The 125,663-nt window shown below is 32.6% G+C and overlaps 1 protein-coding gene and 2 long non-coding RNA genes across 5 annotated transcripts; 1 reads left to right on the top strand and 2 right to left on the bottom strand.

The window, feature by feature from the left end:
• The first annotated feature begins 8,037 nt into the window (after positions 1–8,037).
• LOC126880980 (uncharacterized) lies at positions 8,038–12,194 on the top strand. The gene is made up of 2 exons (XR_007696697.1): positions 8,038–8,461; positions 11,169–12,194. It is a non-coding gene; the product is annotated as an uncharacterized LOC126880980 (long non-coding RNA).
• Positions 12,181–14,409, bottom strand: LOC126880974 (uncharacterized). The gene is made up of 2 exons (XR_007696696.1): positions 13,466–14,409; positions 12,181–12,463 (listed from the first exon to the last, which is right to left on the bottom strand). It is a non-coding gene; the product is annotated as an uncharacterized LOC126880974 (long non-coding RNA).
• An 18,632-nt stretch (positions 14,410–33,041) lies between these two features.
• LOC126880956 (uncharacterized) lies at positions 33,042–123,805 on the bottom strand. Of its 3 annotated transcripts, none has more exons than XR_007696694.1 (7): positions 123,193–123,805; positions 106,259–106,598; positions 73,040–73,767; positions 57,913–59,028; positions 54,144–54,610; positions 37,563–42,270; positions 33,042–34,955 (listed from the first exon to the last, which is right to left on the bottom strand). XR_007696694.1 is itself a non-coding variant. In XM_050645051.1 (7 exons), the coding sequence occupies exons 1-7, from the start codon at positions 123,482–123,484 to the stop codon at positions 34,952–34,954; spliced, it is 3,021 nt and encodes a 1,006-aa protein (XP_050501008.1). In that variant the 5' UTR covers positions 123,485–123,805; the 3' UTR covers positions 33,042–34,951. The 3 variants fall into 3 exon arrangements, 2 of the variants coding, with proteins under 2 accessions (XP_050501008.1, XP_050500997.1); XM_050645051.1 differs by having other exon boundaries at positions 42,197–42,270; XM_050645040.1 differs by having other exon boundaries at positions 33,042–42,270.
• Positions 123,806–125,663: the final 1,858 nt, after the last annotated feature.

Raw genomic sequence — 125,663 nt, 5'->3', positions numbered from 1 at the left:
ACTGAATGTCATCATAGATTTTCGATACAATGTGTTAGAAAGAGATGCAGCAAACCAGTCCATGAGATCTTGTCGTCAGGAAGCGCGGAAGGTAGGCTCCCTCTATGTTAATATATACCTCTATGGCTTTTCAACCTGGGCCCTGATTCTAAATCAAATTTCGACACTAAACAAGTCGCTTTCAATATGGCGATGGCGACTGTCGAAATTATTTGACACGGAGATGAATGAATGGCCAAAAGCGAGGTTAGGTTTAGTTTAGATGTGTTTTGTTTATTTCTTGCAAGGAAAACTAAATCAAAAGGTATTATAATATAGCTGGGTTTAATTGAAATTTGCTTGTTTTGAGGAATTAGATAGAATAGTATTAAATTAGAAATATAATAATTGAGAATGTCCACAACATGAATCATCAACTCAATGAAAGATGTGAGGTAATAATCTGGGAAAATTAGTAAAAAACAAGGAAAATTAATTACCAGCTATTTTATTGCTGGACATGCTGAAATAAAATCTTCAAGATTTCCTATATTAGTAATATAGCTGTGCAAAGTCCACAGAAAGTGTGCTATTTTGTTTATAAACAAATTAGCGCTCCGAAATCTTTTTTTTTATTATTGCTCTAAAACTCCGAAAATTTTAACTTTAAACCAAAACACTCACATAAAAATTGACAGTAATTTAATTCTGCACATTAATAATTTATTCCAATTTCCTTCGACGGAAATTTTCTTCGGAAAATTCGGGTTTTCCAAACAAAATCTTTAATTTTCAACTAAAATTTGAGGGAAGTAATTATTTATCAATAATTAAATAATTTGGTGACAGTGACATAAATCTTTTTTGTTATGAGTGTCTTGAAGATATGAAAATTTGTATGTACAAAGAAGACCGGAATTAAAAGGTATCTAATGGTTCAAAGATTAAAATCCTGTTGTTTATAACTCTGTCGCAAATGCCGGTCAAATTTGACCGGTTATACCTGGAATCACTCCTCCCAATTCAATTTGTTTTTCTTCGAAAAGGACACAGAAGCCGTGCTCTTTTCAACAGCGTTAACTTAATTTAATTTAATCTAATATTTTCTGAGGGGTTCTATTTGTTTATAAGCCAAAAAATTGTTTCTTTATAACATTCCCGAGACCGCTCAAATGGTCCAATTTCAATCCTGTAAGGTACGTTGAATAGGTATAGTGCTTTTTTATATGAAAATCATAGTTATTCTGGTGTATCATAATCTTTCTGGTTATTATTTCGACCGAAATTTTTTAATTAACATTTTAATTATTGCTAAACTATTGGTTAGATTGTCGCCGGTCTCCTGATATACAGAGAGGGGCTAAATTATGGAATAAATTCATTTTCTCTAAAATGGACGATTTTAGAGAAAAATCCCGAAACAGGTCGATTTTTATTTTTAAATTAAATTTCTTGGCATATATTTCAAACTAGTGACGTCATCCATCCGAGCGTGATGACGTAATTATTTTTTTAAATAGGAATATGGGTTCGTGTTGTAGCTCATTTACAAAGGCGTTCAATTCTCTATTCAGTATTATAAACATTAGTTTCATTATTTATACAGGGAGGCCAAGAAAAATTTTGAATTAAATTAATTGACGCAAGAAGAAGAATGCATGTAATTTATTTAACTCAAAATACATTGTATTGCTGTCAGAAAATAGAAAAAAATGTTTATTTTGCAAATAAACATTGCTTTTAGCTTAAATTAAAAGTTCAAACTGCCAATAGGTAGGAGGGAGTCTGTTTGTGATTTAATTTAAGCGAAAAGAAATGTTTATTTGTGAAATAAACCTTTTTTTCTATTTTCTGACAGCAGTACAATGTATTTTGAGTTAAATAAATTACATACATTCTTCTTTTTGCGCCAATTAATTTAATTCAAAATTTTTTTTTGGCAACCATGTATAAATACCTAATGATATTAATGTTTATATTACTGAATAGAGAATTAAACGCCCTTTCAAATGACCTACCACACGACCCCTATTCCCATTAACAAAATTATCGATTACGTCATCACGCTCAGATGGATGACGTCACTAGTATGAAATATATGCCAAAAAATTGTAATTTAAAAATAAAAATCGACCTCTTTCGGGATTTTGCTCCAAAATCGTCCGTTTTAAAGAAATGAATTTATTCCATAATTTAGCCCCTCTGTATAATCTACTATAATAAATCTTTCATGTCTTCAATTATTTAATTATTGATAAATAATTAGGTACTTCCCTAAAATTTTAATTGAAAATGGCAGATTTTTTGGGAAAACTCGGATTTTCTGAGTAAAATTTTTGTTGAAGGAAATTGGAAAAAAAATAACTTTGTGCAGAACTAAATTACGGTGAATTTTTATTTGAGTGTTTTTGGCTCAAAGGAAAAAATATAGGAGTTACAGACCACTAATTGAAAAAAAAAGAAGATTTAGGAGTGCTAATTTGTTTATAAATAAAATAACACACTTTCTGCGGACTTGTCATACCCCATATTACTAATATATGCAATCTTAAGATTCGATTTTAGCAATAAAATAGCTGGTAAATAATTTTTCCCAAAAATGGTATTTTTTCGATAATTTTCCCAGACTATCAACAAAATCCAAGAAACCGAAGCGCCAACCCAAATTCTGAGCAGTCTCAACATAATAAGGTTAATATCCCCAAGAATCGCGCGGTGTCGAAATGAAATTGCGACTGTCGAAATGAATTAGAATCAGGCCCCAGATACAGTTGAGTCAATGAATCTTTACCCGTACGTCAGCATTCAAAGCAAACAAGAAATAAGTCGGAAATTGAAATTTACTAAACGCAACAGCAAGTGACAATAAGTGGCTAGCCTGGAACTAAAGTGGTCTAAAGGCCGCGTCTCACCATCAAATAATTTGATCAAACAGTTTGAGCAAACTCCGGAAGTACGTCGTCAAAGTGACGTCACAATTGCAGTTTTTTTAAAATCTAAAAATCTGTGCTCTCACTATCAGTCTTCTTCTTCTTGTAGTGCCTATCCGTTTCGGATGTTGGCGACCATCATGGCAATCTGTACTTTGCACACTGCTGCTCTGAAAAGATTTGTAGTGGTTGTGTTGAACCACGTACGTAGATTTTTCAGCCACGAAATCCTTCGCCTTCCTGGTCCTCGCTTTCCCTCTACTTTTCCATGTAAGACCAGTTGCAGCAGTCCATATCTTTCACTGTTCCTCATGATGTGACCGAGGTATTCGATTTTGGCTGTTTTTATTTTGATTAACAGCTCTTTTTCTTTTTGCATTCTCAGCAAAACACCCTCATTAGTAATGTGGTCGGTATATGATATCTTCAGGATTCGACGATAAACCCACATCTCAAAAGCCTCAATTTTCTTGCAGGTGGCGTCTGTGAGAGTCCACGACTCAACTCCGTACAACAGTATAGGAAAGATATAACATCGTAGTAATCGGACTTTTATAGGTATCGACAAATCATGACATTTGAACAACTTTGACATTTTTTGAAATGCAGATCTTGCTTTCTCTATCCTACATTTGATTTCTATAGAATGGTCCCAATTTTCATTGACGTTCGTACCAAGGTAGGTATATGTTTTTACTCTTTCTATTTGTTGACCATTCACACTGATTCGTCCAAATTGCTGTTTGTTCTTAGAGATATTCATACATTTTGTTTTCTTAGTGTTTAGTGAAAGTCCGTATCTCTGACTGACCTCCGCGATTCTGTTCATTAACTCCTGCAGGGCTTCAGAACTGTCAGCGAATACCACAGTGTCATCTGCGTATCTTATGTTATTGATACATTCTCCGTTAATTCGAATTCCGGCCTCAACATCATCAACTGCTTCTTGAAAGATTTCCTCAGAGTAGATGTTAAATCAGTCTAGTTACTATCAGTCTAGTTTGATCAAATTTTTTATATTGGAGTTGTCTAACTTGTTTGTACTTTGTTTAAAATTAAAATTTTTCATTATTATCCACAATGAACACTCAGGATGTGACGTCACTAACTGTCACTTTCAGTTTGCTCAAACCAGTTTGATCAAATTATTTGATGGTGTGACGCGGCCTTAAGTAACAAAACCACTTTTTCGAGAAAATTAAAAAAATACATTTTAATGTATAAGGCGGTTGGTACAGGAACTAAAACCAAAATTTTTGTACAAAAGTTTAATTACGGTTTAGACCAGTAAGGATCTGTGAAAAAACGTCTATTTTTGGATGTGAGAGGTGGCATTCGGATTTTTGCAGATAAAGTTAGGTGACACCTTTAGTAATAATAATTGACTTATGCTCCTTCTCAAATAGGGCTTTTCATCGATTGTCATTTGTTTCGAGCTTCTGTCATGTGTCACATAATGGATACGGACGTTTCGCCCCCGCCGTTTCGTCCCAGCCCTTTCGCCCCCGAACCGTTTCGCCCCCGACCGTTTCGCCCCCGCCGTTTCGTCCCCAGCCGTTTCGCCCCCGACCGTTTCGCCCCCGACCGTTTCGCCCCCGCCGTTTCGTCCCCAGCCGTTTCGCCCCCGAACCGTTTCGCCCCCGGGATTTTACCTTACATTTTTAACTAGTTGCATTGAGTTATAAATACAATGTTAGTAATACATATACCTATTGATCATTTTTTTTTTTGTTTGTTTTACTGTAACTACCTTTAACTTATAGTTAAATAAAACTAACGGTTCGATTTATATACGATATTTATTTGTACTTCATTTTACATGTCGGTAAAGTTAGCAGCACCATTTCAAAGACCGAATTCCGACTAAGACTATAATTTATTGCTAATTTATTACCGAAAGAAAAAAAATTATTGCTGTAGCCGTTTCCAAGAAACAGTAGGTGCTGCTAGCTTTACGGTAAAAGCTACATCTTGGCAAGGAAAAAGGGTACAGGGCCAATCTTGGCGACATATTTTATTACTAATTATTTTTAATAATTCTGTCAAAATTCCGTCCTGTCAATTCTGTAAATATTCTGGACGCTACCGGAGATGCCCCTGGAACGAAAAAATAAACAAGAACCAAAAGTGGTCTACGAAAACACCATGGTTTACACTTGAGGTTAAAAGAAATGTCACCAAAAAAAAAGGAAAACGTTACTAAAATATAGGTCAGAAAAAAACGAATGAATCATATGAAGACTATAGGGTAAGAACTGAAACTCATCAATTGGTAAGAAAAACAATAACAGATTACTGGGAAAGATTCACAAAAAGACTAGAGGATGGATTTCTCTGGACAACAGAAACAAGTAAGGCTCTTTATAAGACAACAAAGAAGCGAAATGAAAGAACTAGTTGAAATAGAACACATAAAAGAGGATACATGGGTGGCCTTCCTGACAGAAATGTTTATAAAAGAAAACGAAAAATCTTTACCAGAAACGCCAAATATAATCAAATACCAAATTAACTCTTAAAATATGGTGGTGTACAACAACTGCAACTTCTTATTCATAAAATAATCACCACGAACAGAATACCAGATGAATGGAGAAGAACGATCATGCTGAGGTTCTTGAGGTTGACGAATTGAGATAAACGAACGTAACAACAATAGGGCTTTTCATTCACAGTCATTTGTTTCGAGCTTCTGTCATATGTCGTATAATCCGTGTATATTCATGTTATACACGGATTATACGACATTTGACAGAAGCTCGAAACAAATGACAATCGATGAAAAGCCCTATAGTAAGTTGTTCCTGTTGTGTGAAATTCGACATTCAATATTGGTCAAAATTACGAGTCACCTTTTTGAAATTATTTTTGGAATAATCCAAATGATTTTCTTATTTCATTTGCATATCGTAGGTATTGGGACCGTGCAAGTTCGGCAAAGCGACCTCTATTTCTACGCTCTGTACTTTTATTCGCACTTTTAATTATATTGGCCAATTATATTAGTCCTGGTTGCTGGATAATTGTCAAGACCATAGTCCAAAAAAATAATAAGAAGAAAAAATAAGATGCAGGTTATGTTTAGCAAACGTAAACAATTGTCATAGAGGTATATATTAACATAGAGGGAGCCTATCTTCCGCGCTTCCTGACGACAAGATCTCATGGACTGGTTTGCTGCATCTCTTTCTAACACATTGTATTGAAAATCTATGATGACATTTAGTGTGAAGATAGGCACGGAAGAGAAGGACAACTGTGGCAGCTTTACTATGCGTAAGAGTGAGACAGCACTAATCCAAATAAAAAAGATGGTGTCGTCACTTCGCTCTGAATGACACTCTCTCTATGCTAATATATAACTCTATGACAATTGTATGTAATAAATAAAATCAGTTATTAAAATGCAGTACTGCAAGCAATATACAATTAATAAATTTACCTTTATATAATAATTGCATATCATATCAATATTGTGGAGCAATATATAATTTTTCTGAGTCAATGACAGAAGGTATGAAATATACGTAAATTTTACAATTTCAATTGACATTGGCTGCATTCAGCAGAAAACTGCGATGACTAATCGATTACTTAGCGATGTGTAATCGCTAACGATTCTGCTGAATGGTATACTTTCATGTACACCTGGTTCCAAAAAAAACTGATACGACTCTTGAAGCGTATTTTGTAGAAAATTGGGCAGTGTATTTTGAAGGATAAATACTTAATATTTACATACTGTCAATGTCACTGCCAAATCTTAAAATTTGTCAGATATATTATTCTGTTCCACGGTTATTAGACTTTATTATTAACCTTTATTATTAATAATTTCTTCGCAACTGAGGGTATCTTATCAACTGTATTGTTTTTAAACAATAGATGATAAAATAAAAATATTGACAGTTCAAAAATGTGAACATATTGCATTGTGTGTGGCCTAAGTTTGGGCTGAAAACTGAAGTGTATTACATTTTTACAAAATTTTGGAATATGTTTAATTACGTAGACCAATTTTAACAGTTGTTTTCAATACAGATTTCAATCCTCTACAAATAGTTTCTAATGTCATTTGCTGTCAAATAATTAGGGAAGCTGGAATTCAACAGTTTAGAATTTTACATTGAGTTAATGCAAAATTGTGACGCATGTCAAAATTCTCAATGTATTTTAATTGTATTCATTTTTTTTTTCGAATCCTGAGAAAACTAATAAATATTTTTGAAAAATTTAAACTCAAAATGAAAGACTACATTATTATCGAGGGCTGAAAGTCCCTGAAAACTTCTATAATATTTATTTTAATAAGTTACAGGGCTGAATTGAATATTAATTTGTTTTGTTGTATAATCCACGTTTACAATAATTATGTGATCTATTTGATGTAAAAACTATCATTTATATGTTCTTTATAAAATATAGGAATTCAAAATAATATAAACATTTAGACCTTAATAATTAGTACAATTTATGAATTAACATAATATGTAATCAGTTGTTTGTTGTTTGTTTATTTTATTATTTGTCTGTCATAATAAATCAAATAATGTCAGATCAATCAAATACACTGCTCAACATGATCAAATCTTACTAAGAGTCGTATCAGTTTTTTTAGGAACCGGCTGTACATACGAAATAGGTTATGACAACTGTCACATTTTTCAAAATGATTTGCAAATACGTGAAAGACATCCCAAGAACAGAAATAAAAATTATTATGAAATGGTAATTTATAAATAACCCCATTTAATTCATACATAGTTTCAAATTCTTGAATTTCTTGCGACATAGGTAAACCTAATAGGTACATACACATACGAATAATCCAACAAAGCAGCTCAGATATTTATCAGCGTGATTTATATGCCTTTCAGCCTTCCTTGCCTTCAATTCATGTTTTTTTAAGATACATAACTTAAAATATACGTATTAGACACACGTCATACGTCAATCTTATTTTGATTTGATAAGAAATCATATTTCAAAACCGATGTTTAAAATGGCGACCGATAAGTCATCGAATAATAACTAATCGACAATTTATGTGGCATTCAGCAGAAAATCACTAAGCGATTAGTCATCGATTGAGTCTGCTGAATGCACCCAATATGAATTATTTAAGATAGTTGCAATATTTCTCCGCGACTCGCGCACCGTCGTTTCTCGTTTCCCTTTCCAAGCATAGAGGTATATATTAACATAGAGTGAGCCCTCACTCCGCCACCACTGACGACAAGATCTCTTCGACTGGTTTGCGGTATCTCTTTCTAGCACAATGTATCGAGAAACATAACATGAAACTAAGTGGGGGTACGGGACGGCAAGTGAAATAAGGAGAATTACTTTATTCTTCTTTTTTCTTTAATTATTATGACAAGTGACAAGACAACATAACCCAAATAATTTAATCCGGCCCTATTTTTGAACAAAATGTTGGAAATATCTTAGTTTATTTTTAGTTCTAGCTTATTTATGGCTAGATTGAAAATCTGAATTTTCTAATATTGGTTCATGATTATCATCAGGGACTTGATTCGGTTCTTAAACAGGTAAATTTTCTGTCTCATCTGATATTGATTTGGTAGTGGAATTCTTTAGTGCAGCGTTTCCCAACCGGTGGGTCGCGACCCACTAGTGGGTCGCGGGCGGATTTCAGGTGGGTCGCGGCGGGGCTCTTACAGAAGCTGAATAACGTACATTTATATCGTCATAGGTGAGGGATGGGGCGCGAATATGAAAAAATATCAGAAGGTGAGTCGCCAGACATAAAAGGTTGGGAACCCCTGCTTTAGTGTATCATTTGGACTTTCATTTTCATCTTAATCACTATTGTGATTCAATAATTTTAGGTCACTTTTAGGAGCTGAGTACTTCGTTGCAACTGTACTTTTCTTTCTGTTTGGATACTGCATTAAGGCATAATCTACATTGGCTTCTAAAAGATAATCCTTTTCAACTAAAGGATCAAACTTACTCATTCATACAAATTTTCTTAGTAATACTTTGTCTGAATCTTTCATGAAGAAATATAATTTCTGCTAGTTGATCTTCATTGATAAGTAAACACATGTTCATGATGTGTACAATTGGTTGCTGTAGACAGTAAACTTCATATAGAGTGCAGAGCATCTGGTATATAGAACATTTTTCCATTTAGTGATGTCTAAATTTCTGGTTTTCAATGCTAGATTCACTGCTTTCCATATAACTCCATTGTATCTTTTAACTTAACCATTTCCTTCAATATGGTGTTGTTCTACTTGAAGATATTCCTTTAGAGTGTAGGTAATTAATAAATTCTTGGTAAGTCAAGCTAGTCCCCCTGTCTGACTGGACGTATCTTAGCATGGAAATCTTGAAAATTCATCAATTTTTTTTTGTTCAGAATCTGTGAGGATACGTGAGAAAAAAGTAACGGGTCTTCCAGATTGACTCAGCATGATAGCAATAGCAAATTCATTCATGTATCTGTTTCAACAATGAGAATTTATTTTTCATTAATTACTGTCCATAGAAGTACAATATTGTATATCCCAAAATATTTATAGCTTTTGATTGTAGTGACATTTATTTTGATTTAAAGTTAACCCATATTTTTTAACGGCATTTAAAAACTTCAAATCATAGCTATCTTGATCCTCACCACTAACTGTTACGTCATCTAAATAAGCGTAAACCCCTTGTAGATTTTCTTTTTTATTGATAGAATCAATGGCTCTCTAAAAATATGATACTCCATTGGTCACCCCAAGAGGAATACGACAAAATTGGTAAAGGCATCTACTTTCCTCAAAAGCTGTACATGGTTTGTCAGATTCATGAATTGGCTATTCTCATTTAAAAAAATATTTGATTACGTCATCACGCCCAGATGGATGACGTCACTAGTATGTTGTATACAGTAGAACCCCGAAAATCCGAACTAATTGGGGGGACAGCCTGTTCGGATTCTGAAAAGTTCGGATTATTCGAAAGTCAGCCTAACCAGTAATTCAAAGCTCTCCTGCAAAACGTGTAACCTGGCTATGAGAAAACCGAAGTAAATTTATGTTTAACCTTTATAAGCACTACATATAAAGTACCTACGTATTTATTTTTAAGAAATTTTAAATGTCAAAGTCCTACGAATCCAATATTGTTCAATTTTCTGGTTATACTTTGTATAATAAACATGTATTTAAGTTTTTGTCTTGAATTTTTAAAAAAAAATTCACTTTCCGTTAGTTTGGATTTGCAGGGTTCTACTGTATGTCAAAAATATATATGAGGGGGGCAAAATATATTGAATAACCCTGTACATCAAGAAATTTACTACCAACGTCTCTGTTACTGAATATATCACTAAGTACAGGGCAACCTATTTAAAACTTAAAAAATCAGCTAAAAAATTAAACTATCAAAATCATCTGAGAAGCTTTAAAAGTGTTGCAAAAGAAATTTGGTCCATAATAAACAATCTTCTTCGAAATCAAACTCACAAAGCTCAAACATTTTCCCTTCCAGACCATGAATACTTTATTAATGTGAGTAAAATTATAACATCAACTATTTTGTCACAAGAGATCAATTTTGTTAAGATCCGATTTCCTATCTCCCTAATTCAAGAAAGGTCTCAAATTCATTATTTATAAGACTAGTTGATTAATCTGAACTGATCCAAACAATCAATAGTATCAAAAGCAAATCTTCCTGTAGTACTGATGGACTATCCATAAAAATTGTCTCAAATCTCCCAGAAAATGTGTTGGGAGTCCGCATCCCACTAATGACTCTTTTAAGGGGCTATCCTAGTGTAAAAGAACGAAATTCACATACTTTTTTTGGGAATATCTAAAATAAAAAGTACTGTACCAATTGTTTTGAAAATTTGCATGACTATTTATTATAAAAAGAAGTACAAGTAAAACAATTTTCATAAAAAAAAATAATGAAAATTTAACGATTTATGCCCTATCTACTGGCACAGTGAAAATAAAAAACATGGCTCCACTGCTGCAGCGATTGGGACTAATAGAGATCCTGAATTATAAAATTGCAAATACATATTGATTATTGAAATATTAGTTATTTCCTATACCATCAATTAGGATTTTTGGAAAAATGACGAAGTGTTGAAATTTTTTTAAATTAGCTAGAACATTTTCAGTTTCAAAAACCGCCAAATTGACATTTTTTATCCGATTAAAAAAATCCCTATTTGATGGTATAGAAAATAACCTATATTTCAATAATAACTTTTGATATTTTATGTTTCAGGATCTCTTTTAGTCCCAATCACTGCAGCAGTGGAGCTATGTTTTTATTTTCACGGTGCTAGTAGATGGCGAATAAATCGTTTAATTTTCAATATTTTTTTATGAAAATTGTTTCACATGTACTTTTTATAACAAATGTTCAGTAGTAATAACCAGAGGACATTGATAATTGTTCGAAAAATTTTTATAACAGATTTCGAAAGCTTGTTCCTTGGAAACAGACCGATGCCGTAGGCGGAGGTCTGTTGCCTGTAAGCAACAAGCTTGAGAAAGTTGTTAAAAAATTTTTGAGCATTTATCAATGTTCGAGGGTTATTCGGATAGAAAATTTTTTGCTGATATAAAATTAATAATAATTTCATTAATATTCTCATCAGTATTACAACCAAATCGTGACATTTTGAAATATTGAATATTTGAAATGTCAAAATTGAAATGAAACGAAATGTAGGTATCCATAGCTACATGATTGAGTGAAAACAGCCCATGGGATCTGTTTTCAGTATAATGTTGGTTTTATTGGTTGTATTCAATCAGATGACCACAAATTAATTGATTTCATTGGATTTCTAATTGAGCAAAAAATTTTCAAAATAATTGGTACAGTACTTTTTATTTTAGAAATTCCCAAAAAAGTATATGAATTTCATACTTTTACACTAGGATAGCCCCTTAAGAAAGGTAAATTTCTAGAGCTGCCTAAAGACAGCCATCATTATTCCTCTTCATAAGGGTGGTGAAAAATCTAATGCCTGCAATTATAGACCTATTGCATTACTACTGGTACTCTCAAATAGGACTCATATTACACAAGTATAAAAACTTGTTGCTGGTATGAGCACATTGTGTAAATGTTAGGATTTAAAGAGGATATAAAAACCTTCAATACAATTATGAGCGTTAGTCTCTTTATATCCTAACATTTTTTTTGTTATTGTTTTAGTTTATTATTGTTTTTTATGACTCTGTAAGTTTTGTGTATAAATTGTACAATTTTCCATGACAATAAAGCATTTTTCTATTCTAAGTTGTCTATTTGTTAAACCAAAGCATTGATTATTATTACAAAATATTAATATAATCAATTAAATAATAATATTAATCTCACAAACAATATAGGAAGTATAGTTAAAAAGAATAAACATAGTAATCCACAAGGAAATAAATCTGCACATAGCTATAGCCCAAAGTAACTTCTGTTGTTTATCCAAATCTTCAATAGTCAAAAACATTTGTGTAAAATTAGATTCCAGCAGTTTCTCCTTTTCCTACATTTAAAATAGCTGGTGTTTATTCCTAAAAACAACAAATACATAAATAAAAACTCTAAATTGTATACCATAAAAAAATCATACAAATATGACAAAATATCACAAGAGTATTTTAACATTATTTAAGGACAATTGCCATAATAAGCCACAACAAAAATGTATTAAGCGAAAAAGCTATAGAGCTGAAACAGGAAGTTGCTATGTTTGGTCTATATATTAATGAAAGTAAAAAAAAAATACCTAAATGGAATATAACAACGGGTTCTTATCGGTAATAAGAAGTGTTTTTATGCATACAAAGACGTAATGAAAAGTAAGTTACTGTTACTGAATCGTGAGTATAAGCTTAGAATCTACAAAACAGTAATTACACCAGTGGTCACATATGGATGTGAAATGTGGACCATCTCAACCACTAATGAAAATCAACTGAGAATATTTGAGCGTAAAATACTAAGGAACATATTTGGACCAACACATTGTAAAGATGGTTCATGGATAATTAAAATGAACCACAAGCTGAATGAACTAATGCAGAGCGCAGATATTGTTAGATTTGTAAAGTGTCAAAGACTAAACTTTCTTGGTCGCTTAGCAAAAATGTCAGATAATCGAGCTGTGATGTCAGAGATGGAAGCCCCAAGGAAATATAACAAGAGGAAGGCCCTGTAACAGATGGATAGACGATGTAGAGAAGGATCTTAAAACCATAAATATCAGGCAGTGGTGCAGGAAAGTAGCAACAGGGCAGAATAGAAGAATGCTGTTAAGCAGGCAAAGATTTACAAATGGTTGTAGTGTCATTAGAAGAAGAAGATTTAAGAACAGTTTAGGCAGGCTATATGCATTAAGGCATTATTAAGCTTTGCATTTAACCATATTGTAATACACTATATCTTACATGGTCAAGCATGATTTTCTTTACATAACCCTTGTTCTAAACTAGAACCGAATTGGTAAGTACATATATATTTTTATTGTAGACATTTTAAAAACTTATTACTTAGTTGAATTACTTTAAACTTACCACTTATAAAATGTTTACTACATACTCTCATATTTTAATTTGTGGTCTGTTCTCTTTATTGCTTTTATCCAATGTTCCTGCCTTTGTTTGGATAAAATTCATTTAAATGTATTGCATGGGGGAAATGTATAGCCTTGGGAGCAGTAAAAAGTGAGGATTTTATCCCTGTCTGTCCTATTCCCGCAATTTACAGGCTTCTCAAGAAAGCCCTTGCTACAAGTCGGTCAAACACAAGGAAAGGTGTTTTTTCTTTTTTGCACACAAACAAATTGACACAAACTGATAATTACTATGGGATAATTCAGTTCTGTAGGCTATAAACAACTTTATATTTAATTTACAATCACAATTTCGCTGCACAATTAACAATAAAAAACAAAACCAAACAGAATATTCGTCTAACAACATCTACAAATAAATGTCAATGTCCAATGTAAACAGTGACTAAATAAAAATAACAGGAAAGACATCAGCTAACTTCGTACTTCTCCTAACTTAAAAATGACGTTTATCATACTGTCGCAGCTTTACTATGTGTAAGAGTGAAGTAGCACTAATCCAAAGAAAAAAGATGGTGTCGTCACTTCGCTCCGAATGACACTCTCTCTATGTCAATATATACCTCTATGTTTCCAAGTACTTGCACACCGCGAATAGTAAGCATTAATAGCCTTTGTAAAAAATACCGAAAACGCACTTGTATATTTTTGTTATTTGTAGTTTTTTTTAAAGAATTTTGAAAATTTTAAAAGGACAAAAAGCGTAAGTTTGAGCCTAGCAAAAGTTCGGCTTGCGTCCCTTGGACTTTTGCGTCCGGGTTCCTCGCACCCATTGCACCCCCGGGTTGAGACGGCCCTGATTGTATTTGTAATTCAATGCAACTAGTTAAAAATGTTAGGTAAAATCCCGGGGGCGAAACGGTTCGGGGGCGAAACGGCGGGGGCGAAACGGCGGGGGAGAAACGGCGGGGGCGAAACGGTCGGGGGCGAAACGGTACGGGGGCGAAACGGCTGGGGACGAAACGGCAGGGGCGAAACGGTCGGGGGCGAAACGGTCGGGGGCGAAACGGCGGGGGCGAAACGTCCGTAAACCAATATTAATATATCTACGTCATACGTCTTTGGTTTGTATCATTGGCAATACCAATAACGTATGACGTAGATATATTAATATTATGTGACACATGACAGAAGCTCGAAACAAATGACTGTGAATGAAAAACCCTATATGCCCGGAACATTAATAAAAAAATTAAAATATTTAAAAATTTCGAAAAACGTCGATTTTTTTCTGCTTTCTTTGCTTATAACTTTAAAACGATTCGTTTTGGAACAAAGTCGTAGAGAAATAAAATAAAGATAATTAACTTTTGTATGATATACAACTGGTCAAAAATGTCTTATTACCTTTTCTGCAATATAGCAATAAATACAAAATAAGGGGGCAAAATACGCCTGTTGTTATTCAATGTTTTTAACCACTTTGGTGGCACTTAGAACCTTAGTAATTCACTTAGGAAATTCTTTGTAACATACTTAAACCATGTACCAAATTTCATTAAAATCGACCTAATAGATTTTGCATAATAAATTTGCAATCTAAATGTTTTTAAAAAAGTTCAAATTTTTTAAAATCTTTCTGAACAAAAAGTAGACCATTTAGAAGTTGGCTAATTTTTTTACATATAAAGAGGTGCTCTACCTATCTAATACACTTTACAGAATTAAAATCGGATTATTTAAGGGGCCTCAGCAATGTTTTAAACTTATAAACAATTTTTTGGCTTATAAACAAATAGCTTCGTTTAATAATAAAAAAAATCATTTTTAGCAATACAAATTACTAAAACCGGTATAATTTGACTTAAACTTTCAAATGCTGTCAGCAGAATTGCTATTTTATTTTTTAATCAAAAGTTATTCGCGTTCAAAAATTTTTAAATTTTTCGATTTTTTGAAAGTTCCACTGCGTTTATCTCGAAAACTATGCATCCTACGAAAAAAACTTGTAAGAACTTTTTTTGCTTAGAATTACCCAAGAAATACAAAAAAAAATGTTTTATTTTGCGAAAAATCGATGTTATGTAATTCCTCAAGTTCTTTGTTTATAACAATCTGATCGACATCCGGATCAACTCTTACCCAAAAAAATCGTGTTCTACGGGTCAAAAAATACATAAAAATCTTGGGTAAGTCCATCTAAATAAAAGAGCGCGTAGCACCCGCTCCTGGCCACAGCACTAATTTGTTTATAAGCCAAAAAATTGTTTATAACTTTAAAACATTGCTGAGGCTGCTTAAATAATCCGATTTCAATTCTGTAAAGTGCATTAGACAGGTGGAGTTCTTCTTTATATGTAAAAAATTGACAAATCTTTGTATGTTTTAGTTTTTGTTGTGCAAGATTTTAAAAAATTTTAATTTTTTAAAAAAGTTTGATTGCAAAATTATTATTCAAAATCTAGTAAGTCAATTTTAATGAAATTTGGTGTACGGTTTTAGCACATTACAAAAATTTTCTAAGCGAATTAGGAAGATTCCAAGTGTAACCTAAGTGATGGAAAATCATTGAATAATGACAGGCTTGTTTTGCCCCCTTATTTTATATTTATTGCTATTTTGCAGCAAGGGTGATAAATTAAGACATTTTTAACCAATCGCATCTGATAGAAAATTTAATTATCTTTGTTTTATTCCTATACGACTTTGTTCCAAAATGAATCGTTTTAAAGTTATAAACAAAAAAAGTGGAAAAAAATCGATGTTATTCGAAATTTTTAAATATTTGAATTTTTTTTATTAATGTTCCGGGCATATTTGAGGAGCATAAATCAATTATTATTAACGAAGTTATCACCTAACTTTATCCGCAAAAATCTGAATGCCACCTCTCACGTCCACCTAAAAAACAGATCCTTACGGGTCTAGTTACCAAAAATCTTACAAACATAAAAAAATTCTTACTGATAACTGAACTTCATTTTGTTAATTTTTTTTATTTAAAATGTAACATAGACCATTTTAGAATTATTAAAAATAATTAAGTAAACTAATTCATCCAAATCTTCACCTCGAAATGGTGGTAGTATGTCTTCATTATCCTCCCTATCACATCTGCGATTGTAATGGGGTAAAGAAAGATAAAATGGATGATGCACAGGAGGTACAAATTGTAGCATTTTTTTATATCTTTCATTTTATTAAAAGATAAGGGTCTAATATCTGCGGCAACCTCCGGGGAAAAGTTCTTTAATACTTGTGCAAATTCTTGAAAAGAATTCATTTTATTTAGATCTATAGCATTATAAGGATCCGAGTAATCATCATTGAAAAACATTACCGATGTATCTTTGGAGAACTTGATTCTGCGTATTTGAGAAATCATTACGCCAGAACCCCGCAGGGCATGAGGTGACTTAAAATTCTTCAACTTATCGAATGACACAAACTTATCCACCATGTTTTTTACACGAAATTAGTAGCGCTTTCGACAATTTGAAATTAATTCCATCCATGCTTCAGGAGTGTACACTGGGTTAAATTCTGTGCCCTAGTAATAAATGAAAAATCGCCATCGTTGGGTAAATATCTGTGACCGTTAACCAGATAATTAACATAGATATCTTGAATGTTCGGTAAAACGTTAATCATGTACATAAGAAAATGTAATAAATTCCAGTTCCGATTTTGTCCCCCACAACAGTCACTAAAGAGAACAAGTTTTGTAGCATGAGGAGGAATGTCGTTTTTAAAATAGTGATATAAACAACTTATCACTTCTTGAGAACCTCTAGCCCCTTTGGTCTCATACGACATGTCCAGAAAAACGTTTTCTTCACCACTTTCATAAGTATGAATTTCTAAGTTTAACATGTGCATCTGCCTTAAGTAATACACCTCACCGGTATTTATGTGAGATAAGGGAAGTGTTCTTTCCAAATCAAATGTAATTAACACACCTGTACTGTCCGGCTTCACGCACTCGTTTTTGTAATCTTTCAGAAGTTTCCTAGCCTTTTGAGACAGAGCAATATGCTGGTCCCTTTTTATTTTTACTTCTTCTGATTTTTCTTTATTACTTTCGGCATTTAAACTTATTTGAAATGCATCGCAAAATTTGCAAGTATCTTTTTTAGGTATATAGAAATGAATATTAAATTCGGTTCTAAAGATTTTTTCATAGATACTTTTTTTAAGAACTGGTTTTCCTTCAGTAATTAATTTACATTTAAACAGTTCGTACATTTTGGAAATATTTAAAGAGGGTGCTAAATATTGACGCTTTGAGGTCCTTCCTCCATATAGTGGCTCTTAAATTTAGGAAAACTATTAATATGATCACGAATCCACTTCAATTTCTCCTCGTTTATTTTATTTCCAGGAACTTTTCTTCCGCTTTGATCGGGGAGGGGATATCACTATTTTCGGCTTTTTTTACTCTTAGTGCATAATCTAATCGATGATTACTTATTTGTAATACTTTAAAAAAAAATTTACACACGTTCTGAACATTTAGTTGAAATATCCGTGAATATTGTTTACGACTCACAGATTCTGGGTGTATTTTTTTTTTTTTTTCGGGGACGTTTAGGTGCTTTATTTCTAACTGTACCACACAACAAGCTAGTTTGAGCGTTCCAATCCTGTAGTTTGTAAAATCTGTCATGTACTTCTCTCTGGACATTCTCTAGCACTCTATTACTGCATTTTAGACGACAATTACATTCAATGTAAAAAAACGTTTTAGCGGCCATAACTTTCCCTTTTACACTAGTGTATTCCTCTCCTGAAGCTCTACATCTCTTTCTGACGTATTTCCCCTATAAAGCCTCTTGTTTCATTTTCTTTCTTCCCTTTCTTACTTCAGTTTCGTTGATTAATGTGCTTCATAGACCACTTTAGAATTTAGAATTTTTACTTTGGTAGAAATCAATAGGTCTATGATGCATAGTGTTACATAGACCCCTTACGAATTTTAACAAATTTTAATTTCCCCAAAAGTAAAAGTGGTACATTATTATTTTACGGACTCTGACTGAGATTTAGACATAGACCACTTTAGTACTGATAGATTACTAGCTTTTAAAGTCAAATATAACAAAATCTTAATTTTCATACATTTGCGACATAGACCACTTTAGTTCCAGGCTAGCCAAGTGACTTGCTAATAATGTTTTTGGGCTATGATCTTGACAGCTGTCCAGTAACCAGGACCAATATGATTGGCCAACATAATTAAAAGTGCGAAAAATGTTGCCGAGCTATGAAACCGTGTTCCTTTTCCGAACTTGCACGGTCCCAATAGCACGATTCTCATTTATGTTATCTATATCGATATCTGTTCAAAGCAGTAGTGTATTATTTTAAGAATTTTCTATATTTTTGTGTAATAGGGCTTTTCATTCACAGTCATTTGTTTCGAGCTTCTATCATGTGTCACATAATATTAATAAATCTACGTCATACGTTATTGGTATATACCAATGATACAAACCAAAGACGCATGGCGTAGATATATCAATATTATGTGACACATGACACAAGCTCGAAACAAATGACAATCGATGAAAGGCCCTATAGAACAGTTGTTGAACTATTTGAAAAAACAGATTAGTTTTACTTACTTCTTTTATAGGTAAGTATATTTTACGTAAAAATATTACGAATTCTAATGTGAGTATAATATATAAAGTTTTAGAAGGATTTCTTAGTCTAGAAATATCATTAATAGTTGAAATTTTAAATTTAAATACTAAAATACATGCTTTTAATAAAATTTTCACCTATTTTGGTTTATATTGATACCTATAGTTATTTTCCTAACAAGTGCAGAAAGTCATACTTTTCCGCACGCGACTGCAGTTTGCCGAACGAGGCGAAGCGGGAGTTCCACACGCGTGCGGAAAAGTAAAACTTTCTAAACTAAAATGCGTGCGCGAAAGTAGACATTTTTGCACGCTCGTAGAAAAATATTTTTTGTCTACTTTCGCGCACGCATTTTAGTTTAGAAAGTTTTACTTTTCCGCACGCGTGGAACTCCCGCTTCGCCTCGTTCGGCAAACTGCAGTCGCGTGCGGAAAAGTATGACTTTCTGCACTTGTTAGGAAAATAACTATAGGTATCAATATAAACCAAAATAGGTGAAAATTTTATTAAAAGCATGTATTTTAGTATTTAAATTTAAAATTTCAACTATTAATGATATTTCTATACTAAGAAATCCTTCTAAAACTTTATATATTATACTCACATTAGAATTCGTAATATTTTTACTTTTCCGCACGCGTTTTACTTTTCCGCACGCGTGTTAATTTAGATATGTTAATATGGCCTTAAAGTAATTATAATACATGCAATAAACTAATATTTAGATATTATTTACTAATTTATTTCAAATATATCTTATTGTGTTCATGGTTTCATGAAATTATCAGTAGTAATTGCACAAGAGCTCTAAAATTCTATATTAATTTTAGAGATCGAGTGCAATTTGTTGCGATTATTTCATGAATAAAACTGTTCAACACCAAAATTTTATTGTAATTTATTTATGTAAGTACAAATTAGTACAATTAAACACACAGTTGTTATAAATATTAATTTGACGGTTGAAAGTCATCACTTTTATAATGTTTAAAGCATTAATTGTCATTAATGTCACTGAATGTATTTTTTCGTAGCAACGTCGAAGGGCATATTTCCCATCTAAATACTGATTTGTATAATTTATTATAATAATTTTAATAAAAATGCAATATTTCCATAAGTTTCCAATATTCCCGGAAAGTTTCCGGCGTTCGAATCTTCCTGGAAATTTTAAATCACTAGTCTTGCCATTGCTCGCGTATTCCTATTGGGGAACCATCTCTCGCGTATTTACTACTCGTTTGTTGTCAATCGGTTTCTACTCTTAGCGCTTGTTCACATTATAAGAATTTTGATCGTGCAATGCGATGGTTAGAATCTAAATAGTGGCTCGAGCAATCATATGGAATCTTTCTCCCTTCACCGCTTGAAACGTTCGGAGAAGGGAGAAAGATTCCATATGATTGCTCGAGCCACTATATAGATTTTAACCATGGCACGATCAAAATTCTTATGTGAAACAGCGCTTACTGTTTCTTACTCAGTTATTAATGTTCTCCACCTTGCATCTCCGTCGTATATCTGTAGTTCCAGCAGTTCCATAGTGTCTTACCACCGATTTGTCGAAGTATTTTCATATCTGCTTGGTCTAACATTCTTTTTTTTTTCCTCTGTCAAGTCGTGTTTCTGCCGCGTATGTCATTATTGGTTTGATGACTTTTGGTCTATTCAGTTGATCTTCCACTCCTGTTTCGAGCTTTCCGTAGTTAGATAGTGTAATGCCTACATATTTACACTCCATAAATTGTTCTATTACCTGACCGTCCAGCTAGCCCAGTCGGGATACCATTTGACCTTGCATTAGGAGCTGCCCCAAATTTTATTTTTCTAATCTTTAGGGGGGGTAAATAGTAGTATAAATTTAAAATCTCGACTGAATTTGACCGTTGCGTTAGCCGCCATCTTGATTTTAAACGAGAACCGTTTTTGCTCAATATCTCCGCCATTTTCAACTTTTCGACAAAAAATATACAATCTGAAATTGTTGAAAATGCGATTTTCTATAATTTCGTTTATTATAATTTTTTTCGTGCGGTCCATATTTTCCGAGTTATGGGGAAAAAACTGACAGTTAAAGCATAATTATTGATTTATTGAATTATCTCGTTTATTATTATTTTTACAAAAAATTTTAACCTATACAAAAATGAAGAGAATTAAATGTTGTACAATTTTGATCTCTTTCATTTTTTTGATAAAATCAATATTTAAGGTAGTACGTATGCGGTAAAGGCGCGAGCGTAAGACCCGATTGATTTTAAAGCAATTATTGTTTTTGTTCAATATCTTCCCCATTTTCAACTTTTCGACAAAAAGTGTAAGGACTGAAATTATTGCAATTTCGATTTACTACAATTTTTCGAGAGAACCAGTGGCGGGTCTAAGAGGGGGGGGGAAGAGAAAATCCCCCCCAACGGGGTCCAAAATTAACAAAAAAATGTTGAAATATTAAAATGTGTTAGCTGACATAAAACTTAATTATCGACAGACAAATTCAACCAATAAAACCCGCTAGTTAATAAAATTAAGTGAACTTAATGCATATGAGTTATTATTTATGCCTTTTATGTACTTAGTTTGGTTGGTGTTTCATCGGAATTTTCAAAAATTGTATAAAATATAATTCTCTTTATTTTTGTTTATGTACAATTATGTCGTAAAGTTAATAATAAATGAGCCAATTCAATCATTATGCTTCCCCTCCGCTTCCACTATTTTCCTCCTTAACTCGGAGAATATTGATCGCATAAAAAAATTGTGGAAAAGAAATTGTAGGAAATTGCGTTTCCAACAATTTTAGTTCCTACCGTTTTTGTCGAAGTGTTAAAAATGGCGGAGATATTAAGCAACAACGGTTCTCCTTTAAAATCAATATGGCGGCTAATGCAAGTGCGTAATTCACTCGAGATTTTAAATTTACACTACTATTGATCTCCCCTAAAGGATAGAATTATAAAATTTGGGGCAGCTCGGAAAAAAGATTCAATTCAGTAATTATGCTCCTCCCACCACTTTTTACTATTTTCCCACTTAACCCGGAAAATATCAACCGCATGAAAAAAATTGTTGAAAAGAAATTGTAGGAAATCATATTTGGAACAATTTAAGTTGAAAATGGCGTAGATATTGAACAAAAACAATTGCTACAAAATCAATCAGGTCTTACGCTCACGCCATTATCGCATACATACTACCTTAAATATTAACTTTAGCAAAAAAATGAAAGAAACTAAAATTGTGTAGAATTAAATTCTCTCTATTTTTGTATAGGAACATTTTTGTAGTAAAACTAACAATAAACGAGATAATTCAATAATTATGCTCTATTTATATATGGCTGTCACTATTTTCCGTTGTAACTCGGAAAATATCGATGGCACGAAAAAATTGTAAAAATAGAAATGATAGAAAATTACATTTTCAACAATTTTGGTTTTTCTCATTTAAAATCAAGATGGCGGCTAACGCAATGGCGGAATTCAGTCGAAATTTTAAATTTACACTACTATTGACCCTTTCTAAAGATTAAAAAAATAAAATTTGGGGCAGCTCCTAATGCAAGGTTAGGCCTGTTATTCGTCTAACCCGACTGGACTAAGCTCTAATTTACATCTTAGTAGATTTGCTGTTAAGACCATGCATTTTGTTTTCATCATCATGTCTGAAGAATGTTTTTTAATGCCACTGGGACATTTTAAACACTTTCGCAAGTGATTCTTTTTTGGTTTGGTTATTTTCTTACCATTCACTATTTTTCCGAAATAAAATTTGGGTAAATCTTAATAGTCAAGCTTCAATGTTTATATTACCACGTCATTTCTTTGACAAAAGTTGATAATTTTCATTTCATTTTATCTTCATCTTCTGGTTCTACACCCAGTTAAAGATAAAAAATAAATATAATACAAAATAACATCTTTTTATTTATAATACAAAACGAGTAACATTAATGTAGGAAATAAACCACTTTTACCATCGATTTGAGAAAAAAGTTTGTTTCTATGTAGCCACTTCGCTCGTTGATAAATGTGGATGAAATATCTGATGGGATATAATTTACATACTATTTAAATTATATCTCTTCTTATATTTGTTTACTTTGTATCTTTGTAATTAATATTTACATAATTTTTGGTTTAACAAAATGGTGTAAATTCACTTAAGGAAACCAAAAGGTATAGTAATGATAGATATTGTTACTCTTGTTACCCTTAAATATAAGATGAACTAAAGTAAATGTATTTTTTAATATGTAATGAACAAACAACAGTGAGGAGCGATCAAAAATCAATAAGTTTAGAATTAGAAAACAGAAAATAGAGAGCAAACAGAAAATAAGAGTACAAGAGCATTTATTGGAATAAAAAACTGATCAAAAGAATATTGAAAGACTAAGTGAAATTTATCCAGCAGTAGATTCAGTACTCTAATTGCATTACTAGGAATTTGCGTTGGTTTCCTTTTCAAACAAGTAATAAGAATAAAACTATAATAAACTAAAACGTCAGTTTGGTGCAAAACTAGGTATCTCAACAATTTTATTTTCGAATTTCCAGCAATTTCGTAATAACATCTCAAATGGCGGTAGTGCATAGACAGTAATTACGGGCTAGTAAGAGAAAACCCTTCAAAAAAATGAAGCAATGACAAGATTTTTCTTCTATTACTAGAAACTAAACAGAAAACGAGATATCATTATTTTGCCCGAAAAATTGACGAAATTGATAGCAGCAATGTACTTCTTTTTTTATCCTACATATATCAAGTTATAAAATAGATTACGAAATTATAAAACACTAAACTATTTTCTTAAAATTACACTTATGTAATAAATCACAAATGGTTAAAAATATAAAATATGTTATCTATGAAAAATTGTTTTTTAATAATGGGAAATATAATTGGACGGTTTGGCTTATTTTAAATAGTAAGATGTTTCGCAAAAAATTCCATTCACATTTTCGAGTAATATATTAGAAAATGAAGATAAGCTTTAAGCATAAGAAGTAATTCAATAGCAATGAGAAATTATGCGAATTAAATGGACAAAACTTCCGTTTTTTTGTAAAAATTGATTTTACTCTAACGACGAGAACAAGAATTATTACTCTTTAAGGACATACTACACACTTCGTTAATATCGTACCTGCCAGGTCATTTCGCAAATACTTAGCAATATGGGAAATAAAGACAATAGCAAAATTTAGGAAGCAGAAAAGCACATACGAGGTGTTGGAAAAGTTAAAAAATACAGGCAGGTACGATATTAACGAAGTGTGTAGTATGTCCTTAAAGAGTAATAATTCTTGTTCTCGTCGTTAAAGTAAAATCCATTTTTACAGGAAAACGGAAGTTTTGTTCATTTAATTCGCATAATTTCGCATTTCTATTGAATGATTACTTCTTATGCTCAAAACCATTTGCTGGGTCAACGGCCATGTTTCAAAATAGACCTCTTACTACTGGATTAAGCAGTCCAGTTGAAGCATGGGCTGAAAAGAGTGACCTCGCGTTAATCGATGATCCTAAAATTCCACCATATTTTCAGAACAAAGTTCGGAAAAGGGGATATAACCCAAATATCTGTTTTTCAAGTAATAACCTCGAAGACCGATGTACCAAAGTAGTGCATGACCCCATAACAAAAACTCAGCATAGAGCAATTGGTATAAACATCTTTCCAATTGTCAGACCACAAGCTATTCCATTCAGAAGGGAGATTTAACTTCAAAAAGGCAAACTGGCAAAAGTATGTAGACAGGCTAGATTTTCTGCTGATACGTCTTAACCCCAAAGTAGAGAACTACCAAAAAAAAACCCCACAGAAACCTTATGGGAAATGGTTCTCTGTCAAATGCTCTGAAACTTTGGGTTCTGGTAGTCCTTGATGTGTAGAACAAAAGACTCAATGGGAGCGTAGCTCCAAAAAATCATGGTTTTAAGATGTAATCCTCTGAAGTTATAGGTACAGTGAGGACGTTTGAGTTGGAATAAATTCATTTTCTCGAGATTGGGCGACTCTGGAGATAAATTACGAATCAGGTTAATTTTTAAGTTTAAATTATAATTTTTTGGCATATATATCATACTAGTGACGTCATACATCTGGGCGTGATGACGTAATCGATGATTTTTTTAAATAAGAATAGGGGTCGTGTGATAGCTCATTTGAAAGGTTATTCAATTCTCTATTCAACGATATAAACATTAACGTAATTATTTATACAGGGTGCCCAATTTTTTTTTAATTAAATTGAGACAAAAAGAAGAATGTATATAATTTATTTAATTCGAAATACATTTTACTGTTGTCCTAAAACAGGAAAAAATGTTTATTTGATAAATAAATATTGTTTTTCGCTTAAATTCGATATTAAAGCTGTCACCCACCTGCCTCTTAGCAGTTTGAACATTTAATTTAAACGAAAAGCAATGTTTATTTTTCAAAATAACATTTTTTCTGTTTTCTGACTGCAGTAAAATGTATTTCGAATTAAATAAATTATATACATTCTTCTTTTTGTCTCAATTAATTTAATTAAAAAAAAAATTGGACACCCTGTATAAATAATTATGTTAATGTTTATATTAGTGAATAGAGAATTGAATAACCTTTCAAATGACCTATCACACGGCCCCTATTCTTATTAAAAAAAAAATCATAGATCATCAATTTAAAAATAAAAATCGACCTGATTCGTAATTTATTTCCAGACTCGCTCATTCTCGAGAAAATGAATTTATTCCAACTCAAACGTCCTCACTGTACCTATAACTTCAGAGGCTTATATCTTAAAACATGATTTTTTGGAGCTACGCGCCCAGTGAGTCTTTTGTTCTACACATCAAGGACTACCAGAACCCAAAGTTTCAGATCATTTGACAGAGAGCCATTTCCCTTAAGGATTTTGCGGGGTCCTTTGTAGAGGTAATAAAAAATGTGTCTAGGAAAGTTATCCTCAGGGGATGTAGACAACAATATGTTCCCGGGATGTCCAGCGAGTTCAAAGAACTAATGAGAACATACGAAACCCTCTATTCCGCTGATCCTTTTAGCCAAGAAACGGTTGACTGCGGAGCAGTCCTACTCCAACAGCCGAGTCAAGCCAGAAAGGAAAAGTGGATTGAAACCCTGGAAAAATGTATCGAAAATAACATAAACCACCTTGCAAGGTTGCAACAATTCCAAAATCATGGAGAAAATCTGAAGTATTAGCCTTGTTAAATCCAGGAAAGGGCTCAGAAAATCCCAGTAGCCACATACCTACTTCGCTGTTGTGTCACTTTTTCAAACTATACGAGAGGCTCATCCTCGCCAGCAAATCCTGCACCGGCCAAGTCCTCGCACTAACAGAACACAATGAAGAGAGCTTCGAAGAAAAACTTATAACACGGACTGGGCTGGGCTGCTTTCGTAAATTTGACAGCTGCATATCGTCGGTCTAATAAGCAAATTGCCCAAGTCCATTTTTTGCTAAAATGGTTTTTTGGTGTCATCTAGTAGTAGAGGGTAAAATCTACCGCCTGACAAATCCCACAAGCGCCATTATTATTTTATTTCGCGCCAATTTCGCTAAATGAATTTTGCTGAAGTCCAACACGTTCTTTCACATTCATACGAATATTACCTATGTCCATTGTTTGAGCAGGTGTTCGCTTGTACGTAACAGTGTTTCTGAAGTTGTTTTGATTGAAAACGTTAGAAAATGTAAGTAAATAAATATAGTTTGATTAATATTATTGGGATGATAGAAGGACGTGGAAGTTAGGCATCGGAAAACGTCGAAAGACGTTCTAAAACCGATACATACATACATTAATATTATTAATACGGATATAGTATAATAGGTAGAAAGTCTGTGTAAATATTTTGTTTAATTAATTTTGGTTAATTATGTATTGCATGTGGTTAGGCAATTTTCTCTTTTATTACTTTTATTGCCTTTTGGACATAGGCAAGTTCCAAAGTTTTTTGTCTCTCCTGTAAAATTTTCAATTTGTGACAGGCAATTTGTTTATTAGACCGACGATATGACACAGTGACGCACAAAACATTGCTCCACAAATTGTACGTCACTCTCAATGACCACCATCTAGGTAAGGTCGTATTTCTTACTGGAAACAGACGTTTTTTCATCATGCTGGAGGGTAAAGTAAGTAGGTGGAGAGAATGGCCTCCCATAGGGAAGTGTTTTAACACCAATTCTTTCCAATGTATATACAAACGACCAACGCACGCCGACTGAAATCAAGCACTTCCTCTATGCTGACAATCTCGTAATATGTGCTCAAGTAGAAACAATGACAACGTACTACCTGCAGAATTCCCCGAGACTCAATCCTTCTAAAACCCAAGTCTGCGTCTTCTACCTTCACGCAAAGGAAGCCAAGCAAAAACTCTAAATTGCGTGGAATGGTAATACATTACACATTAGAACACACAGACCAAGCTATATATCTTGGAGTAATTCTGAACCGGTCCCTCACTTACAAGTCCAAGAGGCAGCGCTGAGAAATCTCTTTGAATTTACTAAAGCTAGATTTTTCGGTTGATTACTATGATTATGTAGAGAAACATACTGCGGTCTGTCAAGCGAAACGTAGAACAGGGGTTACTGAGAGGGTATCAAAGTTGCTTTCCTACGAAGGTAATTAAATCCATTTACTAAGGCTAAAAATCAGTACACACATTCTAAATTAAATATAAATAAAAGTTATTATAGTCGGTCAGCTGTATGATGGGACAGAGCCGGTCGGTCGGCCCCAGTGAATGTACAGGGTTATTCACTATATTTTGACCCCCTTGTAAACTGTTTTATTTACAAAATTAGAAAAAAATGTAAAATATAAAAGTTATTCGATTTTTAAATTATGATTTTTTGACATATATCGTACTAGTGACGTCATCCATTTGGGCGTGATGACGTAATCGACTATTTTTTTTTAATTGGAATAGAGGTCGAGTGCTAGCTCATTTGAAAGGTTATTCAATTCCCTATTCATTAATATAAACATTAACATGATTAGTTATACAGGGTATCCAAAAAAAAATTTAAATAAATTAATTGTTTAATAATTCAAAAAAAAATTTTGGACACCCTGTATAAATAATGATCTTAATGTTTATAGTACTGTATAGAGAATTGAATAACCTTTCAAATGAGCTAGCACACGACCCCTATTCTCATTAAAAAAAATAGTCGATTACGTCATCACGCCCAGATGGATGACGTCACTAGTACGATATATATGTCAAAAAATCATAATTAAAAAATCGAATAACTTTTGTATTTTACATTTTTTTCTAATTCTGTAAATAAAGCAGTTTACAAGGGGGTCAATATATAGTGAATAACCCTGTACATTCATTGGGGCCGACCGACCGGCTCTGTCCCGTCATACAGCTGACCGACTATAATAATTTTTATTTATATTCAATTTAGAATGTGTGTACTGATTTTCAGCCTTAGTAAATGGATTTAATTACCTTCGTAGGAAAGCAACTTTGATACCCTCTCAGCAACTCCTGTTCTACGTTTCGCTTGACCGACCGCAGTATGTTTCTCTACACAATCACAGTAATCAATTGTGAAAAATTTAGCTTTAGTAAATTCAAAGAGATTTTTCAGCGCTGCCTCTCCGTCTATACAGACAACATTGCATAAAAACGAGAGGCAAAGGAAAAACTAGGAACAGCATCCTCAGAAAGCTAACGGAAAGTAAATGGGGTGCATGTCCTGGCGTGTTAAGAACAACGGCACAGGCACTGTTTTTCAACTGCTGAATATGCGTGCCCCGTTTGGGACAGATCTGTCCACACCAAACAATACGCAGTAGCTCAATACTCTGCAATACATACGCAGAGGCGTTGCAGAGCACATAGAGAAAATCACATAGATCGCGGACGAGCGGCATGCCCTATGCAAAGCTCGAACACCAAGAAAGCGACTAAAATCCAGGAAAAGCTTCCTTGGAAAATGAGCATTTTCCTCTTACCCAGGTTGAATGGACCGGCCAATCTCTAGACTTTAAAATGTGGAAAACTATGAATAGGATAAGAACGGAGGTCGATCCAATAAAATCAGACGTGGTAAAAGGGGGGAAAATACACCAAGATGATGTGAACTGTGACTGTCCTCGAAGATTTGTGGCTCGCCAACAAAGATGAAACCGACGTAGCCCGATGCTGGGCCGAAATTCTATGAATGATGTACGTGTCCGGACACGATAAAGTAAAGTAAGTAGGATGTTGATATGTACCACTACTTCCGTTGATGTTGAAAAATCTATACCACACAACAAGCCATACATATACCATACAAACAATCCATATCTTGTATCCTGAGAGTATGCGATGTACATTTTGAGTTTAGACGTGTGATATTTTAGAAGTTAAAATATTTGTTTTTGATTAAGAGACCATCGTAGGCACTAGAAATTTTAATATGATAGTAAATCTAGTTGCACGGATTGCTAAAAACAAAGAAGAAAATGACAGTACCTAAAAATTTGTGATTGAAATTTGCTGAAAATATCATGCATATAAACAAGGTATAGATGTAAATAAAGTAAATTCAGATGATGAAAGGAATGAAGCAGAAACTAGGTTTGATGACCAAAACGCACTTGAAGACTTACAGGAAGGCATAAAAGTGAATCTTACATTAAGAGGAAACCGTAGCGATCAACAGGTAGCGAAAACGCGGTCCAAGATTGCGGCTGTAATTTTGAATATTTTTTCGAGATATTTGGCACACGTATTCGTAATATAATACAAGAATGGTGGTACAGAGCCCAATTTGAAAAATATATTAATATGTGGAAATTACTCTGTAATTAAATACAATATTAAAAAAACGAGCCTGTACCGCCATTAAGAAGAACAAAAAAATACACTTTCTTCAAATAAACTTTTTTATCCGATGCCTAGATTTTGTGTCATTTTGGAACTACTAATGAAATAAAAAAATTTAGTAGTTCCAAAATGACATAAAATCTAGGCATCGGATAAAAGAGTTTATTTGAAGAAAGTGTATTTTTTTGTTCTTCTTAATGGCGGTACAGGCTCGTTTTTTTAATATTGTATTTAATTACAGAGTAATTTCCACATATTAATATATTCTTCAAATTGGGCTCTGTACCGCCATTCTTTATTAAATTACGAATACGTGTGCCAAATATCTCGAAAAAATATTCATAATTAAAGCCGCAATCTAGGAACGCGTTTTTGCTAACTGTTGATCGCTACTGTTTCCTCTTAATAAATAACTTGTGATATGTGCAGTTATAATTGCAGAGAGCCCGAACCAATATGTTATAATGTGGGCATGTTAGACATGACAACGATCTGTAGAACCTTCTAGAATCAGAACTGCCGTTCGGAATATATTAATAATTATGAGGAGCAAAAAGACGTTAACAAAGATCAAATATGATTCATAGCATGTAACATTAAACAACAACAATAAAAAAACAAAAAATTAAAAAAAAATAAACAACAACAATAAGAGAAAAACATGTGTGGGTATGTGTGGTTGGAATATTGACTGCGAAATCTATGGTTTTATTCGTCTAACCATATTTGATTTCAGATCAAGAGAGAAAATGATAATACATCGATGAATCTGTAATCTACTTGATAAATACTAATGCTACTACTAAACTACAAACATTTCGAACTTAAAGGTGAAAACTTTCAAATTCGATAATATTTACTACACACTTAAGCTGTTCTTTGTAACATCTTACAAAATGTGGCCTTCGCCAAATTATTTAGTTATATTTTCCATGTCAAAAATTCTTAAAAACCAATTTTTCGATAGTACTGCCATATTTAAATTGAACTGGAGTAAATAACAAATTCAATAAGATACATACTACTGGTTATTGGTAATGTTTCATTTAATAAAAGTTTTTATGACACAAACTAATCAGTACAACAAGTAAAGAGCTGTAGCTTAAGCACTAATTAAAGGAATAATGCCCAAATTCCTGGATGCTCCTTGTACAATTGGTTTATTGTATGCATTCATTTTTTTAATATTTGTACACTTCTCGTCTACAACAATCATAATAGTCGCCCACTGATAAACGATTATCACGATTAACTTACGACCACTGCCTTTGATAATCTCTGCCACAGTTATATACAGGGTGTCCAGAAATACTACCGACAAAGACAGGAGATTCCTCAGATAATTTTAAGATAATTTAACCCAATTCACTTAGTCCGAAAATGGAGCTAGTCCTAAGGGAGCTAGAGCTCTTTGAAAATGGCGTCTTGTAATTAGTTTTTCTTAAATAACTCCAGAACTCTTCTATTGAGAAAAACGAAAATTGGTACACATATTTATTTTCCAGAGATAAATCGATTCCATGCATTGCGAATTTCTAGTACCGGTCATAGGCGTCCGTTTTGGGTAGGGCAACAGTTATTATTTTATCGCATAACTTTTGTATCTTTAATTTTTAAGCATTTCTGACTGGATTATTAAATTGTGAGGTATTCTACAACTAAAAGGTACTCTTGCTTTAAGTCGATAAGATACACCGTTTTCTAGAAAAATCGATTTGAAAATTTTTCTTTTTTTGAATTTCCAAAAAAAAAAATTCAAAAAAATCTATTTAGAAATCCGAAAACTGGTCCGTTTATTTATATTTCAGAGATGAATCGATTTCATAAATTGCGAATTTCTAGTACGGGTCATATGCGTCTGTTTTTGGTAGATCAACGATTATTTTATAGCATAACATTTTTGTCTTTAATTTTTAAGCATTTTTGACTCTAGATTATTAAGTTATGAGGTATTCTAGTACTAAAAGTTACTCTCGCTTGAAGTTGCTAAAATACACCGTTTTTTTTTTAATTTTCAAATTTTTTTTTTCAAATTCAAAGAAAGAAAAATTTTCAAATCGATTTTTCTAGAAAACCGTGTGTTCTACTGACTTAAAGTAAGAGTACCTTTTAGTACTAGAATACCTCACAATTTAATAACCCAGTGTCGAAAATGCTTAAAAGTTAAAGACAAAAAAGTTATGTGATAAAATTACCGTTGCCCTACCCAAAACGGACGCCTATGATCGGTACAAGAAATTCGCAATGGATGGAATCAATTTATCTCTGAAAGAGAAATACACGCACCGATTTTTGTTTTTCTAAATTGAAGCGTTCTGGAGTTATTTAAGAAAAACTAATTGCAAGACGCCATTTTCAAAGAGCTCTAGACTAGGTGAATTGAGCTAAATTGTCTTAAAATTATCTGAAGAATCTCCTGTCTTCGTTTGTTGGTAGAGTTTCTGGACACCCTGTATAACACAGTATAAACCCAGAAAACAAAGTACCGTCCGGCAGCAAACAAAACAAATAAGGCTGCCATATAATATGTAAAAACATAGATACTAGTTCGACTCCACAAAAGAAAGAAATAAGAGAGTTTACTAAAAATATTGAAATATTAAATAATATTATATAAATATTACAGTATTGTACGAATTAATATAGAGGTCAAATTTTACACAACTTGTCATACAGACATGTTATCTTCTAGTTCTTTTATTTTATTTGTGTACACAAGATTTTAAAACAAAAAATAAACACTGGGCCATTGAAGTAACAACAAACGTAAATGTGAAAGGAAAAGAAACAACAACGGATGAAGGTTTTTTATAAGGGAAAGTAAATCAAACCATAGGGAAAACCCTAGAGCTTGAGCTAGACACAAAATACCCTATGAAAACAAGTCAAGGACTTCAGCACATGTTTGAGAGTTACTGTTAAGACATAAAATGTGGTAGAAAAACAATCCGACAGCTAAAAAAAGTTATTGACTTCTTCCATGATGAAGAAACGATACGATTGAACGAAAATATCTGAGCTGAAGTATTGAAGATTGGAAAAAATACTGTTAATTTTTTGGTATTTGACTATCTCGTTTTTGAGTCACTAACAACGAAAACTTACGACCGCTCATATTGGTCTAATAATTAAACAACCGTTGAAGATATTTTTTTATAAGAATATTGATCCCTTGTGCCAATTGAAGGTATGAATTTGATGCTAATGCCAAGTCTTAACAAGATTCGGCTGCATGTTATATGCCCATAATAATACAGGGTGTAACAAAAAGGCAGGACATAAATTAAATCACAGATTCTGGGACCAAAACTAGTTCGATTGAACCTAACTTACCATGGTACAAATGTGCACATAAAAAAAGTTACAGCCCTTTGAAGTAACAAAATAAATCGTTTTATTTAACATATCGAAAACTATTAGAGATTTTTTATTGAAAATGGACATGTGGCATTCTTATGGCAGGAACATCTTAAAAAAATTATAGTGAAATTTATGGGTGTTTTGTTCCCTAAAAACTCCCAAATATTATTGTGGTACCATTAGTTAAACACAATGTTTTTAAAACTGTTTTGGCTCTTAGTACTTTTTCGATAAACCAGTTTTTATCGAGATATTTTGAAGATTTGTAAAATCCACCATATATTTTTAAATGGTTATGTAAAATTATAGAACATTATTTTCATAGTATTATTACCAGGTCTCTATAATGGTTAACTGGTTTATCGAAAAAGTACTAAGAGGCAAAAACATTGTGTTTAACTAATGGTATCTCAATAATAATTTAATTAGAACGTACACAAATAATTGGTGGGTTGAGGGAGAAAACTCTCATAAATTTTTTAAAGGGTGCACAAATTTCACTGTTATTTTTTTTAAGATGTTCCTTCCATAAGAATGTCACGTGTCCTTTTCAATAAAAAATCTCTAATAGTTTTCGAAATATTGGAAAAAATCTATTTTCATTTTGTAACTTCAAAGAGCTGTAACTTTTTTATATACACATTTAAACTAAGGTTAGTTAGGTGCAATCGAACTATGTATTAATTTTTGGTCCCAGAATATGTGATTTAATTTATGACCCGCCTTTTTGTTACACCCTGAATAACCAAGACATTATACAGGGTGTAACAAGACCTGAAGACCTGGTGTAAGACAAAGAAAACTTTTATATAGATTGAAAAGATGTGGGTAATTGTAAAAGCCAGACATTGTAAAATATATTGCACAACAAAAACAAAACTGACAATGTCACTGTATTTCAGAGATCTACAATCTATATCCGCAAATATCAAAAGAACTGTTACGTGAAATAAATGTTTAATTATATGCCAAAAACACGTTCAAGAAATTATACACGTCAACAGAGGGCATATTTCCTATTAAAACTAATTAAATTGTATTACTTTGCCTTCGTCTATAACTAATGAATGTTGTTTATTTCAAATTATGACTGGTCTTCACATTAACTCGCACAATCCTGTAGACAATCAAAGCAGTAATAAGCGCACAGAAAAATAAAATACTAGAAAAATAAAGGTATTATTTATTACATCGCTAAATAAGATAAAAATAGTATGACCAAATCGAAGAGACAAGAATTTTGATAACCCATGACAATAGGGTTAAATGAAAACTAAGAATGAGAATAATCAGAATATGGGGAATAATAGGACAATATAATGCTGGAACATACTTTAAAAGCAATAACATATTGAACCGAATAGTATGGGTGGATTAAGTGTACGACGACAAGGACAAAATAGTTAACAATAGGAAAACATTGATATTGGAAGATATAAAGATCATAACGAACATAAAAATTATTTTTGTATGGATCAGACAGAGTTTTTACTGAAGTCTACAGCTTGTTTTGTTGATGATACTTCTGATTATAATAAGTACAAACTTGATTCCATACAGCTGTACTTTAGGGAGTAGAAACTTGACTTGCAATGTTATGTTTTAAGTCAAGCGGGCAATAGGTACTTATCTGAAAAAAAAAGGAAAAATATTTGATAACATAAATAAAGCTACAGTAAAAACTGAAAAAGGCCTCCGATTCCGCATATATTAATAACCAAAGGCCTTGCAAATATTGCAAACAAAAAAATTAAGATTTACAGCTCTGAGAACATTTATCTTACCAAAATTGTAGCAAAGGCGAAGTAGTTGTTACTAAAGATTTATTAATTTAAATTATATAATTAAGAAATTAGTTGGGCGTAAGAAATTTTAGACGCACTGTATACTATAAGTGAAAGTAATGTACCACAGCCACCTAAAGCTTTAAAATCTGTGCACTGTACTTCAGTAGTAGAAATATTTGATCTCTAACGATATAACTGTAGTAATTAGTTATTGATAACTAAAATAACCACAACACCGTATACGCTATATCGTTGGTCGCCACTGCAATAGCTGGTCTAACCGGCCACATTAGATGTTTCAGATCAAAACATGGGGACACAAAACAGAGATAACCAATAAGAAAAAACTCGATAATTTTAGGACATAAGCCACCAGAAGAAAAATACTTAAAACTATTACAATACCAGTCATAGCAGACACATGCAACAAGTAGACGCAACAAGAAAAGAAATATGTGTAGCATAGACAATAGCTGTCGTTGATGATTCAAAACCAGTCAGCTGCCTATAAATTTATTTGAAACAACTGCGTCAAGTTTATACTAAATATTAAAAGTTTTTTTTGGTTGATTGTGATCCAGTTTAAATACGTATACAGTATTTAATTATATTGTTGTCAAATTAATATTGCGCCTTAAGTATCTAGAGATGGCTTTCAGAAAAGCAAAATTTGATCTTTAATTTGATAACGAATACGATTTACTACAAATGTCCAGGTTTTGAAAAACAAACACGATTTGAAAAATGCCAATTTTATCTCATAGTAAAATTGATCTGATAGCAAAATGAAATTTGTTAATACACAGCGATGAGTACTTATTTATTGCTCAATCTGAAAAATATTTTAAATAAATTTGAAAAAAAAAACCCGGTATTTTTGCAATAATTTCGAAATCACCTTGGTAGGTTATTAAACCAAGTTTTCAACATTCAAAAATAAATTGACAAAAAACTTCAAAATCGTTAACTGGTCACATGACCATTTCTTAATTCATCCATTCTCTCTCTCTAATGCCTTCCCTCCTTGGGACTCTTGCGTTTCTAGCCAATTCTCTTGGCTAAGAATTCATCCATTAATATAATACATTTGACTTATACTTATAATATTAACAATTTAGTTCCCATAAAGTGAATGATGACGTGAAAAATCCAACGGACAGGACTAACTAATCAGTACATATCAATAAAAATTTCAAATATTGGCAATTTTCCTATAAAAAATACAACAAAGACCTTTTTAGAGACATGAAAAATGTTTCTTGGAATATTAATTTGAAAAAATTGGTGGAAATTAATTAATAATATTTTAGTAATTGCCGTAGTAAGAGATGACAGCTTTAAAAAGTATATTAGTCTCAAAAACATGAATGAAGTAATACATATAATTGATTCAAATCTTAAAATTATACCCCTACTACATTATTCATCAATATGTATTGTGGAAACATAATATTCTTCGAAATTTGAATTTAGCCTGAATTATCGTAGCCAAAAATTGTGTTTGTAATTTAACATGTTTTTGGATATTCCCGTGCATTTAACGAATTTATTTTTCTTTTATCTTTTTTAATTATAATATTTTGTTCAGCCTGTGACAAAAGTTTTCAGAGCTGTAAAACTAAAATAAAAATAGATAAATAAAAATACTGATATGAATAAAGAAATTTATAAATTAAAAAAACATAATTATTAATGACCAATTTGGGTGATATTCACGTAGAAATGATTCTCAAAAGTATCAAATCTTCTTTCATAACTTCAAAAAAAGCCAAAAGATTTCAGCGCCCTCTGTGGGAACAAGTTTAAGTAATAACGATTAATGAACTTGCCGGATATCGGCCATCACCAATGGGAATTGTCTACTTCCTAATTTTCCTATGTGCAAAAAAATGCTGTAGTTATTCTTTTATCGACTGAACATAACGATGACAAAATAAGTGGAGAAGAAACTAATAAAAACCTGACATTATTTTACAATACAATAAGACAAAGGGTGCAGTGAGCAAAAGAGAAAAATTACCGAAGGAATTCACGACATAAAAAGTAATCGGTCGCCGATGGTAATATTTTTTCATCTGTTGGCTGTTGGACATTGATGGCATCAAAGCCTATAAACTTTGGATGTTGAATAATCCAGATTAGAAAAAAATCGCTTGAATACGAGAATAATGTTTTTGTTGTAGTTGGGCTAAGATTTAATTTAATTTATCAATATTAACAACTTTTTTATGTAAAAATATATTTTCTTTAGCAGAATGTGTTTTATTTCTAATATTCCCCAAATTGTGGCATTAAAAAATAATAATAAGCCAAAAAATGTTGGGGTACGTTTAATGTAAGTTTTTGACCACGGGTTTATGAAGGTTAACAGGAAGAAATCGTGGGTTTACGAGTATCCCATAACAAAACAACAGTATTTAAAATGGGAGCTTCCATTCTAGCATATTTACCTTAAAGTTATAAATGAGAGTGTAATGCAGCGAGAAGAAAACGACCAATTTTTGGGCGAGCGCTGATTAGTTTCTTTTTATGAAGACAATTATTCCTCAGCACCAAAGTTTGCGCCACAGTTTTTGTCAAAATTCAAGGTTACACAACTCTGTACAGTTCCAACATAACATCCTACGACTTTTTCGTGTTTCTAAAACTAAAAATTGCACCTAAAAGGCCACGTTTCAACGAGATAAAAATTATTCAGACAGAGGCGACGGTATCACTGAAGGCCATTACAAAACTGCTTTAATGACAAGCATAAAAGAAAGATTATTTATTGTAAGTAAAATGGAAATTATTTCGAAGAACACCACGAGCTACACAATAATACACTGCTGGTCAAAACAATCCGGACACTTCCATTTTGTGTTTTGTTAAATTTTTCTCAGTGTGTAGTCGTTTTAATGGGGAGCAAGTAAACATTAATACATAGAGTCGTTCATTCATAATTATAAAAACGGTTTTTAAATGATCGCGGCACCACAAACAAAATTTTGACATTTTTTCAAAAAACTGCTTTTTGAATTTTTTATTGCATTTACGATAAGTTTCACGTTTATTCTGATAAATTCGAATTACTGTTCACTAATGTTTTCAAATAATGTTGGTATAATATAATGCAAAAGTTGTAGTACTGCATTAAGATGGCTGCAGTATACGTTAAATTGTAAATCATTTGAATATGGCTAAAAGTACCTACCGTTTATAATGCTCTTATTAAGTATCGTCAAACTGGAGAATACATTAGAATATGAGGATCAGGCAGGAAAAGGTGCAGGGATCAGCGTGATGAACGTTTTTTTTTTAAGATTTCCGCATTATGGAACCGCTCTTTAACGTCAAATGCTCTCGCTAGTCGTTTGTTAGAAGCTCGGGAACTCATATTTCTGCACGAACTGTAAGAAGAGTCCTGCGTGAAAGTGGTTCAAGTTCGCATAAGTCAGTAGCATGCCCTAAATTAACAGTAGCTCATCGAGGTAACAGGATGAAATTTACAAATCATCACAGAGACTGGACTCTTCAGTAATGGAGTGCTGTAATGTTTTCTGATGAGTTCAGTTTTGCTTACGATATCCAGACGGACACGAACGTGTATGGAGAAGGCCCGGAAAACGATTTGCTTCTTGCTTTATTTCACTTAGAGCGTCATTTGGTGGCGGAGGTGTTATGATATACGCGGGTATTACTTTCATTGAATGAAGATAGATGGCCAAAGAAAGCTTTAAATTACATACCACACCAAAGAAGAAGAAGGGGAAGACCTTCAGTTGCCTGGGAAGAAAATGTACGGCACATCATGAAAGATAGAGCCATCAAAGAAGACGAATGGATGGACAGAAAACGATGGCGGTCGAAATGCGAGAAGCGGCAGAGGCTGTAGGAACCTCGCTGATAGATAGATAGAGATTACTTTCAACGGACGCACAGAATTAGTTTTCACTAAACATGGAACTTTAACAGCAGAAAGAAACATACGGCAGTTCCTGAAGGAGAATGTTGTCCAATATGCCCCATTTTTTGGGAGATAATTTCTTATTTATGCAGGATAATGCACGTCCACATACTGCGCGAATCCATGTCTACTTAAATACTGTGACGATAATATAATGTTATCGTCTAGAGTACGCCAATGAATTAAGTAAAACGTGTTTTTGTACCGTCTTGGACGATATAAAGGTCGGATCGAAAAGCCTAGTTGATTATTATTCTTGGAACGTTGATCGAAGAATAATAAACAACAGCGAGGTATAAGAGGTGAGTTTATGTAGGTAGTATTTCCCGACCATTTTCCGCTGTCGTTTTGGCGAGCTGAGCGAATCCGACAGTTTTCCTCTTATCTATCCTTTTACCTATCCTTATACGAGCGGTGATCGTATATCCCTAATATGTCTTTTCATCTGGCGAGATTCCCTTTCTTCCCTTTCCTTATACATTCATGTCGTATTAATAAAAGCAATTCCTATTTCACACGATCGTCAAAAGCATTCATTCATGTACAAAATATCGTCACATCGGCCCGAACAGAAAGCTCGATGCGTAGACTATAAATATATTTTATTAACGAAATTAACGAGTAATTAAGGCTAATTATCTTATCTTTTGTATGTTTTGATTCCAAATAAAATGTCTTAAAAAGCGAACTCTTTTCTTTGACTGATTTAGTTACCTGGAACAACAACGCAATCTATTTTAACAGGGTTTAAGACATTTAAATAAATATATTATAAATATGGCGGAATCAGAAAGTACGTTAGGCTTAGAAATAGCGGATGAGACGATAGGCTGGGTATATAAATTAAAGAAAGAGGAATTAAGTCATGTTTTGGCAGAATTTAACTTAGATACGACAGGTAAATTAGACGGTCTTCGATCAAGAATGGTCTTACACTTACGCTCAAAAAAGACCGGCACAGTTACCAATATCGAAACTAAGGATCCTCAAACAGACGATACACAAACGGAAAATAAACATAGTCAAATAATGGACACAGTTAGAAAATGGGGCTTACATTTTGACGGATCCAAAGACCCCACAGAATTTTTGGAGAGGCTATACGAACTAAAAAGCTATTACCGGATTCGAGACGATGCTTTATTGAAAGCACTACCAGAAGTATTTAGGGGAAAAGCGATACTATGGTTCCGAAACAACGTCGACTCCTGAGAAAACTGGAACAATTTTACGGAGGATTTCAACCTTGCTTTTAAATCAGCAAACTGGTTAGACGATTTGGAAGACCAAATCAGAACGAGAACGCAGAAAACAAACGAACGGTTTAAAGATTTTCTATTAGAGCTTCAAACGCTAATCAGAAGGTACGGCAAAATGGACAAAACACAAGAAATTAAAAGAATTTACAAAAACATGCACCCAAATTACAAATTATCCATCAAGGAAAAATACCTTATGCGCCAGACTGAAGAATACGAAACGATTCAAAGTGGCATAAGTAAAATAGAGGTAGACAACACTTCACAAAAAAGAAGCTCCCGTTTTAATAGAATGTCCCAGGAAACATCAAGAAACAAACTATTCAACTTCGATAGACGAACATGCTGCTGGAAATGTGGAAAGAGGGGCACAACCGTAATACATGCCGTTCAACGCCGATACTTTTCTGCAGTAGATGCAATGTAACGCGGTCGTTGCGTTGTTGCTGCAGGTAACTAAATCAGTCGAAGAAAAGTGTTCGCTTTTTAAGACATTTTTATTTGGAATCAAAACATACAAAAGATAAGATAATTAGCCTTAATTACTCGTTAATTTCGTTAATAAAATATATTTATAATCTACGCATCGAGCTTTCTGTTCGGGCCGATGCGATGTAACGATATTTTGTACATGAATGAATGATTTTGACGATCGCGTGAAATAGGAATTGCTTTTATTAATACATGAATGTTTAAGGAAAGGGAAGGGAATCTCGCTCAGCTCGCCAGATGAAAAGACATATTAGGGATATACGATCACCGCTCGTATAATGATAGGTAGGAGGAAAACTGTCGGATTCGCCCAGCTCGCCAAAACGACAGCGGAAAATGGTCGGGAAATACTACCTACATAAACTCACCTCTTATACCTCGCTGTTGTTTATTATTCTTCGATCAACGCTACAAGAATAACAATCAACTAGGCTTTTCGATCCGACCTTTATATCGTCCAAGACGGTACAAAAACACGTTTTACTTAATTCATTGGAGTACTCTGGACGATAAAATTATATTATCGTCACAATACTGTCGGAATTCCCGTTTTGGATTGTCCCGCTTGTAGTCCTAACATGAATTCATTAGACATTTATTGGACATTTTAGGGAAAAAGCTTAAAAAAAAGGTAACCATTGCCAGAAAAATAGCGTTGCATGAAGAATGGCAACATATACAGCTACAACAGATTCAGCAACTTATTGCTAGTATGCCTAGTCACATTGAAATCCTCCGCAGATGTAGGAGAGGCAATAGCCGGTACTAAACCTAAAGAATAGCCAACTGTAAAATTTTATGTTTTCTTTTATTTAATTTTTCGAAAAAGGTTAATATTTTTCTAAACGATTTCTATTATCAATGTTTACTTCCTCCCCACTTAACACCTACAGAATTTAAAGAAACATACAAAAGGCAAGTGTCCAGATGTTTTTGACCAGGGGTATAAAACACTGCGGAGTATAAACGAAGGTAGGACACATTTTGGCCAAACATCATATATTTAAAAATGGAATCTTCCAACAAAATATCAACCCAATCGATCAACCAGTACAGTTAAATAAAAAAATCCACAACAATCAATAATTCCGATAGAGCACTGCAAAAAATGGAATGTAAACTTGAAAAACAGATAAACAGATTAAAATGTAGAAATGATACAAAAAGTGCAACAAACTTCACTTGGGATGAGTAGTTAGAAGTGTATCAGTAATGGAGTTCTCAGGACTTCGGTAATAAAAAAATTATAATAAGGGAGGTTTATTGCTGTCTAGGAGGATGTCTATGATGATTTCGCTGTACTTGTTGCAATCTACGTCCGTGATGTTCCAGAATGTGTACTAATTCCACTATGGGAGGCACATCGTTTATTACTTGTCCAACGTACCTAAGATGAGGTTCAGCGGGAAGTGCTTTCTTTCTTTGTTCATAGTGTTTTTTAATATCCAGGGTAGGATCTATCTGTAAAAGATATATTTGATTTAGTAACAAAGCCAAGTGCTAGAGAATTCAATCTACACAGTTTTATTTTTATTTTATAAAATCCTGATGCGACACGGGCAGTTTGTCAAGGATATTATTGTTATGTTAAAATAATATTTTTAAAATTGTATGAAGAAATTTTATTACTTATTTATTAGAGAGATATCGCAAATACATGTTTATCGCACGTTAATAGCGGAATACGCTATTTTGACATGTACGCAAGCGCAGAGTGACTGTCACGCCAATACCGGATAACGTGTCCCGCTATTTAAGTCGAAATAAGGGACGGTAATAACGTTAACGCTAATTTGACATTTAGGATGATAGGATGAAACATAAAAATAAATTATAGAATACAAATTTTATAAACTAAAAACTGTGAATTATCTTATTTCCTGTGTTGAGAAACACGTGTGTTTTTATTTTGTCTACAACTGACTCCTTTTTGTGCTTAGGATATTAGTTATTCAGATATTTTACATTATTTTTATACTGATTACAGTCGGAAAAATGAAAGAATACCCATGAACAATCACATCAATGACGTATTTTGTACTTACTCTCTTTTTCTATAAATAACAAACGTTTCTTATAGAAAAAGATAGAAAAAGCAAATACAAAATAAGTGATTGATGTGATCGTTCATGAGTATTCTTTCATTTTTCCGATTGTATATATATTTATTGTTGGTTAAATCATCCAAATTATAATGCATGTCAACCTGCTAAATATCCAAATTCATTTTTCAATAAAAAAACATTTATAGTATTCCTAAACATTAATTTCTAGGTTACATTTAATACCAAACGTCGGTTGTCATAATAACGTTAGACCCCGCCCCAAAACATTTGCGATAACTCTGTTGATACCTGCGTTGAATTAGACCGTTATCCTTTATTTACGTGTTGACACGGTATTAACGTTTACCTTCGCGATATCTCTCTATTATTTAGGTTTTAAGAGCGTAGGCGCAAAATTTCGGACCATTGCTTTTAAATGTGAAAATTTTTCGAATCCTGAGAAAACTAATAAATATTTTTGAAAAATTTAAACGCAGAGTGAAAGATTACATTATTACCGAGGGCTGAAAGTCCCTGTTCTTCTATAATGTTTATTTTAATCAGTTACAGGGGTGAAAAAGAAGAGAAAATTGGATGTGGTTTTTTATTTCAAATATCTTATTCAAAAGAAACTTTTTGTTTGTTCTAAGGGGCTTTCGGCCCTCTGCAATAATGTAATTTTTCATTCTGCGTTTAAATTTTTCAAAAATATTTATTAGTTTTTCCAGGATTCGAAAAAATTAAGGCATTTAAAAAACATTGGCCGGACTTAAGCAAATTATGATACTCAAGCTACTCAAATATAGTTCTTCCACTCTATCTTTGCCCATGCATGAAATGATTCACGAATTACTTATTATACTAGGTCTCTTTTTTACCCACGGAAACTAGTATCGCAAAATTAAGCCGCTTGTCTATAGAAACCACAGTAAGTTTAAACAACGATAAACAATGTCTTTGATATAGTTGTTCCATTTTATCTCTGCACAAACGTCATGATTCATTTTGAAACATGTTAAATCAAAACATTAAGTGAAACGTATGTCGATGCGTAATATTGATACATATTGTCAATAGTAATAATTAGGAAATGGCTATTATCCCGTGGACGTATTTTATAAAGTTGTTTTCTTGAAGTGTTTAATATTTTTTCAGTATTGAGGAGATTGATGGACTCAACATTAAACAGTAATCTCGAAAAGTTTGCGTTGGACAGAACTATAGCCCCACTCATGTAGTATAATGACAATGATTTGTAGGTTAAAAAGCATTACTTTTGTCACATTTGCGTAAAATAGGTACTTACCGGAAGTATTCAAAAAGAGAGCAACAGTTAGTCGTTCTAGCAATTATGCTTGAAAATGAAAATTCAAATGACAGGTACACAAATACTAAAAGTTAAATAATTTGAAAAACTAAATAAACAATAAATTCAAATAAACTAATAGGTAAACACAACATGCGCTAATGTCACTGTCAGTGAAAATGATAAACGGCAAAATGCATAGTAAACAAGGTATCAAACACATGCCGTATTGTTTATCCTTGCTTAACTTATTGTGGTTTCTATGGACAGGCGGCTTAATTTTGCGATAATATTTTCCGTGAGTAAAAAAGAGACCAAGTATAAAAAGTAATTCGTGAATAATTGCGTGCATGGCAAAAATAGAGTGGAAGAACTTTACCTTGTTTACTATAAATTTTGACGTTTATCATTTTCCAGTGACAGTGACATTAGCGCATTATTGTTTATTTATAAAGGTATATTATGTTAAATATATAACATAGTTAAATATAAATGTGGAATAAACTGGCGTCTGATCGGCCTATGGAGGAGCGGTACGGCAAGGGATAAGGGCTTGCGGCTTGGTGATACTCCTCCATAGATCCCTACCGAAGGGCGTTGACGCCTAAGAACGGTGTATATACAGTAAGAGTCACCGTACTAGACACATGTAGGTACCTAATTTCTATGCTTATGGGCTAATCCGGTCCGTTCTCACATGTAACTTTCATCCCTGTCATGTCACTGTCAAGAAACTATTCAAAATAATTGTTTTTCGATACAAAAAATACATTAGTTAATAGTATTATTACTTTTTTTAGATAACTTTATTCAAACACCAAGAATATTACCATTTAAAACTTTTACAACTTTATCAAAATGACAAGCAACTATAAACATCAAAATTAGATCAGCTGTATTTAATACAGCTGATCTATTATTTGTCAACTTTCTATGTTAATATTCAGTTTCTATCAATGAACTGTCAATACGGATGGAATAGGCACAAAGACAACTAATGCAGCCACGATACAAGAGAGAGGTCCTAGAGAGAGACAGACAAGGTGGTGGAAACTTTGACAGGCCGTGTAATTTGAGTTGCCTATATCAACTTAAATCGGGGAAATGGACCTCATATTTTTTTAACTGGGCTGATGGGGCAGTATTTCCAAATTTAAATACTTTTTTGTATTTAAATACGTCAGAACTCTCTTCTTCATTTAAAGAAGTACTGGTTTTAATCTGTCTTTTTGTCATTGTCATTAAGTGATACACAATAAAATGACATATATATCATGGCGCAGTTCTAAAACCTACAAAATAGAATATGCCAAACGCAAAGACTAAAACCAGTACTTCTTTTAATGAAAAAGAGAGTTCTGACGTATTTAAATACAAATGAAGGGATTAGGGATTTAATGCGGTCAGAATGAGAGCAATAGCCAGGGAAAGAGGGAAGATAATCGCCACCTTTCGTAAACAAACAAATTCATAGTGGTAGACGGTAGTTGAAGGTTGTAGTAATAAATATTTTACATCAAAAGACATGAGAGACTATTTGTAGAGGATTGAAATCTATATTAAAAACAGCTGTTAAAATTGTTCTACAAACATATTCCAAAATTTTGTAAAAAATGTTATTCAGTTGTTAAATTAACATGCCACAGTTAAGTTAGGCCACACACATTGCAACAACGCTTTTTTCAAATTTAATTCTTTATTATAAAGCTTTTTTAAAGAAGTGGCACACGAAAGTTAAAAATATTGAAGACAGAGAAATGGAAAAAGAAAAAGCAGTTGTGTATTACGACAAACATGCTAAAAAGTTCGAGTTAATTAAAATAGGTAGGTACTATAAAGTAACGATTCAAGATAAGAGAAATAAACTATTGGGTCCATTTATATAGGCAACTCAAATTACACGGCCTGTCAAATTCTCCAACACCTTGTCTGTCTCTCTCTAGGACCTCTCTCTTGTATGTTGGTGTCAATCTTGCTTCACTATTTGAATGGGACATGGCCATTCCATCCGTATTGACAGTTCATTGGTTTCTATACATTTTCTGACATTCTAAACGTCACTAGACATAAAAATAAACATTGCAACAAGTGAAGGTTCCAGGACTGTAATAGCTCAATGTTCCTATGTGGCTAGTATGTTGGCGCTGACTGTATATATAAATATAAATGTACAATATAATTTTATAAAATACGTCCAACGATAATAGTCATTTCGTAATTATTACATTGACAGTACATATAAATGATAATTACATATCGACGTACGTTTCACTTTATGTTTTGATTTAACTTGTTTGACAATGAATCAAGACGTTTGGGCAAAAATAAAACGGAACAACTATAATAATAAATTATTATGTTTGTATGTACTGTTATATTTCTATGTGATATGAAAATTAAAATTTGATAATTATAAACAGAATTCAATTTAATATAAAATATTTTCAATTTTCTCAACCACGGGCATATAAATTTAGAACAACCTGTATACAACAAATTGTTATATTTAATTTTAAGAAGTGATTAAATAAGACTCAAGTGAAATCGTTAATAGGTCATTATCGTTGTTCGCGGAAGGATCGATCATTAGCCGATGCTAAATAAGACTAAGTGGAAATAGAGAATAGGTCATTAAAATTTGTATATAGTAGAAAGTAATTTTAGAATGGGAATTAACTATTTTCTTTGAAATCCATTAAGCATATTTAGAAAGTTTAAAAATTGGTTTTGAGGAATACTGCGAATGAGAGTTGGTGGTGGAATTTTGATTTGTGAATCTGGAAGGGATATTTAGAAAGTAGGGGAATGAATGACAAATAGAGATCAGAATGTTTTGAGCTGTCGAGAAGTGAAGTCGAGTAGTAGACGGTAGTGTTCGAGGAGTGAGAAAGCCGGTGTAGTTCCGTGAGTGTGGAGTATCTATCGTGGAACGAGAAGTAGGCCAGGTCGAGAGTAAAAGAACCTCCTTGAGCCCAGAGTGTCCCGGTAGCTGATAGCAGTTTCGAAAAAGGTAGAACACAGCATCACGACAAAAGCAGGAACGAGAGCTATTCGAGCTAGTTTTTCAAAGGAGAACATCACTGGAAGCCAGGACGAGGTTTGATCGCAGCCAAGGATAGCAGGAAAGGGTTTTGTGTGAGGACATTTTCAGTTCACCAGGAAAAGGTCAGTCTCATTTGTTTGGACATGAATGTATGGGTTTTTCGTATTAAATTCCACATAAAAAATTGAATAACATAATCAATAATATCAGAAAAGCTTCATCAAACTTAAATAGATTTGTTCCTAATAACTCCTAATAGTTAAATGTTAATAAAAACTTTCAATTGAAAACCAAAAGGAAATAAGATTCCCATTTGTAAATGTTATGTTTAAGAATAATAAGAAATAGCAAATATTAAGCATTGGTTGCCTTTTAAATAAAATAAAAAATATTTTGATTATAATTGTAACCCATATGTGTATTTTTTTTACTCTTTTCTTTTCTATCCCGATTAGGAACCATTAAGAAATATTTAGAAGCCACGGAAGTGAGTAATTAATTTATAATTCGCCCTGAGATTGAAAACATATTGATATGTGATCTGGTTAATTAATTGGATTAGTATTAATACATTGATTAAATTAAGTAACATATAAGAATATTATCTCATATCAATAATCAAGATCACATCAACTGTCGTCCAACGTGGAAAGCATTGTAAAGTATTTCTAGTGGCAAATTTGAAGGATAGAAAGAGTAAAGCCGGTATTTGAAAATTTATATGCCTGTGGTAAAAAGTGAGATACTTACATTTGATAACATAAAATTTTAGATCTCTTTAGGTACAAATTTTACATAACTGATTTAATATTTTATTTTTACGATATTTACATTTGATATATTTATTGACAATTTATAATATTTGGGTGAGAAAAAGTCGTCTTGGTAACATACTAGTAAAATTTCATATTTGGCGGGGACAGTACTTCTTGAAAACAAATGTCTGTGACAAGAAGCCAAAGCAAGGACAACAAAAAACAAAAAGAACATTCAGACCAAGAAGATATTTTAGACAAGACAATCATGGCATCAGAACAGCAAGAATTATCAGGAATAGATAAACTATTACAACTGATGCAACTCCAGTCACAAAAAATGGATGAAGCAAAAAGGACAATGGATAAAAATCAGGAGGAAACAAAACTAGCAATGGATGAAGCAAAAAGGACAATGGATAAAAATCAGGAAGAAACATCAAAGAAAATGGATAAAGTGGATCAAAAAATGGAGGAAACACAACAAAAAATGGAACAGAAAATGGATAAAGTGGAGAAAAAAATGGATGACAATCAACAGGAAACAAAACAAGCGATAGAAGAGAACAATAAGAAAATAGAGGAACGCATAGAAAAGTATGAAATGAAAATTAAAGATCACATGCAAAAACAAGAAATGAGAATGAAGGACCACATGAAAGAACAAGAAATGAAAATTCAAAATAAAATGAAGGAGTTAACGAATTGCCAGAAAAAGGAACTAGAAAATTTGGAAAACAAGTTTGAAAACGCTATTCAAGCAATCAGAGAAGAAATGGAAAGAAAGATTGCGGAAATCAATATTCAACAAAATGTAGGAGAAAGAAGAGAAATGGTTATACATAGCACAGATGACGTGAAGATAAGGTTTGGCGGGGATGTAAGAATATTACACCCAGTGCCGTTCATAAATAGCCTGAAAAAGAAAATACAGCACATCGGAAATTTCGAAACAGCAAAAGAAACTATCAGAAACCATCTAAAATATGAAGCAAGCCTATGGTTCGATTGCAAAGAAGAAGAATTTGACAGTTGGCAACAATTTGAACAAAAATTTTTGAATTATTTCTGGGGAAAAGTCCAACAATTGGAAATTAACAAGGAATTGCAAAATGGGAAATACAATGATAGGATGGGTATATCAGAAAGGACATATGCATTACAAATTTACTATAACGCAAAACATTTACAATATAATTACTCATCGGAACAATTAGTCGAACTGATTGCAAGACATTTCGAAGAAACGCTGGAAGACCATATCACATTGCAAAACTACAAAGACATAGATAGTTTATGCCAATTCCTACAAATAAGAGAATCACGTTTAAGAGAAAGAAAATCAAGAAGGTCGCGAGAAGATTACAGGCCCCGAGAAACACAGGATTACAGAGATAGAAATCAAAATAGGAGGGACTATACAAGACGAGATTTTAATCCCAGAAGGGAAAACGAAAATAGAGACAACGGAAGAGGAAATTATGAACAAAGAAATAGGCAATGGAATGAGGACAGAAATCGAGAATACCAGAATAGAAACACCACACGCTCAAATCAAGAAAACAGAAATAATGGTAGACAAAATGAACAGGGATATCGAGAAAACCGAAACAGATCCGACAGACCAAGAGAAAATAGAAGAGAAGTAAATAATACCCAGACAAATGAATATGACGGAGAGAGACATTATGACGAAAATATAAACAACGATGAGCAACCGGCGTTTTTTCACGACGGCGCTCACTAAAAACCAAAAATCAAACAGGAATCTTTTGTAACCCCAAGGAGTTTATTAAATTGGCAGGAAACAACGAAAAGAAAAATGGAGTTAATTTAAAATTTGTGGATGGATTTATCAACGAGAAACCAATTAAAATTATGATAGACACTGGATCCGAAATAACATTGGTCAACAGAAAACTAATAGAAGAAGTTAACTTAACAAATTTAATTTACAAAATACCTAGGGTAAATTTAGTGGGCGCAAACAAACGGACATTGGCAACTATAAATGAAGGCATACGAGTAATAGTACGACTGGGTAAGAAGATGTATGCACTACAATGTGTAATAATGCCAAACATGTCACATGACATGATAGTAGGAGTTGACGAATTGGCAGAAAAACATGTAGTGATAGATTTTAAAAATAATACGATGAATCTAACAGAAGAAAAAGAAGAAGAACAGGACAAGGAACAGGAGAAACAAAATACGGACGAATCAGGTAAAGAACAAACAGTGGAAATGAATTTGGCAACGAAGCAAGGACAAAGAAGAAAAGGGAGAAAAAGTCAGAAAAAGACAAAAGAAAATGAAACCTGTGGCTCCTCAAAAGAAGAGTTGAGCCCAGAAGAAGAAAAATTGAGAGTATCAAAAGCAAAAGAAAACTGGGATTCCTCAAAAGAAGAGATGAGCTCAGGAGAAGAAGAAATAAAGCTAACAAATGAAAGCGAAAAAGATATGATCGAAACAGTGGCATTTGAAGAGGAGGCATATGAAAACGAGGATGCAGAATACACGGTAAAAGTATGTGAAAAATCTGAGGAAAAAGACAGAAGATTGATATGGGAAAAAGGGAAAAACAACATAATAGCCGACACTCTAACACAGGATGAGGACATTGAAAAAAAGGAAACAATTACTCTACAGGTGGGACTAATTAGAGTAATACAAGAAGAAGGGGTATAAGACGTAGATTAAAGTAAGGAAATATACAGGGAGTTGGTTTTGCCTCGAGAAAATTTATTTAAAAATGCAGATAAATTTTATCGAATACAAGGCGGGGATTTGTTATATTTCTATGTGATATGAAAATTAAAATTTGATAATTATAAACAGAATTCAATTTAATATAAAATATTTTCAATTTTCTCAACCACGGGCATATAAATTTAGAACAACCTGTATACAACAAATTGTTATATTTAATTTTAAGAAGTGATTAAATAAGACTCAAGTGAAATCGTTAATAGGTCATTATCGTTGTTCGCGGAAGGATCGATCATTAGCCGATGCTAAATAAGACTAAGTGGAAATAGAGAATAGGTCATTAAAATTTGTATATAGTAGAAAGTAATTTTAGAATGGGAATTAACTATTTTCTTTGAAATCCATTAAGCATATTTAGAAAGTTTAAAAATTGGTTTTGAGGAATACTGCGAATGAGAGTTGGTGGTGGAATTTTGATTTGTGAATCTGGAAGGGATATTTAGAAAGTAGGGGAATGAATGACAAATAGAGATCAGAATGTTTTGAGCTGTCGAGAAGTGAAGTCGAGTAGTAGACGGTAGTGTTCGAGGAGTGAGAAAGCCGGTGTAGTTCCGTGAGTGTGGAGTATCTATCGTGGAACGAGAAGTAGGCCAGGTCGAGAGTAAAAGAACCTCCTTGAGCCCAGAGTGTCCCGGTAGCTGATAGCAGTTTCGAAAAAGGTAGAACACAGCATCACGACAAAAGCAGGAACGAGAGCTATTCGAGCTAGTTTTTCAAAGGAGAACATCACTGGAAGCCAGGACGAGGTTTGATCGCAGCCAAGGATAGCAGGAAAGGGTTTTGTGTGAGGACATTTTCAGTTCACCAGGAAAAGGTCAGTCTCATTTGTTTGGACATGAATGTATGGGTTTTTCGTATTAAATTCCACATAAAAAATTGAATAACATAATCAATAATATCAGAAAAGCTTCATCAAACTTAAATAGATTTGTTCCTAATAACTCCTAATAGTTAAATGTTAATAAAAACTTTCAATTGAAAACCAAAAGGAAATAAGATTCCCATTTGTAAATGTTATGTTTAAGAATAATAAGAAATAGCAAATATTAAGCATTGGTTGCCTTTTAAATAAAATAAAAAATATTTTGATTATAATTGTAACCCATATGTGTATTTTTTTTACTCTTTTCTTTTCTATCCCGATTAGGAACCATTAAGAAATATTTAGAAGCCACGGAAGTGAGTAATTAATTTATAATTCGCCCTGAGATTGAAAACATATTGATATGTGATCTGGTTAATTAATTGGATTAGTATTAATACATTGATTAAATTAAGTAACATATAAGAATATTATCTCATATCAATAATCAAGATCACATCAGTACATTCGGAAAAATGAAAGAATACCCATGAACGAACATATAAAACACGCTGTATTTTCCTGTCACCGTATCACAAAGAAAATTGCGCAGCGCAAGTAGGTACACGTAATAATAATTATTATATGTACCTGCGCTGGCCAATTTTTTGTATGACACGGTGACAGGAAAATACAGCGTGTTTTATATGTTCGTTCATGGGTATTCTTTTATTTTTCCTACGTATGTATTAACAAAGCGTACGTTGCGTAGCTTGACAGATCCGTCAAAGTCAAACTAAATGTTGAATTATTAATAAAATATAAATATCACTTGATATGAGTGAATTTAATTATATTAAATGAATAAAATGTTTAAAAATATAAATTGACTATACGTAGTTTGAAAGGAATTTATTAACAACTAACGTTAAAAACGTTATGTTTACATTTGTATAACGGCCTCCCCTTCAAAGGAAGTAAACAGTGAATGGACGTTTCCACCTATTCTTTTTTTATAAGTCCATATCTCGGGAATCAAGGATAATAGGGGAGAGTTCGACAAAACCCGATACCATTATTGTTTATTTTTACTACGGAAAATATGTTAAAGAAATCATGTTATTATTTTTTATAGGTATAACATTTATTCAAGCACACAAAAAAACATATTTTTAGCTATTTTTAATGACTGGAAAAATGTAAAAAAAAATATTTAGTAAAGTCCTACACATCCCGTTTTAGCATACCATGGTTGGATAAAACGGGACAGGTTCACAATACATATTGAATTTTTTTGTATAAAATTATCTAAAAAGTATAATTAAGTAGACATAAGACTGCGAAGCAAAATTTACTCTTGAAAAAACAGTATCTTTAGTAGTCAGAAACTTAAAAATAGGTGATTTTTGTGTTGTATTGCAAAATGAAAAATAAGACCTTTTATTTAAGACTATGTACGTATATCAGAACAAAAGTTACATAAAAATATGTTGTTCTTTTCTGCATTATGAGAACACGGTTCATATCGCTATTTAAAAAATTAATAGGCCAACAAATAAATAGGTGGATAAACCGGGACATAAGAAACTGTATCCCATTTTATCCCACTTATGTGTCCCGCTTTGTCCAACTCATTGGACATTTTTCAAAACAAAAATGGCTCCTGCCTAAACGTGAAAGTAAAATTAGATAGACTACACATGAGAATATTCATTAATGAGTGCTTAATTAAATGTAATAGTCACCGGAATTATATTTTTATATATGTAGGCAATATAATGTAGAAAATAACGCACTTAAAAGTACAAAGTACCAAAAAAATAGAGTCAAACAATTCTAAACACAACTTTTCATCAAATAGTGGTTCATCGAGGTAAAACGAACTGAAAACGTTAAAATGACGACTGAGAACAAGTTTTCGTAGTAGTCCGATTGATAGCAGCACTAGTTATGTCTCTAGGCTAGGTATCCCGTTTTATCCGACTATCCCGTTGTATCCAACTCTCCCCTACAAACAAAATATTGTTTACATTCATATCTACTAGAGGTAATTCGATCAAGATATGAACAAATTTCACTACTTTACTTTATTTTCGTTGTCGGTTTCACGTGAAATGTTCCTTAATGTAACTGATGATGTTAAATGAATCTTTTAGAGGAAATTTTACAGAGTAAGCCGAAAACACATTAATAATACCGCGCATCTTTACTAGTTCCAAATATTAAGTGCGTTCGCGGGTAACTGTCGGCGACAAATTGTCAGCAAATCGCATGCGCACTTTAAAATAATATAAATAATATCGTTAATAGATAAATATACAAGGTATATTTACCTACTATAATTTAATAATTAGTTATTAATATTAATTAAAAGTAAATATACCTTGTTTATTTATCTTTTAACGGTAGTATTTATATTAGGTGAGGTTAGGAATTGTCAACGACTAGTCGCTGACAGGTACCCGCGAACGCTCTTATTATCTAGAAGTAGTTGATGGTGATTTCTTAATGCCGGGCAGTGTCGTGGCTGCGTCAAGACCGTTCGGGTTGGAGATTTTCAAAAATGAAAATTTAAGCTGGTACTTCCTAATTGCGGAGGTACTATACTTACCTTTAGTTTGTTTGGATCAACTTTAGATTTTGCAGCTTCGGCAGCCTTGAGAACATTACTCCGATTGATTTCATTGGAATCACTGTATAATGGACACAGTTCAAATTTATCTCCTCCCAAACCATTGAAATGTTTATAATCTTTGACTGGTTGTTTACATACATAACACATTGTCGCTCCACAGACGCAAGTCATCTTATTGCAACCTTCCTCTTTGAAGAAACTCTTGGCACATTTGTAACATTTGCGTAGCAAGGCTTCTGTCATTTTATTTTCGACATAAACGCGAGCTTTAACGTCATCATCCTTTTCAACTTCATCACACTTATAAGGCACGTGGTTTTCTTCTTTGCATAATCTACAGGACTCCTTCATGCAATCAGGATTGAGGCAACGGAAAATTTTATCTTCAGTGTTCGGGATACTCGCGAAGTCACAGAATGGACATGACTCGAGCTCATCGATACCTACAAAAAAGCATAAAAATAGTCACAAAGAGAAATTTGAAATTTTTAAGAAAATGTAGAACAACGTCTAATCCAACCGGGCCGCACAAAACCTTTGTTTAAGTTGGTAATATTATTACCACACTATAAAACAACTGCATTATCTTTATTCTAAAATACAATTTAACCAAGACCTTGGATCGAACTGGATTAAAAATCCAATGTATTTATCGGCCGTGCAAGTTAATTCTATAAAACCATTGTTTATATAAAGTTGGAAAAATGAAAAAATATCCATGAACGATCACATAAATCACTTATTTTGTATTTGCAGTCTTTTCTACAGCCCTTTCAATACAGCCCTTTCAATAATAAGGACTTTGAACCGATGAAACTTACAGATCATATAAACAATATATATACGAGTCAAGAAACTTGTGAAGTCGTAACGATTAAGTTCATTTAAGATACTAATTAGGGGGTGATTTTCTCGATTTTTTTACCAAAACCAAAAGGGACTAACTTTATTTTGACCGTAACTTGTTTAATTTTGATGCTAGATTTTTTTTTATAAAACAAAAATGAAGCTTTTTTTAAACACTTTAAATAAGTTGTAATGAGTTTTCCCCGAAATGTGCTTCATTTTTGGTTATTTCACGTTAAAGTATTCCGTTTGGAATTTGACGAATATGAACCTATTTTTCATTAGCTATTACTCTGCTTCTACTAGGTGTGGAGACGTGATATATACACTATTTTTTTAAATTTTTTACAGGCTATATTTTTATTAAGAATGTTTTTTCGACAAAATACTTACTATTTGAGTTATTTGCGAAAAACCGTCTAAAAGCGTGGTTATTTTGTTGAAAAAATGAACATATTCAGACACCGAGTTAGTAAAGAAATCTATATTATATTCCGCAAAAAAACTATACAGCCATCTCCCTTTACAAATTAAATCTGCAACATCTTTCCCCTAGTTCCGTAAAATGACAAAATCCCATCTATCTAAAAGACCATATTATTCAGTAGAAGAGTTTCTTAATGACTAACTAAGAAATTACAGTAATGTACAAGTAACTAAAATACCTATTAGTCCGTTCTTTAACGGTAAAATATTGCAAAACCTCTAAATTTTAAAGAACCGCTTGGATTTACATGAAATTTGGCATACACATAGCTAACAAGTCAAAGAAAAAAGTGATATTCTGCCGATATGTGCTTTTGCCCTGGGGGTGGTTTTCACCCCTCTTGCGGGTGAAAAAATATTCGTCCAAAGAAAGTAAGGAAATCGATAAACTGGCTAATTTTAAGTAACTTTTGTTCTATAGAGTTTTTTCACTAAGTCAATACTTTTCGAGTTATTTGGCAGTGAATATGTTCATTTTTTCAACAAAATAACCACGCTTTTAGACGGTTTTTCGCAAATAACTCAAATAGTAAGTATTTTGTCGAAAAAACATTCTTAATAAAAATATAGCCTGTAAAAAATTTAAAAAAATAGTGTATATATCACGTCTCTACACCTAGTAGAAGCAGAGTAATAGCTAATGAAAAATAGGTTCATATTCGTCAAATTCCAAACGGAATACTTTAACGTGAAATAACCAAAAATGAAGCACATTTCGGGGAAAACTCATTACAACTTATTTAAAGTGTTTAAAAAAAGCTTCATTTTTGTTTTATAAAAAAAAATCTAGCATCAAAATTAAACAAGTTACGGTCAAAATAAAGTTAGTCCCTTTTGGTTTTGGTAAAAAAATCGAGAAAATCACCCCCTAATTAGTATCTTAAATGAACTTAATCGTTACGACTTCACAAGTTTCTTGACTCGTATATATATTGTTTATATGATCTGTAAGTTTCATCGGTTCAAAGTCCTTATTATTGAAAGGGCTGTAGTTAAAAGGGGTTGAACGAGTCACTGATCACGAATGTATGCAAATTTAGAAACACCAAATCTCAATCAATTTTTGTCTAAGAGAAAAACAAAAAAATACATGATATTCAGAAAAGCAAATCTGACTTTTTTTGTTTTTCGAGATTTTTGGTATCTCTTAACAATTTTTAAGTTATTTTGAAAAAAGCATATTTTTCAAAATTTAAATTTTTAAAAATTTTAATTTGAAACCAAATTTTTTCAAAAATAAGCACTTTAAATCGATGAAACTTACAGATCATATAAACACAACATAATTAAAATAATTTGCGGAGCGGTAACGATTAATTTCATTTAAGTTGCTAATTAGGGGGTGGTCTTCCCGATTTTTTTTTGCAAAAACAAAAGGGACCAACTTTATTTTGAGCGTAACTTGCTTAAATTTAAAGTTAGAAACTTTTTGTAAAAACAGAAATAAAGCTTTTTTTAAACACTTTAAAAAAGCCATAACGGGTTTTTCCCAAAAAGTGCTTAATTTTTTGGATATTTTACGTCGAAATATTGTATTTGAAATTTGGTGAATATGAATCTATTTTTCATTGGCTATAACTCTGGTTCTACGAGATCCAGAAACCTAACGCGTACACCATTCTTTTTACTTTTTTATAGGCTTTATTTTTGCTAAGAACGTTTTTTTCGACAAAATACTTACTTTTTGAGTTATTTGCGAAAAACCGTCTAAAAATGTGGTTATTTTGTTGAAAAATGAACAGATTCACTCGCAAATAACTCGAAAAGTGTTGACTTGGCGAAAAAGCTCTATAGAAGAAAAGTTACTTAAAATTAGTCAGTTTACCCATTTCCGGACTTATTTTGGACATATATTTTTTCACCCCAAGAGGGGGTTAAAGTCACCCCCAGGGCAAAAGCACACATCGACACAATATCACTTTTTTTCTTTGACATGTAAGCTATACGTATGCCAAATTTCATGTCAATCCAAGCGGTTCTTTAAAATTTAGAGCAAAAACCGTGAAAGAATGGACTATATGTATATTTATCTATATTTGGATGTCACACAGAGCTAAAAGTGCATATATACGACGGAGATGCACGGTGGAGAACATTAATGACTGGGTAAAAAACAGAAGAGTATAATGGAACGACCACATAAGACGAATGACAAGAAATAGACGGCGGCGAGAGACGGTTCCCCAATAGGAAGACGATCAGTGGGAAAACCACGAAAATGATGAAATGACAAGGATTACTGGAGGCACATTGAAAAACAGACAGTCATGTCTACTCAAAAAGAAGAAGAAGAAGAGGAAGAGAACTACAGCAGACATATTAAAATCGGCCATGATGATCGCCAATGTCCTTAAAAGATAAGGCACATGAAGAAGAATTATTGTAAGCTTGATTAAAAATAAATTACACTTACCTGCTGCTCTGACTTCAGCTAATGCTTTCTTTTGTGCTAATTTTGAAAATAATTTTGGCGAAAGTACCAACTGTAGCGTATGTAGAGTAAATTCTATTGGACAACCATTCAAACACATAATTTCAGTCTTAGCCTCTCCCATAGATATTTCACAACTCTTTTTGATACAGCTCTTACAAAAAACACAGCCATTTGGACAATTAAATGAATCTTTAGGCATGACTTCATTGTCATAACAGCACTTACATTCATTCATTAAACCGTTCTCTTTGGCATTTTTGCGTTCAGCTTCTTCCTTTCCTTTTGCTTCTTTAATGTACTGCTCTATTTCCTCTTTGTGAGTTAAATAAGCCAGGTTTTGCAAGAGAAGAATATTTTGAGGAGGACTTTCATGACGATACATTTTTCTACGTGACTTCATCACCTCGCCTGTTTTACATTTAGATTGTAATATTTTGTCGGAAGCTAGGATATTAAATTTAGTTTGTGCTAGTACAGACCGTATAATCTTTACAGATATTCTGTCATACCTACTTTGAAAGAAATAAGTGACGTACGGTTCAGAACGATAATCCACATCAATAGTTCTATTTGGATCATTAAAGGTCTGCTCTGGATTTGGAAACAATGCTACAAAATTTTCCACATTAAATTCTTCTGTATATTGCTTTATTTGTGCCGTGAACTTTTGTTTTCTTAAATACTCTTTCAAAGTTGGATAGTTCTTTAGTTCTCTTGCTTCGTTTATAAAGGCATTCAATGCCTCTACATCATTTCCAATCTTTTCACATTTATACCTAAGATACGTCGGGTCTGCGTCCGGCAATAATTCTTTTACTATGTTTAATTGTTCATCGAGATCTAACTCCTTCGGAGGACTGGGAACTCTTTCAGGTCTTTGAGGGTACTCATTTGATAATAACACAGTTACTAAATTATCGAATTCAGACCACTGTTTGCCGCGACACAACTTTCGAAGATAATCGGGGCAAGCTTGTGGAAAAATTTCTTTTAATCGTACTATTAATGATTCATCAACGTGTTCGTCTCTAGGTTCTAATGTAATATCCACTGTCGGTATTGGATCCGGTTCTAACATAATATCTTCAGGGGTATCTTAAAATGAAAAAAAAATATTATTAACAAATGATGAATACAGTTGAGTCCGCGAGTCTTTACCCGTGCGTCATTAATACCTGGCGAGATAAAACACATATGTACTTTTTATTTAGCATCATGCTCTTCCACGAATGAAATTAATGACAAACCAGCTGCCGCCTGTTATTAAGTAAAAACACATGTTATTTTTATGAACGATTTAGACTCAGTGCATTGAAAAGAGATAGGCACAAAGAAAGACGATTGGGGATGTCTTCACATATTTTAAGTACAATTTCTGACGTTTTGGTTTGTTTACTTTTGTGGCTGTCAGTTTGTTAAATTTTTTGCTGTTATTTTGTCGAATTTTTTCATTATGAAGTTTTTTATAGTATACAAACAGTTGTTTTAACAACTAATTTTATATTGGAGTTAGAAATTTTGTAATAAGTTTATGTTATTTTACGATAAATTTTGACAACGTACAAAGGTAACCTCATTGTTGACACAGTTGAATGCTTGTGTTTAAGGTTCCGCCAAAGTGAATAAAATAACAAAAAGAAAATATGTTATTGAATTATTTTATAAATTGTTTATTTATTTATTAATCAATGATAATAAAATAATTGATTAAGCTACTTCAAATGTAGCTGTAATTGTGCACCAAAATTTTAAAGCAAAACTTACATTTGACATTCTATTTATTTGATAACGTCAAATTTTATACTATAACCCGTGATCGGAATAATATCCGATAATATAATATTTAGTAAATTTCCGACTTATTTCGTATGCTTTAAATGATGACGCACGGGTAAACTCGCGGACTCAACTGTAAGTAATGGAAAATGGGTGTTCATGCAACTCCAAGAAATTAATATACAAAGGATAGAAGTTGCCATACTTCAATCCCACAATCCCACATCCTACTCACTGCCCACTGATTTCATTGCTACATTTTTTTGGCTTTAGGATTAAACCATGCAGCCGGAAACGAAGTAAGTGGTTACATCTTATCTTATCTAAGGTTAATCTATCCAAGCCTAACCGACCTCTTTGTTAATAATATAGAAAACATTTTTTGCTTCAACATAAATTTTTTAAATTAATCATAATAAACATTTTTGGATAAGGGTCAAGGGTCACACTTTTCTCCTGCAAGGGTTGATTACCTATACAGTGATGAGCGCGCTAATAACCGGCAAAATAACGCAAAAGACGGAAAACATAATACATTGTGAACTAAAATGAGATGAAACTAGTAGAAGTGGAAATTATCGATATAAACGTACAAATTAACTTTACATTATACAGGGTGTCCAGAAACTCTACCGACAAACGAAGACAGGAGATTCCTCACATAATTTTAAGACAATTTAACCCAATTCATCTAGTCTGAAAATGCTTTCTAAAGGAGCTAGAGCTATTTTAAGATGGCGTCTGGTAATTAGTTTTTCTTAAATATCTCCATAACGCTTCTATTTCGAAAAACGAAAATTGGTACACATATTTATCTTCCAGTTCGTTTTGGGTAGGGCAACAGTTATATTATCGCATAACTTTCTTGTTTTTAATTTGTAAGCATTTTGGAGTCTGGACTATTAAAATGTAAGGTATTATAGAACTAAAACGTAGTCAAGTCGATGGGATACACCGTTTTCTAGAAAAATCGATTTGAAAATTTTTCGTTTTTTGAATATCAAAAAAAAAGATTAAAAAAAAAACTATTTAGAAAAACGATAACTGGTACGTTTATTTATATTCCAGAGATGAATCGATTTCATTAATTGTGAATTTCTAGTACCGGTCATATACGTCCGCTTTGGGTAGGTCAACGGTTATTTTATCGCATAACTTTTTTGTCTTAATTTTTAAGAATTTATTATGAGGTATTCTAGCACTAAAAGTTACTCTTGCTTTAAGTTGATAAAATACACCGTTTTTTTTTGTGAAAATTTTTTTCAATTTTTTTTTCAATTTTTTTTTTTCAAATTCAGGAAACTAAAAATTTTCAAAACGATTTTTCTAGAAAACGGTGTGTTCTATCGACTTAAAGCAAGAGTAACCTTTTAGTACTAGAATACCTCACAATTTAAAAATCCAGCATCAATAATGCGTAAAAGTTTAAGACAAAAAAATTATGCGATAAAATAACCGTTGCCCCACCCAAAACGGACGCCTATGACTGGTACTAGAAATTCACAATGGATGAAATCGATTTATCTCTGGAAGATAAATATGTGTACCAATTTTCGTTTTTCTAACTATAAGCGTTCTGGAGGTATTTAAGGAAAACTAATTACAAGACGCCATCTTCAAAGAGCTCTAGCTCCCTTAAGAAGCATTTTCGGACTAGGTGAAAGGACAAGTTTCGAACTAGGAGGAATCTCCTGTCTTTGTTTGTCGGTCGAGTTTCTGGACACCCCCGTATATAGTTTCCCACCTTTAGACGTCTGGGACAGAAGTATCTTATAAAATTCTCCTGCCACAGTGACAGTTGTCATACTCCTCCATAGATCTAAAGGTGGGAAACTATGTAATGTTATGTTAATTTATACGTTTATATCGATAATTTCCACCTCTACTAGTTCCATTTCTTTTTACTTCACAATGTATTATTTTTTCCATCTTTTGTGTTATTTTGACGAATTATTAGCGCGCTCATCACTGTATACCTACCCCACTACGGTAAGGCAAGTATACAGACAATCAAAATGAAAATCATTTAAGAGTAAACAGTAGCGCGTCATCAATATATTTATTTTTCGAAAGTTCTGCGAACTTTCAACAGTGAGGCCAACAGTGGGTCGGTAATTCGACACTGACAGTGACATTATACTATCAAAAATAATAATTTTTATACTCATCGGCGTGCTAAATGTTGCCGAGTCAGACACGTTCGATTTCTTGTTATAGAAAATCGATTTTTAGTAGATGCAATGGGGCACAAAATCTAGGTATGGGATAAAAAAGTTTATTTGAAGAAAGTGTATTTTTTTGTTCTTCTTAATGGCAGTACAGGCTCCTTTTTGCAATATATTATTTAGTTATAGAGTAATTTCCACGTACTAACATATTTCTCAAATTGGGCTCTGTACCGCCATTCTTTATTATATTACGAATATGTGTGCCAACTATCTCGACAAAATATTCAAAATTACAGTCGCTATCTTGGACCGCGTTTTCTGCGCGCTACTGTTGCCTCTTAAGGTTACAAGCCTAATCTAGTCATTCTATAATTTAATTTTAGACTGATGTAGGAAAAACAAAATCAAATCAAAAATACATGTATCATTAAGGGAATGACAGAGAACTTTTGACCACCATTAAAAGGAGAAAACAGCGTATTTGGGGCCCATGCTTAGAAATGATAAGTAGGGGTTGTTACATCTAATTATGAAGGGTAAAATCGAAGGAAAAAAGGTTCCTGTTAGACGACAAACATTCTGGCTGAAAAACATTCGCGACTGGAAGGGTTAACAACACAGACGCTTTTAAGAAAAGCAGAAAATGGTGGAAACAACGGAGAACATGAGTATCAAACGGCCGAATTAGAAATACCCCCACCAAGCATGGAAAAAATTACGCATGCCATAAAAACGCTTAAAAACGATAAATCCCCTGGACAATATTGATGCCGAGCTAATTAAAAGCAGGCGGTCATGAACTCATAAGTAAAATCCATCAATTAATAGAAAACGCCTGGCAACAGAAAATAATGCCGAAAGAATGATGTGGTAATATTATTGTACCAATACCCAAGTAAGGAAAAAAGGAATCATGAATGAATTACAGAGGAATCTCACTAATCAACACTACGTATAAAATATTGGCTTCGATATTATTAAAAAGATTCCTACCATGCGCCGAAGAAATAGTTGGTGACTACCAGTGTGGTTTCAGGCCTGGAAGATCGACTATTGATCAAATATTTTCAATAAGACAAATGCTTGAAAAGTCTTGGAAATATAATCAGGACGTGCATCAGATCTTTATAGATTTCAAACAGGCTTATGATTCAATTAATCGTGCAACATTATGGAAGAGAATGATCGAGCTCGGCGTACCCAAGGAACTAGCTGCGGTAACACAAATCTGTGTAAGTAACTCCTTTGCACAAGTTAGAATATTGGGGAAATATCAAATGCTTTCTGCGTAAATTCTGGACTGAGACAGGGAGATCCATTGTTCCCATTGTTGTTTAAACTGGTCTTAGAATTATGTCATGCAAAAAATGTATCCAAAAATCAAACCAGACATAACTGCTCGGGAAGCAAAAATCATACTCGCCTTTACCGATGACGTAGACGCAGTGGCACAATCAACATTAGAAATTAAGGATATTTTCTCGAGCTTTGAAGAAGCTGCATTAAACATAGGTCTAAAAATAAATGAAGACAAAACAAAATCCATGGTCGTCTCAAACCAAGAACGACGGCGAATAAGGCAAAACATTACTATAAACGATCACAACTTCGAAGTGGTTAAGAATTTAAATATCTAGGAGCAACAATCACAAATGACAACAAAATAGAGCGAGAAGTTGAAACGCGAATAATGGCAGGAAACAGATCTTTCTTTGCAATGCAGCATCTAATGAAGTCAAAACTTCTTTCAATAGGTAGAAAATCCACATATATAAGACCATAATACGACCAGCAGTCGCGTATGGAAGCGAAACATGGACTGTTGGAACTGGAAATGAAGCGAAACATGGACTGGAATGATATATGGCCCTTGCAGAGACAGCGTCACAAACGAATGGAGGCGCAGATACAATAACGAGTCTCTATTCGGAAAGGAAAATCTAGTCAGATATATAAAGGCCAATAGACTCAGATGGGCAGGGCATGTGATACGCAGTAACGACAATCGCCTTATAAACAATGTGTTCTGGGAACGGCCAGATGGGAGAAGGTCACTGGGACGGCCGAGAAAAAAGATTAAAAAGCAATCAAAGAAGATCTAGAGAAAATGGGAGTGCGAAAATGGGAATTGGTCCGACAAACATGGAAGGCAATAGTAAACGTGGCAAAGACTCAAGAAGAGTTGTAACGCCATTGATGATGATGATGATGATGAGAAAATATAAACAAATTTGCAATGGTTATAGCCAACCTTCATTAGTGGAGTCGGCACTAGAAGAAGATGTCTCGTGACTGATATCAAAATATTTTAGTTGTTACATTTACCTGATAACTTGAATCCAGGAGAGGATGTTCTCTTTAAGGTTAAAATGTTATTAGATCATTTTAGAACAAAATATTATGTTGAGATCTTTGAATCTTTAGAAAACTGATGTATTGGATGAAGCCTGTTTTTATTCAAAAGTTGATTATATTATACACAATGCATACCACCTAAACCTTAAAGTATTTTTACTCGCTGACAAATTGATGACATTTGTGACTTTATTGACAGCAATAAAGGATGTGAAAAATAATCACAAATATATGGAGAGTAGAGCCACATTAGACAAAGTTAAAGTATTGACAGTTCGTTGGTTATTAATCATCAAATCATCCGTCTGATAATGTTAACATAATTCGTATAAATTCTTTTCTGAATATTTTATAATTAAGTAGAGATATGAAATGTTACATGAAAAATATTAAAAACTACTTAAATAAACTAAAAAAAGATAGATGAAAAGATTATTAGAAAGATATTTATAGATCAACTAAACTTACTGTTGCAGACTTCTTTAATTGAAAAAAAGCAGAACAATCATGAATAATCTGAGTGTATTGTTGCACTTCGTTTAAATCAATTTATTCAGAAACCAACTTGTTTACAATAATTACACTTTATGATAACCATAAACTTCAAAAACTGAAATACATAATATTTCTGTGAATGTCAACTTCCTTTTTCTGACATTCAAGACTTCACTCGACATTTCTGGATATTCGATGGCATCTCGAATATTCTCGTACTTAATACTTCTTCTTTTACGTCAAGAGAATTTTCTTTTTGTAGGATCAAAACTGTCGTAACAGTATTCAGTGATGAGCGCGCTAATAAACGGCAAAATAACGCAAAAGATGGACAACACAGGGCCGTAACTACCATTGTAGTCTAAGATACGATGTAAGGCCGATCTGCACCGATCTGTTTAATGGAGAAAAAGTATTGGATATCATCGGTATTCTACGAAAACCAGGTAAATGTCGAAATACTGAAATCGAGAAAAAACGTTTTTAAAGTTTAGTGCTTTATTTTGAATTAAGCGGACCAGTTGTGTTTGATATTCGATATGTTAGTGAAAGATGCATATATCAGAAATAAATTCTATCATTAGTTTGAGCAAGTTAAGAGATCTAGCTGATTAAACCTAAATTTAAGATCGAGGTGCGATCACTTACCTGGTTTTACCTGTAAATCAAAATAAATCACACTGTATTAAAGACACTTATCACCTTTTTACTGAATATGGTAGATTTACAGCAGTAGAAATATATTGTTGTCTGTCCAATATATATGTGCGCTTAGTTGGTTTTACATGCAACAGAACTTTGATTTTATGGAAATAAGGAGTGATATATTGTTTTATTTGAAAATGAAAAGTTGGTTAGGTGTAACTTATTTGTTTATTACACAAATTATCTGCTGAATGGTAAGTCGTATCATTTATTGGGTTTTACCTGTATCTAGAGCGTAAAAAGCTGAGAATTTTGGTATACTTAACTCAATATTTTAAAATTTGTCATTTATCTGGTTTTCGCAGTATACCGACGATATGTAATTTAGCATGTTAACAATTACAAAAAACAAGGGTTGCCCGATCTAATCTTGTTCTAACTATAATTAATTAGTAATTGAAAAATGACATTTTTTTAAATAAAAAAAAAATTCGACCCGGGCAGATAGTATTTCAGATTTTTTAGTTCATTCTAGACAAAAAGGGTCTGTTGTAATTTTTCTCTAAGTTGATCGTTTTCTAGATATAAACAATTTAAAACTAAAAAAAGAATGAAAGATGACGATTTTCAAGGCTCAAAAACATAAGTAAAAAATATCATTTTGGAAATTAGTACCTAGAAGAAAGTACCTAAATTCAAGTTCAAACCTTATTCTATCAGTTCTTGATAAGTCTTTTGGACTTATTTTATTCTGAAAAATTGTTTTTTTAGTTGTTAATGCCAGTCTCCCCATAATAAACCTTCCTTATTAACAATTTAAAAAATATGTTTTAGAATAAAACATGGCTAAAATTCTTATCGAGACCTGATAAAAAAAGGTTTGAACTTGAATTTATGTATGTACTTCGTAATTTCCAAAATGATATTTTTTACTTGTGTTTTTAAGCCTTGAAAATTGTCATCTTTCGTCCTTTCTTCAGTTTTAAATTGTTTATAACTCGAAAACGATCAACTTTAGAGAAAAATTACAAAAGACCTTTTTTGTTTAGAATGATCCAAAAAATCTTAAATAATATGTGTCAGGGTGGATTTTTTTTATTTATAAAAAAAAATGTCATTTTTTAATTATTAATGAATTATAGTTACAACAAGATTAGATCGGGCAACCCTTGTTTTTTGTAATTGTTAACATGCTAAATTACATATCCAATAATTTTCATCCATTAAGCAGCTCGGTCTTTTAGATGGCTTCTTATAATTTCTTTGCAATCATCGAAGTTCTGCATATGTTGGAATGTGTCTTCCACCTTTTCAATTTTCTGTATCTCCTCAGCAATCTGATTTACCTCTTCCTGCATTTTCTCTAAATAAACCTTCGAATCTTCATATTTTTCCATTCTGTTTTTAAGTTCAAGAAATTTTCTTCTTATTGTTTCATTATATTATCTCATTTTGTTTTACCATCTGTTCATTTTATTGGTTTTCTTTTAAATTCATTTCTTGTCTTTCTGCTAATATCGTATCATTTTCCGTTTATCGTTTATTTTCTTCTTTCATTGCTTGTATTTGACTTGTTTGTCTCTATAAAGCCTATAAATTTTTTTTGTGTTGGTCAACTAAAATAGGAACAAGAAATTTCAGTCATGGAATGCATTAAAATGCGTTTTCAAGGGGTTAAATATCAAACATTTTTCCGGACCCCCCTTCCGCTGGGGCGTAAACCCCCCCCCCCCAGATCACGTTTGCCCCGGGGTCCCCAACATCGAACTTACGGCCCTGCGACAACATAATGCGTTGTGAAATAAAAGGAGGTGAAAAAGGTGGGAAATTATCGGTATTAACCTATAAAACATTACCACTTACGATAGTTTCCCACCTTTAGACGTTAGACAGTTGACCTTAATCATACGTATGACGTTAACGTGACATTAACATTTTTTTAATTTTAAATAATTTTGACGGAGCTATTAGAAGGAATAGAATGAGTGAGTTTGGAAGCAAGGCGTCGATAAATAAATCAAAAACAAAGATTATGATGAATGAGTTACTTAATAATAATTTTACTTTAATTTTTAAAATATTTATATTTAAAAATTAAACAGATACAGTTTTCCCATTCCCTCGGACGAAAAAAACGAAAAAAAAAAGCTAACGTCAATAAATGTGGGAAACTATTGTAAGTGGTCATTTTTTATAGGTTTATACCGATAATTTACCACCTCTACTATCTTTTTTAATATTATTTTGCGTTTCCGGTTATTAGCGCACTCACCACTGTATTTATCAAAAACTTTCTATCTCTAAATTTTAATATATAAACGACTACCTACAAGATTTCAAGAATACACTTATTGATGTAGTTTTATTTTGTTATCTAATAAACTATGCAGTGTATATTTTTTTTATTTAAATATTGAGTATGAGCACGTACAGTCCGTCTAATATACTTACCGTTGCACGACATGATCTACGTCAGAGATCTAAGTTGACATTGTTACCCAATTACAAAGAATTCTTAAATTCATTTTAAATCAAATATATCACATAATTTTTGCGAAGTGGATTATACGACAAAGCAAATTAATATTCGATGTAAATAAATAAAGACATTAGAAATAGAAAAGAAGAAATAAGTTATAATCTTACGTTAAACTAAATAATAAATATAATAAAATAAATATTTATAGTAAAAAATAAAAACAAATCTGAAGTGTCAATACCGCAACTGTCAAATAAATGTTACCAATTTATGCCAAAATGTCACCTTCCTTCGATTACAGTTACAGTGTGTTTCGAACAAATGTGCTTCATAAAAACGCTTTATAATCCATTTATACAAATTAAATGAAACATATTGTGTATTTCTTTAAGTTAACATTAATAGAAATCTTCAAATATTATTTCTACGCGTTTATAATAAAATATGTCTAGTGGCTGTAATTCCAGTGTACTCGGCAAAATGATTCTTAAAAAGAACACACCTACCGCCTAAATATTTCGTGTTGGTATCATGTGACTTCACGGGCTATGACGCGGATGACGTGCAACGGTAAGTATATTAGACAGAGTATATGCTTGGTTGTATACTAGTTTCCGGCCACTATCAGTCGGTCAAAATTTAAGCAAAGTAGTAACAAATAATTACTTAATTTACTAAACAGTTGGGACTGGGATGAGCGAACCGAGTATAATTAACCAGTTTCTACTATTTTTTATAAATAAGGTAACATTGTCCATCCGTGACATTATACTATGACATATTACAGAATTGATCAATAATATACAGTGCTCTTCAGATAAAACTATCCACCTTAAATAACTTTTGAAGCATTGATTTTTAGAAAAAACGCAAAAACACGTCAAATAATACATGAAGGGGGAGACATTATGCCATGTTTAAGGTTGCCGAGAAAGGCACTCTCTCACCCCCCGTATCATCCCTTAATTTTTTTATATTATTTCCACCTTTTTTTATTTGACATTTGGATTCTCCTCTTTGTACTGATTTCAAGAATGTATAACACTTGATACTTAAGAGGCTACAGTAGCGATCAACAGGTAGCAACAAACGCGTTCCAAGATTGCAGCTCTAATTTTGAATATTTTGTCGAGATATTTGGCACACATATTCGTAATATAATAAAGAATGGAGGTACAGAGCCCAATTTCATAAATATGTTAGTACGTGGAAATTACTCTATAACTAAATAAAATATTGAAAAAAGGAGCCTGTACCGTCATTAAGAAGAAAAAAAAATAAACTTTCTTCAAATAAACTTTTTATCCCATGCCTAGATTTTCTGTAATCTTGGAACTACTAATTTTTTTTATTTCTAACAAGAAATCGAACATATTATAACTAAATAACTAATTAGGCAACAAAGAGAAATTATCACTGTCATTTTGACAAACCTGCGTCAGATTTTCTCTAATCTGTTCTGTCATCTTTATCGATATCTGTTCAGTGCAGTGGTGTGTTCATTTAAGAATTTATTTTTGTTGTTTCATAGGAAAGTAGTGTTTATTTTATTGATAGTTAATTTATTATATATTTGTTGTTGTTGTATAAGTTGTTGGCCTCTTTGAAAGAATAGATTGTTGTTAATTGTGAGTTTTAGTTATATGTAGGTAGGTAAGTATATTTTACGTAAAAATATTTCGAATTCTAATGCGAGTATATAAAGTTTTAGGAGGATTTTTTATTCTAAAAATATTATCAATACTTTAACAAAATGGAAAAAGTAAATCAAACGAAAAATAAAGTGAAACCTTCCAAGAAAAAGTCCATTCACTGTCCAGGTTTTAGAGTGGAAATTGCTCATAAGTCCAGTTATGTTTTTGTAAAAATTGATATCTTCTGGCTTTAAATAAACAAATAATGTTGTAAAATATATAAATATGTAATTAAAAAATATTTGTTTTACAGCATACCACATATGGACTGTGGACTCTATAGAACAAAAATGACCAAAAGTTGTCTCGTGAGTCCACAGATCATATGTGGTATGTGCGTACTTTCCTCATTTTATCCATTTTTTCCCTGTATCAAATAAGAAATGGCATAGACAACTCATCAATTACGATAAACTTAGGATGTTCTAAGAACAAAATACGTGAAATTAGCTACCAATTCGCAAGACCTTGACCTGGTACAAAAAAGTTGCTGTCGATGTTCTGTTTGGAGTGGGTATCATAAATACAGTTTATTTGTTCAATAAATTGAACCAGCAAAATAAATGTACAATATTGCAGGCCCAAATGAGTATTGTGAAAAATCTTTTGGGTATAAACGTTGTTCAGACACCTGCAATACCTCGTCACAAGTACATCATTTTCTTAAACCGCTGGATAGAAAAGATGGAAAAATTACTAGACGTAGGTGTGCCGGATGCTATGCTGAATTTCGTCAAAAAGGAGAAACATCAGCAGCTGCCACTAATAAAGCCAAAAGAGTTTCACAAATATGCAACATCTGTACCAAACCGTATTGTCTACAATGTTTCCAAAAAGTACATTGAACATATAACTTTTTTTCAATACTTTTTCTTTTTCAATAAATATTCACTTTTCATTATATTGTATATTATTATTTTATCTTACATATCCATTTTTTAGTTCGCTAAAAGTGAAAACGCAATAAAATGTAGGTGTTTAGTTTCGATATTACATTTATCGCAATTACGATAAAATTACACATTTTTTTCTCTTTGTCCCAACACTATTTATAATATATGGGATATGTTCTGTCAAGTTCACGTCTAATAAAGGCCATTCTCCTCACGTCCACTTTTATAAACAACCTGAAAATTGTATCTACGAACAGACCACATATGGTCTGTGAACTGGTAGTGCTTTTAGTCCACAGACCATATGTGGTCTGTGGACAGTGAACCTGTTAAAAACCACGCCAAAATTATGCGAAAATCGAAATTTGTTTCGCTTCACAACAAAAAATGATTATTTATTATTGTTTTATTATTAGATATTTCATGCAAATACCTTTCTAAATACCTATCTTAACATAAAATTTTCACCCCTTTTTGGTTTATTTTTATAAATATCTATTTACTAATAATAAAATCGTTTTCTATTACTTCCATTTAGCGCGACTATGATATTGTCAAAATATTAATCTTAGATAATGTCAAAGATTACCACTGTTGCCAAAGTTTATGATACTATCTCCCGAAGTTATATTTTGTTGCTACCTGTTGATCGCTACTGTTTACTCTTGAAGTGTTTAGTTTTATAAAAAATTAATTTTTTAAACAATTTTATAACATTTAGAATGAACATTTCACTACCAAAAATTTTAAAAATAATTATTCAAAATTTTAACCATAATTATTTAAAATTTTAACAATAATTTTTAAAAATTTCAAAAGTCATTTTGAATATCCACAAGGAAGAACTTCCTGTAGTTGGCTGTATACCATTAATTACAAGTGAAATTTAATAAAAAATTTTCCTCTTGGTAAAAGGTATATTACTTTAACCTTTAACTACACGCGCTGGCGTATTTTGTACGCCAGATATAAGAATTCTACTGCAAATATATTTAAAAATTTAATTTTTGACCTTGTTTATCTCTCTAACCTATCACTGGAATGTGCTTTAAAATTTGGTTTTAGTTTCGTTATAATCGGCGTTCTGGGAAGATCGTAATTTACAGTTTATTATTTGTTGTTTCCGGTGGTGGACAATATACGCCACGATTATATTAATATAAGTCGTAATATAAGTACATATTTCAATTGTTTTTTAGACATTATGGCACAAAATATATTTTTCTTTATAAACAATACTTTTTCTCATGTAAAAAATCACATTTCAAAAAACTTTTTATCAGTAATTTTATTTATCATGGGATCCAGTTATTCCATGATTCCAGTTATAAATCCCAATTGGCTTACTGAGAAGGAACTCCAAGTATTCACTAATGCCGAATAAGGTTTATAACAAACAACTAAATGTATTTTTTCAAAAAAAAATAAACAAATCCGCTGTTTTTAAGTGTATTTTCTTGTGGCGTATAAAGTACGCCACGCGTGTAGTTATGTTATAACTTGATGCGCGGGTAGTTAAAGGTTAAAAAGCCCTAAAGGGCTACAAACATATGAACAAAACGTTTTTGCTCTGTAACAAGAGCATCAACAGTGTTACAAGAACATGGTGAGCCAACAAAAAAATACCAGGTCAAAGCCTTTCAAAAAACAGACAAAAGTCTAATATAAATAAATACATCGAAAAATCCAAGGGATGGATAAAATTCCTAAGGATACGGCCCTAGGGCAACATATGTCACTCACACACGTGGTAAGTGGGTCAAAAGGTAACTAGGTCATTATGTTATAATGACGTAGTGAAGTTGCCTGCCACCTCTTATAACATAATGACCTAGTTACCTTTTGACCCACTTACCACATGTGGGAGTCATATGTTGCCCTAGGACCGTATCCTTAGGAATTTTATCCATCCTTTGGATTTTTCGATGTATTTATTTATATTAGACTTTTGTCTGGTTTTTTAAAAGGCTTTGACCTGGTATTTTTTTGTTGGCTCACCATGTTCTTGTAACACTGATGATGCTCTTGTTACAGAGCGAAACCGTTTTGTTTATGTGTTTGTAGCCCTTTAGGGCTTTTTCAACTAATATACCTTTTACCAAGAGGAAAATTTTTTATTAAATTTCACTCAATTTGAATAATTATTGTTAAAATTTTTTGTAGTGAAAACTTCATTGTAAATGTTTAAATGATTGTATGTACGTAATAAAATTGTTAAAAAAATAATTTTTTTCAATCCAGTTTTCTTGCTTTTGTATTTATTTTTCTTATAAACTAATCACTTTAAGCATCAGGTGTTATACATTTTTGAAATCAGTACAAAGAGGAGAATCCAAATATGTATAAAATAAAAAAAAGGTGGAAGTAATTTAAAAAAATTAAGGGATGATTCCGGGGTGAAAAGGTGTCTTTCCAAGCAAGCTTAAATAAGGCACAATATCTCCCCCTTCAAGTATTATTTGACGTGTTTTAACGTTTTTTTCTAAAAATCAATGGTTCAAAAGTTATTTAAGGAGGATAGTTTTATCTGAAGAACCCTGTATAGTTATATGTAGGCAAAATATTATTCCCAAAATTTACGTACTAATAAATAACACTTACTATTTTGAGGTACTAGCGACATGAAATCCATAAACTGCGGAGGTACTGCAGGAACTTCTTTAGAGTTTGAAAAATTGGAATGCGCAGCTGGTTCAGACTTCACTGGTAAAGATGTAGCTTTTTGATAGTTCATAAAATTTAAACTGGTGGCTTGTTCAGCTGGTTCAGACTTCACCGATAAAGAGGTAGCTTCTTGAAAGTTCATAAAATTTGAACTTGTGGCTTGTTCAGCCGGTTCAGACTTCGCCGATAAAGAGGTAGCTTCTTGAAAATTCATAAAATTTAAACTGGTGGCTTGTTCAGCTGGTTCAGACTTCACCGATAAAGAGGTAGCTTCTTGAAAGTTCAAAAAATTTAAACTGGTGGCTTGTTTAACTGGTTCAGACTTCACTGATAAAGAGGTAGCTTTTTGATGGTTCATAAAATTTAAACTAGTGGCTTGTTCAGATATCAATGATAAAGGAACATCTTCATGGGTTTCAAAATTTGAACGAATAGGTGGTTCACGCTTCTCTAACACGGAAGGAATTTCTACACGGTCCTGAAAATTTAAAGGAGCGGGTAGGTCAATCTTCCAATCTGCTCTGAATTGCCCTGATACAGAAGGAAATTGTTCTTCTACTTTTTCACCGTTTTGGAACATTAAACGAGCAGGTAGTTCAAATTTCGGTCGCAATGCTAGATCTTGTTCACAGTTGTGGAAGGAAACTCGTTTCACAGAAGGAACCCTACAAGAAATACAGGTTATAAATAATAAAAACACTAAAGCAGTTTCTTTATAAAAATTATTTTATTAGCACTCGCTTGCCATTAGTCCAGTCAATATAACCAAATAATTCAAAGAGGACAAGGTACACTTCGCGTACCTTGCCCTCAATACAAAATATTTCAATTCAAAAATAATGATAGATAATAAACCTAGACATGACTTTAAATTACTATTAGGGGAGTTAGACCAGGGTAATAAGCTAGAAATAGACCATGTTCGGGACACTCAAAGATCCAGGTAGCTGAGTACTTTTTTACGTTATTGTATACCTATAGGATGAAAACCTACCTGTTTCCTGCCTAGAGTTCGCTTCCGTTTTTTAATTATTAACAATTTATTGCAAAAATCGCGATTTTTTAGATTTTTTGCACTCCATTCAAAAGCTAAATAGTTGACATAAAATTACAAAATTTAATTTTTTAGAACATTAAAAAACCTTCAAAATGCCGATTTTTGAAAGTTAAAAAGTTAATTTGTTGCTACGCCAACTGAAAAATAAGTGAAAATCGTTATTTGTTAATAACTTTTACTAAAACTACCTTAGAACTTTAGTGTTTCACCCAAAGTTGGGTATTGGGGTACTTAACAAACTCTCAAAATTTGAGACCGATCCATTAATTAGTTTAAGAGTTATTCTAATTGTTTACCCCAGAGACCTTTATTTTGCAATAACAAGACAGAAAATAATGAAGATAGGTCAATTCTGAGTATGCCAAATGAAAGTAGAAAACTGATACTATCAAAATGTACTAAAAAACGATAAAAGATTATCTAATATAGTCAAAAATCCTAATGCCAAATTTGTGAAATTTTGTAGTTTAAAAACATTTAGAATAACTTTAAAAATATTGTCTGTAGAAAAAGTCATTTTACATATTAGAAAAGCTGGTATTTTACACGAATTTTTAAAAAGGTAGTTTAATTGGTGACTAGTCGTGGTAAGTGAAGGGGGAGCTGGGAGCCGACAAATGCACGAGTTCAAAAACTAAAAAAGCAAAAAACTACTATCATTTTCTATATCTCGGGATCTACTGAATATATTTTGATCATTCTTTTTTTATTTTGTATGTAATTTTTCTGTACATTCCAAATATGTAATTTGTCTCGACATTTATTAATTAATAAACATGCTAATTTGTTTAAACAATTTTTGAAAAAATAATTTTTTTCCAAAAATCCATGATTTTAATCATACTATCCCTATTAATCATAGAAAAAGTTAAGGTATACTTTAATAAATAAATTATCTTCAATAAATAATTATCTAATAAAAATCATTTATTTATTAAAGTGTACTTTAACTTTTCTGTGATCATTAATGATACTTTGATTAAAAAAATAGATTTTTGTAAAAAAAATATTTTTTCAAGAATTGTTTAAACAAATTAGACTGTTTATTAATTAATAAATTTATAAACAAATTGCATATTTGTAATGTACGTAAAAATTACATACCAATTAAAAAAAGAAAGATCAAAATCCATTGAGTTGATCCGGAGATACAGCAAATTATATTCGTTTGAAATTGCTTTTTCGGTATTTTAACTCGCTGGATTTGTAGGTTCCCCCTAGTAATCGTTTGCACTACATTTTTGAAAAATCGTAGAGGGTGCTGTGAAGGTATAATGTTTGTGCAAATTTTTTAAGAAAAAATACAAATCCCTTCTTTAAAATGGCATTAATGAGATTCCTTAATTATTATAAACAAATTACCTGTGAATTAAAAAAAAAACATATGGCTAACTTTGTCCCAAATAAGCCCAGGCTAAATTTTTTTATTTGAAAATTCGTGTTAAAATACTATCTTTTCGAATATATAAAAAGATTGTTTCTACGGACAACATTTTTAAAGTTATTCTAAATGTTTATAAACTACAAAATTTTAAAAATTTGGCATTAGGATTTTTGACTATGTTTTTTTATCTTTTTTTAATACATTTTGATACTACCACTCTTCTACTTTCATTTGGCATACTCAGAATTGCTCTACCTTCATTATTTTCTGTCTTATCTTTTTGCAAAATAATGGTCTCTGGGATAAACAAATAGAATAACTCTTAAACTAATTAATGGGTCAGTCTCAAATTTTGAGGGTTTTTTAAGTACCCCAATATCCAACTTTGGGTGAAACACTAAAGTTCTAAGGAAGTTTTAGTAAAAGTTATTAAGAAATAACGATTTTCACTTATTTTACAGTTTGCGTAGCAACAAATTAACTTTTTAACTTTCAAAAATCGGCATTTTGAAGGTTTTTCAATGTTCTAAAAAACTGAATTTTGTAATTTTATGTCAACTATTAGTTTTTGAATGAAGTGCAAAAAATCGAAAAAATCGCGATTTTTAAACTAAATTGTTAATAATTAAAAAAACGGAAGCGAACTCTAGGCAGGAAACACGTAGGTTTTCTACCTATAGGTCTACAATAACTAAAAAAGTAGTCAGCTACCTGGATCTTTGAGTGTCCCGAGAAAATCCTTATTACCCTGGACTAAGTGCAATTAGAACGAAAACATGCATTGTTTCGGAAAAATTCAAACAAGCTTATATTTTTCTAAAACTTTTTTTGTTAGTTTATATACATGTTAAAGTAAAAAGTTCTACTCGCAGATTTGGCCGCTAATTGTTTATTAATTGTTTAAACAATAATTGTTTGAAAACAAATTTTTTAAGTCCAAACAACTTTTCTTAATCAAAATTTTCGATATTGTGAAATGTAAAGGTACTTTACTCTTGAGTGAAATTCATATTTTTTGACATACCTCGTATAACATTAATTAAATTTGATATTTGATGATTGCATCTTAGATTATATACGATGCAGAGTATTTTATAAAGAATAACTTTTTTTCGTAAAACTGATAATAAAAAAAGTTATCAATAGGTTCCAAGTTACGCAGACATACTGTATAAGAGTTAAAAAAATAATTTTTTGCTGAACATTAATTATTGTTGAAGCTTATTATTAAATGTATTTTAGGTAAGTTTTACAGAAAAAAGTTTTGATCACTTTGTATAAACATTGTTTTAGCTGGTAATTTTCGGTTTTTGTATTACATTTTTGTTATTTTTCTTAATTTTCTTAAAAAGAAATAGTTGATTTCATTTCTAAAGTAAAATAATTTAGTGCATTTTAAAGATTACATCCTAAGCTTTAAAAAAGCACTTGTAAAACTGTAATAGATCTGTTCAAACTTGAGTAATACCGTCTTAAAGTGGTGGTAATTCTATAAAACTACGAAGATTTTAAAAATTACATTTTTTGAGACGTCATATCATTTGAATTAAATTTTTAAGATTTTTCTTGAATGACACATCATTTAGTAAGATGCTTGAAAGGTAAGTTGTGCAAAATTGAGAGTTTTATAAGAAAAATTGTATTAGTTACACATTTGTAGATCATTTTTAAACAAAATTCATGTAAGGCTCACTTTTCGCCCACACCGTACTTATGCCCATACATTCTATTTCTTTCTATTATAACCATAAGATATCTTAATTATTCTTCTTTCACGTTCAATTTGTAAAATTTCATTACATTAGAATATAGAAGAATTACATTAAAATAACTCAACCGTGCACTTCGCCGTACGTTAGTTTACAGTGCGCCAATGTTTGTGAGAAGGGTGACTTTAGCGTTATAAATAAAAAATTATAGAAGATACAGATTTAATTTTAGAAAATTCTGTATAAAAGGTGTTTTTTTTGTAAAATTTTCTGAATTTTTCAATGGTTAAGTCAGTTTTTTCTAACATTTATATTTTCGGAGTGATTTAAAAAACATCTAATTTCGTAGTTCATTTGTTTAATAAAAAATGAAGCACCCACTTCTCCAGTGGAACTTTTTGATAATGTTGTTTATTAAACATTTCTTAATGAAATTACAAAAAGTTCTATCTTGTTTGTTTTTTTCCGAAGTGAAAATCTATATGCACTCCCCTATATGTTTAATTTCAAATCGAGAATGATTGGTTTCTCGTAAATGTAACACCAAACTATATTGAGTTGTTTAAAGATCCTTCAAACATTTTGGACATTAACTCAACCCTCTCTCTGGTTATTAAATTTATTAGATACGGTTTTTTGTTAATGATAAAAATAATACCTATTTAAAAACTTTACACATTTTTGAACGTTATTTTTTTTATTTAGATTTAGTGCAATTCCGTTATCTGGGATGGCAACAACGAAGTGATTCACGAACTATTGTGTCCAGTCTGAACACAGGTTTATATTGGGAAAAAAAGTGTACCAGTTTTTTAATGACGGGAAGTGTACAATGGGCAAGGACAAGGGCAACGTTTGAAGAAAACATTATCACAATTTGAAATCAAAAGAATTGGTTCCGCGATAAATAAAAAATAAATTTGGAGATATAACTACAGATAATTTTAAAATAAATATACTCTGATAAAATAAATAAATATATTATGATGCCCCATAAAATTCGAAGAAGTAGAAAATTTAAAGTTTAAATAAAAGTTTAAACTAAGATTTCAGGAATGTAACTTAAAAGGTAGTTGTTCTTATTCATTAATACTATTATTACAAATATTTTCTTTCATGTATCTGCATTGAGATATTCGCGGTGTGCAAGTAGGTACTTGGAGGGGATACAAGAAACGATCGTGCGAGAATAGCGGAGAAATATTGTAACTTTCTTAAATAATTCATTGTCAATTGAAATTGTCAAATTGACGTATATTTCATATCTACTGTCAATGAAGAAGAAAAATTATATATTGCTCCACAATATTGATATGATATGCAATTATTATAATATAAAGGTGAATTTAATCAATTGTATTTTGCTTGCAGTACTGCATTTTAATAACTAATTTTATTTACTACATACAATTGTTTACGTTTTAATAACATAACCTGAATCTACTTTTTCTTCTTATTATTTTTTGGACTATGGCCTTGACAATTATCCAGTAACCAGGACTAATATAATTGGCCAATATAATTAAAAGTGCGAATAATGTTGCTGTCTGAGCGTAGAAACCAGGTGTCGCTTTGCCGAACTTGCACGGTCCCAATACAGGAAATCTCATCTTTTTACATCTATATAAGTTTTTAGAGACATTTTTACAGTTACATGGTGGTACTAAGTCTGTTTTTGGGGGCATTAAAGTTAAAACTTTTTGGAGCTTCAGAGTCTTAGTATCTATATGATATCCACATAAAAGTGGATCGAGTACTTTTGCAGCACCATCATTGCATATAAAAGGAGCATTTTATGTGGCGGCGTACACACAATTGCTGTGCCTTGATGATGCTGCAAAAAAACTAGATCCACTTTATTATGGATACCATATAGATGATAAAGGGCCGGAGTAGCTCAGATGGTAGGATGTCCGACTTCTACGCAGGTAGGCCGGGGTTCGAAACGCAGCGTCGTCGGCGAGAACAACTATTGGGACCGTGAAAGTTCGGAAGAGCGACACCTGTTTTCATAGCTCAGCGATATTTTTAGCACTTTTAACTATATTGGCCCATTATATTAGTCCTGGATACTGGATAATTGTCAAGGCCATAGCCCAAAAAAGAATAAGAAGAAAAAGTAGGATTGAGGTTATGTTATTAAAAGGTAAACATTGTACACTTCGCGTCATAAGAAACTGGTATGGTTTGTTCAACAGTAAATGGTTTGAGTTCAATTAGTGCGGTCGTAAATATTATTAAATTTATCTGACCTGCCCATTGTTAAGACCCACCCGGAGCGATAAGCCACCGAGGTAGACAGAGTTGGTCTTTTGCAATTAACACTGACTAGACAGTACTCCCATAATAAAGCCTAAAATAAATTTTACCTGTAACCGGGCCTTTTATACTATTATCGGTTAATCCTTAACCATTTACTGTTTAACATACCATACAACTCTTATAACCGAAAATCGTGTTTTTCAAGTTGTGTAAGTTGGTCTTGTCACAATGTCATTCTAATTTCTAGGGCAACGTTGCCAGTTCAACTAAAATATTATATCAAACCAGCTAAAAGCAGGACTGTGCGACAGACCGCAAGTTTTTAGTAGGTATACTAAAAACTAAAACAACGGGCATTCTCGATTAGTCAGTCACATTTATTTAAACCTGCATCCTAAAAAATTTTCGGGTATAATATCACAAGAGAGTGAGAATAAATTGAAAATAATGCGACAGTTTTTCGAAAATTTGTTGTCTGGCAATAGACACGAGAGCCCGCAGGGCTCGAGTGGCTATTGCCCAATGACAATAAATTTGAGTAAAAATTAAGCATTATTTTCTTATTTATTCCTACTGTCGTGTGATATTCGTAAGATTATTTTTTAATACGTATAATATGGATATTTTCTTAAATGTGACAGTTGTCAAAACTAGGAAACTGGTTGCAATTAAACAGAAACAATCTACTTAAAAAAATTCTATCGGTAATTTTCTACAGTAGATAATTCTCAGTATAATTTTAATCTGATTGGACAGAATTAAACACGTGATCGAATATCTTACTATACGATTGGAAGTTAAAATCATTAAAAAATAATCAGTAGTAATTGCACAAGAGCTCTAAAATTATCGAATTTTCCCGAGTGACAATTCGATAATAATTTTAGAGATCGAGTGCAATTTGCTGCGATTATTTCATGAATAAAACTGTTCAAAATCAAAATTTTATTGTAATTTATTTATGTAAGTACAAATTACTACAGTTAAAACTTATTACAGTTAAAAAAAATTACTACAGTTGTTATAAATATTTGACGGTTGAAAGTCATCACTTTTATAACTTTTAAAACAGTAATTGTCATTAATGTCACTGAATGTATTTTTTCGTAGCAACGACGGGCATCTGACGTAATATACTTGACGACGGGATATTATCAAAAATTATCACTTTAATTTTTATTTCTGTAGCTTTCTATTGGTCATAATCTCCTATGAATGAAATAATCTTATTAATTTTGTAATTTTCCATCATTTAAATTAACTACCCTTACATTAATTCGTGTTTTATTATAATTTATGACAGATATGACATGATAATAAATCTAGACATGACATTAAATTATTATGTTTAATTTCAAATCGAGAGGTGTGATTGGTTTCTCGTAAAGTGTAGGACAAAACTGTATTAAGTTGTGGGATACTATAAACAATGGAATAAATAAAACACAGTGGAAAAATTAAAATTTGAAATTAATACAAAATGAACAAATGTGGAATTTAAATATAATATGTATTACAATAAAATTCGAAACTGCTGAAATATTAATATTTTGTCATAGCTCCAGTATTATTAATCACTGCTTGTAATTTTCTGGGCACTGATTTAGTTAAATTTACTGCTAAATTTTCATCTTTGGCCAAGCTTATTATTCCGGCAAATTGTTCTCGTTTTATCATACCTACTTCACTGACGTGCATCGATAAAAAATTTTTGACCAATTTGTCAAATCTGACTGATGTCAAGTAATTAAATAAGTCATTGAGGACTGGACCTAGTCCGTTCTATATAATGCGTTTAATCGTTTAATTTTTCAGTTATAAGTGGATTTTTTAAGATTAACTTAATCTTTTCTCTGGTTATGAAATTTATTAGATACGGTTTTTTGTTGGTAATGATAAAAGTAATACCTGTCTAAAAACTTTATACATTTTTGAAGGTTATTTTTGGTATTTACATTTAGTGCAATTCCGTTATCTGTGAGAGCAACAACGCCGTAATTCACGAGCCTATGCGTCCAGTCTGAACACAGGTTTACATTGGGAAAAAAAAGTATACCAGTTTTTTATGACGCGAAGTGTACTACAAGCAAAATACCATTAATTAAATTCACTTTAATAATTGCATATCATATCAATATTTCGGAACAACATATAATTTTTACAATTTATAACTCATCATTTGCGAAATCCAATTATCTTCAATGACAGTAGGTATGGAATATACGTCAATTTGACAATTTCAATTAACAATATGAATTCATCATCATCATCGGTGACCGCTGACAGCCCATGGAGGGCCATGGTCGCCCGTTGGGGTTTCTAGGCTCTAAAGTTTTACATGGTGTGGAGGCCAGCCACACGCATAACTCCTCAAAAGTTCTAAACGATATTTATCTAAAATATTACTTTCTTGTTTCTTTTTTGAGGTCTTTTCGGCGTTATGTGTGTTTTGCTTTTTTGACTATAGCTGCCCATGTTTTTCTTTCCTTTGCTTGTTTTTCCCATTCTCATATTCCTAGGTCTTTCAAATCCTGATTAATACCATCAATCCATCTCTTTCTAGGCCTACCTCTCGGTCTCTTCCCATTTACATAATTCTTTTCTAAGTACTTTTTTTGTATTTCTTTTATCATCCATCCTTTCTACGTGTCCTAACCAACTCAGTCGTTTACTTCGTATTTCTTTTATGATAGTCGGTCTGTTAAACATTCTATTTATTTCGTGGTTAATTCTTATACGCCATTCTCCATTCTCCTGTATAGGTCCATACAAGAATAAAAAACCGCTAAACGCCGTAAAAATGAGTGGCGCATACAATATTCCAGCTACAAAAGATCTGATATGAAAATTACGTGGCGCGAAAATGTATTTTCATTTTGATGCAAAACTAAATTCTAGTTTTATTTTAAAAGATTTTTCCATAATATTTGCTAAATTTGAAGTAAACGCGCCACAAAAGAGTTTCAAAATTCAAACTGTATCAAATTTACTCTTTTGTGGCGCGTTTACTTCAAATTTAGCAAATATTATGGAAAAATCTTTTAAAATAAAACTAGAATTTTGTTTTGCATCAAAATGAAAATACATTTTCGCGCCACGTAATTTTCATATCAGATCTTTTGTAGCTGGAATATTGTATGCGCCACTCATTTTTACGGCGTTTAGCGGTTTTTTATTCTTGTATCAGGAGTTTTTCAAGTTATATACAAATTAAATGTATAAAGTTGAATGCAATTTTTCTCGATTACACGTCAAGCTTTATAAATGGTCACCTTTGTCGCATTATCTCCCAAATGATCTAGTGACCATCGAATGTATACTAGATTTTCATTTCTAACTTAAGACTTCTAAACGGCTTAACCGATTTTGATCACTAAACATGAGTTTGAAACGTATTGACAAGTAGTATCTGATGCATCTGAGTTCAAGTATGAAAACTAAAGTTGTTACAGAAATTATTGAGCTTGAACTGTTTTTCCCCATAGGAAATAGATTTGATCATACTTATGAAGCGTATAACTTAAAATTTCTAATTTTCCCGGATATGAGGTAAACAACGTTAGATTAGCCTAGAGTCCTTCTACAAACGCTCAGTTATTGGCGCAATTCGTAGGTTGAAATTTTGAGTAATTGTCGAAAAACCAAAATTTTCAAAGTTTACTTTTTCAATTTTTTGGCTATACTGAGCGGTGTGTACGTCTGAGCTTGATCGCTTAGGCAACGTTTGAAAACCTAACTCAACCCTATTGATGTGGTTTATTTGCGATTTTCCTGTCTCTCCTTGAACCTAAGATATATACGCCCAAAAAATTTGCCATTTTGTATCTACCTAGCCCTATAGCTGGCTTACGGGTAGTCAGAAGTCAAAAATTACACCGGTTCTGAATCGGCCCTCACACCCTCTTGAAACACAGAAAAAAAATTCAGTTCGGTGTAACTTTTCCACATACATACATACATACATACATATGTACATATCCACAAACATTTTCCCCTTTTTAAATAAAAATTGAGCTCGCTAACTTTTAAACGGTATAACCGATTTTCAAAATTAAACATGCGTTGGAAAGGTCATGATCTATGCTATCAGAAGCCGCAAAGGCCGAACTTAAGTTTTTGAAATTTTTGGGAGTTTTGGGGACGAGAACGAAAAACAGACCCTAAATAGGAAAAGCCGTAAAATCCACAGCCTTGGACCAAAATGAAGACGTAATATATGGATCTAGGAGTCTTTTCCTAAACTTTAAGATGGGATTTGGCTCAATTTTCAATTCAGTCAGGTTTAGAAAATCGAAAATTTCGTGTATATAATATATAGTGTCGCATGTAGGGGTTGTGCGCCACTGGCGAGAACTGTCGTTCTCTGGTAATTTTCAAAATTAGATGTGCGTTGGAAAGGTAATGATCAGTACTAGCAGAAGCCGCAAAGGTCGAACTAATATTTTTGAAATTTTTGGTAGTTTTGATAACGAGAACCTTGGTCGCAATCTCTCCCAAATGATCTAGAACTTACGACACCAGTGATAAGACAATCCGAGTTCATATCCCAGCCATTCTAATAATTATGTAATTATGGCCGGCAAATGAACTCGGATTGCCCAATCAAACTAGCATCGTAACCACTACAAGTACATAAACCATGATTGATTAATAACATTGATTTTTTCGATATAAACTAAATTTCGATAACCAATAAATCGAAAACTATTAAATGTATCAAAAAAATATAAAACATTTTTTGCTTACAATTAATGTTTTTACCAACATTTGCGGTCAAAATATAATAAAAAATTTCCACCCTCGAGACGGGGTGGCAACCACCCCATGGTAAAAGCGTCTTTCGGAATCATACAGATTTTGATCCTTAGACTCTCCACTACTTATTCTCAAATTTTCAAGCAAATCGATCCATTCTGTAAAAATTGCGAAGTGAAAAGTTTCAGTTCCTGGACTAATTATACTTTTGGAGCTCTATAACTTCTGAACGGCTGAACTGATGTTGATCACTAAATATGAGTTTAAAACGTATTGACAAGTAGTATCTGATGCATCCAAGATCAAGTATGATAACTGAACGTATTACAGGAATTATTGAGCTTGAAAAACGGTTTTTCCCATAAGAAATAGATTTGATTATACTTATGAAGCCTATAACTAAAAAATTCGAATTTTCCCAGATATGAGATATACACCGTTAGACGCGTCCTGAGTCCTCCTACAAACGCTCAGTTATTGGCGCAATTCGTAGGTTGAAATTTTGAGTAATTGTCGAAAAACCAAAATTTTCAACGTTTAATTTTTCAGTTTTTCGGCTATGGTGAGCAGTGTGTATGTCTCAGGTTGATCGCTTAAGCACCGTTTGAAATCTTAACTCATCCCTATTAATTTGGTGTATTTGCGGTTTTCCTGTCTCTCCTTGAACCCAAGATATATACGCCCAAAAAATATGCTATTTTGTATCTATCTAGTCCTCTAGCTGGCTTACCGGTAGTCAGAAGTCAAAAATTAGACCGGTTCTGAATCGGCCCTCACACCCTCTTGAAACACAGAAAAAAAAAATCAGATCGGTGTAACTTTTCCACACACATACATACATACATACATATCCACAAACATTTTCCCTTTTTTAAATAAAAATTGAGTCATACTTCTGAGCTCGATAACTTTTGAATGGTATAACCGATTTTCAAAATTAAACATGCGTTGGAAAGGTAATGATCTGTGCTATCAGAAGCCGCAAAGGTCGGGCTTAAGTTTTTGAAATTTTTGGGAGTTTTGGGGACGAGAACGAAAAACAGACTCTAAATGGGAAGGGCCGTAAAATCCACACCCTTGGACCAAAATGGAGATATGACATATGGATGGACGAGTCTTTTCCTATTCTTTAAGATGGGATGTGGCCCAATTTTCAATTCAGTCAGGTTTAGAAAATCGAAAATTTCGTGTATATAGTGTCGCTTGTAGGGGTGTTGTGCGCCACTGGTGAGAACTGCCGTTCTCTGTGGATATTTTCCTTAAGATTTTTCTTTCCCATCTAAGAAGTTGTTCCTCTTGTTCACCAGTCAAGGTCCATGTTTCTGATGTATACATTACTACAGGTCTCATTACTGTTGCGTATATTTTTACTTTTGAATTAATAGATACTGATTTTGACTTTATGATACTTTGTAGGCTGTAGAAGCATTTGTTCCCAAGTGAAATTCTTGCTGTTACCTCATCACTGTTTTTATTTCCTTCTGTTATTGTTGATCCTAAATATTTGAAACGGTCTACTCTTTCAAATATTTGCCCGCTCAGAGATATGTTGCCTTTCGTTTGTACTTTTTCCCGAGTTGTTATCATGTACTTTGTCTTTGCGACATTAACTTCTAGACCCATAGTCTGTGCCGCTTCTTTAAAATATGTATAAATTTTTTCAATATGAATTATTTAAGAAATATATGTTAAGAAAGTTGCAAGATTTGTGCATTTTAATAATTAATTTTATTAACTACATACAATTGTTTACCTTTTAATAACATAACCTTAATATTACTTTTACTTCTTATAATTTTTTTGGGATATGGCCTTGACAATTGTCCAGTAACCAGGACCAATATGTTGGCCAATATAATTAAAAGTGAGAAAAATGTTGCCGAGCTATGAAACCAGGTGTCGCTTTTCCGAACTTGCACGGTCCCAATAGGAATAATTATATGATAAAATTGTATTAGGATCTTTAAAAATGAAAAATAAAGATAAGGTATACATGTACATTATAATTTGTATCGAGACGTTCGAGCGCGAACCTTTTCTCTTCGAGCTGATCTTGCGCCTCAAAGCGCGCTATTAATAAACCTACGAACATTTTCCTAAGCTCAAAATGAAATGTTTGAAAGTATGTGAATTAAGCTTTAAAATAGCACTTTTAAAAGCTCATTTGCATGCGTAGTAGCCGAGTTACGATCGAAGAAGCTTCGAAAATACATATTCTGCAATTTGCATTACGCACTAATTTTACAATATCTATCATGAGTTCTAATTATTGGATTTATATGTAGTAAAGCCATTTTCTTTGTTTTTTATTAAGGAACAAATTTTATTTAAAAAAAATTTTTATCTCTTTTAGTTTACAAGCTAGATCCTTATAAACAATTTATAAACAATTAAATTGTTTATAACAATTTTTTGACCACTCGGATATACCCTCGAATATACACTCGGATATACTCGAAGTACACCCTCGAAATTCGTAATCAGCAGCCAAAAATATATAAGAAATACTTGGGTTTCTCCATCAGAATTGAAAAGTCCACGGTGACCTCTATTTAGCACCTAGACTACCTCTCCTTTTTAATTATAATCCTGGAGAAAGTGGTAAGAACAACACAAATTAGAACAGAATTACTGACAGTAAATGGACCAAAATTTCTACTAGCATACGCAGATGGCATTGACATTGTGGGAAACACAGTCACCAACGTGAAGGAGACTTTCAATAAATTGGAGGTAGAGGCAAGAAAACTGGTTTAATGGTAAATGAAGAGAAAACCAAATACATGTGCATCAACAGACGAAACGGACGAGATAGAATAAGACAAAATGTTACAATAGACCCATATAACTTTAAAAGAGTGGAGAATCTCCGAGCAACAATCACTGCAGAGATTTTGTTTACTGTTTTAAAGGTAAGTGAAGAGAAACCCAAATATGTACATGTGCATCAACAGCGAAAAGGGATTAGATAGAATAGGGCAAAATGTTACAATAGACCCATATAACTTTGAAAGAGTGGACTCGGAGCAACAATCACTGCAGATAACGATATTACGGAAGAGATCAAAATGGAAGATTCAGGTAGCAAACAGATGTATGTATATTGATGTCCTCCACAATACTATTAAATCTAAGAGCCTAACATGAACAGCAAAGATCAGAATATATTATTATATAAAACCTTGTTTTGTTTTATGACTCATGTACGGGTGTGAGACGTGGACTCTGACCAAATCAATTGAAATAAAACTTGGATGTTTTGTCACAATATTCTTTGGACCTTATCACACCCTAATAGCAACCAATACCGAATGAGAACAAATGCTGAGGTCAAGCCTATGTATAGGTCGAGCGACGTAGTCCAGAAAATTAAATCTCAATGTCTAAGGTGGGCTGGCATGTTCATAGACTCCTTAATAACCCCCCACAGAAAGAAGGCCCTTAAAACGTCGACGAATGCGATGGAAAGACAATATATGGTCAGATTTAAAAACAATGGGGCCACCCACTGACCCAACTATCATGGACGGCCGCTTGAGAGTGTAGTCAGCCAAGACCCACCCGGGTTTTAGTGTTACGAGAAAAAGAAGATGTAGGTATCTCTTGCTAATTGACGGGGTTTATCTAATGTCGTTGGGTTTATCGATCACGTGACTTTTCCACTGCCGGCGATTTGATAAACCACGCCGATTAGAAAAAGATGCCTACCCTAAACACAAACACTTTTCTCTGTCGCACTGGGGACACAATTTTAGACTGCACCGCTTAGTGTAGATATTATAATATTATGTCTATGGTACAAACATTTGTCATTTTTAGCCTTAAAATATTAAGGGCCGGTTTTTCAGTGCTGGGTTAACCTATTTATTTTTTGGTCACCGAAATATTCATGGTTAACCAGTTTTTCAGTACTAGGTTAGAGCTTAAACTCGTTTAAGTTAACCAAGATTTTAACCGATCCTTGTTAGATGGTTTAACTCCGAATTTTGCGGTTACGCTTGCGCATGGGTGCAGTGAATGCATTAGTTTATTTTTTTGAGTACCTGCCTGACAGAAGAGATTAATTGGGTTATGTTATTTTGTTTTCATCGCGGGAAGTATTCTAATACCTCCTTATTATTATAAGGAAAATAGTATACACTATTATCGAAATTATAAATTATTATCGTTATTATATAGGAAGAAATTATAAGGAAATATATTTTAATATAACTGTAAAAGGTACCTATGTGTACACTTGTAACAGGATTTAATGCATGATTCCTAGTAATATTTTAAAAAGATAATTTTATATTTGTCTACACAGCAAAATAATTATTTACCAAACTGACCCTTATTTCCTGGTCAATCTGTTCAAATAGTGATAAGACCGTGGTCTTTGACAAACGAAATCGACAAAAAAAGTCCAAATCGTCCCAATAATTGTAATTCTCTTCAGTTATGAAACCGAGGTAGACGTTATGAATTAAATAAAGATTCCGAACTTGATATTGCATTGCATTAATCATTTATTTTTAATTTGGTTATGGAATTGTTTTTTATTTATTTTTCTGTCAAATTGATCATTATTTCTCGAATTGCACATGCGCACGTACAGTTACTGCTGCCAACAGAAGAAAAAAAGTGGTTAGCTAACCGAAATTTTCTTAACTTGGTTTAAAGCACTGAAAAACGATATAAGGGTTAAAATATTGGTTAAAATTTAAACTAGGTTAGCTAACCAAAATTTTAACCGCTCACTGAAAAACCGAGCCTTAGTGATCTATTTAATTGATTACACACCGTACTTTAAGAGCCGACAGTAGCGCGTCATCAATATAACTTTGGAAGATAGTAGCACACTTTTTTCGAAAGTTCTGCGAAACTTTGGCAACAGTGCGTCGGGATTATTTGACATAACTTGAATATTGTGACATTAACTCATAGGCACGCTAAATGTAAGTAACAGAAAACAATTTTATTATTAGTAAATAAATATTTATAAAAATAAACCAAAATAGGTGAAAAATTTATTAAAAGCGTGTATTTTGGTTTTTTATTTAAATTTAAAATTTAATCTTTAAACTATTGATGATATTTCTAGACTAAAAAATCCTCCTAAAACTTTATATACTAGCGTTATAATTTAGAATTCGAAATATTTTTATGTAAAATATACTTACCTATAATTAAAACTCACAATAATGAACAATACTCTATTTTTTCAAATAGTCCAACAACTTAGTTCTATTACACAAAAATATAATAAATTAATTATAAATAAACACTAACGAATTCTTAAAATAATACACTACTGCACTGAACAGATATCGATACAGATAACAGAATAGATAAGAGAATTGTTCTATTATACTTAGAAATCTGACGCAGGTTTGTCAAAATGACAGTGACTATTTCTGTATGTTGCCTAATCAATTATTAGTTATAATATGTTCAATTTCTTGTTAGAGATAAAATTTTTTAGTAGTTCCAAGGTGACACAAAATCTAGGCATGGTATAAAAAAGTTTATTTGAAGAAAGTGTATTTTTTTGTTCTTCCTAATGGCGGTACAGGCTCGTTTTTTTAATATTGTATTTAATTATAGACTAATTTCCACATTCTAACATGTTTCTCAAATGGAGCTCTGTACCGCCATTTTTTTAATGGTAAAACCTTTTTTTTACAATCATACATAAAATACTGAAATAGAACGTATAAAAATAGTTAAATTAGAACATATAGAAATATTTGATATTTACAAATGTCAAAAATAATAAAAATTACACAAATAAAAGTAAAAATAAAATATTAAAATATTTAACCTACTGGAATAAATGAATATAACCTACTTAAAACCATGTTACAACTATATATTGATTCATAAACAATAAGAGAAAAAAAATTCCGGATATAACTTTAAACAAAAAAATTAAGTATGCTGACAATTTACGGTTTGTCAGAGATGTAAGTTTCAGAAGATTTTGTAGTTCTGAGTAACTATATGTACCTTTAGCACATCCAAGTTTAAATGCAATATATCTAAAGAATTTATGCTGAACTGATTCTAGTCGTTTAACTGAATCGTAATACTGTGGGTTCCATATAACAGACCCATATTCCAAAATGGATCTGATATAGTCTGTAAAAACTACTTTAGATGCATAAGCTGACACGGACCGAGTATTACGAATTATAAATCCCAACATTCTCATTCCTCTATTCACAATCTGGTTATAGTCGGAGAAATAGAAGCGGATTTTGTGCGTGATAAGTAATATGGAAAAACTATACGGAGATATATTGAATTAGTTGTGTACATGACTTTCACCAACGGCCGGAAACCAAAGTGGGGGCCGAGGGTAGTTATAAGGGGCCAAAATCGCGGTTTTTATTATTTTTTTTGTGACGCTCATGATCGAAATAGTGCACCAAAATTTGGGAATAAGTAGGTCATGACGCAACTAAGTAAAATCTCTAGGGGCGGAACGCTGCGTGGCCGACAAAGGGGGGTAGGGGTGATTGAGAAAAAGGACCAAAATTTGGGAATAAGTAGACCATGACATTACTAAGTAAAATCCCCAGAGCCGGAAACCAGAGTGGGGGACGAGGGTAGTTATAAGGGTCAAAGTCGCCGTTTTTATTATTATTTTTGTGACGCTCATGATCGAGATAATGCACCAAAATTTGGAAATAAGTAGGTCATGACGTAACTAAGTAAAATCTCCAGGGGTGGCACGCTGCGTGACCTACAAAGGGGTGGGGCAGGGGTGAATACAAAAAATATAAGGGGTTTTTTGCGACGTTCGTGATTGAGACAGTGCACCAAAATTTGGGAATAAGTAGACCATGACATAACTAAGTAAAATCCTCAGAGCCGGAAACCCGAGGTGGGGTACGAGGGTAGTTATAAGGGGTCAAAGTCGCCGTTTTTATTATTTTTTTTTGTGACGCTCATGATCGAGATAGTGCACCAAAATTTGGGAAGGTCATGAGGTAACTAAGTACAATCTCCAGGGGTGGAACGCTGAGTGGCCGATAAAGGGGTGGGAGTAGGTGTGAATATAAAAAATATAAGGGGTTTTTTGCGACGTGCGAGATTGAGACAGTGCACCAAAATTTGGGAATATGTAGACCATGACTTAGCTAAGTAAAATTCCCAGAGCCGGAAACCAGAGTTCGGGATAAGGGGAGTTTTAAGGGGTCAAAGTCGCAGTGTGTATTATTTTTTTTTTGTGACCCAGCACAACATTTTTCCCCCACGCAGCGTTCCGCCCCTGGAGATTTTGCTTAGTAATGTCATTATCTACTTATTCCCAAATTTTGGTGCACTATCTCGATCACGAACGGCAAAAAAAACCCATATATTTTTATACTCACCCCTGCCTACCACCCCTTTGTACCCCAAGCAGCGTTCCGCCCCTGGAGATTTTACTTAGTTACCTCATGACCTACTTACTCCCAAATTTTGGTGCACTATCTCCATCAGGAGCGCCAAAAAAAAAATAATAAAAACCGCGACTTTTACCCCTTATAGCTACCCTCGTCCGCCACTCTGGTTTCCGCCATTGGGAATATTACTTAGTTATGGCATGGTCTACTTATTCGCAAATTTTGGTGCACTATCTCAATCACGAACGTCGCAAAAAACCCCTTACATTTTTTTATATTCACCCCTGCCCCACCCCTTTGTCGGCCACGCAGCGTTCCACTCCTGGAGATTTTACTTAGTTACGTCATGACCTACTTATTCCCAAATTTTGGTGCACTATCTCAATCATGAGCGTCACAAAAAAAATAATAAAAAACGGGACTTTGAGCCCTTATAACTACCTTCCTCCCCCACTCTGGTTTCCGACTCTGGGGATTTTACTTATTTGTGTCATGGTCTACTTATACCCAAATTTTGGTGCACTATCTCGAATCACGAACGTCGCAAAATACCCTTTATATTTTTTATATTCACCCCTACCCTACCCCCACCCCTTTGGACGGCCACTCAGCGTTTCGCCCCTAGAGATTTTACTTAGGTACGTCATGACCTACTTATTCCCAAATTTTGGTGCACTATCTCGATCATGAGCGTCATAAAAAAAATAATAAAAACCGCGACTTTGACCCCTTATAACTCCCTCGGCCCCCACTCTGGTTTCCGGCCGTTGGTGAAAGTCATGTACACAACTAATTCAACATATCCCCGTATAGTTTTTTCATATTACTTATCACGCACAAAATCCGCTCCCAGCACTTCGACTATAGTATGGTTGTTAAAAGTTAAATCAGAATTGAAAATAATCCCTAAGTCCTTTATTTCAGTAACACGAATAATTAAAGACACATCATTGTTCACATAATAGTAGTCGCTCTTTACTATATTACGAAAATATTCAAAATTAAAGCCGCAACCTTGGACCGCATTTTCCGTTTTTGATGACGCGCTACTTTATATAAGCTATACGAAATAATTATGTTAATGTTTATATTAGTAAATACAGAATTGAATACCCTTTCAAATGAGCTACCACATGACCCCTATTTTCATTTTAAAAAATCATCGATTACGTCATCACGCCCAGATGGATGACGTCACTAGTATGATATATATGCCAAAAAATCGTAATTTACAAATAAAAATCAATTTTTCTCTAAAAATCTGTTTCGGGCTTTTTCTTTAAAGTCTCCGGTTTACGAAATAATGAATTTATGCGTTACTTTATGGACGCACTGTAATTAAATACAATATTAAAAAAACGAGCCTGTACCGCCATTAAGCAGAACAAAAAAATACTTTCTTCAAATAAACTTTTTTATCCCATTTTTCCCTCAAATCCCTCAAAATTTTTTATCTCTAACAAGAATTCGAACATATTATAAATAATATCTGATTAGGCAATATACAGAAATATTCACTATCATTTTGACAAACCTGCGTCAGATTTCTAAGTATAATAGTACGATTCTCTTATCTGTTCTGTTATCTGTATCGATATCTGTTCAGTGCAGTAGTGTATTATTTTAAGAATTCGTTAGTGTTTATTTATAATTAATTTATTATATTTTTGTGTAACTTGTTAGACTATTTGAAAAAATAGATTATTGTTAATTATTGTGGGTTGTACTTATAGGTAAGTATATTTTCCGAAAAAGTATTTCGAATTCTAATGGGAGTATATAAAGTTTTAGGGCGATTTTTTAGTTTAGAAATATCATCAATAGTTTAAAAATAAAAAAAAAACAAAGTACACATTTTTAATCAATTCTTCTTCTTCTTGACTGGCTTTACAACTCGGGGTGAGTCTTCACCGCATCCACTATGGCCCTCCATCGTCTGCGATCTTGCGCTTCGATTTGCCATTGTTGTACCCCAATCCTAGACAGATCGGTTTCAACATCATCCTTCCATCTTTTTCTGGGACGGCCCACTGATCAATTCTTCATCTATTTTGGTTTATTTTTATAAATTAATATTCATTTACTAATAATAAAATTGTTTTCTATTACTTCCATTTAGCGCGCCTATGAGTATGATGTCACAATATTCAGCTTTCATTTTAGTTATATCAAATAATCCCGACGCACTATTGCCAAAGTTTAGCAGAGCTTTCGAAAAAAGGTGTGCTACTATCTCCCGAGGTTATATTGATGACGCGCTACTGTTGGCTCTTAAGGGGGTATGTAAACGCCACAGTCAAAATGGTTGGTGATCATAGGAACTAAACGTTTAACAATTCTTTCAGTAGATGGCAGCACGTATATATATTGGAACATTTTAATAACGACGAATTTTAATTCTATTAACGATGGCGTTGTTGCCACGTACTAAATAGAACTTATGATCGTTACCGATCGATCGGTATTGTTCGCCTTCAATCGTACTTGTATTGTATTTATAGTGATGAGGGTGTTTAATTATTTACCTGGAAATAGTAAATTCTTACTACTAATAGATAGCATTGTATAACTAGACAAATTTTTATCTTTTTTTAAACAATGCTAATAGATACAAAACGTTTCATTTGGAAATATTTTATCACTTATTGTATTTAGATTATATTTGTAATAATGTGATTTGTAATTTTGTGACAATTATTAATTCTTTACCTGGTCAAAAATTTTTATTTTAAACTGATAAAGAAATTTGCAATTGTTTGAAATACAAGTATGTAGTTAGTGATGTAACGAATATTCGTATTCGCATTCGCATTTGCGAATATCCGCATCTTTTTGCATATTCGCATTCGCGTTCGCATTCGCAAAATTTGTGCGAATGTTTTGCGAATATGAATATCAGAGAAAAAATAATTTGAAAATAACGTGATAATAATAAAATCAAAATCTATTCTCTTTCTCATCTTTTTTTATTAAAAAAAGGTAACTTATGCCCGGTTGCACCAACAGATCTTAAGCTCCAGTTTAGCCAAGCTCAGCTTATAGATAGTGCTCCCTTAAGTATCTCTTACGTTGCACCATAATTTTCGACTCTTATCTTATTATCAATTATATCTGCATATTACTATATTACAATATTCTTTTTATATCATAATTATATTATATTAATTATTATCTTATTCTCGTCTTAGGGTTAAGATCTGTTGGTGCAACCAGGCATTAACCTCGTATAATCAGATTATCAGGCTTCACGTTGTTTTATTATTTGGTATAATGTAATAAAGCTTAAGATTCAGATTGATTTACACTAAATATCAATTAACTTCTCATTATAAATTTAGAAAACATTTCAAAAATAGAAACAAATTAAAAAAACTGAACATTCGCATTCGCATTCGCATCCGCATTCGCGAATGTCGTTATTAGATATTCGCATTCGCATTCGTATTCGCGAATGTTCAAAAAACGACATTCGTTACATCACTAGTATGTAGTAATAAATATATAGATACATTGAATCACACTTTTTGCTCTAAATTTTAAATAATGGCTTGGATTAACATCAAATTTGGCATACAGATAGGTAACATGTCAACCAAGAAAAGTGATACTGTGCCGATGTAAGATTTTGCCCTGAGGGTGAGTTTTATTCCATCTCGGGGGTGAAAAAATATACGTTCAAAATAAGTCTGAAAATGGATAAACTGACTAATTCTAAGCAACTTTTGTTCTATAGGATTTTTTCACTAAATTAATATTCGAGTTATTTGCGAGTAAAAAACACGTTTTTAGGCGGCTTTTACAAATAACTAAAAAAATAAGTATTTTATCCGAAAAAAACATTCTTAGCAAAAATATGTAGCTTCTAAAAAAGTATAAAAAAATGGTGTATTAGACCTGGATCCCGCGTACCAAAAAAACTTGATTAATAGCAAGCTGAAAATTTGTTAATAGCTTAATGGTGTCTAGTCGGACAAACTTTGATGTACGGGAGGGAACACTGGAAGAGGGGAACTTCGTAACAGGGGGTTACGAAAACGTCCCAGGTATTTTGTCGGACAGAACATCCAATTGATTTGTTACCCTTTCATTAAACTCTCATGCAAACATCAGACTGCTAAACAACCGACTTGATTACTGTCATTTGACATATTCTTCGTGTTCCACTCATTAAAATACACAGTTGGTGATAAACACCAGTCTGATTTTTACATGAAAGTTTAATGAAATGCTAACAAAGCAATTGGAAGTTCTGTCCGACAAAATACATGGAACGTTTTCGTAGTCTGACGTTCCAAATTTTTAAGCTGTTCCACAAATAAAACTTCCCCTGTTCTAGTGTTACCATACATCAAAGTTTGTCCGACTAGACACCGTTAAGCTATTAACAAATTTTCAGCTTGCTATTAATCAACTTGTTTTAGGTACGCGGGATCCAGGTCTATATATTATGAACTCTATGGACCCAGTTGAAACAAAGTTGTAGCTAATAAAAGATAGTTTCATATCCGCCAAATTTCAAAGTGAATATTTCAACGTGAAATAACCAAAAAATGATGCACTTTTTTGGGGAAAACTCATTACAACTTTTTTAAAGTGTTTAAAAAATATTTATTTTTGTTTTTTTTTTTAGTTTGTAGCATCAAAACTAAGCAAATGCTCAAAATATAGTTGGTCCCTTTTTTTTGGTCAAAAACCTCAGGAAAATCACCCCCAATTATCATCTTAAATCAAATCAATCGTAACCACTTCACAAGTTACTTTCTATCTATCTTTGAGCCTTAGGACCAGTATTTTATGTCCTGGTTAGCTAATCGGGGTTTAATCGGGACAGAAAACTACCTCTTAGGGTCTCTTGCGTTGTCCTCCTCCTCCTAAGTGCCTTCTCTATTGAGGTTGGCGATCAATATGGCAAATTTCTCTCTGTTCTGGGCTTGATGAATTAAGTCATTCCCTGTTGTGTGGGTCCAATCTCTGATGTTTCGGAGCCAAGATTTTTTCTTTCTTCCTATACCCTTTTTACCTTCGATTTTGCCTTCTAATATTACCTGAAGTTACTCAAATTCCCTATGGCGCATTATGTGTCCTAGATATGACGTCTTTCTAGTTTTGATTGTATTGACCAGATGAGGACGTGTGTTTATTATTTACAGTACTTCTTCATTTGTAGTTTTGGTGGTCCAGCTTATTCTTAGCATTCGGCGGTACATCCACATTTCGAATGAATTCAGTTTATTGACATCATACTGTTTTAATGTCCAGGTCTCACAACCATATAGTCATAGAGACCACACATAACACTTTAGTGTTCTCAATCTTATTGTGACTGATAGCTTGTGGTTACAGAGCATTTTAAGCATGTTCATGAAGCCAGATCTTGCTATTTCAATGCGTCTTCTAATTTTTTTGAGTGGTCTAGCTGACTGTTTAGCTCTGTGCCCAGGTATATGAAGCTTTGGGAGCTCTGAAGGGTGATACCATTGATTTGTATGTTGGAATGTCAACACGGGAAGTTTTTTTCCTCGGACAATTTTACATTTTCATCTCATTTCTAATTCTTGTTCTTCATGTGCCTTGTCCGTTGTGGAAGTTGGCTATCATCATAGCAATTTTAATTTTGTTTACAGCGTGTCTATAACTCGATCGATGTTAGTCCAAACCATTGGCATAAGTTTTGAAGCCATGAGTGTCTTCTTCCGGGTCCACGTTTACTCTCTATTTAACCCTATATTATCAGCTGCAGTATACGATATTTATCATGTCTCATAATATATGACCGAGGTGTTCACGTTTTCGTTTTTTAATTGTGAAAGATATTTCTTTTTGTTTTCCCATTCGGCGCAATACCTATTCGTTGGTGGTGTGAGTCGTCCAGAATATTTTGAGGATACGTAGGTACACCCACATTTCGAATACATCTAGCCTTTTCGATAATGTTTCCGTTATTGTCCAGCTCTGCTCCATACAACAAGACTGGAAATACATAGCATTTTAGCAGCCATATTTTTAGTGGGACAGATATGTCGCAATGATTGAATATATTTCTCATGTTAAATGTAGCTATGGTTATACTCTGAATATATTTCGGTTTTTTGATCCCATTTCGAGTTGACGACTGTTCCAAGGTATATATACGAGTCAACGTGTTCAATTAATTGGTTTTTTATATTCAATTGTCTGGCAGGTTTTTGAGTTTTGCTCACTAGTGTCTATTTTTGTTTTATTTATGTTGAAGGTTAAATTCTCTTTTTTCACTCGCTCTTTGTAGGTACCCTGTCCATAAGATGCTGAAGTTCATCAATACTGCTAGCAACCACAACTGTATCGTCTGCATATCGGTTTATCTAATTATTACTCCAGTAAATTTCAATATTTTTTTTCACTTACGGAAATTTTTGACATAAATTAATCAATGATTATACAATATTGTTTTGTCTACAATTTTATTATTAGGATAATGCCTCAACAAATACTAATGGCCATTGGCATGTGTAATGTGTGTAAAAATGTCGATGTCATCGTCTTTACAAAAAGCTAATTGTATCCGAGCAATGCATTATTTTCGTTATTATAAAAATTAAATTTGCCAGAAAGTGAATAAAACTTAAATTGTTTTTAGATACGCCCCACATAACATACTAGAGCTTAGGTTATCTATGTATTATGTCAAAACTAGTATAATCCCCCAGTAAACACTTTAAGACATTTTGAGCCTCGTTTAACTTTCATTGTATAACGTCACGGTTTCAAGCATAAAATGTGTATATTTGTATTGTTAAGACACTGAGACGTTATACAATCATGATTGAAAGTCAAACAAGGCCCAAAATGTGTACTGAGAGGGGGTGGGGCCACTTTTCTAAACAAAACCGCGTGATTCATCGTATTTCCGTGGTTACAAAACTCGTTTTCAATTGTTTGCAGATTTTCTTAAAATCCGGCAAACGCGCATGTGTCGCCATTTAATACATCACTGCTGCCATCTACTAAATGACACGTGAACTCATCTTCTCATCTATTAAGTGACAGCGGAACTAATTTATCACTAGAAAAATGCCAACTTAATGCTGTAATATGAACAAAATCCCCAGATTGCAGCTTTTAACAATAATTTTTACCTTTAGGTACAGTTAATTTAAAAATTATGGCAGTACGGACAATGAAATTTTGTTTAAAATAAAGCTTTTTGCGTAGTTAATCGTTTCTGATAGTTATTTTCTACCGAAGTTCAAAAAATATTATGCAAAACGAATTTTTACAACAAGTTACTAAGTAAGTTATGACATGGACTCCTTTAAGTACAGTTATAAAAAATATACTACTTTCTTTGGAAATTTTAACTAGATACTATTAAAATAGAAAGTCTACAGTTCACGTACATACCCCTAAGTTGAAGATTGGTTTTGAAATAGTGACGGTAACTGTACCTAAAAACTATATAAATTTTAACATTGTGTTATACCACCTTAAGATATTTCGGCAAGTAATAGTACATCATTAATAGAGATAAGAATAAAAAAATATAAATATTGTTTAAATAGGAAAACAAATAGTGGTACCAACGAATATAGACGCAAGTAGAAGAATCATAATCTTTTTCAATGTAATTTTATATTTAATAGCAGAGGTGTTATTCTGTATCTTATCCTGGCCCCTGAAGAGCTTGTTATTTCTGAAGCTGACAATGCTCTGATTTCAATTGGCTCTCATCATCCTCCTCTGTTAACATCATTGCAGCTTAATGTTTTTAATAGGTAAATTTCTGGTAACGAATATTATTATGATTTCCGTAACGCAAACTTTCCAGAAATTCACCAATGTCTAGAATATAAACAGGGTGTAACAAAAATACAGGTCATAAATTAAATCACATATTCTGGGACCAAAAATAGTTCGATTGAACCTAACTTACCTTAGTACAAATATGCACACAAAAAAGTTACAGCCCTTTGAAGTTACAAAATTAAAATCGATTTTTTCCGATATATCGAAAACTATTAGAGATTTTTTAATGAAAATGGACATGTGCCATTCTCTTGGCATGAACATCCTAAAAAGAAATTATTATGAAATTTGTGCAGCCCATAAAAAATGTATGGGGGTTTTGTTCGCTTCAACCTCCCCAAACTTTTATGGGCGTCCCAATTAAATTATTTTTGTAGTACCATTAGTTAAACACAATGTTTTTAAAACTTTTTTGCCTCTTAGTACCTTTTCGATAAACAAATTTTAATCGAGATGCGGCTTCTTTTTTAATATGTTTACATAAAAATTTTATGGGGGTTTTGTGCCTTTAAACCCTCCAAATGTTTGCGTACGTTCCAATTAAACTATTATTGCTGTACCATTAGTTAAACACAGTGTTTTTAAAACTTTTTTGCCTCTTAGTATTTTTCAGATAAGGCACCTTTTATCGAGATGTAGCTTCTTTTTTAATATGGTTCAAAGTATATCTCAAACTAATTTATAAATAAATTTTCATATTATTACCAAGTCTCTAAAATCGTGCTTAACAGTACACAAATATGTGGTGGAGATGACAAAATATTCAAAATATCTCACAAAAAACTAACTTTTCGAAAAAGTACTAAGAGGCAAAAAGTTTTAAAAACATTGTGCTTAACTAATTGTGCCACAATGATAATTTAATTGGAACGTACACAAGTTTGGGGGGGTTTAAGGGAACAAAACCCCCATAAAATTTTTATGGGGTACACAAATTTCACTATAATTTTTTTTCAGATGTTCCTATCATAAGAATGTCACATGTCCGTTTTCAAAAAGAAACCTCAAACAGTGTTCGATCTATGGAAAAAAAATCGATTTTTATTTTGTAATTTCAAAGGGCTGTAACTTTTTTTTAGGTGCACATTTGTACTAAGGTAAGTTAGGTTCAATCGAACTATTTTTGGTCCCAGAATATGTGATTTAATTTATGACCTGTATTTTTGTTATACCCTGTAGAATGGGATAACCTGTTTCGTGGTAGAGATCTTTCCGACATGATTGCTATGTTTTATGACATTATTTACTCTCTTATTGAACATTTTTTCACTCCAGTTAAATATTTTAGTACTAAGAAATTTCCTTGTTGGTATTCTTCTGAGCTTAAGCAATTGTTAAATGAAAAAATAAAAGCTCATAAAATTTATAAAACCTTAAAGACTCCTGCAAGCTATGCTGAATTTTGTCATCTGAGAAAAAATTGTAAAAATCTATCTAAATGTTGTTATGACAATTGCATACGTTTCACCGAATTTTCTATACAGAATAACGCAAAGCATTTTTGGAAATTTGTAGGTAGCAAACGTGAAAACAATTGTATACCTGACTCAATGACACTGAATGACTCTGTAGCTTCCTGTGGCAATGAAATTGCCAACTTATTCGCAGATCACTTTTCATCAGTTTATACTTATATTACTTTAAATTGCAATGTTCCAGTCTAAACTCAATATCTCATCATATCGTATCTAAATTTCCAAAATTTACGAAAAGCTTTCATCATTAAGTGTCAATAAGGGTCCTGGGCCTGATGAATTCAGTTTAATACTATCGCGACCTTTGTTTCATATATTTAATAAATCTTTGGATATAGGTCAATTTCCCGACTTTTGGAACTTTTCTTATGTCACACCGATATATAAATCTGGTGATAGATCTAATATTAGTAATTACCGTCCTATATCTATTCTTAATGCTATACCTAAAGTTTTTGAAAGTATTATTACTGATTTCCTCACCTTCGATAGTTCCGGGATCCTAAACTCTCAGAAATTTGGTTTTACTACAGGTAAGTCTGCTGAACTGAGTTTGTTGATCTATGTCGATTTTCTGTATGAAGCCTTGGAAGAGGGACTTCAAGTTAATTCAATTTATACTGACTTTCCAAGGTCTTTGACAGAGTAAACCATGAACTCCTGATTCGAAAGTTTAGCTCCTATGGCATAAGTGGACCTTTGTTTCAGTGGTTACAGAGTTATTTAACTGAAAGATTTCAACAGGTCCGAGTGAACCACTTTTACTCACAAACTTTTTCGGTTTTAAGTCAGGTGTACCACAGGGGTCCATTACTTTTTAATATTATTTATTAATGACATTACCAACTGTCTTCACGATTGTAACGCCTTACTATTTGCTGATGACTTAAAGGTGCTTTAAAGTTATAAAAAATCATTATGATGCTGCCATATTGCAATTAGAACTGACTAACCTCTCTGTATGGTGTTGAACGGTATCTTTTAACGGTGTCTCTTAACGGTATGAACCTTAATTCCAGCAAATGTCATGTAATTAACTTTAACCGTACTCACCACCCAATATTATCAAACTATTACATTGATGGCCAATTGCTCAATACTGTAAATAAAATGAAGGACTTTGTAATAAAATTCTCTTTGTTTCAATACTCACATCATCAGTGTTATTCAAACATCTATGAAAATATTTTATTGGAAAAACTCAGATTTTCCGAGAAACATTTTCGTCAAAGGAAATCGGAAAAAAAATCTCTCTGTGCAGAATTAAATTACGGTGAATTTTTATTTGAGTGTTTTTGGTTTAAAGTTACATAGCAATAATTGAAAAAAGAAGATTTCGGAGCGCTAATTTGTTTATAAACAAAATAGTACACTTTCTGCGGACTTTGCGTACCTATATTACTAATATAGCAATCTTAAAATTCGATTCCAACAATAAAGTAGCTGGTAAATAACTTTTCCCAAAAATGGTCTTTATTTTGATAATCTGCCCAGATTAAGTGTAAAAATATATAGTCCTGTCGCCAGGGGACAGGACTGGCCCCCCAACAAGACTTGGTTGACTACCAAGACTTGGTAGTCAACGTTGGCCTAAGATGATTGATTGAGTTTCTTGGTAGAGTTTCATCATGTTCCCGGAGGTTATATCTTTTAACATCGGCGTTTAGCCTGTTCAATATTACTTACTACAACATAATGTAGATTGAATTATAATTTCAACCATTGTTTGGTTCTGGGGCTAGTTAGCAAGTACACACACCGGCAAAATTAGCCGAACACGTTAAAAATGGGACATGTTTAATGTCTCGTATTTCATAAACCAGTGGTCCGATTTGAGTGATTCTTTTAGTATGTTATAGCCCTATTATTTAAGAATATCGTTGTAATAATATTGTTGCTAGACAGGTAAATACCATTTTATACCGGGTGTACTAATCATACTGTGTTTTTTTCTTAAAGTTTGGAACACCCTGTGGAATATTCTAGCATATGTAAAATATTAGAATTAATACTCGATTGTAGACTTAGGCTTGCTTAACATTTTCCTTTTCGATTCATTTACTTATGTGAGATAATAAAAAAGTTATGTGCGTTAACAACTATCCATGTTTTTCATCAATAAATCCTCATAGTAGGGGAGGAAAATATACTAAATTTGCAGTTACTCGAGCGTTATGGGGACCTATTGGATTGTGAAGAGTATGTGCTAAAATCAGAAAAAGGTTAAGTTAAGTTTTCCATAAAGTGGGGGACTTTTCATTTTTTAATTTAATTTTCCATTTGAAAACAATCATTTTTCTCCGATTATAGCGCTATCTATCCATAATCCGAAAAAATATGTCGAATAAAAGTTGCTTATTTTTACGTAAAGAATCCAAATCTGCAATAAAAATTGGGGGCTCCTATTTAAGATTTTAAATTAAATCCCCCACCCCACCTCCGTGGGGGCTCGTGACACCCCACGGAGAGGGGTGGGGGGTAAATTAAAAATTATAAATACGAGACCTGCGATATTTTGCGAAATGAACATCAGATCGTAAAACTGCAAAATACACCTTATCAATATTTTTCAAAAATCTACCGAATGGCACCAAACACGACCCCCACGGAGGTGGGGTGGGGGGTTACATTAAAATATTAAATAGAAGCCCCCAATTTTTATTGCAGATTTGGATCCTTGACGTAAAAATAAGCAACTTTTATTCGCAACATTTTTTCCTATTATGGATAAATGGCGCTATAATCGGAAAAAACGATTGGTGGAAATGGAAAATTAAATTGAAAAATGGAGAGTCCCACCCTTTATGGAAAACCTAACTTAACTTTTTTTGGTTGTAGCACCCACTCTTCACAATCCACTCCAGGTCCCAAGAACGCTCGAGTAATTGCAAATTTAGCATACTTTTCTCCCCTACTATGAGGATTTATTGATAAAAAACATGGTTAGTTATTAAAGCACATAACTTTTTTATTTTCCAACATAAGCAAATAAATCAAAAAAGAAAATGTTAAGAAAGCATAATTCTACAATCGAGTTTTAATTTTAATATTTTATATGTGCTGGAATATTCCACAGGGTGTTCCGAACTTTAAGAAAAAAACACAGTATGCTTGTTACACCCGGTATAAAATGACATTTACCTGTCTAGCAACAATATTATTACACCGATATTCTTAAATAATGAGGCTATAACATACTAAAAGAATCACTCAAATCGGACCACTGGTTTATGAAATACGAGACATCAAACATGTCCCATTTTTAACGTGTTCGGCTAATTTTGCCGGTGTGTGTATATATGAATTCACTGATGATGGACTGATAGGTCCGAAAACGTTCTGAATTGGACATATTTTATTCAATCCATTGGGATTTTTAAAATTTTTAATAAATATACCAATTACATAGAAGTGGTTTTTACTTCATGTTAGAGTTTATTATAGAAGTTCTCAGGGACTTTCGGCCCTCGGTAATAATGTAACGTTTCATTCTGCGTTTAAATTTTTCAAAAATACTTCTTAGTTTTCTCAGGATTCGAAAACAATGAATGCATTTGTCTAGCATTAGTGAAAAAATTTGCGCCTATCCCCTTAATCAAAAGTTGGTCGGGTTTAAAAGTTGCAATTTTTCGATTTTTTGAAAGTTCAACCGCATTTATCTCGAAAACTATGCATCATAAAAAATACAAAAAATGTTTCGTTTTGCGCAAAATCGCTTTATTGTAATTTTGCAAGTTTTTTATTTATAACAATCTTATCGACATCCGGACCCACTGTACCCAAAAAATTAGTATTCGACGGGTCAAAATACATAAAAAACTTGGGTAAGTCCATCTAAATAAAGGAGGCCGTTGTACCCCCTGGCGACAGCACTAATAGTGAAGCATTGCACTTCGCCACGCTTCTCACAAGCCACCTCGCCACAAATTGCATACTCGCCATGGTCTAAGTTCTACCATGGCGGTATACAATTTGTGGCAATGTGCGCTGTGAAGTGCCTGGCGAGGTGTGGCAAGGTGCATGGTGATGTGGCTGGCGACAGGGCCGGCGATAGCGGGCCTGCAAAGGATGCACTGCAGGTGGGCGCCCCTGTTTGGGGGGCGCCAAAATGAGCCTTTTTTCTGCTGGAGCTTTGCAAAATACTAGTTTAAAACATCTAAATGCGCCTCTGCTAGTTTTGTAGGCGGGTACTTTATACCCTAGCGCCGGGACTGCCTGGCGAGGTGCGATGCTTAACTAATAGTCCTGTCGCCAGTGGGGGTACAACGGCCTCCTTAATTCAGATGGACTTACCCAAGTTTTTTTCATGTATTTTGACCCGTAGAACACGAATTTTTTGGGTAACAGTCGATCCGGATGTCGATAAGATTGTTATAAACAAAGAACTTACAGCGATTTTTCGCAAAACAAAACATTGTTTTGTATTTTTTGGGTTATTCTAAGCAAAAAATGTTTTTACAAGTTTTTTCGTAGGATGCATAGTTTTCGACATAAACGAGGTTGAACTTTCAAAAAATGGAAAAATTGCAATTTTTGAACACGAATAACTTTTGATCGAAAAATAAAATACCTAGCAATTCTGCTTACCGCATTTGAAAGTTCAAGTCAAATTCTATCGGTTTTGATTACTTTCATTGCTAAAAATTAATTTTTTTATTGTTAAACAAAGTTATAAACACATAGTGATTGAATGATGTTTTCAATGCATTTCCCATTTGAAATCGAACGAGTAGGCGCGCATACATACAATTTCTACACAGATTACGTACATTAAAACGCAAGCATTGGGCACGGGAAACACTATGTGTTTATGGCTTCGTTTAACAAATAAAAACTTAATTTTCAGCAATGCAAATAATCAAAACCGATAAAATTTGACTTGAACTTTCAAATGCAGTAAGCAGAATTGCTATTTTATTTTTTAATCAAAAGTTATTCGGGTTCAAAAATTGCACTTTTTCGATTTTTTGAAAGTTCAACCGCGTTTATCTCTAAAACTTGTAAACATCCTACGAAAAACTTGTAAAATCATTTTTTGCTGAGAATCACCCAAAAAATTCAAAAAAAATATTTTGTTTTGCGAAAAATCGCCGTTATGTAATTCCTCAAGTTCTTTGTTTATAACAAACTTATCGACATCCGGATCAACTGTTACCCAAAAAATTCGTGTTCTACGGGTCAAAAGACATAAAAAAACTTGGATAAGTCCATCTGAATTAAGGAGGCCGTTGTACCCCCCCTGGCGACAGAACTATAAATTTCTACTCCAAGTACAAAAGTTTTTTTTACTCATGTTATTTAGCCTGTTTAAAAGTTTTTGAAATTGTTCGTAATACCACAATAAAAAAAATATTATAATTACCTTATTCGTGGTTCTTCAAAATCTACACTGCTGCTGGATGAGGAAGAATAAATTGGGCTAAGTTGGTCTTTTTCGTTTATACCAACTGTTTCTACTTTCACAATTTTTAATGGAACTGTTTTTTCTTCCTCCACGGTGGTATTATCTGATACATGAGTTTCGATTGGTCTCTTTCCTTTGTTCTTTATACCGGAGAGTGCATTTTCTTCAAACACATTTCCATTTACTGAGACTTTGAATTCTGGTACATTTGACATCAACTTGTTTATAAGTGGATTTAAATGAGTCTGTTCCTTAATCAATTGTCTTACTACAATTTCTTTTCTGTTGGAAACATTACCTGGAAAAGAAATGAGTAAAGTTTTATTTTCAGTAAAAATTTTCATACGGATGTCAAAAATATTTGACTTTTTATGGGCATTTTTCAGTGAGTCACAAATGATAGAAAAAAAGGTAAGTCCGTGATAATACACATTTATAACATTTATTCCAGGTAAAGACAATATTTCATATTCCATGATATACCATATACCACTTCATTATAAAATATCATTTCATATTTTTAATGAAATGTGGAATGATACGTCACAAATTCGAGAGAGTTGGAAGGAATATATTCTAATACCTATTAAAAAACCTGGAAAACCAGAAAATTGCTGTAGTTCATATAGACCAATATCCCTAGCTTCTTGCTTTCTAAAGACGTTAGAAAGATTAATAAAAAAATAGAATTGAACACTGGTTAGAGCAAGAACATATTTTCCCAAAATCTCAGTATGGATTTCGAAAATCAAAATCAACTCAAAATGCGATAACTTCCTTAGTCTCATCTATACTAATAAATTTTACTGATAATGCGTATACTATGGCTGCTTTTCTAGATGTCTCTTCTGCATTCAATACTGTTAATTTGGACATTATGTATAAAAAGCTAGTAGACATCGGATTCCCCATCAACTTAGCTAGATTTCTGAGGACACTGTACACTAATAGATCGACAGTTTTAAAAATCAACAATTCCATCTCCACTACACGTCTTACAAATATAGGACTACCACAGGGTAGCATATTAAGTCTAATGTTATATATCATATACAGAGAGAGTCTGTAATTTGGAATAAATTCAAGATCTCAAATACTAATTGTTTTTTTGAAAAATGCTTACACCCGTCGATTAGTATTTCAAATTGTCCTTTTTGACATACAATAATAATGTATACAGGGTGTCCCAATTTAGAGATATGACGTCGTCTTTGATTTTCTTAAATGGCAACCCTGTCATTTTAATAGCTATTTTGATAGGGGGTGTAAAGTTATACACAACTGCAAAATATCAAATTTTTATTCTCTACCATTTACAAGATATGTAATAGAAAATAACAAAGTTATGTCTGTAATTTGGAATAAATTCAATAATTAAAATACTAATTGTTTTTTTGATAAATGCTCAGACCCTTTGATTAGTATTTCAAATTGTCATTTTTGACATACAATAATAATATATACAGGGTGTCTCAATTTAGAGGTATGACGTCATCGTTGATTTTCTTAAATGGCAATTTGGCAACACTGTCATATTGATAGCAATTTTGATAGGGTGTGATAATTTTGATAGGGTGTGTCCAAGATAATAAAAAATAACAAAGTTATGAAAAACAACTAATCAAATAATAATTCAATTTAATTATTTCAATTAAGCAAATACTCGTAATGTTGCCCTCAATTATTGTCAAATTGTCAATGGGCAACGTTATGAGTATTTGCTTGATTGAAATAATTAAATTCAATTATTATTTGATTACTTGTTTTTCATACCTTTATTTTTTATTATCTTGTAAATGGTAGGGAATAAAAATTTGAAATTTTGCAGTTGTGTATAACTTTACACACCCTATCAAAATAGCTTTCAAAATGACAGTGTTGCCATTTAAGAAAATCAACGATGACGTCATATCTCTAAATTCGGACACCCTGTATACATTATTATTGTGTGTCAAAAATTTAAATACTAATCGCCGGGTCTCAGCATTTTTCAAAAAAACAATTAGTATTTTAATTATTGAATTTATTCCAAATTAGAGACATAATTTTGTTATTTTCTATTATCTTGTAAATGGTAGAGAATAAAAATTTGATATTTTGCAGTTTTGTATAACCGTATAACTTTACACACCCTATCAAAATAGCTATCAAAATGACAATGTTGCTATTTAATAAAATCAACGATGACGTCATATCTCTAAATTGGGACACCCTGTATACATTATTATTGTATGTCAAAAAGGACAATCTGAAATACTAATCCACGGGTCTGAGCATTTTTCAAAAAAACAATTAATGTTTGAGATATTGAATTTATTCCAAATTACAGACTCTCTCTGTATAATATTGATTTAGAAAATTGTATTGATAGCACAACAAAAATTATTCAATATGCCGATGATGTAGTAGTTTACACATCCCACAAATAATTGGATATATGTAAAAATAATTTTAATGTCTCAATTAAAGCTGTTCTTAATCACTATCAAAATATTGGTTTAGCAATATCAGAATCTAAAACAGAAATTTGCATTTTCTCCAGAAATCGTCAAATTCCACAAGGTCATTTGGCAGTAGGTCAAATTCAATATCCTATTAAAAATTGTATAAAATATCTCGGTACTTATTTAGATAGAAAAATTCTATGGAAGGATCACATCCATCATGTCATAAAAAAATCTGAAAATTCAATGAATATTCTAAAAGCTTTTTGTAGAACAAATTGGGGTGCCGATCCAAATATAGCACTTTTATTTTACCGTACTATGATTTGTCCTATTGTCGATTACAGTTGTCATTTCTATGGAACTGCCGCAAACACACATTTGAATAAATTAGAAATACAAAAAAATAATAGCCTTCGAATTTGTCTTGGATATTTGAAGTCTACACCCGTTAATGTAATGGAAGTTGAGGCGATAGAACCACCCCTGGAATTTCGACGACAGTTTTCAAGTGATAAATTAATTACTAGAACCATAGGAAAAAATACAAACTATCTGCAGGATATACATAAGTTATCAATTTTAGATCTAACTCATAAATTTTGGACAAAGAAAAAATGTTCACTTCCTGTAGATAGTTACCTACTTGAAAATATTTCAATACCGAAGTACTTTCTATACTTATAAAAATCAAGTTTCACCTGTGTATTCCCATGTATTAGAAGATCTTTTCTCAAAACAAATTAATACTTTTTTATGGATATTAATTTAAATCCAGCCGTTTTTCAATCATTTATACTTCATAAATGGCCTCATTATCAGTTTTACTATACAGATGGATCCAAAGTACAAAACAAAGTAGGATGTGCAATAATAAATATTCAAAGTGGATTTAAAAAATTATTCAAATTGCCATGTGAATCATCGATATACACTGCTGAAATGTTAGCGATACTTTTTGCTTTAAGACACATATGTATATAGTAACGAACCCTATAGCTGCATAATATTTACAGACAGTAAGAGTGTCGTTGACAGACTAACTTACGTACATAAGTCCCAACAACTAAATTATATAGAACTGGAAATTATGGCTCTTTATAATAAAATTGCAAATTTAGGAAAAAACATCATTATATCATGGATAAATGGACACGCGGGCATTAGGGGTAACGAAATAGTAGACAGGCTAGTCAAATCCGCCCTAGAAATAGGCGAAGAACCTCCCCTGAACTTATTACCCATTTCGGATATTGATATTATTAGTAAACGACATCAAAAAGAAAACTGGCAAACATATTATCGAAACACGAGAACTGGAAGTAATTACAAACAAATGCAGCCTGAAATTCCCATAAAAAGATGGTTTCATTCTGTATCAAATCGCCATTTCATAAGAGTTATAAATAGATTGAGATGTAATCACGCTCCTACTCCCCTTCATATGTTCAGTTTGGGTCTCACAGGGTCACCTAACTGTGAGTGTGGAAAAGAGGGTGATCTACTACATATTCTCCTCGAATGTTCCCATCGATCAGTAAATATAATCAAATTTTATGATAATCTTAATATTTTAAAAATTCCACTTCCCGTCTACCTAAACAATTTGATTTTTTCTGAAGATATTAATACGTTAAAGACAATTTACGAACATATCAAAAACTGTAAATATAAATTGTAGCAATATAATTAACCCTGTATTTAAGTAATTTTGTTAAAACAAAACAGGCATGTTTGTTAAAACAAAACAAACATGTTTGTTTTGTTGTTATTTTTTTTAACCCTGTAGATTTAAGTAATTATTGTATATTATAATTGAAAAAAAGAACAAGAAAAAAAAAAGAAAAAAAAGAGAAAAAACAAAAAAAAATAGAGAAAAAAAAAGAGAAAAAAAAAAGGAAAAAAAACTAAGAAGATGTAAACCTCCGAGAAGTTGAATCGGGTTTATGTCTTAGCGTAGTAAAAAAACAATTAAAAAAGAAAAGAAAAAAAAAACAAAATAAAAATATAAAAGAAAATATATACAAAAAAAAATAAATATATTATACAAAAAAATATTTACATCCAAAACAGTGTATTTATTTAGATAGTAGTATGTTAGTTTCTTATGTACATATATTTAGAGTTAGAAATACAGAAAAAATTCCTCTGATAGAAAAAAAATTGTTTGTTTTTAAAATAAAATGTCTGGCTAATTGGCTCAGCCGAGGCCATCAAATTCACACAAAAAAAAACATTTATTCTAACATGACATTTTAGTTAAATCTGACAGTTGTCACATTTTATTTGCAATTTGGCATAAAAACAAATCAATTGCATTTATTGCATTTATAAAATGGTATTTTCTTTGATTTGTATAGTCTTATAAATTGTACAGATTATATTTGTAGATATATTATATAATTCGTAAATAATTTTTGATTATAGCGCCATCTATCGACAACTAGAATAAATGTTATAAATGTCTGTAATCACGGACGTGCCTTTTTTTCTTTCAGGTACAATTTAATGCGTTAGAAAGAAATTGAAAAACTGTGATGCCTATGAGAAAAAGATTACTTAAGTATTGTTAAGCAATACGAATCACTTTTTATCTTTAAGTTTCTTTTGATATAGTTGATTAAAACATGACATTATATTCTTATTACCCATGCTAAATACTAATACAATACTAAATTTGAATTAAATAGTTTTAATAGTTTTCAACATATACAGGGTGTTTGGTAAATAATGGGACATAGCTTAATAGATTCCTGAGCTTAAAATAGGTCGATTTAAGCTAACTTACCTTAGTATGAACATATAATAACCGAAATACAGGGTGTCAAAGTTAAACTTTTATTTCATTTATTCTTGAATATTTCCTGACAGGCATGAGCTAACGCCACGAAATTTGGCAAGCGGGGGTTTTTGGGACTAGAAATCTAAATTCGCCACCAAAAATGATGTATTCCCCAGAGGGCGCCACATAAGTCTTTCAGCGCTCATTTAATACATTCAATTTTTTTTTATCCCCACTCTACATACTTTGTGGATCAAAATTTTTATTCTCTTAATATTTTTACTTAAAAAAGATATACTACATTCATCTTGCTAAACTTAACTGTTTTCAAAATAAACGTATGGGTTTTACAAAGAAACCAAGCAATACACACAAGGATACATGACAATAACAACAGTTTGCAAGGATAAAAATGGGGCAATTATCAGCGAGAAAGAAGAAATAATGAAAAGGTGGAAGGAGCATTTTCAAGAGCTCTTAAATCCAGACAAAGAACAAAACCAAGATGAAGAAATATTCACCATATAGCAGAACAACTAGTTGAGCAACCAACATTGAAAGAAATTATAAACGTCATAAAACATCTAAAAAATAGCAAAGCCCCTGGCACAGATGGAAAACTGCAGAGCTCATAAAGAGTGGTGGACATGTGCTATGGTTACGTATCCATAAACTAATCAACCGGATATGGACACGCATGGGAAGTCATCTCAGAAGATTGGAAAGTAGGAATCATACTTCCTATGTACAAAGGGGAAGACAAAAAACTCTGCGAAAATTATAGGGGCATAACAGTTTTAAATGTCATCTACAAGATATCAGGAATTATATACAGCCGCCTGGAATCTTATTCGGAAGAAATGATTGGTGAATACCAATGTGGTTTCAGACCAAAGAGGTCAACTATAGGCCAAATACATACAGTCGGAAAAATGAAAGAATACCCATGAACGATCACATCAATCACTTATTTTGTATTTGCTATCTTTTTCTATAACAAACGTTTGTTGTTTATAGAAAAAGACATCAAATACAAAATAAGTCATTGATGTGACCGTTCATGGGTATTCTTTCATTTTTCCGACTGTATGTTAAGAGGAATACATGAAAAATGTGTTGAATATAACATAACAATTTACAACTTGCATATCAATTTCAAACAGGCGTTTGATGGAGTCGGTCAGTGGTTTTAGAAAGAATGCCAAATAATCGAGCTGTGAAACTAATCCACAGATGGAAGCCCCAAGAAAATAGAACAAGAGGAAGGCCCCGTAAAAGATGGATAGATGACGTAGAGGGGGATATTAAAACCATGAACATCAGGCAGTGGCGAAGGAAAGTATCCGACAGGGCAGAATGGAAGAACATTGTTAAGCAGGCCAAGACTCACAAAGGGTTGTAGCGCCATTAGAAGAAGAAGAAGAAAGTTGGTTTAAAGGCACATTCTCACGGTTCGATTTTAGTTGATCAACTTCAGTAGATCAACTAAAATCGAATGAGAATAGCTGTGAGAACACATGTTTCAATTTTAATCTGTCAACTTTTGTTGATTCAACAAAAGATTGATCGAGTCAAACTTTATCGTTCAAGTTATGAGTCATCAACATTTTTGAGACAAGTTGAATTGTGTTTGAAGAGTATGAACATTTGTTGGTCGACTTGAATCACTATTGTCTCGTCAGTCTGGGTAAAAAGTTATCCTTCAAATCAACAAAATGAATTTAAAGTGGTCAGAGAGTGTTATGTTCAGATTTTTATATACGAGAGGTGAATCAAATATGAACCGACCTTTGCTAATAACTTTTTATTGAATTATAATTGCAACAATTAAACAATACTCTATTTTTCTATATACATTCCTTCCTTCTGTATGCATTTTTCCCAGCGGCTAGGAAGTTTCTGTATTCCATTTTCATAAAAAGAATGAAGGCGGGTATCTAACCAATTGCTCACGAATTGCTCCACTTGATTATCATCATCAAAACGCGCTCCGCCTAGTGCATCTTTTAATGGACCGAACATGTGGTAATCACATGGTGAAAGATCAGGACTGTATACAGGATGTTCAACGAGAGTCCAATGCATTTCCGCTATTTTTTCTTGTCAGCTGTATGCGGTCGAGCGTTGTCATGCAAGAGCAACACATCTCGTATACGACATCCCGTCTTTTGGACCTATAGGCAACTCGAACACGGTCCAAAATACTACAGTAATAAGCTGCATTAATGGTTCGTCTCTCATGAAGAAAATTTAGCGAAAAAACACCACGATAATTCTAAAACATGTCGCTAAAACTTTGCCTGCAGACAAATGAGATGACTTTTGTTTTCTACGGCATCTCGTCCTTCACGAACTTGTCTATGCCAAAATTTCACTTGTGTATTGGACAGTGTTGATTCCCCATATTGATTTTTTAGTCTCCGCCAAATTTCAGCTGGACCAACATTTTCTTTTGCAAGAAATTTGATAACAATGCGTTGGGCAACCGAACATGGCACTACTCTCTCGCTCATCGCCACAGTAACTGGCTGCAAGTCATTAGAGAACAGGCGGTAGCGCGCAGTCACACATTAGACTATAACCTCCCACCACAGGACTAATTTAGACATATCCGCCAGTTCATGCTAAGCGGGGACGGAAAGGTCGGTTCATATTTGATTCACCCACGTACTTCTGAATCCTCCAAAGCAAGTTCTTTTAGCAGAGTTTCTGAAAAACCACATTCATTTCTTCTTTTAATCCAATTTTGTATCCAGAAACGACGCTTTTTATGTTCTGTATTCTGTCTTAACATAATTTCTGTGAGTTGCTGAATCAGTAAACTACTAATAATATTTATACTTTTGCATATAACTACACTTGGCGCCATTTTTTTAAAACTAATTGCTTCAATTTTATTTGAAATGTGTGAACAACAAACTTGACCGATTTTAGTTGATCCACTAAAGCTGATCAACTAAAACTGAACTGTGAGAGTGCGCCTTAAGAAACATTGAAATTATACTGTTAAGTTGAATTTTTATTTGTTTGTTAGGTTTTTTTATTTGGTTTAGCATTGTTGTTTGTTTGGGTTTATATGATTGCGGACACTAAAACCATTCGCCAATTTTCAATTTTTTACTTTATTAGTCATTTTCTCGTATCTTATCCTAAAACTAAAACTAATATTAATCTTTAATAAACAATTCTACTAATAAATAAATATTTTTGTATTTTTTTTATAATATATTTTTATAATATATTCACACCTATTATTTTTTACAATAATTTGTAAATGTACCATGTGTAATGTACAACGTCCTGTTCATTGGAGATATATTTGTCATTATTTTTTTATTTTGATCATGTCTTTATTCTTGGGAGTGATGTGATTTGCAGCTTGGGAGTGATGTCAATGTATGACTATACATTTTTCCATATTATTTTTAGCTTTCTCAATTTTTGCTTTATAATAGTGATTTTTACATTTATTTATGCTTCTACATAAGGAGTTCCTATATATTTTATACTGTTGTTCTTTCTCCAAACTACACTAAGCATCAAAATTAACGCACCACCTTAAAAATGGGACATTTTTGATGTATTGTATTTTCTAAATCCAATTCTTGTCCAATTTTAGTGATTTTTTTAATATGTTATAGCTTTATTCTTCAAGAATATTGTTATAATAATATTGTTGCTAAACAGATAAGTGTCACTGTATACCGGGTGTAACAATGATAATGTGTTTTTTCCTCAAAGTTTGGAACACCCTGTGGAATATTCTGGCTTATATAAAATATTAAAATTAAAACTCAACTGTCGCCTTAGGCATTCTTAACCTTATGCTTTTTTATTCATTCGCTTATGTTGGATAATAAAAAAGTTAGGTACTTTAACAACTAGCAAATTCTTCATCAATACTGGGGGTTTCTAAATAAGGGCGACAAACTTTAAGGAGTAATTCTGCATTCAAAAATAATGACCGTTTGCTTTATAAACATATGTCCGCAAATGCTTCGTGTCCGAGATACAGGATGTTTAATTTTTTCTTACAAACTGACGATTTATTTATTGCTCTAAAACCGGTTGAGATATGCAAATGAAATTTGGTAGGTTTTAAGAGGTAGCTATTGGGCATTTTTTGACATACAATTAAGCATTTTATATTCACCATTGGCGTGCATACGGGTAATATGACCGGGTAATACGATTCGTATGCACGCCAATGGTGAATATAACATTTTTAATTGTATGTCAAAAAATGCACAATAACTACCTCTTAAAACCTATTAAATTTTATTTGCATATCTCAACCGGTTTTAGAGCAATAAATAAATCGTCAGTTTGTAAGAAAAAATTCAACATCCCGTATCTCGAAAACGAAGCATTTGCGGACATATCTTTATAAAGCAAATGGTAATTATCTTTTCATGCAAAATTACCCCTTAAAGTTTGTCGTACTTATTTAGAAACACCCTGTATTGATGAATAACATGGCTAGTTGTTAAAGTACCTAACTTTTTTATTATCCCACAAGTGAATGAATCAAAAAGCAAAATGTTAAGAAAACCTAAGGCTACAATTGAGTTTTACTTTCAATATTTTATATACGCTAGAATATTCCACATAGTGTTCCAAACTTTGGGAAAAAAACACACTATCATTGTTACACTCGGTATACAATGACACTTATCTGTTTAGCAATAATATTATTACATCGATATTCTTGAAAACCACCAACTAAAACAGCAAGCAACTGTCAAATACCTTGGAATGCACCTAGACCAAAGATTAAACTGGAGAACACACATTTTTATGAAGCGTAAACAACTTGGTCTCAAATTACACAATCTTTACTGGCTGATTGGTCACAAATCATCACTTTCGATGAAAAATAAAGTACTTGTCTACAAAGCAATTTTGAAGCCAATATGGAGTTACGGGATCCAACTTTGGGGTATTGCATCAAACTCCAATATCGAAATCTTGGAGAGGTTCCAGTCGAAAGTTCTTCGAATAATCACAAATGCCCCATGGTATGTTGCAAATAATATTATTATACGCGATCTAGAAATTGCAACAGCCAAGGAAGAAATTACTAACTTCGCACAGAAATACGAAGACCGACTGACACAACATCCAAATGTGTTAGCCAGAAACCTGATGAGACAACCAGTCAGACGAAGTTAGACGAAATACACCTAGTGATTTACCATCGCGATTTTAGTTATATGTGTCGTAATTCCCAGAGACAAACAATTTTATATCTATGTAAAATATTTGTAAAGAAAATGATTAATGAATCATTTTCTCCAAGTCACCTACACTAGTGGTCACAACATTTACTCATTGTAACTTGTTTTACAGATTGTAAATAAATTTTGTCCAAGTGCAAAACAACCCCCTTCAAGACTTTAATATATTTTTTTTAATTCTCAACCCGGGCCAAATTCACGTCCGCTTAAAAACGCACTTAAACGTTATTTCAGGTTCAGCATCCCAACTACCCGTTTGTCCACTCCTTCGCCGCGTTTGTCCAACCCCTTAAAGTGCGAAACGACCCCCCTGGAAATTGTAATTATTTTTTTAATTCTCAATTCGGGCTAAAAAAATAATTACAATCTGCAGGAGGGTGGTTTCGCACTTTAAGGGGTTGGACAAACGTTGCGAAGGGGTGGACAAACGGGTAGTTAGGATTCTGTCCCCGAATTAACGTTTAAATACCCATTTAAGCGGAGGTGAAATTAGCCCGAATTAAGAAATAAAAAAAATAGTTACAAATAACAGGGGAGTGGTTTCGCACTTTAAGGGGTTGGACAAACAATACGAGGGAGTGGACAAACGGTTATTTGGAATTCTGAACCGGAAATAACATGTAAATGTGTTTTTAAGCGGACGTGAAGTTAGCCCAAATTGAGAAATAAAAAAAATAATTACAACCTGTGGGGGGGTCGTTTCGCAGTTTAAGGGGTTGGACAAACGCTGCGAAGGGGTGGACAAACGGGTAGTTAGGATTCTGTCCCCGAATTAACGTTTAAATACCCATTTAAGCGGATGTGAAATTAGCCCGAATTGAGAATTAAAAAAAATAATTACAATCTCCAGGGGGGGTGGTTTCGCACTTTAAGGGGTTGGACAAACGTTGCGAAGGGGTGGACAAACGGGTAGTTAGGATTCTGTCCCCGAATTAACGTTTAAATACCCATTTAAGCGGATGTGAAATTAGCCCGAATTAAAAAATAAAAAAAATAGTTACAAATAACAGGGGAGTGGTTTTGCACTTTAAGGGGTTGGACAGGCGCTGCGAAGGAGTGGACAAACGGTTATTTGGAATTCTGAACCTGAAATAACATGTAAATGTGTTTTTAAGCGGACGTGAAGTTAGCCCAAATTGAGAAATAAAAAAAATAATTACAACCTGCGGGGGGGTCGTTTCGCAGTTTAAGGGGTTGGACAAACGCTGAGAAGGGGTGGACAAACGTGTAGTTGGGATTCTGTCCCCGAATTAACGTTTAAATACGCAATTAGGCGGACGTGAAGTTAGCCCGAATTGAGAATTAAAAAAAAAATAATTACAATCTCCAGGGGGGTGGTTTCGCACTTTAAGGGGTTGGACAAACGTTGCGAAGGGGTGGACAAACGTGCAGTTGGGATTCTGTCCCCGAATTAACGTTTAAATACGCAATTAAGCGGACGTGAAGTTAGCCCGAATTGAGAATTAAAAAAAAATAATAACAATCTCCAGGGGGGTCTTTTCGCACTTTAAGGAGTTGGACAAACGCGGCAAAGGAGTGGACAAACGGGTAGTTGGGATGCTGAACCTAAAATAACGTTTAAATGCGTTTTTAAGCGGACGTGAATTTGGCCCGGGTTGAGAATTAAAAAAGATAAATTTATGTCTTCAAGGGGGTTGTTTTGCACTTTAAGGGGTTGGACAAACGCTGCGAGGGTGTGGACAAATGGGTAGTTGAGATTCTGCTCTCGCATAAACATTCATTCTAATGTCTGAAGGACTTTTTCGGCGGTACTGTCCTATTATTAGGCGGTACTGTCCGATTTAAAAACAGTTGAAGAATTACTTTCAAGTTTTACTGAAGTATCCATAAAAAAGTTGTTTCGTGTTGGAAAGCAAGGAAATAGGCCCCGACCAATTAAAGCAATTCTGGACAGTTCTGTTAGTGTTATTCGTGTACTAAAAAACCGAAGTCAATTACCTTTAAATATTAGAGTAAGCTCTGATCTTACATCAGTCAGCGGAATTATTTAAAGGAACTGGAAATAAAAAAAAGTGCTGGTGAAACAAATCTGACTATCAAGTATGTGCATGGAGATCCTAAAATTTTACCTGTTAAAGAAAAAACCTAATCTGTAGGGATAAATCTAATTTAAATCGTTCAAAGCTATTTGTTTATTTTCATTTGATAGATTTTAGTCTAAGTGTATTGTGTTCGAGTTATGATGTTATTATACTTGTTGAAACATGGTTGACAAATAGCTATTCTGATTCAGAATTGGGCTTGGATTCTGATTATAATATCTTTCGAGCAGATCGTGATAATTTTGATCATTTTAAAGATAAGGGAAGAGGTGGTCGTGTCCTTATAGCCGTTAAGAAAAAGTTTAACAGTTTTGCTCTATCTATACCTCATACTAAAGTTGAACAAATTTTTGTACTAGTTAATATTGGAATAGAAAAAGTTATTTTTGGCTCTGTGTACATAGCGCCACGATCTGTTCATGAAATATATGAAGATCATTGTAATGTCCTTGATTTTATATTAATGAACAATAACTACTCTAAGGTTTTTATTTCTGGGGACTTTAATCTTCTGAATGTTACGTGGACAAACGATAACTTAGGAGTTAGTTTATCGAACTATCCACCAAATTCACCAGCTTTACATATGGTTAATTGCTATAGTTTCTACAACCTTTTTCAAAATAATTTTGTGTCCAATAGTAGAAATGTAATTTTAGACTTAATCTTTTCTAATTATAACGAGTTAAGTGTTGTAAATGCTGCTGATTTAATTTTTCCTAACTCCCTTAGCCACAATGGTGTAATGTTCGATGTTAATATAATAAATAACAGTGATTCTTTAAAGTGCATTGAATCATATTATGATTTTAAAAACGGTGATTACATTGGTATGAACTTTTTCTTGTCGGAAATAAATTGGGAGTCACTATAGGCTTTGAATATTGAGGAAGCTGTGTCTAAATTTTACGATATTATCAATCATGCAATAAATTCTTATGTTCCTCAAACAGTATGTAAGACAAGTACATTTCCAGTTTGGTTTAGCCCGGAGTTAAAACGATTAATAATAGAAAAGAAAAAATATCATAAAAGGTATAAGATGTTCAACAATTATGATGATTTTATTATTTTTCATAACTTAAGATCTGAATGTAGTAGACTAAGTAAAGATTGTTATAATTTATATGTTAGAGATTCTGAATTTAGAATTAATAGTGACTCACACACTTTTTGGAAATATATAAATCGTCGTAGGAAAAATTATGATGTACCATGCCATTTATATTTAGGAAATGAACAAAGTAGTTCTGGGGAGGAAGCTGTGAATTTATTTGCCAAATTTTTTTTCTACAGTGTTCACTGACCACAATACTACCCCCCCCCCCACAATATCAATTTGAAAATGCTGGTAACATGAGTTCATGCTCTTTTAACATTAATACTATTTTTGAGAGTATTCACAATTTGTCTCTTAAACTAAATTTTGGCCCTGATGGCATTCCTAACTATCTATTAAAACAATGTGTTTGTACTATATCTAAGCCATTGTATATACTCTTTAATAAATCTTTGCAAGAAGGGGTTTTCCCTGATTGCTAAAAACATAGTTACGTAAAACCTATATTTAAATCTGGTTCAAAGTCAAATGTTGAAAACTACAGAGCAGTTTGTACTTTATTAGCAATTAAAAAATTATTAGATTATTTAGTTACTAAGCAGCTTACTTGTGAATTCAGTAGTATTCTGGTGGATGAACAACACGGTTTTGTACAGGGTAAATCTACAGTAACTAATTTACTTCTTTATCAGACTGACATTGTTATTGCTTTGAAAAACAAGTTACAAGTAGATTCCATCTATAATGACTTTTCCAAAGCATTCGATAAGGTCAATCATATCTTACTTGCGAAACTTACAGCATATGGTATTTCTGGAAGTCTCTTTAATTGGATGCAAAGTTACCTGATTAATCGAAGTTTAAGTGTAAAAATAGGATGTTTTCTTTCTAATGCTTTTACAGAGCTACATCCGGAGTACCGCAAGGTTCCCACTGTGGCCCCCTTCTATTTAATTTGTTCTTGAACGATGTTCACTATATTTTTAAGGAAGTTAACTTTTTAATGTTTGCTGATGATGTTAAAATATATAAGACTGTCAATAATGAGGATAACATTTTTCAGCTTCAGTCACAAGTAAATGATTTTTATGAGTGGTGTGGTAGAAATGATATGGAACTTAATATTAATAAATGCTTTTTAATAACTTTTGCTAGATCCCATTCGCCTATTCACCATCAATATTTTATTAATAATACTCCTGTCACACGTGTGAACGAAATTCGGGATTTAGGTATAATATTTGATTGTAAATTAACATTTTACTCTCACATTGACCATACTGTTTCGAAGGCATTTAAGATGTTGGGTTTTGTATTACGTTCATCAAAAGATTTGTCAATTCACACAATAAAAATCTTATATTGCAGTATCGTGACATCAATTATTGTATATGGTTCTATTGTCTGGTCACCTAGTTATGCATATCAAATCCTAAATATTGAAAAGGTTCAAAACCAATTTTTACGTTTTGCAGCTTTTAAGATGGGTTTAACAGTTGGAAATTATACTTATGACAATATATTAATGACACTAAATTTGCAAACTCTTGAACGCAGAAGAGTCATGTTGGATATTTGTTATCTTTGCAAAATTATCTCTGGTGTTATTAACTCCGAAGAATTGTTAAGTCTTGTATACTTTAATATACCTGCTAGATTGGATTGACACGAAATCCACAAATATTCAAGGAACAACGGCATGCTACAAATTATGGTCAATATGCACCAATTAGTATATTGACCCTGTATGGAAACAAGTTTAGTCATCTAATAGATCTGTTTGGTTCTTCAGTTTCCTCTATTAAGGTACTAGTATACTTTAGAAGACCAAAAATAATCATTTTTTTCAATATTTTTTTTCTCAGAACCTGTATTAAAAATGAACATAAAACGTTTTACATATTAATATCTAACTCTTAGAGAGTACAAGAAATATATCTTTTTTCATTTATGCACGTACACTAATATTGTAGAGGGCGCAAAAGTCGAGGCCTCGAAAAATGATGGCGGACATTTAATCTCAGGATCGAGATATCTGAAACAAAAAAAATCATACTGCATTTGAAAAAGGAAGGTTTCTTACGTGAGAATTTACCACAATTTGACCAAAAAATAAAAAATAAATATTTTTTAACCATGAAAAACTGAAGAAAAACGGGCGATTTTTTCACAAATTTTTTTCAAATTTCCATAAAATCTTATTTTTACGGAATTTTTCACCAACGGTGGTAAATTTTCACGTAAGATACCTTCCTTTTTCAAATGCCGTACGATTTTTTTCTTTCAGAGATCCCAATCCTGAGATTAACTGTCCGCCATCAGAACTACTTTTTTTGAGACCTCGACTTTGGCGGCCTCTACAATATTAGTGTACGTGTATAAATGGAAAAAGATATATTTTTTGTATTTTCTAAGAGTTAGAAATTAATATACCTATAAAAAGTTTTATGTTCATTTTTGATAAGAATTCTGAGAAGAAAAATCTTGAAAAAATGCTTATTTTTGGTCTTCTAAAGTGTACTAGTACCTTAAACAAGAACTCGGGCGTCTTGAATTTTGAATTCAAAAAAATTAATTAAATTTAACTGTTATAATGGATTCAGTTGTTTTCATCATTTAACAATATTTTAAATTCTTTTTATTTTTTATGTTTGTGTTTTATACTTAGTTGTAGGTTTATGTGTATCTAAATTTTATATTTTCATTATTAGGATGAAAGCTCTGCTTTATTGTATTTTGTATGTATTGGGTTTATCCCGTTAATAAATAAATAAATAAACCAATATATTATATATAAAAAAAATTATTTTAAAAATATCAGTGGATGGACAAAAAAAATTATGTGGTGGACAAACATGTACAAACAATGAACAAACAATATAGCAAGAGCTTTTTAAATTTTCGAAAATTTGTGGATTTGCGAAGTTGGCCCAAAAAAAAATTTTTGTTTAAAAAAAATTGATGGGTGGACTAACAAAATAACATAGTGGACAAACGTGGACAATCAATGGACAATCATAGGGCATCGATTACATTTTTTCCCCGACTTTTTCGGGCTAAGTTCACGGACCTATTTTTTTGTAAGATCTGTGGACCAGAAATTAATTTACTAGGGCTATGTGACATACAGTAAGATCATGCGGTCCGCCAAGATCACAGCACCATGAAACAGTGTCTGGTCACACAGGTCTTAATGTGTTAAAAACACTCATGCAATTTGTCAAAAATTATTGTGACAATTTACATCCAATTTAAATAAACATAAAATTAGGTATTAAAAAGTTTGTACTACTAAAATATAATTACCTAATTCCTTAAGGTGATTTTTAATGCGATTGCTATCAGTATAGGGTAAAAGTTCAGATATTTCTAGAGCATCATGCTCAATACTTAGATCAGAGTTTTCCTCCTCTTTATCCCTGCGTTGTATAAAATATTGAAGAGCTAGCCGTATTCTAAAATCTTCGTATTTTTGAGGAATTGTTCTGAAAAAGGCTATAATATTGTCCTCAGATTCAAGCCAGGGTAAAACTGTTTGGATAGCCAAGGCGTCCCTTAATAGTCCTAGATAGTGCATGTCTATGGAGGCACTAGACATGTCAAAGGTAGTTTTTTTAGGCTTCTATAAACAAATTATGTACAGGACCGATAATTTTAACTACACCATAAACATTTTTTACCATCAACCATCAACTTCTGGTCTTGAAAAACATACATAAATAACTATGAGGTTAGTCATTTATTGTAGGTACTTTCAATGGATAAAACACTCTATCATAAATCACAAATCGGCTTAATTAGAATTAAATGTGTGATGTCCATATAATCTGTTGAAAACTTCGTATATATTTGTAAATTATTTATGGACATTTAGATTAGAATTTAGACCACCCCCTCATCTAGTCATCTATGATTTAGACATGATTTAGACATCGACATGTGTCAATCAAAACGTAATGGCTCCAGTACAAGTTGGGCCAACTAGTTGGCCAATGAGTTGGGCCAATAAGTTGGGCCAAGTAAGAACAGTGAATACATGGTGATTACACGTTGGTGGAGTTATCAGTCTGCATTAACCTTTCTTAGTGGACAAACAAAAAACAAACTCTGATTATGGATATGGATGTGGAGACTGTAGCAGCTGCCGCAATTAATTTGTACAATTCGTTCAATGCTTATAGAAAAGTGTACCAAACAAGAGTGATTAAAAAACAATGGCGCAAACGACGGTGCTTTTACACCGAAAAAATTATTCATATTAAAACACAACCTTAAAATTAATACTTATAAACAGTATCAGTATTGTGAGAAGAGAAAACAAATATTTTAAACTCAACGACAACAACGTGTTCAGTGTTCATAACCAAACAGCTGTTTGGCAGATCGCGCAAGTCCCAAAAATCCTTTGATTTGTGCATCAAATACCGACAAGATTCGGTTTGTAGACCAACGCTGACCGCCAATCGCAAACTCATGCCAAGTGGTCCTGTTCACGTTGGCCCAACTCCTTGGCCCAACTGATTGGCCCAACGTGTACTAGCCCCATAAAGTGTATTCTGTCATGTCTTATGTCATGTCTTGACTGTCAGTTAATTCATGTTAACCTAACTTTTTGCTTTGTTTTTAAGTTTAATGTTTATATTTTGAAAAGATGAATTTTGTAAATCTGTTATTATGAACTTTTAAATGCTGTGGCAGAAAGACATAATTTAAATCTAGAGTGACATCAGTTACGAGATAACCAGTAATCCGTTTGAAACACAGGACAAGTATGTAATCCGAAACTTTTTATGAGATATTTCAGTGCCATAAACTATTACCCTGAGATAAAATTAAACAATACATTGTAATTACTAATAGATCAACAATCTTATATTTTTTATGTTTATGTTTAGTGATAATGTTTAAAACTTAATGGACTAACCTCATGTTGTAAGTTGTTATGCTTATTTTATACAATGCTTTTTCGTCTTAATGTCATTGTATTTACTGAGAAAACAATTATAAGTTTATTTTAGACTTGATGAAACAAATAAATTTTGCGAAAGGTTGATATTAACACATTCACCGACACAACTGCATATAATATAGTCACTTACTCCATAAGATGTGGCTACATGTGAAGCGTGTCTGTGAATGTGTTAACAGAGTTTTTTTATCCTGCCCTTTAACTTAATGAGTGCAACCTCAAAATACAGATAACAGACTAAGAATTCAGCTACTTTATCCATTTAGTGAAGATGTTTTGTTTACAAATCTATAAACATTTCATCTACATTGCTGTATGCTATACCTACTAGGATGTTTACAGATTTGTAAACGAAAATATCTTCAGTAAATGATGAAGTAGCCATATTCTTTGCCTTTATTCTCCACCGTCTATATCAAATAAGGATCACTTGAAAGTGGTGGGTTCTTCAATCAATAGGTAGAGAATAAAAGATAAATTCGGCTACTTCAATCCTATCAGTAAACATCATCACTTCATCTACAAATGAGTTTGATAAGAAACAAACATCCATAGAGATATAAAAATGCAATAGTTGTTACCTTAAAAAGATATCAACAAGATAAGTAATGCAGCTAGTCAAATGAACCATTGAAAATGTAGGATATAAATGTTTATTAATGAAGAACAGGAACCAAGAGTTACACTTCCAAATATTTAATAGCATTAGCCATAATGTCAACTGTACTCAGTTTTTGAAAAACCTAATGATTTATGTTTTTATTTACATTTTCAACGGTTCATTTGACTAGCTACATTACTTAAATCT

This window comes from Diabrotica virgifera, chromosome 1, assembly GCF_917563875.1.
Source record: "Diabrotica virgifera virgifera chromosome 1, PGI_DIABVI_V3a".
NCBI lineage: Eukaryota > Metazoa > Arthropoda > Insecta > Coleoptera > Chrysomelidae > Diabrotica > Diabrotica virgifera.
Note: the sequence above shows the minus strand (reverse complement) of the source record. Positions and strands in the feature narration are given on the sequence as shown.

Coding starts and splice junctions, on each gene's coding strand:
- LOC126880956 (XM_050645040.1), bottom strand. CDS start 123,484: ATGTCTAGTGCCTCCATAGACATGCACTATCTAGGACTATTAAGGGAC. Junction 106,599..123,192: donor AAATCACCTTAAGGAATTAG/GTAATTATATTT, acceptor TTTCTTTTCCAG/GTAATGTTTCCAACAGAAAA. Junction 59,029..73,039: donor GTCGCTAGTACCTCAAAATA/GTAAGTGTTATT, acceptor TTTCATTTTAAG/ATACCCCTGAAGATATTATG.